This window comes from Fundulus heteroclitus, chromosome 4, assembly GCF_011125445.2.
Source record: "Fundulus heteroclitus isolate FHET01 chromosome 4, MU-UCD_Fhet_4.1, whole genome shotgun sequence".
NCBI classification, from domain to species: domain Eukaryota; kingdom Metazoa; phylum Chordata; class Actinopteri; order Cyprinodontiformes; family Fundulidae; genus Fundulus; species Fundulus heteroclitus.
The window spans coordinates 35,079,542-35,223,720 of record NC_046364.1 but is presented as its reverse complement, the minus strand read 5'-3'; the positions used below and the strand labels follow the sequence as shown (position 1 = coordinate 35,223,720).

The window sequence follows — 144,179 nt, the reverse complement described above, 5'->3', positions numbered from 1 at the left end:
TTGTATTTATGTTTACTTTTATATTGCCCTTTCTGATAAAGCTCATTCTCTGTTGCTTTAGAACTAACTTTAAAATAGATAGTTTTTTTTTTTTCATTACTAAACTTAACTCTTCTGTGTCTTTGCCACTGCCATGCATTAATTTCCCCCACTGTGGGAACATAAAAGTATCTCTTATTTTCTTATTTCCAGACCTGGAAGCCTGAGGTTCCTCATTCATGATGAAATCAAGGTTTACATGGACTGTCCATAATTAATATTTTATGACTTTACTCTTTTCACTCGTTCTAACATATGTTTTAATTTGATTTGTAGTAAAATGCCAGAATCTTTCACATCATTTGCTAAAGACCTGCTAAACTGACAGCATGTATTAACTATGGTAGGTTATAACAGTGTGACCGCTAAATCTATTTTCTAAGCCAACAAATAGCTATGGAATAAAATTAATGATTGCATTGCACCCTTTAGAAATTGGTTAAATGTTCTCTCAAAATACTGTTTAAAATTACAGAATTTTATTTATTTACATATTTCATACAACTTTTATCATAGGCTACTCGCATAATAACATACTAGTGTTTTAGATGAATAATTTATCAGAAAAAGGGCATCTAATATAACTTTATAACAAAGTTTTTTTCATTTGAAAATGCTGTGTGTTTCCCGACATGAACACACCAAAAGTGCCAGCTATACTGCAGGGAAATGTTTTTGGCGTCAGTGCGAGCATGCTGTCATGCTGATGTTTGCACCGAGTTTAAAGCACTGCAGTGCAGTCCCAGAGACACTAAGTGAGGTTTGCATGCTACGATGACTCAGTAAAACCAGAGAAGCCTGTTGGATAAGCAGCAAATCAAGCTTAGTGTGAGACACTAATTCTGGATTGACACCAGAGTGGGTCCCATTTTAATAACCTTACCTGTCACGTTGAAAAACGTTCATGTTTCGCACCCACAGTCAGTCCTAGTGTTCAATGAATCATGACACAATAAAAATCTACATTTTACCAGGTTTAGAAAGACAAAAAGAGAAAAAACAACTTGATATGAAAAAAAACTACTCTAAACCACACGGTGTAAATTGTTATAAATATATTTTTTGTCACTTTTGCTTGTAGATATGAATATCTCCAGAAAGTTTGTAAAAGGGTGGCCAGATAGGAGGAGAGTAACAATTATGAGGTGCGTCACTAAAACCAAAAGCCTTAACCAAGTTTTATAGAGTTTTATATGTTGCTATTAAAGTCTTGAGATTCAAGACTCACCAATCTAATAGACTGCTTATTTTGAACCACTTTTACATGTAAAAGTAGTTGATTTGATAGATTAGAACATGCTACTTTTAGCACTTATATATATATATATATATATATATATATATATATATATATATATATATATATATATATATAACCTAAATATGTTACCCTGGTATAATTTAAAGCCATGGCCAAGAGTATGACAGACACTAAAAAAGGGGCATTTTAACAACAATAAAATAGTATAGGGGTCGCTGTAAGTAGGCTGGTGTTTTCCCACAGTTAAATTTTTTTTTTTTTTACCCAAGTATATCATCGATAATTTAACATTTTGAATATCATTGCAGCAGACTAATTCCTAAAGGGGTGCTTTAGGCATAACTGTTTATGTAACAAGTCTTGGCATCAACCCTTAAAATTCCTCTCACTGAAATGTTTCACATTAAGAGCATTGGCCCTTGTTCAACTGAGGCTGATCCCAACAATATGACCTCCGTGGATTTATGAAGCATGAGTAATAAAAACTAACGCAATGGCATTCAGCGGTGTCAGAACAAAAGTTACAGCAATTCTGCTTTTGTTTATGCTTAACATATGAAAATATCTATAAATAACAACCTTGTTTTTTTTTTTTTTTTTACATCTAAATGTCTTCAATCAGTCATGGCAGGGTCCATGCTGTGCTGTTGCCAACAAATCAGAGCTGTGGGTGTTAAAACAGACCATTTATATTTACATTTTTATGATTGATCAAAACAACTCACTGAATGCATATTTTTTATCATAAACAGCATACCACTTTGTTTAAAAATGTAATGGATGTCACAAGGACTCCTTCAATAAGCAGATTGCAGGAAAAATACGTGTTTTTCAGCACCTGTTTAAAAAGCTTCTCAGACTTTGACGGAAAATCAAATAAAAATAAAATTTGGCCAAAAGTGACATGTGTCTTTAATGTGTGCTGTCAGTCAAAATAGTTGATAATCTCCTCCCATCACATGTGTCAGCCTGTGCTTCATGAATAGACAGTGACAGGCAGTGTGTGGGATGTCCTTTGATGAATCTGCACTTGTCTGTTCTCAGCAACTGCTTATTATTGCCAGGGTAAAAAGGAACTGAAAACAAACAGCACAATTCATTTGATCCCATTTGTCGTTCTGAGGTGCGACGCTGTCTGATAGTCATGAACCTGGGTTACAGTGTCCTTAGGGGCGAAAAGAAGGGATCAGACATTTTAATGATTTAATAAATGACTTTTCTACCACAAATTATATATCTGACTTACTGCATTCATATTCATAAATGAATGTAGCTACAGACATTTATTTCATCTTGGATGTGCAATGGGCCTATGATGGAAATTGTTTTTCCTTTTTGAAATACTGAAATAAATAAATTTGTCGATTTTTTTTTTTTTTTGTAGGCGTACCCTTGTTTTTAGGTGGAGGGAGGCCTTTTTGAAGTGACACCGGAAGTCTGTGTAGTCAACAAAGCTGTCGCTATGGTAACAGCTAATGAAGAACAAAACTTTTTGCTTCAGGAATTTGTTTCGACAAATAAAGAAACTTGTATTTTTACTTTTAATAAAAAAAAAAACACAAATAAGCTAATGAGTAGGATTTTTTTCTTCGTTAAAAGTTTGAACGTTCGGCAAATGGAGGGGAAAACCAGACGTGGTGAAAAACAGCACAGCGACGTCAGCGACAATAAATGCATACTTCTTAGCCCTACGGTAAAGACTACCAATTGTAAAACCTTGAGCATTGTAATAAATAGTATAAGGTAAATATGCTATAGTTCTGCGCGGTGGAGAAGTAGCGATGGCAAATGTGAGTGTTTTGTTTAATTCAACGTACAGATCTATCTTAGCTTTTTTTTTTTTTTTTTTTTTTTTGTAGATCAACAGCTGCAAATTACACCTGATGGCCGGTAAAACGCCGCAGTTTGCGGGAAAGCTGCAAACGATGGTGAGTCGTAACGTGACTGGGACAAATAGCTGGCTTGGATTTGTATTGGGCTAAAACAGTAACACGCTAACGCTGTGATTGTAAATACTAAATGAATGAATGCTCAGACGTGACCATGTAGTATTTAGATCTGTTTGTGTTAAAAGGGCGTTCACATTTCACTTAAATTACGCATGCATTAACATTACATTTGAAAACGGTTGTTCTAAACAGGTCATTTAGAAATCAAGGACTTAACTGAAAACTTTATAATACATTGAAATGACAAAAACAATGTATGCTGACTCAAGTATCCATTGCCGCTTGAATGCATTACACAAAAGGCCAACTATATCTTTATGTTACACGTTTTTTTCAGTATTCTTGACATGTGAAACTAGCATTTATGTGCTTATTTGTCAGTGTGAGCCACCTTATAAAATGTTTACTGTTTTTCAGTCTGACTCTCAAGATTTATATAAAGAAACAAAGATCAGTACGAAGCCAACAACTGGCGACTCTAACCCAGGTAAGCGTTTTATCCCCCCCATTCAGTTTTAGGTATGTCTCAATAGATCAGGACAAAACTATGGGGAGTTGATTCATTTCACTGATACCATTCAAGATTATAACTTATACTCATTCTGTAGAGAAGTTATACTCATTACAGATTCGTTACACACAGAGTGGTGCATTTAGTATTAGTCTTTAATTCTGTTAATTTTGATAATTATGGTTTAGTGAAAACTCCAAATGATTCTCTGTGAGGTTTAGGTTAGGCATGTTTGCTGGCCAATGACCACAGTGGTCATTAAGGGCAGGTATTGGCACTGTTTGTCATTTCTGGCAGGTGCCAACATCTCCCGAAAAACTGTATCAGCATCTGAATAAAGCTTAACAGCAGAGGGAAGCATACACTAATGTAAATTCTCTTGGTAGACTGGCTGTTGTCTTGTTGCACATCCAATATTTTCCTCCCACTAAACCTGTCATTAGTATGCTTGGATACAGCACTATGTGAACAGTCAGCCTTTTTTAACTGTTACTTTGTGTGGTTTACCTTTGTGCGTCAATGACTGCCTGCTAGACAACTGTTAAGTTAACAACCCTTGATTATGTAGGGCATCTAATGATATATTTCCGTATGAAACATAGGAATTGGATTTCATTAAAACTAAAGGAAAGAAATAATATACAGTTCTTAATGTAATGCATCCGCATAATAAACACATTTAACTTTTTCAATTGAATTACTAAAATAAAATAATAAGATGTGATGACGTTCTAATTTGTTGACTTGCACCAACTCTATATGACTTGACATCAGGTGGCAAATGTACAACACGATGGGACAAACCGTTTCATGTTCTGTTTTCTACAACTTGCTTCATGTCATCTGAAGAAAGAAAGTTACATCCCAGCAATAAAACCAGAGTTGCCAGTGACAACCAGACCCGGCATTTAGCACGGGCAGCAGATGCTGCTCTGGTCTCCAATGCTCCACATGAAGCTAGAGGCAGATCGAGCAGAGTGCACAACGCAGAGGTCCCTTGCCATCAAATTGCCCTAAAAGATCTCAAGCCAGCAGGTACTTTGTTACAGTATTTGTTTTCCGTAAATTTTTATTGATGTTTTTATACTGTACAAATATTGTATTCTATTTACATTTTCATGCAACTCTATTAGATTTTTAATTACAATTTTAATGCGCATATTAGGTTGTTCTGCAGGATATAATGATGGCGCTCCGTTGGGTATCCCCTGCACCCAAATGACTTTTGCTTCCAGTTTTCAACGAATTGACTTAGACAGGTACTCTTCTCTTCATAATTTCCAACAGAACTAATACTGAGTTGTTCTTATTCAGATGTTTTATTTAGCAGAAAGGCACCCTGAATTATATATGTGATTAATATTTCAAATGCCTCAGCTACTCAAATTACCTTCACTGCCAGTTCCTCATATTGTTATCATGTCCATCATTACTGAATTTAATCAGGTCAGTTTGCCTCTCATGTAATTTGCAGAAGAAATGGCAGGCACATCTCAATAAATTAGAATAATTGAAAATCATTGAAACGTTCATTTATTTTAGGAATGCAATTTAAATCAGTACATATTAAGTACATAATTCATGATATGTAATGCATAATTATGGCTGATAATCAATAAAAACCCAAAATAAGACCGTGCATCTCTGAACTATTGTTGCTTCTGCAGCTTCTACCACAGTTTTCCCTTCCACTAAACTTCATAGTAATACACTTTGATACTGTAGTTGTGAAGGTTAAGGATTTCATGGATGACATTGTCTTCCCCATATTGTGTTTGCCATGAAAGTCTGACAAACAGAATTTTTGGTTTTCATTAAACAATAATCATCAAAATGAACAGAAATTGCCACTTTAAAAAAATCAACCTATGTGTGATAAAACTATACAATATGCGAGACTCACGCCTTCAATTGAATTGCTCAAACGAATAAACCTCTTGATTATATCCGATTTTATTGATATTCACCTGTGTAAGCAGGCTTCTTATGGAAAATATATTCTAGGCTGCCACCAGGGAGCAGCATAGTCTCTTTAAATTACCATGCCCATTCACCAACAAATAGTAACAATGATAAGAAAAAATAAGTTTGCTAAGTGTGAACTCTGCACAAATCATTCGACCACAAAGTGTGAAAAATTAGATCATTATAATGTGAAAGTGAAGGAAAGTAAAACAAAAGCTGTTTGTCAATGAATCTGGTTTCTTTCAATTACCCAGGCGTTGTCTGGAGGAATTCCCCTATCTGGGCTTCATTGAGGAACTGCAACTTCTCAATCTGCAGCACAATCTGATTACAAGGATCCAACATTTGCAGTGTCTGCAGCAGCTCATCCTTTTGAACTTGCACGACAATCACATCTCTGATATGACGGGCATGGAAAATCTCAGGTCTCTCAGGGTTCTCATGCTGGGGAAGAACAGGTTGGTCATCAAAACAAGAGGCAATAAATAAAACTGTTTAAAATGTTTGTGTTATCCAAAATAAACGTACAGCACAGTTAACATTTCCCCCAGTTCTATGTGCCAGTGGTGTTTTATTGTTATGTAAGTATTCTTTGTACAAAACATGTTGAATGTATCTGGTGTTTTGTACATGTTATATGCCCAACCCTTACACATTCAATGCATCTGAGAAGAGTGCCTTCAAAATTTAAAGAGTAATTATAAAATTAAAAATGAGTCTTATTTGACCTAAAAATCGGCAGGAAGAAGCTTAATTAAAGTCATTGTTTTTGTGAAAGTCTTATACACACTTCTACACGCATCTACTATTTAAACCCTTTTAAACCTTTATCAACATTTATCTACATGCATTTTCACGGTGTCTACGCAAACATGGACATTTCAGGGGGCCATCTTTTATATACTGCAATTGTTATGCAAACTAAATAATCAACAAATTGTTTTGATCATTATTAAGGGTTAGTGATATTTATAATTCGGCCCAGTTACTTGCTCTTTTGAGATAAATAAAAATATTAAGATACTCTTCTGGTTGCTGCCTAAATTATCTGCCTTGGCATCTCCTGTGATAATTCCTGATTCATCAACTTCATGATGAATACTAGAAATTTTTATTTTGATAGTGCCTTGCAAAAAATATTCTTACATTTCACATTTCGTGTCATTACAACAATCAACCTTTGTATTTTGGAGTATGTCTTTACCAGTTTACACATCTAGACATGGGACATTTTGCCCTTTCTTATTTTTAAAATAGCTCAAGCTCCACCAGATTGGACAAAGAGCATCAGTTCCTTCCCAACAATTGTCAGTAAGATTTAGGTCTAGGTCATGCTGTCACATCAATATATGCTTTGATCTAGCAATGGAGGTTTATATGTTTCTTTAATAGCGTTGCTAGAGGAAGGTGAGCCTTCTCCACCTCAGTTCAAGTCTTTTGAGCCTCTAACAATTTATTTTTAAGATTGTCCTTTATTTAGTCAGGCCAAGCTTAAGTTTAGCTCTGCCTATCTTCCTAGCAAAAGGGATCAGCTTGTCCGTCATATTGAGGAAAAGCATTCCTGCAGCGTGATGCTGCCACCAACATTTTCCATGATGGGCAAGGTTTGTAGTGTTTAGGGTATAGGTTTCCCACCACACATAATGCTTTTCATAGACAACACAAAACCTTGTGTAACTGTGAAAAAGGAAAACGGTGCATGGTTCTCAACTTTTCCTCTAACCAACTGAAAAATTTGGTGTGCACATGTATTCAGCTTCTTTAAATTTGATACCCCTAAATAAAATTCAGTGTGATCCACTGCTTTCAGCGGTTACCTAATTTGTTAATAAAACCCACTTGTGCGTAATTTAATCTCAGAATCAATACAATTGTTCTGTGAAGGCTCCAGAAGTTTGTTAGAGAACATTAGTGAATAAACAGCATTGCAAAGGCTAATGAACACAGTAGAAAGGTCAGGGATAAAGTTTAAAATAGGGTTAGGTTATAAAACAATACCCATAACATTTTTTCAGTCTATCACCAAAAAAAGGAAAGAGTTTGGCGCAGCTAAAAACCTACCAAGACATTGCCGTCTATCCAAACTGAAAGGTCAGGCAACAAGCTGTGTGAGGTTTCCCGCTGCTTCATACACTCCAACCATCAGCCCTGATACACAAGAAACGAACCATCATTGGGTTATTTTATGCACAAACGTTCAGCATCTAGCTGTACAAAGCTAGTAAAGACATACCCCACAAGACAAGCAAGTGGGAATTGTAGCAAAATGTGGTTCTACGAGGTATTGGAAAAATAAGATCAAATGCACATACAGGCTGCACTTAAAATTTATCACAAAAAATGATAACTTTCAATTTTTTTTACTTTCACTTCACAACTATGGACAACCTTGTCTTAGACTATTACACAAACTGCGCTGAGGTTTGTGATGATAAAGTGAAAAAAAGTTCAATAACATCAATAAAAATGAATACTTTTGCATGGTATTGTACTGTATTTATCTATTTTTTTTTCATTTCTATTTCAGAATCCGTAAGATTTGCTGCTTGGAAAGCTTATCCAAATTGAGCATTCTGGATTTGCATGACAATCAGGTACAGTTCTTTAACTAGGCGTGTATTTAGCTATGTTCTTTAATAATAATTCTTTACATGGACATCGAGATGGAGTTGCAAAGTTCAGCAGAATCACCTTGTTCTTCCATTCAATAAATTTAGCAAGTAAGACACAGTTTTATAAATATTTATTTTGAACCTATAAGGCTGTAGTGGGTGGAGATTTCCACGGCCCACTCACCCACAGTGTTCTGTGTATTCAGAGCAAATATTGTAGCCAAACTATGTGCTGGTTTCTGATGAAAAACATTGTTTTGTAAAACAAATCTTGGCTCCACCCATTTGCGAGCATTTCAGCAACAGTGTTTCTTCTGGGCCAGTCAGGTTTTTTTTTTTTTTTTTTTTTTTTTTTTTTGCCCTGCACAGCAGCTTGGTCAAACCAAGCGGACTCGGGTGGAATTTTGATGTGAACACACTGCTTTTCAGTGATTGGTCAAGAGAGAGAGGAGAAATGAGAAGGTTTTTCTCCAAGGAAGTCCAAAAAAACAGAAGAGCAACAACATTAATATTAAGGACCACTATGAACGGAGAAGGTCAAATGGAAATATAATTTTACTATTTGCAAAAGCATGTACCACCATGAACCACTCCTGAAAGAAAAGAAAGGAAAAGAAAAAGCACACTTCTATACAGCTTTCTATACATAGATGCGCTGTATCAGACCCATGGATTTACCAAGGCCTTTTTCTCATTTTACACACACAGAAAGCTGTTAAGTTTTGTCTCCAAAGAGTGTTTGGTTCAAAGGTTTGTTCACGGCCGCTGTTCCATCCACCGTATGCGGGAGGAATCAGAGCTTTCCCCGCTGAGCAGCTGAGGGAGCAGCCTGCTGCTGTCCCTTAAGCCTGATCAGTTGGAGAAGCAGCCTATCTGTAGCTGAGAGGAAGTGACTAGATAAACTCATTAGGAGGACCAGCTCAGTCCGGGGATGGCCCCTGGACCCAGTTCAGGTGGCGGGAGACAGAAGGGCAGGAAGGAAAATGACATCACTGATGGACAATGTCTCCTACCTCATGCATGGAGCTGTTGTAGAGCTGGTGAGCTCTTTCAGTGACAGCCTGCTGTATCCTAGATGCTCAAAGGAGCGCTTCCGCATATTCTTTTCTCCCAGCTGCCTTTAAATTTTATAATCTCTGCTGTTCACAACAAACTCAATAAGTGTTTACAACATTTTAATGACTGCACTGGTTCTTAATCTGATCAATAATCGGTTGCAGTTCCTCAAATGCTAATGCCCATTTGTGCATGTTTTAGCTATTCTGAGGTGTTTAGTTGTACCGTGCATATTGCATAGTTTTCTCACATCATGTAAATCGTGCTTTAATCCATTATTTTTTTCCACCAGAGTTCGAAATCAAAGCATTGAAATATACAAAAAAAAATAAAAAATCATAGGGTCTTGACTCAGGGCAACTCCCACGATTAGTTCTCCAGTGACCCCAGCATAATTTATCTAACAGGCATTACTGTTTTTATGTTGTCAGCTCTGGGATCAGCTTGGAGCGTTCACAGATTATAGTGTTCCTTCTATAAAGGTTCTGCTATTGGAGGCTATTTCTTTGGCTTCCACAGCAGAGCCTTGCCGGAAAGAATCAAACAATGCCAGATGAAAATTCAAAAGCTTGCTGGAAATAACAGAAAAAGAACAGAGAGGCTTCCCTCGGTCAAATTAGCATAGTGCCAGCATGCCGCCCACACTCCTCCTCAGAGAGCTTCTCCAGAGCCCTGGTTTGACTTTCTCCTCTTCTGGTGTTGGCTGCTCTTTACATGAACAGCCATCTCAATTACTGTTCAGTGACTGCTACAGTGTTGTTATTTTTGGTACGTTATATTTCCTAACAGTGAATAATTTGATGCATCATGCACTCTGAACCTTTTTGGCGTAACTGTTTCATGTCTCTAGTTCATTTAGAAATGTGTGAAATAATGCAGCAGAACGCAGGGTTTCCCCTGGAAAATGGGGTATTTGTGCCGGTAGGTGACGTGGTGGGTTGTGGGAGGTGCGCACATAAGCGTGGAGCAGGGGATGGTTGCACAAGTGCAAGGAGCATTTCATCAGGCAGCTCGAAGGAGGGGCGCAGTGTGAACGTAGTGTGCATCGAGCTAACAACAGCTAGCGCGTTAGCTTATTTACACCAGGAGGTTTTATCCCAGGTGGGAACTTTATTGTCATTCTCAAACATCCAGGTATTTCAAATAAACAAACAACACTTAGCCTGGGGTTAGCAATTTTTAGCTAACTCTATAGTTAGCTAAAAATTGTACAGACCTCTGCTAAAAAACGCATTTATCTTATGTAAAAAGACGAATTAGAGAATTAGTGGTGGAAACTTTTTCCACCTCTAATTTGTCATATGTCCTGCACAGTGTAACTAAAAGACAAGCCAAGGTTTTTGAAGAAAAAGTAGTTTTAAAATAAAAAAAGTTGCAGTTACTTGGTTAAATGTGTGCATTGTCTTGACACATTCCGATTTGCCAATATTAGTCTTATTTACTTTGCAAAAGATCTCAAAATCTCTAAGATTTTCAGACTCAGTTTTAATGGTGTGAAAAATAATCAATCTCAATCTTCTGATGTGACCTTCAGGTCCATCAAACCATGTTTTACTGTGGGTATAGTGTTTTTTTTCTCTTTTAGTCATTCACAGTCTTTATTTTGGGACAAACACATAAATTGTGGCCAAATGTCCAGTCATTTGTCCACCCTGGTTGATCTGGTTGAGATCGACCAGTCAGATCAACTGTTGTCCCATATTTTCTCAAATGATTGGAAGATTCTACAAGCACAACAGCACAACTTTATTTCTGGGTAATCAGTTTATTATACTTGACGGCAGATGTGAACTTTGTAATTCTGAAAGCTGAAACTGGATCAAAAGGTGCTTCAAGAAGTATTTACACACTTATGCAACCAGTCTACTACAACGTTTACATTTTCTTTCATCCTTGTACGTTTTTGTGTACTTTGCTATTTAAATTGTACAGCATATATGTCAGACTGGAGATGGAAAAGTTTTATAAATATAATGTAGTTATCTAATTTCTTGCTTAAAAATTCTGACATTTTAACAGCGGTGTGCACATTTTTGACATCCACTGTGATCTTTTAAGTTTTCCAATCTACAAATTTTTACAGAGGCTGCTTTCCAAAATACTTCTTTTCAGTTTATATTTTCATACAGAAAACCCAACTGTATTCATATTTATTGATGCTAGTACTTATTAAGTAATGAGTAATAATAATTACTGGAGTAATTAGGGATTGCAGACTGAACTCTCGATGCCCCTTTAAAGGTTCCTCACAATGTGGTAGAAATTCAGAGAGCAACGTCTCACTGCCTCCAACAGCCTTGAGGGATTCATGTGAAGTATTTAAAATGTCAGAAAGGTTCCTAAGTATCCCCTCCCACTTATAAAAAGGTGAGAAAGGAAGCATAAGGTTTCACTGCTGAATGGCCCCTTAGCTACATATTTGTTTTTATAATTTAAAGGTTCAACCAGGAGTCATGGGTTGCTGAATTGCAACTGGCTTGAAATACAATATTAACTGTGGTTTAGCTTGTAGGTGATATGAGGTTATAAGAAAAGTACAGTAAAATAAATTGTCTGTCCAACTTTTTGTAGAATACTTCTTAAGAGCTTTATACCACATGAAGATCATTAAAATCACTTGAGGGCTGAACGTGTTGAAAATGTTTGATAAACCTCCATCTTTCCTATCGTAAAATAAAGCGCATATAAACAGAGTGTGTAAAACACAGTTTTATTTACATTCATATGTTTTACAGCCATTTCCCAATGCTTTAATTCAGATCAGCAAGATAGAAAATATATCTCACCTGATTGAGCTCCAAGTGCTGAACCTGTCTGGAAATCGCATCTCAAGAGTGGAAAATTTGCAGGGCCTCAACTCTTTGACCGAACTCAACCTACAGTACAACTGCATCTCCGCTGTGGTAAGTAGCCCCTTTACCAACACGTGCTCTTTCTAGTTTTTCCCAACATAATAAAGTGAAAATAGACTTAAAAGTCAAAGTCAGAGTACCTTGGAAAACTTGTCAAAGCTCTCTAACTTTTTTACATCTCCTGTTACCACAATCTTCAGTTTATTTTGCTGGTATTTGGCCTGAAAGACCAACGCTATGTAGGGTATACATTGTTTTACCAAATAAAAGGTGTCCTTTACATTTGTATTTGCAGACATGTCAATTTTGTTTCAGTCCAAGCTCTGCCTGATTGAGCAGAGAACTTCTGTTTACAGCAATTTTCAAGTCTGGCCGGAAATGTGCAGTTGGATTTAGGCCTGGGCTTTGACTGGACAATGCTAACACATGAATATGCTATGATTTATGCACGTCTGACTGGCCGTGGTGTTGGCACTGCCACTATCTGCAAAGACAATTTAAATGCAGATTTCTGTCCAAAAACACTTAATCTTCTTTTTAGCTGCAGCTGTATGTGATTTAGCTCACCTATACTGTCTTATGTGATGATATTTATTGTGAGCTTGCTGAATTTCTTGCTGATTTTATTCTTAGGTATGACATAATTTGTGGTAATTTTAACATTTTAAGAGCTTACTAACCTACTGGCCACCACATTTTCAAAGCTTTTGGCTTATTTTAATATAACAGAATCAGTGAATGGACCAACACATCTTCTTGGACATACTCTGGGCCTTGTTAAATCGCACGTAGTTTCCATTTTATATAGCAAAATGTGTAAGACCGCAATCTCAGGTCATTTGCCCTGTCTCATTGAGTTTGCAGCTCCCTGTCCAGCCAGGAGACCGCTGGCTGCAGGTTGTCATCGTCACATTCTCACCTGTGCTACAGCTGAACAGTTTACTGCTGCTTTCACGGACTTGCTGTTTTATTCACCTATTGGTCTGGATACACCACTGTGTCCCCATAACTGCTCCTTTTACGCAGCTTGCCATGAGATCCTTGACTGTATTGCCCTTGTTAAATTCAAATGGCCTTGTTAAATTCAAAAGGCAGTGGAAGAAAGACAAATTGCATGATTATTTTTGGTTATGTTAAAGAACAGTCTTGCTCAGTAACAGAGAGCTGATTAAAAAGGCAAACTTTCTGTTTCGGTCCAGTTTAGTCATTAACAGTCATTACCTTAGGGTGTTATTTAAAACAGTCAACTGTTTTATATCCACTTACCTCTGTCTAACCTGATGTCTCAGTCACCACTTATGAGAAAATTATCTCCTTCTTTAATGACAAAGTAGCATCTGTTAGACAGGCTAAGGGTACATCTGGTCCTTCTGTATTTGACCAGTTTTAATCAGTGGCTTGTTCACTTATGGGTTATATACTTGCTTGTGCTTTATATTTTTTACGTGTATTTCCAATATAATTTGCTGCTATACTATAGTCACTTTCACTAGAAAGCAACTTCAAAGTGTCAGGTAGTCTTCTCTGCGCAGTTTTCTCCGGTTTTCACCAATCCTGAAAGCTTTTCTGAGGTCCCAGTTGGAAGCGCAGCAGCTCCCTGTGGGTGTTTTTTTTTACACATTACACCTGTTTTATTTTCACTACATTGGCTTCCCGTCCATTTTACAATAAATATTAAACATTTATTTATTTAATAATAAAAGCAAATAATTATCAGAGTTATTGAGCTTTTCTATTTGCACCAGGACCTAGAGGTCGGACAATGAACATTTAGTCATGGTTCCACATACCTCAACTCTGGAATCATCTTCCAAGAGATCCTCACTCTATGACTGAAATTTGCCTTTTTAAATCAAAACTCTAGACTTCTTTATTCAGGTGTTTCTGGTTTTATCCGTTTTGTTTTATGTACGTTGTTTTTAACACACGTTTTATGTATTCTTTTATCTCTTTGTGTGTTTTGTTTTATATGTTGATATTGTTAAGCACTTTGACCACCATTATTATGGATGTGAAAAGGGCTATACAAATAAATGATTGATTGATGGAATATGTTTTTGGGTTGTTGTCCTGCTGGAAGGCAAACCCCCACCCTAGTCTCCAGTCTGTTGCAATCTCCAGCAGGTTTTCTTCCAGAACTGCCCCGTATTTAGCTCCATTCATCTTCCAGTCATGTCTGATGAGCTTCCGTCTTGCTCCTGAAGAAAGAATCCCGACTGCATGATGCTGAAACGGTTTTGTTTTGAGGATGGTGTTGTCAGGTTGATATCTCGTGTTTTAAAGCTCAGGAAATTGTTGCATAACCTTGCACTGAACTCCCCCATAACATAACTTTATCCCTGATCTCTCTGGTGTGTTTCTTGCTCTTGATGCTATTTGTTCACTAATGTTCTCTGACAACCCTTCAAAGCTTCCACAGAACACATGTTTTTACACTGAGATTAGGTTACATACAGGCAGTCTCTATTTACTAATTAAGTCTGAGTGCAAGAGATTGCATCAGACTAATTCAAGGATATCAGAGTAAAGGGAGCTGTATACATATGCAGGTCACACTTTAAGATTACTTTTTAATTTGCAAAACAGTTTTTGAATTTGATTATTTTACTTTGACTTCACAGTTATGGACTACTTCATCTTGATGTATCACATAAAGTCCCAACCGAAGACTGAAGTTTGTGCTTTTAATGAGGAAAAAATATGAAAAGGTTTAAGGGGTATGAATATTTTTGTGAAGCTTTGTACTGCTTTTTCCCCACCTTTCAACATTCTGGAACAAGCAAGTCTGTCTATCTGTCTGTCTATCTGTCTGTCTGTCTGTCTGTCTGTCTGTCTGTCTGTCTGTCTGTCTGTCTTATAGATAGATAGATAGATAGATAGATAGATAGATAGATAGATAGATAGATAGATAGATAGATAGATAGATAGATAGATAGATAGATAGATAGATAGATAGTTGTTTTTTTGTGCTCTCATGGGTGCAATTTACTGTTTCCCATTGCTTTATTTTTATCCAATAAAGCATGGCGATGCATCAGCTCAGGGCTGTAATGATCACAACTAAATTCCAGAATGGAAACCACCTTGTGTGGAGGTGTCTATGTGTGTGTTACAGTATGTGTTCTACACAAAAACAAACACACATATTTTTTGGCATACGGTAGAGGCGCTCATTTTAGATTCCTTAGATTTTTTTGGTTCTCATTTATAAGATTTAATGTTTTCTTGTGTGTTTGTGTGAAGAATATAACAAAAACCAGCGGTTAAATCAATAGAATCATTGTCACTCTGGCCTGTTTGTGTTGCCCAGGGAGACATAGGTCATTATCCATAACCTCCCACTGACTTTCCGGTGCAGTGAAAGAGAAACTGGAGGTTAGAAACGTGGAAAATCACTTCTCATCGGTTACTATAGTTTTAATCTGATAAACAGAACGGTGTGTGCCAAAACAGGCCCCTTCATTTGTATGTAAATCCCTTAAGTCTTGGTTTGCTTCCTTGAGCTAGGGGGAAAACATCTGACTTTGTGCAGCCACTGAAAACTCTTCTTTTCACTCATCGTGTCCTCTGCCGTTAGGCTCAGAGTTCATAATTATTGGGTGTAATGTTTGTTATTAAAAAAGAAGAGACAAAAATGCTAACCATCAACAAATTCTCTTATGCCTATCACCAGCAGTTCTCACTGCCAATGACCTTTATCTCTGTACAGTAAATAGCCATCCTATGTAAGTGTAGAGCTCTCTCTGTCTCTGACAAACACACATACATACATGCATATATATATATATATATATATATATATATATATATATATATATATATATATATATATATATATATATATATATATATATATATATATATATATAATTCAAAGGAAAATACAAAGCTGACAAACGATTTTATCCCACATGGTAACACCCTGGAGTGGGTGATAAGGTCCACTTACGGTTGGATGAGAATGGGTTCTGATGCGTTGTCAGTAAGCCACTAACTAGAATTGCCTGGAAGTTTTGTCCCGTCTTAAAGCTTAACCAAGGTTAACCAAGTCAAGTGGTAGCCAATCACCCTATCAGACAGAGGTTTGGGACACAACTGAGTCAAACCCACAATTTTAATCCATGGCTGACGTTGCTGCTTACACTACCTATTTATTTTAAGCCCAAAAATGATGCCCCCCCACCATTTTTCATCGCTGCAATTGGAGAAATTTGGGTCCACTCTTCTCAAAGAAAGTTTTTAAACCCTTTATTTACCACAACAACTTTTTTTTCTTTTTTTAAACATTCAGTGGTGGGCTGATTGGTGTGCTTCAGATTACTGCACTGCTGAAAAACCTAAATATGCTTGAACAAAATTTCTGGTTTAAGGCAAGTTTTCCAGGTCCTGAAACAGCAAAGCAGCCTCGGACTACCACAATACCAACACAATGTTGAATGTTGGTGTGATGCTCTAACATGCTGTTAGTTTTACCCAGATGTAACAGGATGCACACCATCCAGAGGTTCCACATTTGTCTCACTAGTTTTCCCAAAGGCAATGGGCACCATCAAGACGTTTTTGGCTTATGCAAAATCTTTGAGTTCTTTTTGGGTCAGCAGTATTGGCCTTGGATGTCTTTCTTGGAAGGCCAACCGCTTCTGGGAAGGTTCGGCATTGCTCCATGTTCTCTCCCTTTAGCTCTTGCTGTGGCTTGCTGGAATCCCAAAGTCTTAAAAAATGCTTTTGCACCCTTTCCAGACTGATAAGTCCCAATTACTTTGTTTCTCTTCTGTTCTTGAATTTCTTGGGGCATAATGTTTAGCTTTTTGTGCTCTTTTGTCCTGCTGCCTGTTAACAGACAGGTTCTACTTAAGTGATTGTGTGATTCTACATGTTTGGCAGGAAAATGAGGCTTGTGAAATAAGCTAAGCTATACTTTGCAAAAAATATAATAACAGTCAAGTTGTGATTTCATAAAGGGGTAATTACTTTCTAATAGGGCAATGTGGTTTGATTAGTTTTTTTCCTCTTGAAAAATTAAAATTTTGTTCTTAATCTTTGATTTTAAAATGTCTTTGGTGGTACTGTTAATAATAATTTTCACACCACTGTATTTAGAGATACAGCAGTGAACCATCCTTTTATTTAAAAAAAAAAGTCAGCCATGAAGATGTAGGCATTTTTAAACAAGGTGGATGTTTGCGTTTTTCAAACCATAGAAAAGAAACCATGCCTTTCACACAACAATGGATTGTTGTGAAGGAAATAGAGCAGTCTGCCCAAGTGACAATGAAACAGACCAGGCAAAAAGGTGTCAGCCAGAAGCAGACTGGCCTTTTGGATTATCACAAGGGCTTTCTCATCTACTGAGCTGCTAGATTTAAGCAGCCTAAAAATGGTAAATGCGAGACAATCTGCAGTGCGCTTTCAAAGTGTTACTGTAGGTTAATTAGCTTAACACATGTCTGTTTGAGGATAGCTCTGCTTTTTCCCCCCCGTGGGAACTGCATGAAAACAGTTTGCTTGAACGTGGTGGAAAAAATTTCAACCACATCTGCAACTACAAACATGTTTCATTTAACAGTAGCAATAATGCTGTTGGTTAAAATGTAACCTAATATCATTACGAAGAGTATAGCAAAACATTTTGATTGACATGTGACCCCAAGCAAGTTTCGTGCAAGTTATTAATCTGCAGTCATAGTGCGCTTCTGAAAAGGCTTGTTAAGCCTTTTTATCTGTTCTATTGAAAGAGCTGCCACAAATCCAACAGCTTCTAAAAAAAAGAAAAAAGATCCATGTGCACTGGTGTTTATTTGAGTAGGTTTCGTGACACTTGTGTGGTGAGTCATTTTTGGATGCTTTGATGAGAGCTTATTCTGTGTTTGTGGAGTAACACGTTCAGCAGAGTTCAGGGTAAGTGTGAAAACCGAAGACACGCAGGCTGTCAGAGAGCGGTGGGTGGGGCAAGGATTAAAGAAAAAAGGTGAAGGCAGGGGCACACAGATAAATATTCGCCCGCAGGCAGAGAAGGAGGCGCGCACGTGCAAATGGGAGCACAGCTGTCCACAGGCGCTCACAAATCCTGTCAGCTGATTGGTTCCAATCGATCAGGTTGGTTAAAAAGGGGAGCACATTGGTCGAAGATCAGCCCAGTGATGACATCATTCTGTCTGGGATAGAGCTTCTATTTTTAGCTGAAGACACTATGCAGCCGCTGCTTCTTCACCAACATCCACACGGAGGCTGATGCAGACGGTGACTTTGGGAATGAGGATCATTGTCAGTATTTGGCAATACTGGAAAGCATGACTTAGGTTTTTTGTTTTGTTTTGTTTTTTTTCCAGAGGGAAGTATAACAGCTTCCCTGGGTGCATGGAATTACTCAAATGAAACTCATATCTTCTCACTCACATTAATGCATAGTCATAATAAAAAAAAGTGCATCCTGTTTCATCAGGTTTTTAAACAATATTGTAAATATCTCCTTTTCATGGGCTTGTTGTCCGGAACAGGTCACGTCCACACTGTCAGGAAGTCTCACGGTATTACAGAACATATTGTAGGACTGCACAGGTCTGTTTATTTTTCCTTTTTTCCTAATAATAATGGCAGTAATAACAGCAATATTTATTTGTGATAATTTAAAGGGCGTACCTATAATATATATTTGTATAGAATTTTCTGAAGTGCTGAGTGAGCTGTAAAGTAAAACACAACGGATTTACTCAAAAGTAGCCTATTCTATAAAATAACCTATACTAAAAAACAAGCATTCTATAGTAAGCCATATTATTATTTTTTAAGCCCTTTATACAAGGAGTACAAAACAAGGAGTACAGTAAAAAAAAAACTTCTTTACTAATGGCTTTTTTAATTGTTCTCAGTTTTTGTTGTGATTACTGATTTGTAAAATAGTTTTTATAGTTGTCAAAAACATACCTCAGATATTTTGGTCCATTTTACATAACATTTCACAGTTACTACATATTTGTCAGCTGCACATGGATGACATGAATCAGCCAATCCACCGCATCCCAAGGGGCTCTATTAGATTGAGATCTGATGGTGTGAAGTGCTTTGTTATTTACAAAAACCCAGTTTGAGATGATTGAATTTTGTGACATTGTGGATTATGCACTGCAAATAGGGAACTAAAAAAAGTACTTTTTCTTGAAATTGCATTTCTCCTTGAGTTGAGCAGGTAAATAAGATTACCTGCCAATGGCGTGAGTATTTACCCTTAAAATAAGATAATTAGATATACTGCTCAAGATGATGGAGATGAATTGTTCCTATTTTAAGTGCAAAAATCTTATTCCATTGGCAGCAGATCTTTACCTGCTTAAATCAAGGACAAATACACTAATTTCAAGAATATTTACTTACTTTTAGTTCCCTTTTTGCAGTGTGCTGCTGGATGCCGCTGTCAAAAGGTTGGTACTCTAGTCTCCTCATGAAGGGATGGACATAGTCAGCAACAATAATGGGATTTTAACAGTTCTCACTTGGAGCTTGGATGCTCAAAGTGTGTCAGAAAAATATCCCTCACACCATTACACCAACACCACCTGCCTGAACCAGTGAACATCAGTGATGTTCAGTCAATATACTCTGCCACTTACAAACTAGATGGTACACATCATTAATATTAAATTACAGAATTGACAGGGAAATAATATTCAGATATTGTTCATGACATTAGCTACTTATAATTAAGAAAACGACTGACTCATTTTACAATTCTTTACCTGCTCCTGTTACAGGAAGTAGACGGACATAAGTTACCACACAATTTGCTTCTCATATTGCTTATAGTAGGGATGTAAGCTTTAAAGTGTAAATCCACACTTTGTGCACAATTGTCGACTGTGGAAAACTCTGAGAAATGTGTGTCTGCTGCAGTGGTGTATTGTTCTCCCTGAAGGAGCTGGCATAGCTTAAATGCTACAGTCTGATTTGTACAGAGGCTGGCAGGGAATCTGACCCAGGATGTGAGGCGTTGGCTGCAGGATGGGTGGATGCTGACACAGCTCGTTCAGAACGCTGCTGGGAATGCCCTCCCTGCTTCCACCATGTGCATCGCTGGTCGTCCACACGTACATAAACATACCAGAGATCCTAAAATGCTCAACATGAAGTACTGACTTGCTGGCATCTGATCAGACACTGCCTTTTGTTCCTCTGTGTCCAGGAGGTCAGCATGCCAGCTGGACAGCTGCTGCTCTTCACCCCACCCCCTCACTAAAGTCTGTATTGATTTTGAATGTGAGCTAGTGAGTCAGTGAAAGCAGTCCATGATCCCAGGGCTTTTTAATTTTTTTTTTACCTTTGAAACTCTTGTTGTATCGCCAGTTGTAGTTGTGTGACTGTTAGCCGGATGTGTAAATGTCACAGTTAGCTTTGCAAGTTAGCCTCATGCAGCAGGAAATCTCTGCATTAGCGCAGCATACACTCCCCTCCCCCTGTTCTCATCATGCTCTCTCTCTCTCTCTAGTGCTCTCTCTCTTTCTGTTGCCCCTCCTCTTCATGTGCAGACAAGGCAGTGTGATCTATATGTGTGTGTGTGTGTGTGTGTGTGTGTGTGTGTGTGTACATGCGCAGAGTGGATGAGGATGCTGAATGCTAGAGCAAAGAACTGCAAGGTGACTGAGGGAATGGAAAGGCAAACAGAGCTGTGATGATGCAGTCCCCTCGTCCTGAGCATCCTATCCTCTTCACATCCATCCATCCCTCTGTCTTTCCTCTTCCCTTTTTTCGTTCCAGACTGAGTTGGCCTGCCTGCCCGGCTTGCAGCGTCTCTTTCTCAGCTGCAACAGCATCCTCAGGTAAGAGCTGGTCTTGCTTAACTCCCTCATTCCCACAGAGCAGAGACAGGGATGGTGGCTGGACAGTGCCACATCCCTTTCCCCTGGGACCTGACAGCTTTTGGCTAAACAGGCAGAACACACACAGCCTCGCACACAGATAGGGATTAGGTAACGTATACATAATTTACCTGCATGTGGTCGTTTTGTGGGGATTAGAAATGCTATGTATGAAATAGTTGTGATGAATGCTTAAACTTATTCAGGCAACCAAAGATACAATCTGAGAAATGTTAAAACTACTCTTATTAGGATTTGGAGATTAAATTTATAGGCATTGTTTGGGTTTAATCAGGAATCACACTTGTGTCCCTCAGGAATTAGTTATTTCCTTCCTTCCGTTATCTTAAAAATAGATACCTCAGATTTACTTAGAGCAATGCAGCCTCCTCATGGATGTGAGATTCAGGGTGGGACAGCTGACTTGTCCATGTTCACCTTGTGCTGTGTTAAATCTGACCTGACATCTCTGGCCAGCATGACTCGACACTAGGTCAAACATAGCCAGGACCAAATAAATACTCAAAACAAATAAAAACACATAATCAGTGTTTTTAAAAAAAGCTTAATTTAACTTTACAGTATGGTCTATGTTTAATTACAGTATAATATTAAGAAATTTCCTAATTTTTCCAAGCATAACTTTTTTTCATTTCTTCTGTAACTTTTTTTTGTAATTATAACAATGCTTCTGAATACAAACGTATAGTAAGAGTTTTAAAACCTGGGCTAAACATCTTGAAAATGTTTGATGCTGAAAAGATAACAGTAGTGCTCTGTTGCTAGGTAGATAGCCAGAGCACAGTCATCTGTTCGGTGTACCCACCTTCCCCAGCAGAGGACCTTGGATCAGAAATCCCAAATAAAACTCTGATATTTAGGGACTCTTAAGAAGTCAGAATAAAATCCTACATTTAGGCATCTTAATTGTAGGCCTTCCGAAGCTCAATACACCAAGACTTTTTAAAACAGGTTTTAAATTCGATTTAGTTATGTCCTATTTTCTTTTATTTGATGGGTTGCTTTTGTTGCATTATCTTTTCTCAAAACTCACAGGCAAAATTTGTTTCTCCCCAGACAATAATCTTCGCTGAAAACTGAACTCTGATAATGAAACTGGCTAAATAGGAAGCGTTCTTGTTTTATTATCTGCAAACCCATTGTAAAGAATGATTACACGTGAAGAGATACAGTATATTTCAATTGTTTATTTTTATGTGTGTTTATTATGACTTAAATCCGATGAAAACCCGATATTATACTAAAATTTTGTTTCCCAAAAAAGTTTAGTATAACACAGATTAAAATAGAAACTGACTTTACAGTTGTCCAGCCGGCAGTCAGTGACACCCTCCACCACTAAAATAAACTGCAAAAGGCCTTTGCTAAAGAAGCTAGCTCTTCACACAATGATCTATCCGAGCAAATTAATGGAAAGTTTAGCTGAAGAACATTGTGAAATCCAAGTTGCCTGAGGTCTAGTGTTACATTTCCGCAATATATGACCATTCAGGAGGCCGTGTCATCTGCTGGTGTCGGTCCACTGTTTTTATCCAGTCCCTGCAGCCGTCTTCCAGGAATAATTTTAGCGCTTCATGTTTCCATCAGCTGACAAACTTTATGGAGGACTGGTTTCATTTTCAGTTGCAGGAGTCTTGTGAAGAAGAAGATAAGAAATACCAGACCCAACAATGCACACAAACTGATGGTCATTATTAAAGCAACTTGTGCTTCCTTAAAACCTCCTTAACAGGCTGATTGCCTCAATGCCATGACAACTGCAATATTTAATGTCAAAAGAACCCCAACAAAGTATTGAGTGCTTCTTCAGTACATGGATAAATACTTTTCAGTAGGCCAGCAGTTTTATAACAAACTCCTATGTTTTACTGGTCTTATTTTATATTATGATTTTTGGAGAAAATTAAGTTGTACCTCTTAATAATTAAGCCATAACAATCTAAATTAACAGGTATCTATCTATCTATCTATCTATCTATCTATCTATCTATCTATCTATCTATCTATCTATCTATCTATCTATCTATCTATCTATCTATCTATCTATCTATCTATCTATCTATCTATCTATCTATCTATCTATCTATCTATCTATCTATCTATCTATCTATCTATCTATCTATCTATCTATCTATCTATCTATCTATCTATCTATCTATCTATCTATCTATCTATCTATCTATCTAATTTATTAGCTTTACTTTTTAAAATGAGTCACTGGAATGAATTCAGTGATTCTCTGCCAAATTCCATAACATCATGTAGTCAACATCAGTGTCTGATAGCTGCTACTTGCTGGAGCTTTTCAGCTTCGTTAAGGTCGGTCTTTTTTTCCCCAAACCTTCGCACCAAAGGATACATGGTTTGTTTATTTCTTCAATACTGATGGGAATTTGTAGCAATGCAGAACTGCAAAGGCCATGACACATATTATGATGGAGAATGCAAACAGTTAATATATTTTTTGTGTACAATGAGAGGTTTATTTCATGAAAATGGGTTTTAGTTTTAACTGTCTCCATAGTTAGCTGTTTTTACTTTATTAGTAGGTAATAGGTAATTATTTTACCAATATCAGACATGATTCTGCTTCTTAATGTCTGCAAATGCCCCTTTATGATATGATGATTGTGAAATTATGTCCTTCCCCTTGTCTTAGGTGTCAATTAGAAGCTGCCTGAAGGTTTTATCAATAAGCTGAGGATCAGGTGTATGGGTAGTGATGCATTGTACTCGACAATGTTTTGTGCTGAAAATGTTTTTTTTTCTTTGCGTCTAGTTTTGATCAGCTAGCCTGCCTTGGAGAATCACGCTCCCTTTCTGAACTCACCCTGGATGGGAATCCTGTAGCCCTGGAGACATGGTACAAGCAGGCCGTCCTGCGCTGTGTGCTTCACCTGAGACAGCTGGACATGAAGCGCATCACAGTAAGACTCACTGACTCGCTCTTTTTGTTTAGGGCATAAACAGGTTAATGGCCCAGAGAAGAAGTAGTAGTTAGAGGTGCAATGTTCACACTTTCCTTCCTTTAAGGTCCAACCTGCTGATTCGGTATTTTTTTTCTCTCTAAAGACAGGTAAAAGAGAGAAAAAGGTGCTGCAGGTTGTGTAGAAGAGGAGGTTAATTACAAGATCATCTCCATTTTTTGCATCGACACACATGCCCCTAACAGTTACCTGATTTATCTTCTTAACTTAAAAATGTGTACATGTTGGTTGATGCATCTACGTACAAGATGAAAATAGAGGGACTACTTATTTATGATATATGTAATAGAAATATTTTGTCTTTAACTAAGAAAGAAAATATGCATGAATGATAGACCTCAAACTTTGCATAATTCTTTGCTAAAAGTACAGATAGGGTTGGAATACCTAACCTGCTCAATATTTAAACACCACAACACACAAAAGCCTTTATGTATTTATACATGTGAACAGGTTATTTATACTGTCCTGTTTTCCGTAGGGAGTTTGTAAAGCATTGTAATTCTTCTTATAATACTAATAACCATTCTGCCACATGGCAGAAATATGCTACAGGTGAGTACTAGCATGCATGTAGAGGCTGTCCAGAAGTGAGCACCCAGGTCTGAGCTTGTACCTGAAAGGAATCTGGCAGTACCACACACCTTGCCCTTAAAACATAATTTTGATACAGTGAAAAAAAGTTCAACCCTTTTTTTCAGGTTTTCCCTTTTGAGGTCTAATGTTACCAGGTTTACCAAGTTTCATAGTCTCTGTGGTTTGTTAAATGTATTTGGCAAACTACTGTCTACACCTTACAATCCTAGAAGTGTGTCTGTTTTTCTTTTCTTCCACCAATTAAGTCTTTCTATTAACAACGATTTAAACGGTCTTCCACCTGAACTGCTTCGGAAAAACATTCCTGCTCTGCACTATGCTGTCACTAATCCCTCAGACCTCAGGCTGACTGCTGGTAGATTAAATCTTATTCATTAAAAAGGGAAAATAAGTTTAACAATTTAGAAGAACACGAAGAGGAAGTTTAAATGGCCCACATAATGAATGTGCTTTATTCATTAAGGAAAAAACAAAACTTAGTTTAAACATGATTTAAAAGATTACTAAAATGCTTGTCCTTGTGTTTTTTGTTTTTAACTACCAAGTCCAGTTATATGTAATACATTGCCTTACAACCACAAACTTCAATGTGCTTTATTTGCAACTTTTACCTGATAAACCATCTCAAAGTGCATCATTTTTGTGAACTGGAAAGAAATTGGTAGCTGTTTATCGACAATTTTAAGAAAATAAATTGTGTTTTGGTACGTCAGCTTTATACACATCTTGTAATGGATAATGATAGTGAACCCGAGCACAGAGTTACTTCTTAAAAGGTTTATTAAAAGGGATGAATCGTGGGAGGTTAAGCAGGCAAACAGAACAAGATTGACCAGATGCAGGTAGTGACAGGCCAAACCAGTGAAGAAGGCTGAAGCTGACCAGAACAGGCGATGTGGACTGAGGAACCACCAGAACGGGGAAACAAGCAAACTTGTCCAGCACACAGACACAGGCAATTCAGAAAAGTCAGGCTGGCTGAGCACACAGGAACTGGTAGAGGCAGCGCACATCACAAAAGACAAATGCGACATTCTGGCAGGGATGAGTTGGCTGAAGCAGGTGTATATAGACCGGGGGACAGGTGAGCAGAGTTGGCAGTAATTACTGGCAGCAGGTGAAGTTGATCTGGGTTAATTGACTGAGGAGTGGACTGAGCTGATTGGGTGGTGACAGAGTGCTGTTGGCTGAGGGGAGTGGAATTAGTCCAGAAAAGTACAAAACTAAGCAAACAAAAACATAAATAATGACACATTTAGAGAGATTTCTGTCAATTTTTTCTTTGTAAAATAGCTAAAGCTCATTCACAATTAATGAAGAGCCCCCTTTAACAGCAGTTTAAAAGCAAAGCTTTGAAGCATATTCTCAAATAGATAAGGTGCTTTGAGTTGACCATCCTAACACACAAAAGCTTTGCTTTAAACCATCCATTTGTAGCTGTGTCCTTTGCATTGTATTGGTCCAGGAATATAAACCTCTGCCCCAGTCTCAAGTCCTTTACAGCCTGTAAAAGTTTTCTTCAAGTATTGTCCGGTATTTTCCATCATCCATCTTCCCATCAACTCTGACCAGCTTCCCAAGTTGAAAGACAGTTCAACATGTTGCTACCACCACCATGTTTCTTAGTACATACGGTATGTTCAGGGTCTTATTTTGTCACACATAGCATGTTGCATATGGGTTAGCAAGTTAAATTTTCTTTCACATCTGCTGGATCCCCTACATGGCTTAAGACAAGCTTTTAAACAAAACGTTATAGCTTTCTCTCAGCAATGTCTTTTTTTTTTTAAAGTAATCATCTTTGGGCTGCACAGCGGCGCAGTGGGTAGCGCTCTTGCCTTGCAGCAAGAAGGTCCGAGGTTTCAGTTTAACCCTTGGTCTTTCTGCATGGAGTTTGCATGTTCTCCTTGTGCATGCGTGGGTTCTCTCCAGGTGCTCTGGCTTCCTCCCACAGTCAAAAAACATGATTGTTAGGTTAATTAGTCTCTCTAAATTCTCCTTAGGTGTGAGTGTGTGTGTGAATGGTTGTTTGTCTGTCTCTGTGTTGCCCTGCGATAGACTGGTGACTTGTCAGGGTGTACCCCGCCATTGACAGCTGGAGATAGGCACCAGCACCCTCGCGACCCCAAAAGGGATAAGCATGTAGGAAAATGGATGGATGGATAATTGCTTTATTTGCCATTGCAACTTTACTAAATTTGTCCTCAGCGTTTAACCCATTAATTAGGGAGCAGTGGGCTTTGTGTAGTCTCCGGGAAGTATTCAGGGGCTAAGGGTCTTGCTCAGAGGCCTAGAATGGCAGTATGTGGGATTCAAACTAGGAAACATGCAGCCTTCCCAGGATGCAAGGCCAATACTCCCCTATTCTTGTCTGATTATAGCCTCTTATTTTAGAGCCCAATAAGCAACTTGACAGTCAAAAGCAAGCCCAAAAAACCCAACCTGCGAAATTTAGAAGCCACTTCAGAAAAAAACAAGCCCAAAGTGGCTTATAATGAGTGGATTTGGAAACACTGGTCAATAAAGGTGGACAGCCATGTCTTGGTAGGTTTTCAGTTGTTGTCTTTCTACTTTGGATAGTGGTTTGAGCATTTCATTCAATGTTTACTAATGTTCTCTAACAAGCCTCTGAGGCCTTCACAGAACAAATGTGTCCATACTTTGATTAAATAACAAACACGTGGACTCTATGTACAAATGAGGTTGGTTCTGAAGGCATTCGTTTGTAATGGTTTTTATTTAGGAGTACCAGAGTAAAGGGAACTCTTGAACACAATGCCTCCTTTGTACACACACTTCGCAGATTTTTTATTTGTAAAGAAATTGGAGAATAAATAATTTTCCTTTCATTTCACAATAGGGTGTTTTCACTGACGTCACTGGCCAACTTCCGGTCCGCCATATTGGGTGGCACACTTCCTTATCTCTAGTTGTCTTACACGTATTATCGTATCGCGAATGGATAAGTACGCCAGCACGCTAGAGCGACCAGATAAGGACGTATATCTGAGGAAATGTTCCGTGATCGACCATATGGACCCGTATGCCCTCCACGGTGCCTTGTTTAGCCGTAATCCAGATGATTGGCCAAATGTAGAGCACGGCGACATAGTGCATTACCTGGTGTTCAGTGAAAACCCTCTGCACACTCTTGAGGAAATGAGAGCTTACAAGGATCTAGAGGCTCACAACCAGTTCACATCTGGTTATGTACATCAAGGAAATCGCCATCATACGTGGACGGGTGAGTTTTAATAAGATGGTAAAAATGTAAACAATCCGACGCAAATGTGTTGCACCGCCCGCCGGCGGCGGGCGGTGCGCGAAGGCGCTTGGCTGCAAGGCCGATCGACGCCGCTCGCGGCTTTAATTATTTAAGCAGAACAATGACCAGTGCAAAATTAAGTTGTATTTACCGTATTGGCGCCGGTAGGAGCTGCAGATCATAAAGCCAGCAAACAGTGGGAACACAGCAACTTGTTCAAAGGTAAGCTGCGTACAGACGGGTTAGCACATGCTAACCATTAGCGCTAACAACCACTCGCGCATGTAATGTACTTTTAACTTGCTGCTATGTGTTTCAAACGTTTAGAACACACTCTCATTGACATCGGGATACTGTGGAAAGTTATGTTCGGTCTTACAGCCGCGATCCAAGCGAGCCGACGATCTCTTTATCTCTGTAACTCGTTCAAAGGTAAGCTGCGCTCAGCCGGGCTCTGGCTCATGCTAACCGTTAGCGCTAACAACCACTCGCGCATGTAATGTACTTTTAACTTGCTGCTATGTGTTTCAAACGTTTAGAACACACTCTCATTGACATCGGGATACTGTGGAAAGTTATGTTCGGTCTTACAGCCGCGATCCAAGCGAGCCGACGATCTCTTTATCTCTGTAACTCGTTCAAAGGTAAGCTGCGCTCAGCCGGGTTAGCACATGCTAACCGTTAGCGCTAACAACAACTCGCGCATGTAATGTACTTTTAACTAGCTGCTATGTGTTTCAAACGTTTAGAACACACTCTCATTGACATCGGGATACTGTGGAAAGTTATGTTCGGTCGACTTACAGCCGCGATCCAAGCGAGCCGACGACTCTTTGTTATCGCTAACAGTTGTTCTCCGTGGTTGCGCCTCCAGGCAGGAAAGCGGTGGAAAATTAATCTGTTTCTATGTTTTTCCCATGGCGATCATGTGTTGCGCTGTTACAGCCCACAATACAGCAACGGTTTACCATGGTTGAAATCAAGTTAAGGTGAAATTAATCAAATTAAAACACGGCTGAGAGAGGGAGTACAGTATGCGGTAGTAATAGGCAGTAGAGGCGGCGGAGGCAGTCAACACGACAGCCGTGGAAAGTAATAAGTCATAACGCCCAAGCCCTATTATTAATATATTCTTCTTATATGTTTTAAATACTTAACAGTTAATTACCTGTGACAAAGTGAGCACCGCAGACTCTGGCGTATTCCAGCTTAACACCGTCCAAATCGGACCTGGATATCCGTGTCAGCCATAGGTGACGGCGTTGTTCAGACAGCTGTTTTTTTTTTCACACTGATTCACTATTACGGCTGGTAGGCGATAGAAAGCGTTTATCTCCACCTCCACGGGCCGTGCAACCAACCATTAAACACGTTTTCCCCATTGTTCACTTCCAATACTGCCTAAGGCGTCATACAATGCAGGTCAACGGTGCGAAACGACTGCCACCCAATATGGCGGACGCGCTGAGTAGTCACGTGAGCGTGACGTCAGCTGAAAACACCCTATTCATTCTACTTTGTGTTGGTCTATCACATGACGTCCCAATAAAACATATTGAAGTGTGTGATTCTAACATGACAAAATGTGAAAAAGTTAAAGGATTATAAGTACTTTTATAAGACACTGTGTCTGTTTTTTCAAACTTTCAAAAACTACGCAATTATATGTAACACAGTTTCATATAGGAAGATGCCTTCTAATGATCCTTTTGATGATACATGCAAATTTGTTTAAACTCACTACATATTTAATGGCTTTAAACTTCCGCTGCAAACAAAACAAAGAAAATACTTTCATGTTTTATAAAAGAGAATTAAAAAGGAAATGATTTGCATTCATTTCGTGCGACAGTATTCACAAGCTCCATTCAAAAGTACCCCCAGCTGCTGAAATGCTTTCCTTCATTTCAATGAATCAAACTCTGTGAATCAGTCTGAAGCTTTGTCTCTGCTAGCTTGTCATTGAAAGCTGAATATCCCCTCGCTCTTAGCCAGCAGGCTCAGATTGTATTGGGAGCGTTGCATTCTGGGAGTTCTGCCTTTCCGCAACAGCTGGGCTCAGTTTATTAGAAACTGGAAATCAGACAGATAATCCCGCGATGCAGTCGGCTGCTGTGAGAATTCCTTGCCCTGCTTCCGTAGTGGTCGCTCTCTGGTGCTGAGAAAAAAGTCTCTTAGTCCCAGACTGTCTCTTTTGTGATGCACCCCCAAGCTCTGATGAATAATTCACAACTCATGAATGGAGCGACACCGTGATTGCACCAGCTTTCCTTTTCAGGACGAGGATCGGCGCATGGCAGGTGTATTGACTCGAAAAGAGGAAGAAAAGAAGAGGGAGAGTCACAAGCAGACCATTCAAAAGGTACCCGCCCTATCTGCTTTGCTCTGCTGTTATAATTATGCCTGGATTGAATGTACTGACGTACCATATAATGTCAAGTACAGCTAATATTACAATGTCTGAAATGTAAACCTTTCAAATTGCAGATTAATAAGAAGCACCACAGAACCTGTTTTTATCTGTGCTTAGTTGTTTTTGGTGTAAAGATGAGTATTTGTTGAAAAAGTTCTGATTTGCGTTAATTGAGGCTAAGTTTGCATTCTTGTATTTAAGCAGCTAGCAGCTACCCTTTGTGTTTTCTGGATATTTCTCAGACATTCACATCTACCCTCTGTAACTTGCCAATTAAAATATATAGAAGAAACAAAACTAAAATACTATACTATTTTATTACAGTTTTCTTTTAATACTAATCCCTCTTACCTCTATTTATTATGTGCCTTACAACCTACATTGGAAGGCACTGTGATGTCTGTATGTTTTTGATTTTTCATTGATATTACATGCATTTTTTGAACAAACTCACAGAACATTTGGGATAAATGTTTTGGAGGATCAGGCATAGTCCAGAGGGGAGCGTGAGAGGGGACTGATAAAAGTATTAACCCCCCTCACAGATTTCTCCTGTTTTGCTACATGTTTCAGATCATCAGATTTAGGAAAAACATATCCAAACCAACCAGGCCCTGTGTCAAAAAGTATTTGCTCCCTAAATCTGAAAACTGGGTGTGCCACCCTTAGCACACAGTTCTCCACATCGCTTAAAAGGATTTTAGCTCGCTTGGGCAGTTTTTGAATATGAAAAATCACATTTAAGGTACCACAAAATCTCAATCTGATTTAAGTCAGGGATTTTTTGGTTTCTTAGCCTCCCGTCCTAAAGCTGCACTATCACCCCCATCATGTTTGACTGTTGGCATGGCTTTCTTCTGTCTGAATTGATGCGTTGGTTTAACACCAGATTTAACAGGGATGCACACCTTTTAGAAAGTTTTATATTTTTTCTCTTAAGTCTAATTGGGCGTTTGTGTTCCCTTTGGTCAGCAATGGGTTTGGTCTTGGAGCGCTACCATTTTTTGCCCAGTCTTTTTGCTGGGGTTGAATCTTAAACGCTGACTTTATTTTAAGGCGAGTTAAAGTCAGTTTAGAGCCAAGAACTGCATCGGTTTAGATGCTGTTCTTGGTTCTTTTAAGACTTCCTAGATTATTCGTTCATATTATGTTGGTGTGGTTCTGGTAGCTACTCCTAAGGAAGGCTCAGAACTGTTTAATAGTCTCTACTTTCCTGTATCACTGTGTTTTACTAAAATCCCAAAGGGTTAGAAATTATTTTGAAAGCCTTTCCAGACTCGTAGATGTGAATGACTTTGTTTTCCACCTTCCTGAATTTCTTTATTGGGGTATAACATGCTGATATTTGAGATATTTTATCTTCCTTATCCTTATCAGACAGGTACTATTGAAGTGATAATAAAATGTTCAGTGCGCACAGCATGAAAGTAACAGCAAGTAGATGTGTGCACGGTACAGAAGAACATGAGAAAAGAGAACACCAGCACTCTGTATTCTTTCTTCTCTTGATGATGTGGGCAAGGTGGACGTAATTTGGCTAAATGCCATTTTCATCCCATTTACAGATAAGAAAGACTAACAAACATATTTATGCACAGGCCAGATAACACGCAGCCAGTTTGAAGCGTATCAGACAATTAACCCAAAAAGGAAATATTTGTGTGAAGTCAAAAACACTCTAAGAACAACAAAATACACACCATCTATAACTAACCCTAACTCTATATAAATACAAAACCATAGAAGAGTAAAAAAAAAAGTCACAACATTTCAGCAAGCATATAACTGAGAAAACAGTTCAACACAAATTCCTTATTCCAACCCTTGGGGTGTGCTGTTTGTAAAGTGTCAATCCTGAATGCTTCTCTTCGTAACAAGAGTATCTCTCTTTTAGGAGCAGACACCATTTCACAACATCTCAACGTCAAGGAACAGATATCATGCCCTGCTGTGGTAAACGTGTCTAGCTGCAGGGAATCTCTCTTTTTTATTCCAAATATTACTTTTGTCAGGATTAAGATTTCTATATTAGTCTCCCCTGGGAGAAATTATTTCTGGACAGGGGAAAGCTACTAACAGCCCACAAAATAAAACTTTAAAATGTCCAAAGAATCGCATAAATAGCATAGAGGAGAAAGTAAACAAAACAGATAAACTCATGAAAATTCATAAAACACTCATCGCATTACCATCCAGTCATCTTAACAAACGCTCTACTGAGTCACAAGCATTTTATTCAAAACTATTCATCAACAGGCCCCCAGGGGCCTCCTCTATTCTAGATCATCTTTCTTTCTTAAATCATGAATGATGTTGACAGACAGGGATGAGCTAGTTTTTATATTGGTTATGGTTACAGAGTGGAACTCGTACTCAGGGTACAAAACATGTGATGTCGGTTCCAGCATAATTTTATCTGCTTGATAGATTCTTGAAAGAAAAGTTCTTGAGGTGAGCGGAGAGCCCGCATGCCAATGATTTTGCCTGCAACAAAATCACTGGATTGTTGATCTGAGATTTGGATTTAACTGTCAAATTTGCAAACCAGCTGCTTAGACCGTATCGAAAAACGGATCCTATTGTTGCTCTGTGAAAATCCAGAAATCCAGATTTTTAACTATTTTAGTTTTGCCAGATCCCCTGTGGCTGGCCACACTTAACAATCGGTAAATAAACCTCAACTAAACCTTGGTATTAAATCCAAGCAGAAATATACAAATGGACCAATAAATAAACAAATACACTGTAATAAATGTAATAATTAAAAAAATATATGTATATTAATATGTAGATGTCCCTTTTATTTACATTACCACATGTTTTATAATTTATTTCCAACACATAATTTATTTTAGCATTTGGTTTTAATTTAGCTGTTTTTTTCACGTTTTTCTTTTACTTATGCATTTACGTTTCTTTAATTTCCCCCTTGAATTTCCTTACCTTGATTTTTTTCCCACAAGCCTTTTCATTTCCCTGCATTCTTTCTGCGTTTTTTCTGTCTCCTTTTTAATTTTTCCTTTTGCATCTGTTTTAAATTCTAAAACTTGGCAAAGTAAATAAATGAGATGTTTAAAATCTAAATATAAAAAAATGTCTAATTAAAATTATTAATTCATTTCAAGTGCACTGATTTATTTATTAATCCATTTATACATTTTTGTTTTTATTTTTAATTTTGCCAGTTTCGGTCCTCCATACAATGAGCTGGCTTATTTAAAGCTTATGTGTGTATTTGATCTGTTCTTCAAGGAGAAACGCCGTCTAGCAATCCGTAATGCAGCCCAGCAGTGGGAGGGTGTCAAGGCCTGCTTGGAGCTGCCTCCAACAAATGGCTCTAAGGAGGACGCTAGTCCAGAGAACAGCCCTGCTCACAGCCCTGCACAGACCAATGGCCTTGCACAGGAGACGTCTCCAGAAGAACCAAGGTGCACGTTGCATGATATTTGTCTTATAAATCCTTTTATTTGGAAACTTTTGGAACTACTATATGGCAATTCCTACAGTGCATTGTAAAGCATTCATAACCCCTTGAATTTGTTAAAATGAATCATGTTACAGTCTCAAACGTCAATGTATTTTATTGGGAATTTATGTGATGGGCTAACTCAAAGGTAGTTGTAAGGAAAGGAACATTTCCGCATAGACAGCGCTTTTAACAGCTGTTACAGCTGCAGGTTTCTTGGTTTATGTCTCCAAAGCATCCACATCTGGAGGCTGATATTTTGCCCGTTCTTCTTTGCATATTAGCTCCAGCTCAGTCAAAGTGAATGGAGAACATATGTGAACAGCAACTTTTACTTCTCACCGCTGATTCTCAGATCTCTAGAGCTGAACGTGGACTGGGCCATTCTAACACATGACTAAACCATTCCATTATAGCGCTGGCTGTGTGGTGGAAGGTTAACCTCCGCCCTAATTTCATGTCTTTGGCAGGCTCTCGCAGGTTTTCTTGCTCAATTGCTCTGTATTCACCTCCATGCATCTCCCTACCAGCTCTGACCATCTTCCATAAAATTGAATAACCGTTCAATGTTGGTCATACCTTGTGGTGAATTTTCGGTGCGACTTCTAATGTTGTTTTTCCAACATTCAATTTCTTCTTGCCATTTTTTCATTAAGTCTCAACTTGCAGAAAACACCACAAGAAGATGTCTTTAGTTTTACCATGGATCTCTTCGTTCCTTCAATGATTAATGTCCACCTTGTGGGCGGACAATAGGTTTACAGTTGTGCCATACTCTATTTTCAGATGTCGGATTGATCTCTGTGAGATGTTCAAAACTATCGCTATAGTTTTATAACCCTGCTTTAACCTTCTCCATAACTGTGTGTTCGTTAGTAACAGAAAATGTCACTGTGAATGATCGTTCACTCCTCTTAACGTCAGTATTTTGTACAGCCTCCTTTTGTGGCCATTCTGGCTGAAAGTGGCTTTTGTCAGGATCTCCAAAATGGGACTTAATTAGTTGATAAGACTCACCTGTGGTTGTCAATTCCCAGCCTGCATTTAAGTGCCCTCTGTTCGTCTCCCCATTGTCGGGTCGCTCTGTGGATTCTGTGTTGAAGCCTGTTCCCGAGGCCGTGTTTTTCCTGTTTGAACCCTTCCGAGCTTGAGTTGTATCCCGTTTTCCATAAGTTACCTCTATTAAAGACTCTTTTTTTCACCATGTGCCTGACTCCGCCTCGTTGCCGCCGTGGTCCTCGCCACCAAATCATAACAGCTTTAAATAAGTCTCTATGACCTGTCAACATTTTGCAACTTGGATTTTTGCCCTTTTCTTAATGCAAAACTACTCCAGGTTTTTCATGTTGGATTGTTTTTGCCTTGTGAACAGCAATCTTAATCATAGATTGTCAATTGGATTGAGGTGTGGACTTTGACTAGGCCCTTCCAGCATAATTAAGTGTTTCCCCTTAAACCATTTGAGTGCTGCTTTAGCAGCATGCTTCGGGTCATTGTCCTGCTGGAAGGTGGACCTCTGTCCCAGTCTCAGTAAAGATGGTCTTCAGATTCATCACATTAAATAAGAATAAAGAACATTTAAATGTCAGGTTGGATTGTATAAAAAACAGATGAAATGCCAAGGAGGTTGAATACTTTTGCAATGCACTGTAAATAACTGTTCAAATGTTTATGACATTCATATTGTGCCAGCTTTGCTATGGATATGGACATTTCTAGTTTTAGTTTTCCTAAATGAAGGTTTTCCAAAAAGTTTTTCAGACATTTGTGGCTCTATAGGATGATTCCAAAATGCCAGGGCCTTGCTTTTAAGCTAATTTCTCAACACAGAAATTAATCTCATAGCCAAAGAGACAAGGTGACAAATGAAGGAAAGTAGTACCGCTCAGATTAATAACTATTACAAAGTTTTTTGGTTTGTTTGTAATTAACCAAATTTTTGTTTTTGCAAAACAAGTTGGCTTCAATTAGCCTTTTTACCGACATCTGCACAGGTTTGTAAAAATTTTGTTTTTGGTGTAGCTGAAGGTTTTTGCATGTTCTTAACAGACGGATAAGTCCAGGGTCAGGACCGGAGCGACCATCAGTGGGAACCGAGAACAGACTCCGCACCAACAGCCGTCCTAACAGCCCTCGAGATCCAAAGTGAGACTAAACTTCTCTATTTTTTTTGGTGCTCCTTGAACTTCATGCTATAATACTATCCACAGACCCACTCCCATCTACTCATAAGACAGTTGATCATTTTATCAGATTTGTTGTTTGACTTCTGTGACGGCTGCTCTGTTCCTATAAAATCTTTAGCAGCTTAAATGGCATTTCAGCTTTTAAGAGTCGAGTGAGCAAGAAGTCAACAACAGCTGGTGTGCCCAATCCACCTTGAAGTATTCTCAGGTAACACAGTGACCCTGTTATTTACCTGCTCAGGCCTAAAATACTTTGGTTAGTAATGCACCTTGTGAGACAGTAAACAACTGTCTGTGGGCAATGATTAAAAACAAGTTTTCTCCTGCCAGTGTTTATGACGTGACGTTGTAAAGCTGTTTTGTGAACTCTAATGTCTGTGAGCTTCTCTTGCACAGACTGTGATCCAGCTCTCGATGAGTTATGAGAGGGAGGGCTGAGATGAAAGCGAGGGCTGTCTCAAGGACGATTATTACACGTTTCAGATGAATGCCTTTCCTACCTGCACCATGAAGCGAAAATGGCCCCAAAGCAAAAGCCTTCAATGCTAACTACAGTAATCCCACAACTCCAATGTTATTTCAGTGACGCTGCTTCACAGGTAGAGGGAAAAAAAAAATACAACCCACGTTATTCAGTCTGGTGTCTCGTGATGATTTTCAAGAAGTATGGCTTTGGCATGTATCGTATGAAAATATAACACTGACTTAATTTGGAAGTCAAGTAAATCTTTCCTAAAGGGAACGGTGGGCAGGAAATTTTAAAGAGCCTAGTCACGTATTTTGACCATAAACAGAAAACACAAAAAACATACATTTGTCTTCAAATAAAACAGCACCAGCTAAGCGTTCATCCCAATAATGTTGTCCTTTTTGAGACTGAAAAGAACTTTGCGCCGCACACGATCGGCAGACAGAAACATTGTTGCACCGTCTGCCGGCAGTACTGCACCGCTATCAGAAAGCAAGATGGCGACAATTGATGCAGCTACTGTAAGAGCCAGTAGACCGTCCTGCAATGCCTCGCAGTAAGATGACAGCTCAGCCAGGCTTAAAACCAACCCCATCCACAGCGTCAGGGTTACTTTCTCATTCTTTTCACACCTCTGCTGGACATTGCTGACTCCATCACTTCTCCATATTTCGTACTTTGGATCATGTGGTCTTGTTGTGGTAAATATAGGCTCCTTCAGAATACCCTTAATAATAGCTCCTAGCTCTTGTTCCTTCACCTTCCACGGGATCCACAGCGAGAACTCTATCGTGGGGAGGAAAGGAGCTTCGGACTGCCGTGGCGGTTTCGGACAGCCTTTAATTTTGACATCATTACGTGACGGAAATGCACATGTAGGATGCAAGTCAAATCTGGGCCTACAGCCTTCTGAAAATGAACTACAACGTGTGCGCTCACTTCTCTCTGGACATTTTTGTGGATTTCCGTGAGGTGGGCTGTACTGATACATCATGTCGCGCAAAGGATTGTGGGATATCTTAAGGGTTCTTCACGCCGATAAGGGACGTCTGGGGCTCCTAGGCAAAACTAGCCGCTGTAGGAAGCATACAGGCTTCTTTTCCTACCTCCTTCCTCACTGTCAGCACTATTAAGACTATTCACGGCGATTGCTGACACACTTCTGCATTGGCTATGAGTCTTTACTCTATAAGGGTATTCGGATTGAGCCATATACAAAAGTGTTTGGTTTACTAACAAATAGAGCAAAACAAAGTGTAAAACACATAAATAAAATATAATAAGCCATGTTACATAGTGATTAAAGTTCTACATGCTTCGACACATTGCATCGTCTCCCCCCACTGAGATTATAAACTGATGATATAAAAACTGGCTCCTTTTGAGATGCTTGAGTCATTATTATTGCTTTATTATCTATAGGCATTCTGCCTCAGGTCCTTGGAGAATCAAATTTGTTAGAAATAGAAAATAGAGGAGGCTTTGTCCTTCTGTATCACAGAGACAGTGTGTGATTTGTTTTAGATCACTTATGATATTGTTATCTCAGAATTTTCTAGGCTGCTCAATAGACAGGGGTCTCATTTATGAATTTTGCGTACACACAAAATGGGGCCTGAAACTTGCATATGTCACTTTCCACGCAAAAGGTGGGATCTAATAAAAATACAAAAACTTGAAAACTTGAAAAACTTACAGCAACTCTGACCCAGGGGTACGCTTATTTTGGAGATGGGGAAATTGGCGACGCAGATAGTAAAGTGGTGAATTGCAGCCAAACCGCTTGATCATTCCTCTCAGACGTTTAATTTCACTCCATAGCAGCCTTTAATCATAGATGGACTTTGCTAAAAGCATTCAAACTCACAGTGTTATTCATGCCTGTACTGGTGACACATACTGTAACGACACATAAGCACCCTTCAAATAAATAAAAGGGTGCCCAATCCGTCAGCAGTCTGAAATAAAAGTCCGCATAACATTTCATCTGGGTTTTCTACCATCACATTCCTCTCCCTGATTATCACCAGGGTGTGATTAACAGATAAACTGTGACGATGTGTGCAGCAATTACTTTAATTGCTGTAAACGGTGAAATACACCTGTGCGTAATGCTGCATGGTGGATGCATTGACACTGCTGGAGGACATTGTAAATGGGCGAGTTAGGAGGAAACGTAGTTTCAGCGATCAAAGATGTTCTAATCAGGATTACGGCTGTCATCCGTACTCAAATACCGTTTAAAACTACAGTCAAGCTTAGGTTTAATGAGTTCTTTAGATTTGGTCAACATGTGTGCTTTTTTTACCTCTGATTTTCACATTTAATAAACTCCTCTGTGATTTTTTTTTTCTACGTGGCTGCCATTTTACCATGAAAAAAAAAATATCAGCTGAACCATTTCAATGCACATTAAGGTTCATGAGGTGCTTTGCACTGACCATTGGTTGAATCAGGCCGTGCAGAGGGTGGAACATGAGGCGGAACTAGGTACGCAAACATTAAGGTACAGCTGTGATCTATAAAGGCAAATTACGTGCTGGTGTGCAGGTTTTATGAATCTGAATATATGTATTTTAGTGTGTGCCGTTTTCTTTTTCCTTGGCATATGTACACTTTTTGTATGGACTTTGTAAAGTTTTATAAATGAGACCTCAGAACTGTAGTTTTGCTCTGAGTGCACGACTAATGCTGCGTTCAGACTGAACACGATTTGAGCGTCAAAAAGGCACCCAGGGCCTTAACTTGGCGCTTGTGCAGAAAGTTTTTGACACTCTGAGCAAAGTGTGGCCAGACTTCCTTTTCTCAAATGCAGGGAAATATTTCCACTGTAAAAGTTTTGATAACTTACCCGAGATCCCAACTTCCCCGCTAACACAGTGTGAAAAAAGGTTTTGCTAGATGGTCTTAATGTATTAATCCAAATGTCATCAACAAATACATGACATGTTAAGAGGGTCTATAAATGCAAATATTGATAAATCTATTGTTTTTCCATATTGTTTGAAATGTGTGCTTTTTTGCTATAGTTAAACAAAATCATCTTTGTTACGAAATGTTTTAAACCTCTTAGAGCTAAATATCAGGCACACCTTTATTTACCAATAATACAGTAATAACACTTCAGAGTTTTATACAATTCAAATGACTGTGCCAGCCTGTGTTTGAACAAAAATAGTTTTCAGAGAGCTCAGTGTTTTTTTTTATGAACATTAACCAGCTTTAACAAAAAACATTAACAAAAACCTTTGCTTAATCTTATCCTTTTCTTCTAATTTACCATAAGGTTGCTTTAAATGGAAGAGGATTTATTGGTAAAACTTCTATTTGCAAGCTTTTTGTCTACTAGTTCATAGATTTGAAACTTTGGATGTTAGTCTTAACAGGCAGAAGCACGAATTTTAAGATGAACGCCACTAATAACGGTCAATGTCTGTCCCTAAGCCGGCCACGATTTTCTTCTTGTCTCAGTTTTCCTGAGATTTAGTAAATGGCAATCTGCCCACCATGTTAGCTTCTATTAGGATGTACAACACTTCTTCAACCTCATTTGCTTGTTCGAATGGAAATTTACTTTACAACCCACAGCAGTGCCTCTGCAAGCTGATCGCCACTCTCAAATTCAGACATAATCACTTCAGTTTGTTTAAACGGATCTCACGATTCGTTGAATAGAGAGGAATTTTCTTTCATGTTAAAAAGAAAACACCATGATGTCATCTCTGCTTGACATTAGCTACCACAGCTTGGCAGCAAATCAGAATGAGACTGAAGTTAATGCTGACGCCACTTTGAGGCTGATACTGATGTTATCAAGCTATTATTTATGGGAGGACGATTTGCCAAAGCGTGACTCTGATGCAGGGTCGTGTCTTTTTCGTTTGCCAAAAGACTCAGGCGGCAAACAGGTGAGGTGTGTCAGGCACGTCAGTTGAGACAGGAAGGGGAGGAAAAAGTTTATCCAGATTCATTAATGAAAGGTGAGATCTTAAAACGAACACTTCAAATCATCAGCCTCCGCGACTCTCTGCTTGTTTTAACTTTTAACAAAAAGGAAGGAATGCTATGTTGTAACGACATGAACTCAGACAGCCTGACTGTTTCGCATTATTAAGGCATTTCTAAATGTGTGCGTTGCATGATTCTTAGGAAAGATTAAGCTTCGTTAGAGATGACAGATGTCACTTTTAATAGCGCTGTGGGATTAAGTGAGATAGACCTAAGTAGATATGGAGTTTGTTGCTACCATAGTTTTTTTTTTCACATCATTTTCCATGCCTTCTTCATGATTTATCTATAGCATTGTGACATGATAGAGTCAAGACCCACCTGGCAACCTTTTAGCCCTGATAACAGAGAAACATAATCTGACTTGGTGCAGAGCACTGATGGCACATTTCCAGGCACACACACGTCTCTCTCATTCTTTGTGTGCATTTCCCTACATGTCATGATGTTCCAGCTCCAAATCGTTAAGACTTGACGCTAATTCGCATTCCAATACTGTCACTGTGCTGCAGTCGAGAAGGGAAATCTTCTAAAACTGCATTTCAACACCATCGTGGTTGGCCTTTGTTTAATGATGTGTAAGGAAAGAAGTCCAGTGTGCAAAATATACATATTGCAGAAGACTGGAATGCACCATTGTGGGCCAATAAGTGCCATGAGGTCACAGTTTGCATATCAATGCAATTATCCACCTCTTAGATGAGTACAATGCAGTAGTTGCCCACATCTGACGCAGTTTCAGACTTTAATTTACAGCTTTATCTTGTATTTATATAGTTTTTTCCGTGGCTCAAAACAATCGCTAGAGGAATTTGATCATGAAATCTGGCGTCTTGGTTTCAGTAAAGGATCTTTTTTACACGGTAACTGACGAAAATAAAACTACTGTGTTGTGAACGAGCTTGGTCTCTAACAGGGTTGTTGTCTGTTCTGTGTAACTGAAGAAATGACCCTCCACCACTCAGTAGGGTCACTAGTTCACTAAAGGGAAATTGCATCACATTGTTAACAAAAGAAGATGAAAGGAAAGAAAAAAACAATTAGACAAACAACCAAATAAATAAATAAATTGAGATAAATTGGAATTACGATAAATGTAAAATTTAGACCTGGTCTTTTTTCACAAACAGCTTCAAAGCACTTTATTGGCTCCAAATTATCTTGAAATTCAAGCAGTGCCGCTCAGTTTTACTGCAGGTTAACAGGATAAAAGGAAACATCACCGAAGGAAGAACTATATTGATGAATCATAAATAAACACAAAAAAACAAACAAACAGAAAAATCAGACTGATGTACTCTGAAGAACTCTAATCAATAATTTCTTCCCTTTTTGAGGCCAGTGGAGGTGTTTCTGCTTGGAAACGTGTTTTTTTATTGTGAATGAAATATGAGTTACAGTAAAAATAAAATAAAACAATCAGACAAATTAACAGTGGGATGTTTGATGAGAGATAACTACCCAGAGTCTGATTTTATTTTACCGAAAAGTCCTGTTCATCTCCCACAAACCCCGGGCTTATGATTCCTGGAAAAGGATCTTTGTGCTTTTTCCCGATTATGGGACAAACTGTGTGGCGTCATCTGGCTCTGAAGACTTTTATAAATTCAAGAAATGTACTCGGTCACAACAGCAGTCTTGGATTAGGCTTCTGTAATCTAAGGATTAGTCTATCCGCTTTGGCTCCAGGTCACAGAGTCATTGTTTGGAGCATAAAATTGGGTAATTAGTTTTTGGCAGCCTGAACTCAAAATGATCGGTGATACCCTGTGATGCCCTGCTATAAATAAAACTCCCCTGAGTGTCAGCAGATCTCAATGGCCGGGTATATAGGCTTCTAAGTATTAACTGGGAATACATCTGCTTGAGCCTCCCTCAGATTCTTTACTCTCAAGACTTTCTTCTCAGGAAATGGGCACTTCAGCTGTTGCGTAGGCGAGCAGAGAGCTGCTATTAACCAAAACAGCCAGGACACTGACTACCCCTTCTCTTACGCTTCCTCAACCAGCTGTGTTCACAATACTTTAGCCACAAAGCGTCTCCTTCTAACTGCGCAAGGTAACAATTTCTCTGCTTTCAGCACACTTCTGTTTCAAATTGGTTGTTTTCACGTTTTTCTTCCCAGACTTGTGGAGACGGGGAGTGGCAGCGCTCAGAGCTTGTCCTTGTCTGACAGTCACCTGGCGGAGCTTGATGGAGACACTCTGCGTTTATTTGGACTCGGCGCCCTGGAGGCCCTGGAGAGAGGCTGGGGTGTTCAGACTGCCGGTGCCGTCACCGTCATCGCCTTCCGCTTCATTAACTTTGACGCCATTGTTCCCACACTGCCAAGAATAAGAGTAAAGTTCCCAAATCTGTCGGTGAGGTCACAAGCTATATGGAAAACCGTTTGCAAAAAAAAAAAAAAAGAAACTAAATTAATCAATCAGATGACCAGATGACTGGAATTTGGCCAGATGTTCCCTTAAACCGACGTGATGCCGACTGCAAGATTGCTCCACCCACGCCGAAGTGTACCCCAGGCCGATCTAAACTCCGACAAACACAGACGCTGTAATGATGGTCAAAGCCAAGCTCACAGCGTTAACGGAGCCATTTTTGCCAACATTAGGGCAAAGAAGACAGGGAGTCAGGAATTTTTTTTTTTTAATTAGTCGTACATCAAGTCAGTGAAGTTATTTCAAGGTAATCACAGACAAATTGATGTTAAATCCCACGTTTAAAAATCCAACTCCTGCCAACCTTAAAACATATATTAGTAACTTAAAATAGTTACTGCGGACTGCAGTACACGTTTTCTTGCAGCCATCGAGCTATCAATGGCAAGAATTTACAGTGAAATTCTGAAATAGGAGGGCAAATCTTACTCTACCTATTAAAAGCTTTGTGCAACATTGGACTAATTATAGCTAACAAAGAAAAAACTTAGGCAACCAGAAGTTGCAACATGCATGTATTCAAAACACATGAAACACAGCTGGTGAGTTGTGCTGTGTTTAAAGTATTCCCCTCTAATTTGACTGTTCAATGTAATTATGAAAAAAATTCAGTTACCTTTACACAGACAAATATGCGGTAGGTGGCTGTCGATTACTGTGGTGTTCAGCTGCTCATGAGGCTGGCTGCATGCCTTTATCCTTCTTTTATATTTCTCTAGGTTTCTTTTAGGTTTCGGGTAAGGAATAAACTACACTTTTGTTTCTTAACAAAATCCATCTGACTGCAACTTGTTTGTAATGCAAAATCCCGACAATGTCGGAGGTAAAGGTCCTGCAGCTCCTGCAGGTGAGGGGTGTTTCACTTTGGTTGGCCAGGTGCTGATGAGCCTCTGGGACTGACAGGTGGCATCACGTCGATTGGAATTGGTCGGTGATCGGTGGCACAATTTGGTAGCACTGGTGCCTTCCAGCAAGAAGGTTCTGGGTTTGAATTCTGGCCTGGGGACTTTCTGCATGGAGTTTGCATGTTCGCTCTGTGCATGTGTGATTTCTCTCCGGGTACTCCAGCTTCCTCATACGATCCAAAAACACAACTGCTAGGTGATCCAGCATGTTAAATACTGCGATATATATATTTTTTCCATTCGTTATTTTTATCAAAACTAACCACTCCCTAATCTTTAATGCATGAATTAATGGTACTTCAATGCATTTTTATTCTTGTAAAAAACTTTCTTTTTTGGACACAGAGAGGGTCCTTCAGAATAAAAGCATCATATCAATTCATTATTCATTTGTGGAAAGTAATCTAATATCAGCTAAACTTTAAATTGCCAGATAGAAAGGCATTGCATATCAGTTTTCCTTTTTTGGCCTAAAGCCTAGTTCTTTCCTTTATTTTTTGGGGCGGTGTGGGGGGGGGGTATTTTAACTAATTAATTGTTAAACAACTAAACTAGACATTTTTTTTCTTCCATAGCACCTGATATTCCTGGAAACTAACATCAGCCGTCTCCCCCAGCTGGCCGCTCTGGCTCAGGTGAGGCGTCTGGACCAACTGACCATTCATCCAGAAGGCAACCCAGTGGTCAGTCTGGCTTTGTGGCGCTCATTCATCATCTACCGACTCTACCACTTCAACCTGCAAAAAATCAATGGCCAGGAGGTGAGGCTTATGTTTCTGTGCAGACCACCTCTCGTATGCAAGTACGTCTCAGAAAATTTGAATATTGCTAAAAACAAAAATCCCTCATCTTAGAAAGTCAATTTCATACATATAATAGTTCTATTACATATATAGAGAAATCTTTTAATTCCTTTAATACTTGTCATTTTAATGATTATGCCTTACATATAATGAAAATCCAAAATGCAGTTGCTCAGAAAATTAGAATATTACCTAAGATCAATAAAAGAATGAGCTTTTAAACAGAAGTGATGGGCTTGTGAAAAGTATGTTTCTATGCACTTGGTTCTTGCTCCTTTTACATAATTACTGCATTAATGCGGCGTGGCATGGAGGCGATCAGCCTGTCTTTTTCCGCCTGACAACACCCCATTGAGTGCCTGTGGGGTTCAGGTCAGGCCAGTTTGCTGGCAAGTCAAGCACAGTAACACCATGGTCATAGAAGCAGTTTCTGGTACCTTTGGCAGTGCAGAAATGCCCCAAGTCCTGCTGGAAAATGGAATCAGCATCTCCATAAAACTTGTGAGCAGAAGGAAACCTCATAGATGGCTGCATTGACTGTGGACATCAGAAAACACCGTGGTTGATTTGGGGTGCAGACGATACTGCACCCTGAATCATCACTGACGGTGAAAACTTGACGCTTCATGGAACGTGGATTCTGAGCCTCTCCACTCGTCCTCCAGACTCTGGGACCTTGACTTCCAAATGTAATGTAAACTTTACTTTCGTCTGAAAAGAGGACTTTAAAGCGCTGTGCAACAGCCCAGTTCTTATGTCTTTGTCCCACGTAAGCTGCTTCTGCCGTTGTCTCTGTTTCTGAATCGGCTCAAAATGAGGAATGCAACATTTGTTGCCCCTCAGTAGGATTCATTTGTGAGAAGTGGCTCTTGACCCCCAGCTTTCGTCCACTCTGTGTGAAGCTCTTCCAAATTCTTGAATGGATTTTGCTTTTCATTCCTCTCAAGTCTGCTGTTATCTTTGCTGCCGGTGCACCTTTTCCTACCAGACTTCCATTAAACCTTCTATGAATATGTTTGGATACATTCTGTGAACGAGCAGCTTCTTTGGCAATGACCTTTTGTGGCTTACCCTCCTGTGGAAGCTGTCGGTGTCTTTTGGACATCTGTTGAATCATCAGACTTTGTATGCATAAAATGACCATTGCATAATATTTTTATTTATTAAAATATGTTTTTTATATATATTTTGCAATATTTAAGGTTTCTGAGGCAGAATTTTGGGTTTTCTATGTAAGCCATTAGCATGAATATTACAAGAAATAAAGACTTTAAATATTTTTCTCCATGTGTTTTGAATCTACATTTGAGGTCAAAATGATTAGCCCCCCTATTAAATTGTTAGTTTTTCTTCCAAAATGTCTGTGCTGTTAAACAAATCAACCAAACATCGTAGTTTTATTTTGGAACCTTATATTATTTTACTTTGCACCCAGAAACAAAATGATGCCACAACCCCCCCCCCCCCCCAAAAAAATACCGAGTTCCAAATGACCAGCCCCCTTAAGAACTGACATTTTCATTGAGCCAAAGCACAAACTACTGTTGCTCAATCATGTGTTGTGACTCTGTAACACTCACAGCTTGTAATCAATCAGTCAATCAAGTGAAAACTGAGGGTTTGAGCCAAAATAATTCAGTTTTGACTTAAGAAAACTAATTGATTCTCACAAAGCAGGAGAAGGATGTACAAATATATCACAGCATTTCCAAGTGTCAAGAAATGGATTGAGGAGTATCATCAAGGAATTCAAAGACCGCCACACAGTACAGAATAAGTCTGGCAGAGGAAGGAAGAAAAATATTCTAAAGACTATGGACAGAAAAGTGGTGAGAGATATGTCTAAAGACCCTAGAAAAACTGTCAAAACACTAGTTAATGACTAAGCCAAGTCAGGAATCATAGTGTTAAAAAAGACAAAAATGGACTACAAGGATGCAGGCCAAGAAAAACTCCACTTTTGTAGAAAAAGACACCTTCAAGCCAGGCTGGGGTATGCTAAGGATAATCTGGAAAAGGGTTATGCATATTGGAGGTGTGTTCTTTGGTCAGATGAGACCAAACTAGAGCATTTTCGCTATAGAGACGCCATAGGTGTTCTTTGTCTTATAACCCAAAGAACACAATCGTCACAGTGAAACATGGTGGTGGGAGCATCATGCTGTGGGGATGCTTCAGTGCGTCAGGCACTGGGAATCCCACTAAGGTTGAAAGAATCATGAAGAAAGAATGTTATGTGAATATTTTGTAAGAAAATCTCAAGCAGTCTGCAGCAAAAACCTGCTCTAGGTTGTCGTCTTGTCTTCGAACATGACAACGACCGCAGACATACTTGATACCTGGTGAAGAGCTACCTCCAGGCAACCACAGTGAGTGTTACTGACACACTTACAAAGCCCTGACTTGAATCCCATTGAAAATCTTGAGGTGTCCTGAAGACCAGGGTCCATGCTAGAAGACCATTGAATTTGGAGGAGCTTCTGCCGGAGGTTTTCCTTCCCGTTGATGGGGAGTTTTTCTTCCCACTGTCGCTTCATGCTTGCTCAGTATGAGGGATTGCTGCAAAGCCATGTACAATGCAGACGACTCTCCCTGTGGCTCTACGCTTCTCCAGGAGTGAATGCTGCTTGTTGGGACTTTGATGCAATCAACTGGTTCCCTTATATAGGAAATTTTTGACCAATCTGTATAATATGATTGAACTTGACTTTGTAAAGTGCCTTGAGATGACATGTTTCATGAATTGGCGCAATATAAATAAAATTGAATTGAATTGAATTGAATTAAAAGATTTGGGAAAGAAGAATGGGAAGGGATTCCTTGGGAGATGTGCAGAGACTCTTCTCAAACTACCACAATGGACTAAATGCTGTATTTCAGCAAAGAGGGATACTATTGACTATTAGCATCTGAGGGGCTAATAATTTGTGGTTGTAGGTTCAAAGTAAAATAATGTAAGGATCCTAAATAAAACTGGGATGTTTGGAAAAGCTGTGGTAAAACTGCATTGATCTGTTTCACTGCCACTGGGGAATACAAAAAAAAAAAAAAAACGTTTATTGGGGAAGGGGGGGATTGGGTGTTAATGATTTCGACCTCAGCTGTAAAAAGAGCACATCTCATTGGATGAAATGTGCTCTTTTTATTCTTTATCTATATTCTCATTTTTACCTGGAGGACCTTACCATTAAAGAATCATGTTTGACAAAGCGAAGCCACTAGTTACAGTTGAACTTGTGTCTTCTCTGTGTTACCATTTCAAACGCGTCTAATAAACTATTAAAAGCCCAACCAGTGAACTTTTTGTCGCTCTTAGGTGACCATGAATGATGTGATTGCTGCAGAGCGGGTGTTTGGGACACTGGGTCACATCGCAGCCACTGAAACCCCCCGTTGCCGGCTCCTCCTGCTGCTAGAAGAGTCCAGGTGAGAACTGTGTGTCAGATGTTCAGCAGACCCTTTCAGACTGCGTGCAGTATTTGTTTGGATGAATCCAGATTGTTTGGATTCTTCAATGAGTTTCCAGTCCTGAATATGTACCCCTCTGTGCATGTGCATTCATGCCTGTGTGTACCTTTTGTGCGAGTATACATTTCTGCGTCTGTGTATGTAGCTATGAGACAGAGGCTGGCACAGAGGAGCCAGAGGAATTAGACTTTGTCTCTCAGCGTAAGGGTGGGGACTTGGCACTTGGGCACAAACATTCCTACCAGCCAAATGAGTCTTGAGGTCTGTCACTCTGGGTCAACAACACGAATCTTCACAAATCCAGAATGTGCTGTGCTTGTCACGCACAAGATGACTTTCTAATGGCTCCAAATAAAGCGTGGTTAGGGCCGACACAGACTTGTTTAAAGAAAAAAAATGGAGTGGAGGTAAAAAAGAAAAGCTACGTTTCTGTCAATTAACATTGTAGTTGGCATATTTAAAGTTATTTAGTTCTATCTTTTTAATTAAAGGCAGTAATAATAATGTGCAAATGTAAAACCTGAGGTAATTTGTGTGGTAATAATTTGCATAATTAGTATATATTTAAATAGAAAACCTTCCTGAAGTCTCTCATTGTCCTTTAGTGCTTTGGCAAAATGTCGCCTTCACAGCAGATGTATTGAAGCTTTATCTGGGTGCTCGGTGAAAGATTTTGGAAATGAAAGTCAGCTCAAGCTTTTTGGCCCCCCCACCATTTATCTGCATCTCACAGCCTATTCAGATAAATGATAATCAGCAGCCTGAGGCCTGTCATCTTCACATCTTTGTGAAAGTCTTATTTGCCTGCAGAATATTTACCTCATTAGTCATTTGCGTTCGATTGTTACAATCTTGAATCGTAACAGCGGAAAACAGCGTCGCTTTTGTTGGTATGCAGCTCATAATAACTCATAATAACTCCGCTTTGACTGCATTTTTTAGATGTATTTTGTGCCGTAGAGCGTTAAAAACTGGTCCGTAATTGTAAGAGTAATTTGAAATATGGTTGTTTTTTTAATTAGCGTTGTTGATGTCAAAATGTGAAAGTGTGATATGCACTTGTAGTCAACCCCTTTTACTCTGAAACCTCCAAATAAAATCCAGGGTAAATAATCAGCTTCAGAAGTCACCTGATTAATAAACCAAGTCAACCTGGCTGCAGTGAGCTGATTAGCGCACCTTCTTCCACAGGTTTCTGCTGTAAATCTGTGCAGCTTCTCCAGGGTTTCTATGGGTCTCTTGTTGCTTCTCTGATGAATGTTCTTCTTTCCTGGCCTTTAAAGTTTATATTTACAGTCATGTCTTGGTGGATTTGTTGCTGATGGAACGAACAGGGCTTCAGGACATGTTCAAAGCTAGAGATATTACTCTGGTCTAAATGTCTTTCGCGGTTTTATCCCCGATCTGTCTTCTGTGTTCCTTGGTCTTCATGACGCTGTTTCTTTAGTAATGTTCTCCAACAAACCTCTGAGGCCTTCACAGAACAGCTGTGTTTATCCACAAATTAAATTTGCATACAGGAGAACTGTGTTTACAGTCTAGATGACTTGTCAAGCAACTTGGCTGTACTGAACTTTGTGTAGGGCTATCTGAGTAAAGGGAGCCGAGGACAAATGCACAATTACAGTATTGAGATTTGTATTTGTAAAGAATTTAAAAAAATAAAGCATCTACATGTACCAGAGCAACTTTGCTCTGGTACATGTAGATGCCTGAAAATTTTATGACACGACACGTGAGAAAAAACAACAGGGAATAGAATAAAATATAAAAAAATCCTTAACTTTTGGTCACTCAAAGCCCAATAAAATAAATTCCAGTTTGTTGTAACGTGGCAAAAAAAATATGGTGTATGAATACCTATTCAAGGAGCTGAATGCAAGTGAAGCACAGTACAAGATGTGATTTTTTATTTATTTAAAGTCAAACTACACAGTTGCTTTGCTGTGATTTCAACTTGCTGGTTTGTGTGAAACTGATTCCTCCATACAGGGTTTAGGGGCCGACACAGAGAAACTTTCACATGCCGTTCACACACTGTGTCATCTAAAGTGGAATGTTTGCCTCCAGCCTGGTCTGTAAATGTAAGCATCCTGGCAATGACCTGCTGAGCATGTTGGTACAAAGCTCAATCACAGAAGATTTCATTCTGATAGAAACATTCGGTGTACTTTACATCATTCCCTTAACTGCTGCTGGCTGATAAGAGTCGAGTTTAAACCATGATATTTGTTGAAATGTGTGCAAATGACTCGTATTTTCATTTAAATTGATGTATTTGATGTTTGGAAGCCTGTCGTTGCTTTCATCCCAGATGGATTTTTCAACTTTTTCTCTTCTCTATCTCTTAAAAAAATAAACAGCTTTGCAAGCATTAAAGTGAGAGGGCGCTTTCTGATTGGTTTCGCTCACTTGCTGCCGGTGCCTCTCAACATGTCTGGTAGTTTCTTTACCCTGACTCACTCCTCTCACTTTTCTGTCTCCACTTTTAAGGAAAAGGCAGCTGCAGTTCCTGCTGGAGGGGCGCGGCCGGCGGGCAGGGCTGAGTCCGGAGGAGCTGCGGGATAATGGGAAGCTGCTGGGTGAAGGCCTGAGCCGAGCGCTCTTTAACTATCCGAGTAGAGACTGTAATGCGGAGAGCCCCGAGGTTTGTTTTGTTTAATGGAAGCGCTGTGGTGTGAAAAACGGCGTGTAGTTTTAATCGTAGTTTCAGATGTCAACATTTTTCAGGTACCAAGACCTTGTTGAGCTGCAGAGTACAGGCACACTTGAGGTGTATTTGATGTTTAACTTTGGACTGTCTGTCCTTTAGAAATCCTGTAAAATAATGTTGCATAAAAACTATTAGTGCCGTCACTAAATCAAAAATTAGAATGTGTCACACTGGATCTCAGAAATATCTCCACGTGGATATTTGCCATCACCTGTTTAGTGAGCTGTAGAAGCACTGCACTTTTTTTGCTACTAAGCTGTAATTTCTTGTACAGCTGAGGTCCCACTGCTTGTAACTTGCCACAAAATTTGTCCTTTTTACAAACATAATTAAAGGGAAGCAAAACATGAAGGATGTGTTATTTATGACGCGTCCCTGTTTGGTAATGATTGTGAATTAGGATCAAGGTTGAAAGATTCAAAGTGTCCTATAACATCAGGACAGAGCACGCTTTTTTCCGTACATCAGCATGTCCTGACCACCTGGCAATCAGTGTTCAACGGCCTATACAAAGTCTATGAGAATCCCAAAACAATTGAATAATTTTTGGCTTAATATGTCAAGAAAAAAACTGGATTGCCCTTTCGTTAGAGTCACTTTTAAGCATTTGGCATGCTGAGGTGTGTGAATTTTCATCAGCGCAGACAGAAATTCTGCATGGTGTAGTATGAGATTAAATAACATTATTATCAGTTCAAGAATCTGACCTTTTTGAAAAACAATCCTTGATGTTGACTGAAGTGTAACTTACATATCCCAAAAAGCAGAAGGGGATGCTGCTCTAGTTTTATTACTTAAAGTAACATGTCTACATATCTAATCGATATGTGATTCTCATGATATGATAACCTTGAGTAAAAATACCAGTTTCACAGTACAAAAGTTAGTGGCACCTGTAGCCTTTAAACACTGTTACTTTAATAAGACAGTTGTATGGTGCTCCCTTAGTTTCCATGCCAGTATCTTTTAATGTTTTTTGCTATTTAGTATTTTTTTCTGGACAAGCAGATTTATCTTTGTTATAAGTGAGAGGAAAAGCCAGCTGACCAGCAGTAAACAGCAAAAGCTAAGGAAGGGCTGTCCTGGTATAATATATGCTCCATACAGCCACAAAAACCTCTGGTCAACTCAACACTTTCTCTGGCAGCTCATTCAAATGACTTTTTAACCGAAGAAACAGTGTGACGAAATGTTTTGGGAGGTTTGAAAGTGCTGAAAACCTTGGTATACCTTTGTACTGGTAGCCAGCACATGCCTGTCTGTATTTAAAACAACGTTAGCATTAAGTAACAATGTGTTAAGCTCATATTTCAAAGCTTCTGCTCTGCATGTATTAATCACTATCTTATCGTCCTCATTGAAAAATTAGGCTAGAATCTAATTTGAAATCTGAAACTGTACTTTTGGAGCTTAACTGTTGATCTACCACCACAAGTATTACCACAGGCTCCACATTTAAAGACTGTTTTGGGGTTCTCTCCAGTTCATCCTCAACTCCTCTTCCTGGTCTTCATTTCACTCAGTTCATTTCTTGGTCAGCCACATGCATATTATCTGCTTCATTTTAAACTTCTTAGAAATTAAACCCTATTAAAAAGATCAGGTTGCCTTTATTTTAGCTTGTCCTAATTAATTTTTGTACATAAAAAGATTTAAAGGATTTGGAAATCGCCTGGCACACTCACCTAAGACCATGTAGAAAACACACAGTATTACAAAGATTGGCAATAAACTGCTGCTATTCAATGCATTAACATTGTTAAATAAAGGGTTATATATTTAATCAGTTAAATAAAATTGTTAATAATGAATTTTATAATGGACTGTAGCGCAGGAAATATGAAATAAGTCAATACAAACTGATATAATTATGTGATTTTAACATGTTTTTTATGTATGGATATTTCTAACACATTTGAATTCTTTAATGTCTTTAAATTTTATTTAATTCTGTTTAGTTAATGTATTATTATTAACACATTCAAGTAATAGATTTATTATGTATTGATTTATTGCATTATATATATATATATATAAAGTCATATTCAATTAATTAGAATATACATTCTGATGACTCTCGTTTGTCAGATTGAGAGTAACTTTTGAAAATAATAAACTTTAAGCAGGTGTTCAGCCCAGATTTATTTATGTATTAAAAAGTGTTTTTCATTTTTCTGAGGTAATACTATAATTAATAACAAAATTAAATGCTGTTTTCATCGTCTCTGTGTAGTTACCTTATATAATGTGACTCACTGAGTGACTTTAATTATATTGTTGAATCTTAGTTAAAGATCAGACATGTAAATATTTATACAGATATTTCCATTTATTTAATGTACGGATTATAGTTGTTTTTTTTTATCACCAAAGGAAACACGGCTTTAAAGTTTATGCAAAAAAACAAAAAAAAAATTGGTGGTACTGTAAAATATTTTTTTTACCTAGCCTCTTTAAACTTGATTTGCGAAGCTGATATTCTTTTATTCATCACAGGAGGCCACTGTGGAGTCATCGGAGCGTGCCGCCGTGATAGAGCAGTACCTCCAGGAGTTGGTCAAAAGGGCGTCGGACACCAATCTGAAGGGTGAGGCTTTACACAAGCTCTGGCCGTCCATGTTTGCCGAGATGGTGAAGGACTGCGTGTTGGACATGAGGGACAGAGGGGCCTTTCGCAGAGACAGTCTAGCAAAGCTCACCGAGACCAAGTGAAAAGGACCAAAGCCTTTCCCCGAGACCACATACACATGGCCAAATGTGGACATCGCTTCCCGCTTCTCATTTTCTCATTTCAGACCCCAACTGTTGGCACTTCATCTCCATCTGATTTTATTAGTTACTAGTCAGAGGTCCCTTTTTGAGACGGATAGAGACTTATAAAGATGTCTATAAAAAATTCAACGCATCTTGACTGAATGTAGATTTTCACTGATTCCATTCCTCAGAGGGTGGAGCTGTGTCATGCCTAAGGAAGGTTAAAAGGACTTACTGACTTGTGGTGCACTGACTTCCCTAAAAAACAAAAAAACTGCACTTTAAAAGCCTTCTGAATGAATTCCTGCACTGTCACCGTCCTCTGCTGAAAATTGCCAGTGTCTTTTTTACTGGAGATTGGAAAGATTTTTCTGTCTTCTAATCAGCATCATGCGTCCATCTCTCACTCCCTCCTGCCTGACATGAAAGGGCGCAGACACAAACATGGTCTTTTTTGTTTACTACTGACTTTCTGTATTGTACTTAGTATTAAAAGATTCTGCATTAGCACAGGGTCTGTGTGCATAGTGTTAATGGTTCTCTTTTTCTGAAAATGTTGCTACGTGATTGAAGGTGTTGGGTTTTTCAACTATTCAGTCAGATTAGCATAATTGTATGTAGCAATATTAAGCTGGGGTTCATCCATGAGCTGTTGATCTGCTAACCTTTGAAAATCAACCTGAAGGATGCATTTTTGACCTTTCAAAATAATTATTTGAGCAAACAGACAAATAACCAACATAACAAAAACCAAAGGTGCTATCCTAATTTAATTCTACATGCAAATTAACTGGAAATTCATTAGAAATGATTGTTCAAAATATTGCGTAAATTGATGGAAGGTTTGTTGGTCTTTCAGAAGCCTGAAGGATAGGGGGTTTTACTGGCTTAATCTGAGTTGTAATACTACTTTAATCCAAGAGGACCACTGAAAAAAGAGACCTGTAACCAGCCTCATTTGTCAGCTTTTGGGACCAGAACTGCCATACAAACTGAAAAGAGTGCCTCACATCCATCTACCATGGAGTGTTCTGTTATCTTTCTCATGAACCAGGCTTGGGTCCCTTGCATTGCCCTTCCCACAGCCCCATTTTCTGGCTTCATTGACAGGGGGGGTCACTGGACAAACAGCTCATTCTGTCGACGTGGAGGTAAGTCAGAGACTTTTAGGCTGTTCTGCTGCAGGCTTCGAGTGTCTGGAGGTTCCCCCACTCTGTATCACGATGAAACAAACAACAAATATTAAGGTTTAAAGCTCCTCTTGATAAGTGTATCAGGTTAAGCAGATGGTGCCTCAGTGACTTCTCAAAATAAAGAGAACAAGTTTGGAAGAAACATTGCGTACAAACATAACAGAGTATATGTTTGTACACAAACACATTTACCCCGTTAAAGTTTAAAAGGCGGACCGGTCTTCTCTGACCCAGTCGGGTAAAACCCCTTTTTGGTGTTTTTTTCTGAGTCAAAATCTAACATTCCCAGAGAGGAGGTGCTTTTGGGGAAGGGGTTATCATGAGGGATTGCTCAACCAATCAGAAGCAGAGGGAGTAATAACAGGAGGATCATGTTGGGCAGCCAATGAAAAGTGGATTCTATTACTGGGATTTTAATGATGTCTTTTTATATGTTTAAATTCCCAAAACACAGACCAGCTATTATGAGACATAATAACAGACTGAGGCTGTTTTCATAATCATTTTCCTAAAACATGTAATCATTTCATTGAGTAAACGTCACCAATCACATTCAGAGTTAATTTTATAGAGATATAATTCAATGTTGAATTTTTCAGATTTATAGATTTTGGAATCAGACAACATAGCAAGTTTAATATAACTTTTTTTGTCTTTTTAATTTATGAGACTTTGTAAAAGTCCACTTGTAAAGGCGGGGGTGGGGGGTGGGGTATTTGTCCAAGTTGTGAAAAACAAAAGTTTTCTTTGGACTACATCCAAAGTCAAGCAAGGACATGTTGAAGGGACCTGGAAAACAGTTCTTGAAGTATACAGTCGAGTCTGAGGTAACGTTAAGTAATGATTATTATTGTGTATTTTACATTGACTTTTAAAAGGGCAGGCAACACCTTGCAGGTATCCTGATGCCCTGAGCACATGTGAGCTGAGCAGGCAAAACAGATAAAAGCTCCTCTCTGTGGTGTTAAACGCTGACGCTGGAATGTCCCTGCAGGCAGAGGCTTCACCTGTTTCTCTTCTTACTCACCTTTGCTTAGGCCCTCCCAAAGTAACATTTTTAACCCTGGACAAGCTGAGGGAAAGCGTAGCACCCATCCAGACAAATAACTCAAGAGGAATAAAGTGTCAAACGTCTTTACACTAACACCCAGAACTTGACAGGTACTGCTGTTCGGGGTATTTGCTCTCTCAGACATTAGTGCCTTGCTTACAGATATTTTAACAAAATCGGTTAAGTTGTTGAGTAATGTTTTTTTTCCCCTCTTTGTCTAATAAGTCTTTTTTTATTCTACATTTTTCTAGCTGCTTTCAGGTCAGTTTTGTGGTTGTCTGTTCGTCAACTAATTAAATACATAATTTTTTTACCCTAATTAAATTCAAAAGGTAAAACTGGTGCATCATATGGAGTTGTAGCACACACAGTGACATATTTCAAGCATTTACTACTAGTTTTTTTTTTAATGTGAACCTAATGGTAATTCAAAATTCAGTTTCTCTTAAAATCAGAATAACTGACGAGGTAATTAAAAAAAAGATTTTTAAAACAAAAAATGTCAACCGACCGAAAGGTATGCCAATGTACTGTGCAGTATATGTATATCATCATCTTGACATGATCCAATGGATATGCTAAGGGGATTTGATCCGCTGGTAACTCAAGCATTTGCATCAACACATGACCATGGTCAATAAACCAGGTATTGATACTTTCCACGACATTGGGCACAGGAATAAAGTATGGATGGAAACAAAATTAGGTCACCAATGTGTTCTGTGTACCTTTATTCTACCACAATTTTTTCTTCCACTTAACTTTCCATCGAAACACCAGGATGCAGCACTACGTGAACAGCCAGGGTATTTGTCAATGGACTTTTGTGGCAATGTGTGTCTTCTGGTATCTGTCAAGTTAGCAGTCTTCTTCATGATCACGGTGGCTATAACACCAACATAACATTTCTGTACTGAGAATCCTTTTTTAATTGGTTTATGAAGCATTCGAATGTCGTGAGAAACAGTTTTTGTTGTTGTTTTTTAGCTGTAAAACATAATCAGAAAATTACCACAATGGCGTGGTTATCTGTGTTTAATCCATATAATGTACTAGTTTTCCATCTTGAATTTAATGGTCAGAAGAAACACTTTTTTGATTCAATTCTAATTTATTGAGATAAATTTGCATTATAGCTTGACCTGATTTAAAAAAAAAAAAAAAGGACTGAACCATAGTGATGCTTACTTTCCGAGTAAAACTTGCAACTTACTGATTCGACTCAATATGGAGACAAGCATCGTGTCGTATTCAAAGTGTTGCATCTTGGGGCACATGTCCTCCGAAGAGCTCATACAAGTCCTGTAGTCTGTTTTGACAGGAGCCCAGTCTGTGTGAACGTCTGCTGTCAGAAAGCTTCAGTTAGTTTATTTTGAACAACTCTGATAACACCAGTGCTTTGTGCTGAGACACTGTGACAGTTTGGGAGACTTCAGCTGCCAACGCTGCGAGCAAGCTGAAGTTTCAAAAGCCTGACACAACTCCAAGAGTAGAGACAGTACGCAGACAGACAGAGAGCAAACATTTATAATTTCTCAGTCCACACAGAGAAGCTAGAAAAAACGTACGACTTAATATCACTAATCTACCAGATTTTGTTCCCATAAGGAGCGCTGGCTTTATTTTTAATGAATAAATGAATTGTGTTGTGGGTCAAAGGAACAATAAAGGAACTAAAAAAAAGAAAGAATACCGCTCAGCTGCTCTTTTAATTTTTGCCATGACAGGTTTTTTTAAAAAAATGCACATTTTAGTCTTTCAAAAACAATAACTGGCATAAGTTATCCTGTCACTTACAAACTGATACATTTTCATTTTAAGAAAACTATTTCTTTAAGTAAACCTAAAAATAGCTTTTTTAAATAGCTTTTAAAAAAATACACAACTATTGTTCAATATTCTGTATTTGCACAGAAAGCATAGAGATGGTTGCTGTAGCATTTCCATGAAATAAAAAATGTGCATATGTGCAATTAACAACTTAATGTTTGCCACCCAAATGTGACTAGTTGAAAGCAAGTATGGAAAAACATGTAAGTTTCCAAACTATAATAATTAGCCGTCTCCATTCTGCAAAGCCTAGCAAAGTGTGTTAAACATACCGTCCAGAGACCTTTTTTTTTTACTAATGAACATGCACTGTAAATAAAACAGCTCAAAAATCAAGTATGGATTTCAACTTCAATTATTTCACAAAATTACTAAATTTTTATAAAGCTCACTGAAGAAAGAAATAGCTCTATGTCTACTTCTTGTGTAGGTGAGTTGATGACATCACAAGAGGCGCAAGAATGGATCTTGTTGCAAAAACTACGAAGGATGAGTGACTTTTACAGATTTCTAAATAGATCCTAAAGGATCCCAGCTGTATCTGGGTGCTAGTTATGGGCTATTTCTGTCAAGTTTTCCCTTCGGTGTTAACGGCACTGAGGGAACGGACTTGGACGAATTTAAGTCTGTCTGCCTGGCTTCTAAAACGAAACATCACTGGGACGTTAAATTAATCTTAACGAAGCACATGAACCAAGCATATGGCTTTTATAACGACTTGGCTTGAAATGATTGCTGTAGATCTTTGACAATGAAATCTGGCCATGACAGTCTATCCTGGTCCTGTTCACAAACCGCTTCCATCTGTTTAATTCCTGCCAAATCTTTCTGAAATCCATGCAGTGTTTTCACATAAGGCTCAGATGTTTTGCTGCAGCTGTACAGCCTTTGACTAAATTATTTGAACTACGAGTTTGACTAAAACAGGAAAATAAAAAGGTGAAAAACAATAATAAGAACCCAAATTAACACGCCTGAAATTAAATTTCCCTATGTGATATCATCAGAGGCATCTGCACATAGCGGCTTGTGTTTTGGAGGGTAGAACTTGAAAAAGGTGTCCTGTCCATGTGCTGCTTTTGATGCATTTTTGATTTATACTGTTTAAGATGATAAAATACAGTTAAAAGACAGTTTCTGAGTTAAAGTCTGTTTTTTTATTTTTGTCACAACAGCACAGCTGCTGGTGTTGACTGCCATGAAGCAAAATCTTTAAATTAAAACGGATCAAATGTTTGCGCGACCCATTTTCTTCCAGTCATATTTTGTTCTTCCTCAGTCTAATAAGCTAATATTTTCTTGAATAAATTTGAGCTCTTTGCCTTAAATAAAACCAATCAGCATTAGGACTTATCAGGAATAGTGTCTAGTTATATATTTCCGAGGATTGCTGGAAGATAGTCATAACAAGTCCAATGTTAATATTGGCACAAGCCACATAATAGATGTAGCAAATTTTTTCTTCAGCAGGGCAAGGTAAGCTGGTCAAAGTTGATGAGAAGATGGACAGAGGTAAATTCAGACCAAATGGCTTTGCAAAGCTTGAAGAGAAGGCGCTAAAAAGACTTGGAGGTGAATCTAAAAAAAAGTGTTTAATCAGAGAAGTGGTTGAAAAATGTGAGCCACACTTTTCAGACTTTAGTTTGCAAAACAACCATTTATTCAGTTTCACGTACTTCACAGTCATACACTACTTTGTGTTTGTTTAATTATAATACAGTCTAGTTTTTGATTGTGATGTGAAATGTGGAAAAGTTCAAGGAGTACGAAGGCTTGTGCAAGGAAGCGTTATCAGTCAAGTATTTTTGGACACGCTGGCTGAGTAAACAGCACAATAACGATCTGTCTGATATCGACTCAAACATGCATTAATGAGTAGTTGATCGCACACAATGCTTTTGTGATAAAGAACGGAGTGTGAGAGTGTGGATGTGGCTGAGCGGCTGACAAAAACTTAACTACTCTGCTTCTCCTTCACGCTCAGACAAATCCAAGCGCGCACTCTGGGAAAAAAACAAAACAAAAGCGGAGGTGACTCCCACCTCCGTATTTTTCGTGACAGCTCAAAGGATAAAGTAAGCGGAGTAGGTTGGCTGAGGGAGGGGCCGCCAGCAGAGGGTGTTTTCCTTCTGCTGTGTCAGTTTTCAGCTCTCTGTCACAGTCCTTGTGTTTGCGCGTAAAAGCAGAACCATGAATAGCTGCACCCGGAGCGCATGGTCTGATTGATGCAGAACTCCCCGCAGGGCTTCGCTGGGTAACATGGATCTGCACCCGGTCTTCAGAGGGAAAGCCCGCATTTCTTCACGGATCCGTGTTTCCACCACGAGGATACCTGCGCTTAGAGAGGATACGCCGGAATAAAAAGCAGGACTTTATCATCATTAAGCTGCAGGTACATGTAAGCGGAATACAAACTTTACAATGTATTCTGGTTAATTCCCTGGTTTTCTGTTCATGCAAAGTTTGCAGCTAATAAACCCAGCTGCTCCTGTATGATCAGTGCATGCATAATTATGCCCAGGACTGGTTAGAAAGCGTATTGTGTGCTTCAGTGAACCTAAATAAGACAAATCAGGGCTGCGTTAAATGCTGTGGGGTTGGGAGGTGAAAGGCTTTCTCTAGCTGGATTTCAGACCCACTGTCTGCTATTGAGTGTGTGTGTGTGTGTGTGTGTGTGTGTGTGTGTGTGTGTGTGTGTGTGTGTGTGTGTGTGTGTGGGAGGGGGGGAGTGGGAGTGAGGGTTCACCAGAGGAGCTCCCTCATTAGGAGCCAAAGAGGTCCGAGGTCAACTCACATGGTCAAGTGGGTGGAAGACTTTAACAGTTTCTGCCAGAGTCAGCGTCTGTGGGCGTTCAGGCTGAATGATTTTTTGTTGAGAATGTAAAAGAAAAGTCAAGATCCGGACACTTGGCGAGATTAAGTACATTTGAACTGTTGCAAAGCAATTTCCGTTTTTTTTTTTTTTTGCACACAGTGTCCAGCGCTGCAGAACGCTTCGCCATGCTAGAAGTCAGGTTTTGGAGCGTCAGGTAATTTACCTGTTTGCTTTTTTCCGTTTTCTTTTGTCTTTTTCTTACATACTTTATGCTAAGTCAACAACATAGTTAACAGAGTCATTATATTGCATCCCAGTTTATGATTTGATAAATCTGATCCAAACTGTGGTTCTGTGCAGTAACCACGTCTCTGTTGTATGCAGATTATCTGTTCTGCTGCTGCTTTGGCCTCAACTCCTGCACAGTCAACAAACAGCTGATCACAGGAAGGTGAGCAACGTTCGGACCTCGCAGGTCAATAACTTAGTGTAGCAGTAGAGCATACATGTATGTCAGTAATTCAATTCAAAAAGTGAAGCTCACATATCATATTAAAGCATTAGACACAGATTGTATTTATTATTTTTTTCAAACTTTGATCGGAGCTAATGAAAAGACACAATTCGGTTTTTTTTTTACTTTTTGAAGACCAGTTAAAAATGATTTTTCAATGTGGAAATTTCATAGCCATTTATCGCCTCCACAATCACTGGGCAGAAAAGGTAATTGCTAAGGAAGCTGGTTGTTATTTAAGTGCTGTAACCATGCATATATGAATAGAAAGTTGAGTGGAAGAAACAAACATGTTGGAAAAAGGGGCACCAGTTGTATCATAGCAGACTTAAGGGGATTGTGAAGCAAAGCTTGTTCAAATGTTTAGTAGGCAGCATTTACATCTAACCGTGGAGATAACCGAGCACAATCAGAAGGGTCTCATCTGGTCTAAGGATAAAGATCACTGGACTCTTGCTTAACTACTCTGCTTTAAGATGAAAGCAAATTCTGCCTTCATTTGGGCATCCATCTCCCAGAGTCTGGAGAACGAGCGGAGTGACACAGAAATCCAGTGAAAAGTTTCCAACGTCAGTGATGACTTGGGGAGTCATGTTATCTGCTGGTGTTGGTCCGCTGCGTTTTCGCAAGTTCAAATTTGGTACAGCCAGAAAAGTCCACCAGAAAATTGTGGAGGGCTTTATGGATCTCTCTGCTGAAAGAGTTTAATGGAGATGCTGTATTCATTTTCCTGCAGGACTCAATACCTGCACTCACTGCCAAAAGCACCAATACCTGGTTTAATAAGACAGTACCACAGCCTTGTTTGGCCTGCAAATTTGCCTGATCCACCCTAGTAGATAATTTATGGGGTATTGTCAAAAAGGAAGAGAAGAGACACCAGAGCCAATCCAGACAAGCTGAAGGCTGCTAGTAGAGCAACCTGGGCTTTCTTAACACGTCAGTAGTGCCACAGGCTGCTTGCCTCCATGCCATGCAGCTGTAATGCTGTAATTCATGCAAAAGTACTGGTTTCGTGTACTGCAGAGTACATTGACATACCTGTCAGTAGATGAACATTTTTTGTAGTAAAAACCTAAACAAAACAAACAAACCAAAAAAAACAAAAGTGCATCACAGTAAGTGTAACAGACCTGTCTGGGTTTCATTTTTGACCTGAAACTACTGAACTAAATGAACTTTTCAGTTACATTCTAACGCTTTGATATGGACCTGCATACGATGCTGCCAGACATATTATTGTTGTGATGACACGCACATGCAAGATTTTCTCACTCTTACTATAAAGAAGCGGTAAGAGCGCCTTGTCTGAGAACCTCCATTGCTTCATAATCTGTGAACTTGTGCTGAAGAGTCACGCACGCAAAGCGAAACAGAGAGGCCGGATGTCAGCTGTCAGCAAACATCGTTTCTCGAACCCTCCGGGAGCAGAAGCCGCATGGAAGAAAGCTCATGTGTGAAGCTTAGTGACATATCCGCTGCAATTTCACTTTAAAGTTGTGCGGGTCAACTCCACGTGCTTCCACTTGGAGTCCAGCTGCTTGACCCGGTGCTGACCCGGAGATGACAGTGGCATTGAGTTGAAGCAGTAAAGGAGCCAGGGGCGGGGAGTTTTGAAGTCCTGCTGAATAGCTACTGGCGCTGATTGACATCCGAGGAGCTCCCTGCCAGCTCCCCCCGCCGCTCCCGTATTCACTTTTCATCCTAGGCGCAGCAGTAGCTGAGTTTTTACTGCGGCCGTGTGTGCCCAGAGAAGTTGATGTGAATAGAGACAAAGCGCTTCTCAAAAAGCCGGATTTCCACACAAAATGCCGCTTTTGGCACACTGTTCTTCAAACAGCGAGCTCACTGATCGCCGCTAAAACGTCCCTGGACCGACAGAAGGGAGCACAGAGAGTTATTCAGGTAGCCAATCGGGGATAGGCCACTAATAGATGCTGGTCAACCAGCCAGATCAGGGTTTCATTACACCGAACAGAGGTCTGCTTCATGAAGGGAGGCAGAGGGGTGCAAGATCTGGGTATTCATGGTGAGGAGATGAGGTCACTGACTTGAGCCTTTTTCCAATACGAGATCTGCAGAGATTAAAGACTTGTTGATGAATGCTGCCATCAGTACTTGGCTTTCACTTCTAATGGCACTGTTCCACTTTTTTGCACTTAGCTGCATCCCCAATATAAGCTCTTTTACCTCCCTACAGGTGCCGCAGAGGACAGAGTATCAACAGGAGAACAGGGACAAGTACAGGGAAATCCAGGGTACCTGGGGCACCTGGGGCGCCTGGTCAACCTGCTCCCGGACGTGTGGGAAAGGGGTACAAGAACAGACGAGGCCCTGTCTGCCTGTGTACACTCAATACCCCGCCAGAGTAGCTACAGTTCAGCCCCAGCAGCCGGGCTATGTCATTTCAGCTTTGAAGCCTGCTGCTGCTCCGAGCCACAGTGGAGTCAGAGCCTTCAACGGCAGCAGCAGCAGGGGAGAGCCGAGGAGGGAGAAGCAGAGCCGGCCAGGAGAACGCAGGTACTTAAATATTTGTACTACTTTTCTGCATGAATGAAACCGAAAATGATTGTTTCTTTAATAATATCAGGCAGTTTCTCAGGGCCCATTGTCTTCACGGGCCCGTTGTCCGGCACGTTTTACTGTGGCTCTTCCCTGCTTCCCCGCAACTGTCTTAAATGAATGGGAAACTAAAAGGCTCCTGCAGCACCTGATCGCATATTGACGAGTTATTCCAGTCATTTGACTTAGTTGTGCAGAAAACCAGTACAGGGGCTTTGCATAAATGGGTTTGCAAAAGTGGCATAACCCTTGAACTTTTGCAAATTTTCCCTAATGTATTTTAATGGGATTTTAAGTCATAGACTTAACACAAAAAAAGGCATGATTGCAAGGGTGAAAGAAAACAATACATGTTTACAGACCTTTTTAATAAAGAAAAATATGAAATGAGGTGTACATTTGTATTCAGCCCTCTTTATTCTAACACCCAAAAATGAAATCTAGTACAAACAGCTGTCTTCGGGTATCACCTGAAAAGTAAATCCACTCATTGTGCGCAATTTAATCTCAGTAGAAATGCAACTGTTCTGTGAAGGCCCATTTTGAGAATGTTGTGGAGCGCTTTAAAGGCATACTATGCAACATTTTTCAGCTAATTAATGTGTTCCATACCGTTTTGGATGATTAAATGAGTCATTTCAGGCCAAACAAAGGTTTTCTCGGCAGCCCTGGTGGTCTGTGGGGGAAATACCGTACTTGCAATTGCAAGTACGGTATTTCCTCGGCCCGCACACACAGGCTCAGAAGTCTCTGCAAGACCGCGAGAGTCGGTCTTGCTTTACGGCGAGAACTCCATGTGTTTTTGCCCTGCCATTCACTATATGCACGCGCGAAAGCAACAACAAAGAACCGCGTGTTAACGTCAAATAAACATGCAAGCATATCGATTTATTATTATTATTATTATTATTATTTTATTTATTTATTTTTTTTGAATGTTGGCGAGGGTAGCGTGAGTTTTGCGAGGCGGCCGCCTCACCAAGATAGCGCTGCGGGAAACCCTGATGTTCATACCTTCACTGCGTTAGTCATTGTTTGTACTGCCGTTTTTTCAACTTTTCGTTGCGTTCGCCTGTCTGCTAAGCTCAAAACAACCACGCCTGGCTTGACGGAGAAACCAGAACAGCTGAGCATCTTTACGACAGTGCACTTTTACTTTCGCCCTCTGGGGGGAGCCTCGCTGGAAAATTAACCCCGGTTGCATAGTATACCTTTAAAGCAATCCATCGTCTGCATCCGGTCATTCCTGCAGGCTCGGAGGCCGCGTACACCCTGTAGAAGTCCCCAGTCCATCACGGGGCAACACAGAGTCACACATGACAACCCTATACGAACACACTCATAACTAAGGGAGATTTGAAGTTATCAGTTAAACTAAAAGTCATGTACTTTGTGGGAGGAAGCCAGAGTGCTTGCAGAAAACATGGACACTCCATATAGAAACATCCCAGCCTGGCTTTCAAACCCAGTACGTTCTCACTGCAAGGAAACAGCGCTACCGACTGTGCCACCTTTCGGCCAAGGTTAGGTGATGAAGCACTAGCTCCAGATTTAAACATCTTATTGAACATCTCTTATTTAACTTTGTTTGAGCTTTTCACCGGTGAGAGCCAAGAAATAAGGGAGATGCAGCGGTAGGGAGAGGGTAGTCTGTTGTTGTCTCAACACAGAAAAAAAAAGTTCTCATCTTTTCTTGTCACCAGGACTAAAAAAACAAAAGTTGGCTTTAGCAACCAAAGTCCTCCAACACCCCGTGGTGTCCTGAGCGATGATGGTGGGGGGGGAGGATGAGGTTGTGGGTGAGGGACGGGGTGATTAGGGATTATCGTGTTGGCCTACTCCCCCTCTGGGTGACTTTGTGTCATGTCATTTGGCTCCTTCGCTTTCATTTCTTCTAGACACACTTCCCTTAATCATCTAAAAAATGGAAAATATCACTGCTACAAACCTCTAAGGGCATGGTCATTCACCTGAAACATCAGGTGTAGCAGGTAGAGCATTGATCAGAAAGGCTGCCTAGAGACTAGTGGTAACTCTGGATGAGCTGCAAAGATCCAGAGCTCAGGCAGTAGAATCTGCTGACAGCAACAAAAGGCCAGATATGTGTCCCTGCTTTTCTTCAGCCGGGACAGAGAAACTAGTCATTTGATGGGAAGATGGATGAAGCTAAATCCTAGAAGAAAAAAAAAAGTTAGAGGCTGTAAAACACTTGGAGCTAGAGGTTGATCTTTTAGTAGGGCACCGATCCTAAACACAGCCTGAGCGAAAGTGGAATGGTTTAGATAAAAACACTTGCATGTGTTAGAAATGTTCAGTCAATTACCAGAGCTAAATACAGCTAAACATCTGTGGCAAGGCACTCTTCATCCAGTCTCACTGAGCTTGGTTTATTTAAGAAATAAGGATGTGTAGAAATGTCAGTTTCAAGCTTTTGTAAAGCTGGTGGAAATACCCAAAAAGACCTGCAGCTTTAAAAGCAGTGGAAGTCGATATTACAAGTATCGACTCCAAACAGTTAGGTATAATGTTCCTGCTTCAAACAGTGAGTAATTATGCACTGATTTATGTTGCTCTGTTACATAAAATCCAAACTGAATACATGGAAGTTTGTAATGTGACAAATTAGGTAACATTTACAAATTAGGGGTATAAATACTTTATCAACACCCTAAATAGTTCCACCTTCTCTGAAAAGCAACAGGGAACATTTACTGTCATAGATGTGTAGTTGCAACCTGATAGTTTGTGTGATGGACACTAAAGTGAATCTTTTAAGCCATGCATGAGGACCACAGACATATATACGTAGACGCGTCATAGGGCGCAGGTTCGCACGTCAACGTCACCGCCATATTGTATGTGGCAGAAAAAAGTTGAGTTCTGTTATTGTGAACGTGAATCAGAGAAGATGCCTCATTCCTGTGCTGCAATAAATACACACACACACACACACACACACACACACACACACACACACACACACACACACACACACACACATATATATATATATATATATATATATATATATATATATATATATATATATATATATATTTGTGTGTGTGTGTATGTGTTATGAATATAAGGATCAATTTGTTAAATCTAAACATTGTGGTCTTCATTATTTCATAAAACCGTGTCACATGTGAACCTTTAGGAACAGACTTTTTGGGGGAGTATTAAAGAGGTAAAATTAATAATATGAGGAAAAAAAGTCCTAGGTCAATAAAGTAAAAATAAACAAACACAAAAGTGATAATGTTATGATAAAAAACATCATCATATGAGAATTAAGGGGGAACATTTCCAGAATAATCACAGTTTTCATAATTATTTCACTCCTGGAGTAATAGGGCCAGGTTAGATTATTTTAAAAATTTTTATTTTTTAGGGCAATAAATTCAGGAGAATGAAGCTAAAGGGATACGAAAATAAACTTGTAATATTATAAAAAAATACTACGAATGCAAAGTATATTCAGAGATTAAAGTCCCTCTTATGCTGTTTAAGTGACTGAGTAACTGCAGATTTGCCACATTTAAGATGGCGGACGCTCTGACGCATCGCAGCATAGGCAGAACCCGCCCAATGACGCGTCTACTCTTATATTTTGTCTATGATGAGGACAGTTCAGTTATGACTGTGAGTGGCTAATTTAAAATGTTATACATGTTAAAGACAAGAGTATTTTGTCTGATGCGTGCATACATTGTGTTTATGACTTTACAACCCACCTTTCAATGTTGGCTCCATGTTTCTTTCAATCAATCAATCAATCAATCAATCAATCAATCAATCAATCAATCAATCAATCAATCAATCAATCAATCAATCAACCAATCAATCAATCAATCAATCAATCAATCAATCAGCTTTATTTCTAAAGCACAGTTTAAAAACCACATGGGTGACCAAAGTGCTGTACATTAAAACAAGAAAAGGTTAAAAAACAAGTTAAAAACATACATACACACCATCAAAAGCTAAAAACCAGGTTCACAGCAAGAGTATTTTAAAATGCCATACACAACAAAATCGCAATCGTGTATTAAAAGCAAGGAAATAAAAGTGCGTTTTTAAAAGAGATTTAAAAACAGGAAAAGGCCCGTCTGATTCTGAATGGTAAGTTATTCCATAACTCAGGAGCAGCAACAGCAAATGCTCTGTCACCTCTGAGCTTCAGTCTAGTTTCAGTCTAGTGTTTGGCCTATTTGTAGCTTTCTGAGCAATCTACTTATTGATTATCTGCACATTTTTTACATGTAACTTTCACGTTGAATCTGCTAAAGCGAAGATGCCTGAAAAACCAAGAACATTCAGTACCTTCGGGGCTTTGAAGCTTATGCCTGTCGCTGTGGGTCATCTGACTTCCTCTCAGTGGAAAGCAAGCTTTTAGCCACAATCAAAAGCTTGGCCTGTGTTTGGCAGCTTTGTGACCTCCCTCCTGTTGTGCTTGTCTTTATACATGTAGTGACAGACGCTAGAGACACACTGGTGTTTTTTTTTAAAAAGCAACGAGTAATTCTTCATTGAAAATGATGTTGAGATAAAATTGGTTTATAACAGGAGAAATACACCACAATCTATATGTGTGCTTCCAGGAGGGTCACCCACATCGTCCCAGGGAGGTATGGCTATGGACGAGCACCTTATGTTGCTCCACTGCAAGCGGATCCGGGCCGAGGCTCAGGTTCCCCTCGGCTCCACAGACAGAGACGCTCGGCTGCAGCTAATTTCCTCCAGCCCGTCGCCAGAGGGCACAGCGACCGCAGGTCACATAAACCGGAGGCCTCCAACAACCTCCATCGCTTCACCGAGCCATACGCGAATCCCAGGACACAACAGTCCAGGAACAATCAAGTCTGGGCTCCCCTTTATCAACCTACTTCTGCCAAGCAGGCCGAGGTCCAGGCAGGCGGTCGGACCTCCGGCCACCAGCTGCATAAGGAGAGACCTTACAACCCCCTGCCTTCTTCCTTTTGCACAGGGGAGCATGCTCGCTACAGGATCTGCAACAGTAATGTATGCATGTCGGCACTCTCACTACAGTAGGGTTAGTAATTTGTTAATTCACCTGTGTTAGGTTGAAGTTTGTTTTTTACACATCAGCAAATCAGACGGGCTGCAACCAGTTCCCATTTGGTTCCGTAAAGTCTGGCGAGTAAATGTTAAATCCATTAAAACACACTACTCAGTACACAAGTGCTTTTTATTTTTCTGTTATTTTCGAACTTCCTGAGGAAAGACTGGCGTAAAAACTGCTTTTTCAGACTCGAGCGTGGTCACAGGGAATGCATTCTGCGTTTTAAGGAATAATTTTCAAAATTCGGGAGTAGTGGCGGTCTGTCAGAAAAATAAAATAGAATCAAACAATTAGCTATGTTCCAGATGTGAACAGTAGCTTCGCTTGTATGCGCCAAACAAACGAGGGAAGGAAACCGTGCCCTGCAAATGTATTTGTGGTCGTCAAAAAAATAGGATTTATGTGACAGATCAACCCAAAGTAGTCCATAATAGTGTACAGATGAGATGCCAGAGAAAATAAATAATCTTGGAATAATTAAGACAGTACTGCTCCTCCCCCCACTTGTTGCTGCACATTCCCAGGCAGCTGGCTTAAATAAGGTGACCACACTTCTATTGCTTACATGATGAACAAATGCGGCTGCTTGGAAATGTGACACTCTTTTCAAACTATAGTTGACTGTAACGTTCTGTTGTGGTTTAGGTTTTTTTTTCTGTCTTAGGATTTATTTTTATTTTGTATTGTTTTGGATTTATGCTTAGTTTGTTTTTAGTTATCTGGTCTTTGTTATTCTTTTTATGTCAGCTCATGTTCGTTAGTATTTGTCTTGCTTTCTATCTTAGGTTTATTCTTTATTAGTCTGTATGTTCCTTTAATTGCTTTCATCTGTTTTGGTTAATTGGTCCCGCCCTGCTCACCTGTTCCGTTCTCCTATTTAAGCATGCCTTAGTTATTTAAATAAGATAACTAAAACAAACTAAGCATAAATCCAAAACAATACAAAACAGAAATAAATCCTAAGACAGAAAAGTTGGCTAACTGAAAAAAATAACCTAAACCAGAACAGAACGTTACAGTTGACAACGGATAGCAAAACTAATTTTACACCTAGTGTTAGATTTTTATACTTAACTATAAATAGCATAATAGCAAAAAGGCCTATCTGACTTTTTTTCCCCTTAGGGCTATGTATCACACTTAAAGTAACAATAACTATGTGGAACAGAAAGCATAATTATAATTGTATTCATCAATATGGTAGTTTTGCTGGCGTAGGTTAGAAGCAGGCTTCATTCTGAACAGGTTGCAAGTACTTTACGGACAACAGCCTTACATTAACACACTAATAGGGCAATTTAGAGAGACCCATTGAAACCATGATTTAATCATCACCCATTAAGTCATGTGTTTGGACTGTGGGAGGAAGCCAGACTACCCAGAAAAAACCCACACACGCATGGAGAGAACATGCAAACGCAGAAGGACCCAGGATCTTTTTGGCCGCCAGGCAACAGAGCCAACAACTGTTAGGCCTTTGCTCTCAAACATTTTAAGCTAAATTAGCAGAAAAACTACATGTGGTTTTTCAGAGGAAATTATGTGGTCTGTGTTCAGAGCACATGAAATCAAAGAAACATGTTACGGTGCAGGAATGACAAACAGGCCAAAACATTCAAGACCAACCTAACTGTTTATTGTCAATCTTCAGAGTAGGATTGAAACCTGTGATAAAAACAGGAATCTGTGCCAAACCAATTTTCAGTCAGTTTGTGAACTTCTGTGCATTTCGATGAATGGACAATGTCTCGGCCTCTGTTTGTCTCTCTGCTGAACGGTGACACACATGTTCAATCGGAACAAAAGCTGAATAGAGGCCTGTTAAGAGACTTCGGGGAGGTCTAGTTTCACTAAAACGGCTGAGGGCTGTGACCATCTGTCAGAGCCTGACAGCCAGAGACGTCACTTGTTACTGATGGTTTTACGGGTTTAGGTGGATGTCTTCATGGAAAATAAACGCATGTTTGCACTTTCTCTGTTTTTTCCACAGGATTGTCCTCCATCCAGCAAGGACATCAGAGCGGTCCAATGTTCTTCCTACAATAACCAGCCTTTCATGGGCAGGCTCTACAAGTGGGAGCCTTTTAACGAGGGTAGGTTTAATGCTTATAATTACTTCTGCCCGTTGGGATCTACAGTATTTTACTTGCAGTAAGGTTCGGTCTTCCCTCTTTCAGGTCTGATGTTTCTGTAGATACAACTTAAGAGATGCATATTAAATTCAATGTTGTATCTTCTCAGTATTTATTCAACAACTTTCCTTCTCTTTTTTAATACTTGTCATCCTTTCAGCGACGTTTCACCATCAAGGTGCTCACAGGATGACGTGCAGCATTAGTTCTCTTCCACTCAAAGCGTTTTGTATGTTACCCGAAAAGATCGGTTTAGGTTCCATCTGACCTGAACCTGTTTGCTTTCTTTTTACCACTTTTCCATACAGTCTAGAGTTTTGGAGCGCTTGTCTAATAGTTGATTCTCCCTCCTGAGCTGCTGATTTTTGCAGCTCCTCCAAATATAACATGGGCCCTTGGCTGCATCTCTGATTAATTTTCTTGTTGCCGTTCAGTTTCGGTGGACAATTTCCATTTTCAGATGATAGATTGGGTGTTGGTCCAAAAGATGTTTTAACCTTTTTTAACCGAATGCTGCTTCAAACATCTTTGCAACTCTATCCCTGAACTGTCCGCGGTGTTACCAGGTCCTGGTGATGTTTTTTTGTTTACTGCTGTTCTCTAAGAAACATCTTAGGCCTTCAAAAGTGTATTTATTCTGACCGAATTATATACAAGTTAACTTTATTAACTAATTCTGTAAATTCTAAACCTGATTAGTTGGATTTTATTTATTGGTGTCAGAGTGAAGCGTGTATTTATAAAAATACATGCCCTTCTTTCCAGGCTTGTATTTGAAAAAAAAAAAAGTAAACTTTACAATTACTACTACTGTACAGACACTCCCAATACAATACATTAAGGTTTGTGGTCATAATATGACTGAATGTGAAAACGTTAAAGGAATATGAATACTGCCATATTGATGAGCAATTTCCAATTTAGCAAAGTTGGTCTGTGGAGATATTGTAAATCCACAAAGGTATTTTTTTACCTTTGTGGATTTTTTTACTACTCAGTTTCACTTTTACACCTCATAGTATTTTAGAAACAATAGTACTGTTGTACAACTTTGTCCACATGATAACACACTAACTTCAAATATATAGACTGTCTTTTTGAGTGATCCTTGATACGCCGCTTGTTGATCTCCTTCCAGTTCCCGACGAGCCGCACTGTGAGCTGAACTGCCGGGCCATTGGGTTCAGATTCTACGTGCGCCAGTCAGACAGGGTGACTGACGGGACTCCGTGTGGACAGAATGAAACATATCTGTGTGTGGCGGGACGGTGCGCGGTAAGCCGTCTTCAGCTGCGATGCTTCTGTTCCTTTGGTGAATCATTGATGTTTACAATGCATGTACTTCAAAGCAGCACTGATGAACCCGCAGGAAGGGTGACATTTCCCTCAAAGCTCTCATTTATCATGCTGTTGGTGCTTCTGTTATTTACTGGATCAATTCTTTCTCTGGAAATTGTTTTTTTAAGAAGACATGAGCAATAATAATTGATGCTTTGGGGTGTAATGATGGCGGTGAACAGTGGAGGGCAGTACAGCATAAACGTGGGCTCTTTCTTTGTGCTGTTGCCAGGGATGGTCAAGTGGCATTTCTGGCTGGCTTTTTATTTCTCGTGCTGGATTTGCTTCCCCCGTTCTTCTGATCAGGGTTTCAAAGTCAGACCTGCGTTAGAGGAGGAGCTCATTACTGTCTGATCACAGCTCTGACCTCCCTCTGTGAACTGGTGTTTCTCATGCATTGTAATCCATCATTAATCACCGAAACATTAAGATTATATCAGGCTAGTTAGCGCTTTAATCTCTGGAGTTGGCTTGGGTTACTTTTCCTCTGCTATCAAGACGTGTTGTGCTGCTGCTCCTTCACAGGGACTGAGTTGATTTTCTAATGAATAATGGGCACTAAACTGAAAGTTTAAGATGTACATTTATTTGGCAGAAGTCTGTTATTTATTTGCACAATTTAATGTTCAGCTCATTGTTTAAAGGTTCAACTATGAAATTAGTTTAGGTTTTATCGTTTAATTTGCATGTTTTGCCGTGCCATTTCAGAAAGTTAGATACAAACAAAACAATGCTGTGCCCACATAGGTTTATTGTCATTATGTCACCTTAATGAATCGGCGAGACACCCGCTCAGAATTCACACGTGACACACAGACACAATTCAAGATATAATGCTCAAATTAAATGCACTGACAACCCTTCCTGAGAAGCTAAGAAGAAGTGTGCAGATAGGCTTTACCATCTGATAAGAATTAAATGTAAAAAAAAAAAAGACAGACTGCAGTACAGGACAGTTCGATGTAAATTACTGTGCAATTGCAGGAATGTATCAGATAAACAATCCCAGGGATGTTAAATGTGTGCAAGTAATCAATAGCAAATGTTTTAATCTACAAGTTAAAGAACTGTCCAAACAAACACTCACTGAGAAGCTACAGGTGTGCAAAAAGACATTAGCATGTTAGAGACAGTGTGAATAATTCTCAATCGCATGAAGAATGCGTGGAACCGGTAGTATGTTTGTGAACATTTAACAGACTAAGAATTGGGCTTGTGGTATTTATAGCCGTCACAGCTTTAGGAAATAAGCAGTTTTTAATTCTCTTAGTTTTTTATTTAATGTTCTTGAATCGTTTACCTGATGGAAGTGGGACAAACAGCGCATTGTCCGGATGGGTGGGATCTGTGGCAAAATGGACTCGTGTAGCAAAAACCGTGTCTAGATCTTGTAGACGATGTCCTGTGAAAAAAGCAAATAAGCCTCACTTTTTAAACCATTTTTTCTTCAATATTCATAACCAAGTATTTTTTTTTACTCCAGTCTTCTGGACAGAGGAGACAGCAGCACAAGCTGAGACAGGATAAACCACAGCAATAAACAACATATATTGTTTTAGCATTTCCTAAGTGTTGTTTGGTAAAAAAAAAAAAAAAAAAAAAAAATCAGTCTTGTTTTAACCATTCTGCAGGCAAATCGCCATGGTGGCTTTTCCAAACTCAAGTTTTCCAAACTTTATACAGGCCTTTGGTACAGACACCAAAGCAACATCTTTTGATGGATGTAAGTCATAAGATATGACAGCAGCTGTCCCCGAATAGCCGTGTAAGTTGACTCTGCCTGTGGCTCTTTCTGCAAGGAGATGAGTAACACAGTTCAGCAGTAGCATGTAAACGACAAATCCGTGTGGGATTTATACATTTGTAATGATAATAATAAAGGTTTGTTCAGTGTTCGAAAATTGAGACATGTTTTTCTATTTTTATGAGTAAAATTCTTAATAAATTTTGCTTCAGAGTCATCATGTGTGTTTTTGAATGTCGAGAGCATTAATAAAAAACATCATGGAGACCAAGGAGCACAGCAGACAGGTCAGGGATGAAAAAATATCACTTTATAGTCCCAGAGAGGGGGAATTTGTCTCTGCATTTAACACATTTGTTAGGAAGTAGCACAGAGAGCAATCGGTGTTTTTAATAGGGACTCAAAGTGACAAACAGAGTTTAGAACCGCCAACCTTTAGGTCGGATGCAAACATCTAGCTCCCTAACCCCAAACTTTGAACACCGCATGGAGCACTTCTCTGCCCCTAATCCAAAAATGGAAAGAATATAGAGCAGCACATCATCCCAACAGTGAAACATGGCGGCGGCAGCATCATTCTGTGGGAACATATTTATAATCAACAGGGACAGGGGAGCTGTTAGGACGGATGGGAAGACAGAAAACCAAACCTGTTAGCATGGAGCTTCGCTTGTGGCACAACTAGTCTATATATACAGCTTAAGCATATTTATAACTTAGAATGACTTAGTAAAAGTCCAGACTTAAATCCAATTAAAATCTTTAAATTCGTGCTCACAGACTCGCTTAAAGGTAATGATAATAATTTGAGATTTTATTTATTTATACGTCAGTAGCTCACTGGTTGCATGCAGAGTTGTTCTGAAAGATTATCACGTCCTGCTGCCGTAGTAGTTATTATTTTGCCGTTTTACTCTTTGTTTTTGTTTCCAACCCTTCACTGTTTTGCCAAGAAGGTCTGGGAGAAGCTTTTTGTCGTTAGATGTGTAAAGTTGGTGCAGACCGAGCCCAATAGACTTGCCGCTGTAACTTCAACAAAAGGGGGTTCTTTAAACGTGACACAGGAGTGTTGAATAAAAACGCATACCACCCTTTACAGGCTTTTTATTTGAAAAACATTTAGAAAATGGTGCATCCTTTTCCTTCCACCTCACAGTTTTGCACTACTTTGTGTTGGTCTGTTGCATAAAGACTCAATAAAACACATTGAAGCTTGAGGCTGTAATGTGACAAAACAATAAAGTTAAAGGGGTATTAACACTGCTACTGTATGTTTGGATCCCGGAAATGATCATTCTGAGGCACTGACACCGTTCTGAATGACTGAGTGTCTCAGGAGAACGGTGAAAGAAAGGTCTCTTTATAGTAGCACTTTCACCCATCTTTCGCTTTCTCTCCTTTAATGCCAAGTGAGTGAATATGAGAAGGCTGTTTGTGTTTTTAACGGCCGATCGCTGACCACACACACACACATACTTCCTTACTGGTGATGTTTGGCCCATCTGAGGTAAAAAAAAATCTGCCTTGCCTCGAATATTACATGCTCAGCCCAACGCAGTTTGTGAGGGAGTGATGAAACAACAGGAAATCGCACATGAAGGCTGAACCTTCAGTCTCGCCATGGATAGCGCAGCCTTTAAGTATTAATGGTCTCTCGGGCTCTCTGAACATAGTGATGGATGTGAGAGATTTCAAAATTGATTTAGTTGCATCTTTTACTCCCCACTGAAGATGAATAAGTGCAGAGCTAGCCTCTCGGTATGCTGAGATTCTCAGCGTTAGCCTTCCTTTCTGACTGGCATGTTTCCCAGGATCCAGGGAGCAGCTCAACCCCGAACGAATCAAGCAAGCAGGACCTCCCCTCACTTCTCTTCTCTGACAGCTGCTTCTGTTTTGTGCATTCTCTGCTGAGGTGGGCAGGCGGGCTTGTTAAAAGAGAGATGAGTGCTTTGATATACAGCCTGACTGGCACGTGCTGTTGGTGGGAGATGGCTCAATCTTTGCCATGACAAGCCGCAGCTGCTGACTCACAAGACTGTTCGTCGCTACACACTGCAGATGGATATGTGTCTATGTCAGCGGAGCATGTCCTCCATCATGGATATAAAGTAGCAAAGTCAGCCAGGTTGCTTCGCAAATTACCTTTCCAACTTATTTTATCTTGAAAGTTACCCAGTCTGATGCAATTTGCTTTGAGTTTCGTAAAAACTGTATAGAGATAAGAGATGTCCACTGTGGTGTAAAAAGAAAAAAAAAAAGGTTAAGATCTTTTTATTTTATGGTGGATTTTAAAGTACTGCAAATATCAAGAACCTTGCCACACTTGTTCTTTTGTTACATTTAATAGTTGAATTAATACAAAATAATACAATGATTTTGTTTGTGCAATTGTTATTCAACAACCTGAAGGAAACCACCCACGGGCAATGTGGCAAGACTTAAAAACAGATTTTGATCAGGCCGAGCTTGAGCTATTTGACGCAGACAAACAAGTAAAAAAACAAATCTTGTGAAGATTTGTTTGGAAGAGACTCATCTCAACCGACCCGCAGCTGTAATTGTGAGGGGTGGATACAAATACACGTCAGGTCAGGCTTCTCAAAATGTTTTTTGTAAATAAAAAAAAATAATATATCCTTTTCTTTCTACTTCCTAATTGTTTCTTATCTATAAGGTTTGTTATATTTTCCAGAAGTTCTATCACAGCTGTGACAGATCTAAGTCTGTACCCATATCGCAGCTTATCAAATAAATTGTTTCTTCAAAAACTGTAATGTTTATTTAAAATAATGTCTCAATTACGTAGTGTCAGACGGCTCTAAGAGCGCCCCAGACTTTCTGTCAGTAGCTGTGAGACACTACGAATAATTTACAGCGTCCAGTGACTGCCATTAAACTGCTTTGTGAAACATGATTGCATCAGTATTGGCAACAAATTGCACATGAGAAGACACAGACACTAAATTAACTGCAATGGATGAGATTTTCTCCAAAATTCTGGTGCTACATTTTTTTTTGTTTAATACTCAGCATGTATACTGATGAATTTAGCCTTTCTCTTCACTGACGGGCATTTCATTCTTAGTTTTGTGCAGAGTAGAGAATACTCTGCTCAGATGCATTGCATCATATTGAACATTGGAGACTTAGCTCAGCGTAGCATTTTTTTTCTCTTGACTTTTGTCACATTTTGAGGTTTTTATGACTTTTATCAATCTACAGATTATTGTACTATTATAGTATTTAGTATGCAGACTTTTAATCTAACTTTGCTTGCACTTGTTTAAAGGTTTACAAGTTTTCATTGACTGTTTAAGATTAGATTCTATTTTTTAAGGCAAATACCACAAACAAAACACTCAAACATATCCTTTCCAAATGAACCCTACAGGTTTTCTACATAAACAAGCAGCAAAAACAGCCACACTAACTAAGTGAGCGTTTACTCTAACAACGGCAAACCTCTATGGACCTCAGTAAAACTCACAGGAGAAAAGCTGAAAGGTTAAGACAGATTTGATTTCAAGTGGCTGCAGGGAGTGAATTCTGTTGATCAAGCAGTTTCAGCTCTTGATGTGAAGATTAAAAGATCCTGAGGACAAACACGTCATTAAAACAGTCAAGAATGTCACATTTTTCAATTAAAGGATGTTTATTTTTGACAATGAAAGCTAGCATCTGATTTATGTTTACATCTCCAAATTAAGACTTTTTATTCAAAATGTATTTGGGTCATTTAGATGTTTTAACCTTTTTACTCTGGAAAAAAAAGGCTGTTTGGTACAAACAAGCATGCCTCATTCAAAGTTAATTAAATCCCCATTATCATGCTCAGTTAACTTCATCGGGTCGTCTTCACCTCCCTCCATACCACTGTTATGCTATTCAGGTTTTCATGTGAGCTGGGACCTCTACATACCGTGAAATGTCCCTCTATTGGAAGGACATTTCACAACAAGAGCATACTTGCAAAGCAGAATATGCAGAAATATTATTGTAAAAAAAAAAAAAATCTGTTTATACTCAAACCGAGCACTATAACTGTAAATTACTAATGATGCTTTGGAGCTTCATAGTGGTGCTACACTAAATGGTTTGTTTTCATTATTCATTGAACAGAGATTCCTTAAAACAGAGTTTGAGATTAATGAAACCTGTATTATATCTATGGAAACACAAAAAGTTTTTTGGCATTAAGACTACCTTAGCATAAAAAAACAAATAGCAAAATGTATGAACTAGTCAATCCTGAAGTGGGATATTGTTCTCTGATTTCATTCTTTAAAACACAGTTAGTGATTTGTGAAATTTTTAATCTTCCACAATCAAATGCTAAAATATTTGATCATCTTGTTCTCATGAACCCAAGTGTATTTTGTTTCATCAATTGAGCTCTACTAAGACAATAATTTACATAAAATTAAAATCTAGGTAGCAACATTCATACTTCTGTCGCTCTGTGAAATATAGTCTCTCAACACTGACTTTCTGACCAAGTCTTTGGCCAAAGGCTGAGTTGAACATCACTTCTAATTAATTAAGAGGCTAATGTCATCTTCATTGAATAAACATGTTCAAAATACCAGGTTTTGAAGAATAATGCAGTACCTACTTTATCAAAACAAAATAGGTTAGTATTTTTTTTTAAATCAAATCTTTGGTTGAACCTGTCCACCTTTTCTCCAAACAGCGTGAACTCAACATTTTGAGTTAAATGAATAAGTCAGACTTGGAGTGCAGGTGAAACACCTGCAGGAAGACCAGGAAGAGGGAATTGTGTCTGAACTTCCATTTCCTGAACATCTTCTTGCAGCTCAGCTGAAACCCAGCTGGATCACCTTTAAATGTCAGTGTCAGCAAAAACTCCCTTCCTCTTGTTTGGACAGAGGAGGTCAGCCCAAAAAAGGAATAAAATAGAAGTGAAAATCAAAAGCTGCGGTGAAGACAATAGTCCTAGATTTTGTTAAACTGAAATTACACATATCTGATATGATTTATTAACACTTGTGTTGACTGCTGCGTTATGTATTTTGATGCGTCATCTCTCCTTTCTTAAATTGTCTTTTTTCTTAATTGCCTCAGTAACTCGGACTTCTTGTGACCACATTTCTTTAGATTATGACCATATTTCTGGTGTCCACAGTGATTTATGAGAACATTCTTCACAGCTATGGCTGTATTTTTAGCACCAAGCGTTGACAGAGTTCTTTGTCAGGCAGACGACGGTTGACATTAATTGACTTCTGTTTGAGTGGCGGTCAATTGTGAAGAGACTGTTCAGGAAATTTTCTGCCTCATCTATTTGATTGGAATGTCAGCTGTCTGCAGCCCCTTATGACGGGGCATCGCTCACTGAACGTCTGCAAATTATGGCTCTAACTGGGAACGCAATGAGAACCATAATGCGTGCAGTTGTTTCAAGAGATGTATCACCTAATTGTATTTTCAGTCACAGGGAAGGGATATAAGGACCTAAAGTGGTCCTTAAATAAATGTCTGTTTATATTTGTGCATTGTCAGTCCTGCAGGTGTTTGCCAGTGCTTGATCATTCCAAGACGTAGACGTGGGGTATTGACATCCAATTCACAACAGGTGTCAGAACAACCCAAGCAATCCACACTAAGTAATTAGTCTATAAATCAAGCTTTGTGTAATAAAGTGAAATGGCACAGGGAACAAGAATTGAACACATTAACAAATGAGGTCCAAAAGGGCACAATAAGGCAGGAAAATGTATGAAATTACTCTTAGAAGGCAATCCTGCTCCCTATATAGCAACATCACCTGGTTTAAACTTTAATCTCACATTACTAAGGAAGCAAAGAAGAAGCATGGCATGATGGGTAAAAGCGAAGAGATGTTTGAATAACGTCGTAACCGTTATTGCTTGAAATCATTCTGATGACACTGGCTATAGACATATATGCAAATATCCGAGTGTTCAAGCGAACATCATAAGGCCGTAATCCAGCAATGGAAAGAACATGGTTTCTTTCTTCTAATGCAATTTCTGACAGAGGAATGAAAAGAAGAAAGAATAAGAGTCAGAGTAGTTGTCCAAGAACAAAACACACACAGAGATTTAGAAAGAGTTGGAATTTGCATATAAAGTTTGTTTCATGAAAACAATAATAGATCCACTCAACTCCTGCGGCTTCTATGGAGACTCTCTGTGAAAGACTCCACTGCTGAAGATGGAGCATCTTGAAGCTTGTTAAAGGTTTGCTGCAGTGCATTTGGAAAAGCCAGTGAATCCTTGGGATAATTTAATCTGATCAGATGAGACTAAATTTGAACTCTTTTAAAAGTCACTGCACACACCATGTTTGGAGGAGCTATGGCGCAGTGTTCTACCCCAAAAATGTCATTCCAACGGGGAAGTTTGGAGATGAGAACATTATAGTTTTGGGGTAGGAGGCTGTCAGCATAGAGTAAAGGTAGACCTCATAGACTCAAATGAAGGACTAATGGAGAAATGTCCCAGGACATTCTTAATAATCTGAATATGAAACCAGGTTGGATTTTCAGCAAGGAAATCATCCCAAACATCCAGCCATGGTAACTCCCAATTATAGTTGCCTGGAAAAATATGAAGCTGCTGGTCCAATCAATCATCAACTTGATGGCAAGAACTGAAGTCCAAAGTCCAACATTTTCAAGATTTGAAGTCAGTTTATGTGAAATAATAAGTCAAAATCACTCTTAAGAATGCATATAGCTCCTTTTTCATACAGATGCCTTGATGAGATAGTCCTAACCATATTAAATTAAAAACATAAATAGATTTCTGTAAATGTGTTCAGTGTATTATTTACTTGGGTTGTTACTGCCATTTGGTGTGAATTTAATGTCAACGTGTTGTTAGATATATATTTAGTAAGAAAAAAACATGTAATTTACCTGCCATATATGGCTTTCTGGGTAGGAAATTAGACCCATCTAATGGCAGATTTATTTCCTGATCTTCCGTCTATGGTTCTTGCTTTGCCAAATTGCTCATAACATTCGGGCTGACTAAAAATGGGGCTTTATTGTGCTACAATTTACAACTTTGTAAGTTTATAAAATGAAAAAACAAAAGTGTAATTGAAAATATTAGAAAAATCCCATCAGTCAAATTCAATAAAAATTCCACATATCTAAGAAGAAAGTTACTGAAATGTGCATTTACAAAATGTCGATCAGTATCTGTCTCTGAACCTTCTTTCACATCTAGTTGGACGTAAACTCTTCCTGTACTAGGCCTGAGAAACTGCCTCATCTGTCTGGGATTCGAATACACAGATTTTCTTGAAAGCTGGTTCAGAATTCAGTGCTGGTCCACTTGTGGCAGCGCAGCTTGTTCCACTCAACCATATGTTTGCGTTGTTGTATTTCTAGTGCTTAAAAATCCCCTCATGAAAACCAGCAATTTGATCACACACATCAAACAATAAAATGCGTCAATGATCTTAGAGTTTAATCAGGACATAAAGGAGATATAAGTGAGATATTTACTGTAAAATCAACCAAAAATATTGTCATTTGTCACTCGGGATGGAAGTAACATTCCCTATAAATAGTTGGGCTGCTCCATCAACAATGTCTTGGTCAAGTTTTTCTCCTTTCAAACCTAGAGGCACGGTCAGGAACTACTTCAGTTTTTGTGGCCCATGTTTATTTCCTGAGCCAATCATATGAGAGTTCCCAGGGTTCCCAAAACAGAGCGCAGCATTTTGTATTTTATCTTGGCAATAGAGCAGCAGTCAGCTAACATGGAAGCCAGTAAGAGAAGCAGGACCAGAAATAGAAGAGAATACAACATTATATACCTGTCCTCTGTTAGTAAAAAATCAGTGCGACAACGGACCGTTGAGTGTCCGTGCAAGGCATTGTGTATATGTTGTTCCGCTTTTAACCACTAGATGTCATTATTACTTATTGTTCCTTTAGTTATTGGACTAATATATACTTATAATAAAATGTTACCAATACAAGATACAGGACCATGGATCTTTTGGGTGCGGTATCACTTAAAGGTAGAGTCGGCGATTTTCCCTGAAATGCAAGTAAGAAATGTAAATTTCTTTTTGAATAACTGCGCATGCTCAAGACTGTCGTACCTGATCTCCCCAAACCACTCTGGTCATATTTCATTCTACTGATGCCTTTCACTTCTTCTGATAAACATGAACTCGGTTCGCCTCTTGTGACTCTCAGCCATGTTCAAAGTATACCGTGAGAGCAGCGGAGCTACAATGAACAGCTAACACTGAAGCTAACTGGATACATAAACACTAGAAGTGGTCATACGCAGCCAGCAAGAGGCAACTAAAAAGGAACATGTATGAACAATCTGCGTTACTTGAGCGTGTCACAACGAATGGCATGTGGGACAACCAATAGATAAGGAGATACTCCAGGAACCTGAGGGACAGAGGGGGGCGTGGGCAGGACAAGATTGCTCTGATGGCATCTGATTGCTTCTTTCCATTCGGACCGAACGACAGGGATTGGTTAGAGTTTTTACAGGCCTGAAGCTCTCACAGAGATCAACATTTTTAACCTGCTTTTTCTGATTACATAATGTATTGCCACTGTCAGGATGGAAGAAACCTTTCCCCCAGTGTAACAAAAAGGGTTTCTGAATAGGATTATTACTTCTCATTACTCATTACTTCTCCTAGGGTGTAAAAGATTTTATCTTATAAGAAAAAAATTGTTTTTTTAGTTCCAGGCTGGGGATAAACAAACAGAAGGGATCTCTAGACACACCTTTTCCCTCCTGATCTTCTCTTGACCTGCTTTATTCATTAGCCGTCCTCTTCTATCCTCCCTTCTTCAGTCAACACACATTGCTTGAGGGAAACAATCATGGGACCTACATGTCTGGTCTTGCTGACTGATATATATCCCAGATGCACAAAAATTATGTTTTTTCTCTTTCTGCTTTCTTCCTTTTTAAGGATATTGTAGGCTAAATGAAAAGGATTTTGAAGTACTGATTGGAAAAAAAAATGCTTGGATCTGAGGTCTATTCAAGATTTTAAATAATGTTACAGAAGCATTGTTACACCCTTTGTGTTATTTCACTTCAAAATATTAATTCCAGCTGAGTTATGGGATACAAGTCAAGTTCTTCCAGCTACAGCAGGCCACAGTTGCCAAGAAATGTTTGCAGTCATCATAGCTTTCCGTATGAGTTGCAGACTGAAACATCCGTCACTTACTGTAAGAGAGTGAGTCCACCGGACCGCGAACGAGCTCAGTAATGCTGAGAACACCTGCAGCATTCTGGCATGTGTGGGCTGGAGACAGAGAGGATCTGGCGTCCTGAGCCAAGGTTGCTCCTGGGCTGGCCCGCCTACAGACGGACACATAGGCCGCAGGATGTGCTGGCCCCACCTGACATGCAGTGAGTTCTCTGTAACGAGATTTTGGGATTTTTTTCCTGAGACTAGTAATCATGAAGGATGGAGTGCTGAGAAGGGACCGTCCCCTCTTAACATGACTGCAGCTGCATTTGAAGGCAAATGCTGTTGTCATATTGCATCCTGCAGATACTGCATTTAGGATTTTACGTGTATGCGTGTATGAGTGTGTCTGTGTCTCAGCTGACAACGTTCCAACATATAGCATAAGTCAAGCTAGTTGCAGGTGTGGAATAAAATAAAAAAAAGATCCTTGTACTGTATGGCCTCTATTTGATCTGTGAAGTAACTTTACAGAGGATTAAAGTTGCACAGTGCAAGTTTTGAAGTTAAATATTATCTATTTTCTTCCCCATACATGCTCTTACAATTGCCCAACACTCAATCACAAATTGAGTTATCTCCCATCTATTGCAGTTGCCTCTATAGGCTGGATTAGTCAGTTTATGAGAGAGTGATTCGGGCTGAATCCTCTTGGTGTGACTCGCTGCACGTGCTCATTCGTCTTTTAGCGAGAGAACATGGGCTAACTTCAATAGTTATACCTTTCTTACCTCAGAAGACATTGCGCCTCTAAACAAAAGACCTCTGCAGTGGCAGTGGCAGTGGCAGATGCTTTCATTTTTCTCCCATGCACGTGCACAACACTGCTGTCGTTTCAACTTGTCACCAGAGGGGGCAGACGTCTGCAAGAATCCTGGAACTTACGCTATGCTCCTTTAACCAAGACTAGGTATAAATTATTCAGTAACATGTTAACTGGTATACTATACATATATAGTATTGCCAAGAAAATATTTTGGTGTATGTTCAGTGAAATAAGCTATACCTGAATGTATTTTTGTCTGGTTAAGAAAAATATGTTTTGTGCAATGTATTAATGAGTTGTGAGAAATAATTTGATTATAACAATTGACTAATTGATGGCGCGATTGAATGAGTCCAATTGTTTTAAGTAGGAATTAGCAGTAAACTGCTATAAAATTGCAAAAGCTGTGGATTTAAAAGTGAAAAAGTGCTTGGAGTGCTTACTGATTGGTTTCACTTATATGCTGGTGAAGATTCTCAGTCATCCAGGTCATGGTCATTCCAAAAAAAAGTAAAAAACAAAGCAACTGGACTTGTTTTCCGTAGTTGAAGACTTTTCGCTTCCTCTCCAGGAAGCTTTCTCAATTCAAAAAGTCTGGAGTAATGTGGAGCATCAAGCTTTATATTACTGCCTAACAAAGGCCTTGTAATTACTCCAGACTTTTTGAATTGAGAAAGCTTCCTGGAGAGGAAGCAAAACGTCTTCAACTACGGAAAACAAGTCCAGTTGCTTTGTTTTTTTTACTTTTTTTTTGGGTGTCACTTATAGTTACTCAACTCTAACATATCTTTCTAATCTTCTTCAAGGATGTTTACCAACGTTTTTAACTCAAAGAATATGATTTAAAGTTTAGTATCTTTTCTATTAGTGGTTATCATGGTTAGCAGGGTTGGGATTATTAATAATACAGTCTTCTAATGTATCCCATAGGGAATCTACATTCACAACTAAACTCTTAGATTTCCAAAATGCTGCCAACATTTCAGACGCAGTCTCAAATGTCTCAAGTGTCTCAAGATGTAGAAAATACAGTTTCCTTTGAAATGGCTTTTTAAATGGTTTTACTTTATGTGAATTCATTTTTGAATGCTTGACAGAATGAGTTACATCAACATTTCATTTTCCTTTGGGATAAATACAGTATTTTTTAAATGAACTGAGTTATTTCCTGAAAATGGGCAACTATTTTTCTTTTTTAACCCACAAACAACTTCTAATCCAAACTGTCACAACCTGGTAGCTTGCATTCACTGTTTAAGGCTAAAAATCGGCTTTTGGTTTCCACACAATTTCTCAGTTCAGCTCTACGCTGTGGTTTAATATACTCCTGACAGTTTAGGATTTATTGTTGTGGAAACAATTGGAGTGCAACAGGTAGGTCATACGATTACTCCTTTTTTTAGTAAAGCTGCCTGCATTGTGCAGTAAAATTAAACTTTTTTTTAGTTATTTATGAACAAATGGCCTTTAAACAAGTTATGTGTTTCAGCCAGTTCTTTTTGTAGTTTTTACCTTCATAGAAAAAGCTTAAAGATAATCTCTAACTTGTTGGTAAGAGTTCATATCTGTTTGAATCCACTGAAAATAGCATGGCCACCTGCCAGCTCCACATACTTTAATTGCTGAGGTTTCACTCCTAAAATTTCCTTCCTCCCTTTCCTGCCAAATGGAAAAGATTTCCACAAAGCTTCCTCTCTGACTTCCAATTATAGTCAGTAGTGACTGTTGCACTTATGTATTTCCCTCCCTTCAAATTCATTTTCAACATCTTACTTTTTCTACTCTAAAAAAAAAAAATACCCCTCTTTCTCCCCCAGCTGCACCTCCCCCTGCTCATTTTACCACAGGAGCTTGCAGAGATCACTTCGGGAGTGAGAGGGTCCTTTTCCGGCTTTGTCAGAGCCACACGGGCGAGGGAGAAGCAGACGGGAGCAGGCACCAGACTTGTAAAAATTCTTGTGGCCCCATGAGAGGATGCTGTCAGAAGTGGCTCTCCTGCTGCTCGTCTGCCTCCACGTGCGTGTGCAGGGGAAGCCGCGGTCACAGGTAGGATCACCTCTGCTGGGTCCAGGAGGAACCGGAGGGAGGATGGGGATTCCCATGATTGCTCAGTGTCTGGGTGGAAGCGTGGATGAATTGCTCAGTGTGAGTTTGTTTTAGAGGCTTTAGAGGTTTCAGTGTCACCTGCAATCCACCAAGATGAGTCCTCTTTTATCAGAACATCTAAAACCAACAAGCCTCCTTCCAAGCCAGGCTCATAGTGTTACAGGCAGCCCTGGACAGTGTCTGTAATTGCCTCTCTGTGATCCTGTGGTCCAGCTACTGAGTAGGAGCATTTACAGTATTGCTGTTTTCATTCTGGCTCTCCTCTCTCTCCGAGGTGTTTATTTTTCCATAGAACATTCACCGGCTGCTTGTGGGATTATATTTCTCTCCAACTGGAGGAGGTAGGCGAGTCCAGGAGCTTTACAGATGTACTATGACCTCTTTCTCTGGGATACACCGTGGTCCTGAATTAGCTGGTCATCCGCTCAGATGAGCTGTGTCATATCCTGAATAATGAAAGCATTGTAGGGCACCTGAGTCTGTTATGTGAACCTATCAGGCACCAAGGTCAGGATGAGGATATCCAACCTCACCCGACATGGGCGGCCAATGTCACCGCCTGTTAACGCCGACTGGATCTGTTTCATGAAGTTTTGACGTGAGAATCTACATGATGGCAAATACTTAACGTAATTTCGAGGCTTTATTGGCAATGCTGCTGTATTTTGGCAAGAAAAAAAAAAGACTCTCAAAACTAAGCAATTGACCAGGCTGTTCACGTTATTTGTGAAGCCCAAAAGAGGTTAGCACGTACGCTTCTTATGTAACGCAGTACAGCCACTGTCTGTCCCTTTTACAAAGTAAACTTTTAGCAACAGGAGAATGTTCTGTTATCCTGTTAGCAAAACTGTCCACCCATGTGAGAGTAGTGGTGTCCGAAGAAACTCAATCCATTTTATTGGCTGAAGACTTAGCTCACTGCAAGCTATTTATGATGGTTTTACAATCAGTGGAGCCTTCAAACGGACACACTGGCATTTGCTCAGGGCAGTAAGGGCAGTGTGGGGTGTGGGTGAGGCCTCGTATTACTGTTGAGATAATAAGGTTGTGCGTCTCTCTTACAAAGAAGTAAATAGCCAACGTGTATGTTCAGGAAAGCATGCAGGATACCATAGAAAAACCAACCAAAATGACACACTAAGTCATTGTAACTTAACTAGATCCATGGTTGCCAGTTGTTGTCTTCTGTGTTCATGTCTTGTGAGTTTTCCACTGAATGAACCCCAGCCTGTCTGTGTTACGTGTAAGCGAGCCGTTTGGTTTAGAATTTCTTACTTTTGATTTTGAACAAAGGCTTATTGCGGAGAGCAGAAGTTAGGTTTCTGCTTGGGTTGTAGACCACTGTCAGTCTGCAAGTTAGTGTTTCCATTGCACCAGAGCCAGGAGTAAAATCTGAGGGAAAGGAGCAAATTGAATAAATATGTGAGTTTTTAAGCTGTTCCTGAAGCTTCACGTTGGAGATGCATACCAAATCTTAAGTTAGCTTATTGTATTTTAGGCCTGATTTAATAAAAAAATCAAAGAAATATGTGGTAATATTGAAAATTATTTGTAATGAATTGCCTACTCTAGTTTCTTCTGTGATCGCAGTGTTTTAAATTTGGTCATATGAGTTAGTTGGTTTTCTATCAATTATTGTTGCACTTAGATTTTAATGTGATATTGACTGGTTACAAAACTTTTTTTTTTGCCCATATATTTTTCATACAGTTAATACAGTTTCGCTTGTTTGTTGCACTAAAATGTTTCCGAATTTTTTTATATCAGACACGGACAACCTAAGTAAACAAAAAAGCTGTTTTAAAATGATGATCTTGTTTATTTAGAATAAGCTATCCAAAAGCAAACTGGTTCTATTGTTAAATGAATTCACCTGAATTAATTGTATTTAACCAAATTTTCCCATGTAGCTGAGTTTAATTATTTTAGATAATGAAGGCTTAATTATTGCCAGCCATGTAAAATCAAGCATTCACTTAAATAGAACCAGATCATCAGAATGAAGTAGGCTTAAGGATCTGGGAAAAAACAATCATGGCCAGAGCTAAAGAAGTTCTAGAAAAACACCCAGAGTTGTTGGCGTCTGTTTTTGTTTTCTAACCACAGGCTAAGAGGCTTTTCTTTTTGCCTGTAAGTTGGACTCAGGTGAAGCAGAAAGTGATTAGAGTCCTAAAGCTGTTCAGGGAACTGCTCTGTATGCTTCTCTTAGGATTGTGTAGCAGTGGTCCATTAGGTTTGTTTCTCTGGTGGGACACTTTACATGCTATTTGTATACTGGTACTTCATGTGAGAGGTTTGCGCTGTTAAAATCCCCAAGAACAATTATGAGAGTCTAGCTGTAATTTTCTTCACGTGAGTTATCGGCTTAGGGAGCTGTTTTTCAGACTCAGGCTTGTGGTGGGATGTAAACAGCAGCCAGAAGAAACAAGGCAAATAAAAGGCTTTTCAGTTTACGAAGCAGACGGTGGCAGATCCGTGGAACTCTGAGTTTCTTACGCTGATAAGGAGCAGCTCATTTGTTTTGTTCGCCATGGAGCGGACATTTGCCAAGTGGGTAGATGCGAGTGGAGCGCACGGTCCCTGCTGGTGAAGCGTGATGAGCAAACCTGCATATTTCTCCTGTCTGCCTTTCTGCTGAATCCCACAGAGAGCTGCTGTGCTTCCAACCAGGATCCCCGAAAAACTCTCTCGATTTATGAAAACCAGAGAGAACCTGCTCAGATGGTTAGGATGTGCTCTCTAGTGAAAGTAGTATAGCAGCGAGGCCCAGTGAGAATACAGAGGGAAACTCATAGTACATGCGAGCATAGTGCAAAGGTGCCATGTTGAATGCAATGGAATCAAACCATCAAATTCTTTTGGTATTCAACACCAATGTGCTTTTTTTTAAGCACTGCATGTTTCACACTAAGACTCCTTGCAAAGTTTATTTGTGAGGCTGACATGTTCACTCGGTGGCTGTGTCTCTTTTCCCCGCTCAAGTGTTACTTTAACAAACAGATGCGTTTGAAGTGCTGACTTGAAGGAAAGACAGAGCTTACAACCCTTGCTCATTAAAACCAGTTAAATATGCACCGCATCCCAGCATGTGGAAGACAGATGTGGGTTTTATGTCTTCCTTATCTGAGGCTTAAAAGCTTATCTCTCAGGAAAAAGTTTTTTTTGTTTCTTCAGCATGAAATTTGAAAACTGGAAAAGAAAAAAAAGTTTTGAATCACAACTTCTTTGGACTGTGTGTGTGTGTTGGATATTGGTATTGTCGGTATTGTCATCTCCAGTTCAACAACAAATGTTGACGAGGTGGTATTCTCTAAGCTTGATTCATATCCCATTTCCAGATTAATTTAAAGTCAAAGCTGACCATTCAATAACTTTATTAGCTTCTTGCTAAATGTTTTATAGGCTTCTTATCTAAAGCTGTAGAAATCCTCATTTTGATTGCCATATAGTCTTCTTCAACCTCAGCTCAGAAACACGTGTCGTATATATTCATTTTTAAACCAACTATTGTTCAGATTAATTAAGCATTTATTTGTAAAATTTTGTTAGACGCTAGTGAGAGAAATACAACATGTCAGTATACTGTGCAAAGGATTACAATGCAAAACACAGGAAAGCATTGTATTGAAGAGTTAGAGATCCCCATCTCACAGTTTAGTTTTTCTCTGTTATTAAGCCGATAGGGCCCATGCCAAGACGCAGGTTATGCAGTTCTGGTGGGTACCCAGTGTGTATTTATATGGATTAGGAGTTGGGCGGTTGAATCATCACATTGTTTTCAGACTAGGAAACCATCCTTTTATGTATATTCTATCTCCATTTCATTGTGTTTTTCATAGAAATTTGGGTTGGCGACAAGTAGCTGTGAGAGTTATTTGTGTAAAAACACTCAAGTGTTTGGCCTCTCATGTTTAACCCAAACTGCTATTAGAAAGTGGGGGAATGCAGACTGAGTCCAGGGAAATATGGAGTCCTGTTTTGTCGACTCAGCACTTGGCAGGAAGACATCAAACAGAAATGTCATGAAACTGCATTTCTGTCAAATCTAAAAGAATGAAAAGCTAGACTGTTATTTACTCGTATATTTTGGACTGACGACTAATCTACTTCATTGCTTTCTTTTGCCTGTAAGCCACTAACCAGAATCAAGTATGTACCTTGAAGATTAATTTAGCTTATGCAAGGACAAAGCAGAGAGGGTAGACAGGTTCCATTAATTGAATCTATTCCTACCCCATTTACCTTTACATATTTTGTCAAATTGCAACTTTAAACCTAATTTTGTACAATATTTGCTGTTTATGTGAGACCGACACAAAAGAAGGGGTTTAACAAATCTGTCAAGTGTAAATAGCACATGTACAGCGAGCTGACATTTTGCTGCAGTTTTACTGTAGATCCAGTTACCTTGCATCTTTTACTGCAGTTATACTTGCAACTCTGTTTGAAATACTGTGTGTCTCTAGCAGTTTCCTGCATCAAGAGATACAATTTTATTCTCAAAATAGTCAGATTTGATGGAGAGCATCTGTGGACATAATTCTTAAGAGCCACCACAGCTTCTAAATTGGATTTTGCTCTGGACTTGAAATGGGCTATTCTAACAGAGGTCTTGCGCCATACTATGGGTCTTTTTTAGGGACAGCATAGACAGCATTCATGATCTGAATGTATGCCACATGCTTTAGGTTTTTACAAAAATAAAAAATAATATATAATAATGCAATGTGTTGTTTCTGTATAAGGCTTTTATTTAATACCACATGGTGTACGTCATCTGTTATAAACTCACCTATTTTCAAGTTTATTCAGACCGAGACAGCATTTCCAGGAGGATGAAGCCAAAAACGTTTGATTCAATTGTTCTAGTGCAAAAAATACATTGATGTGCTCAGACAGACCCATTTCTGATTCAGTAGTTGGGCAGAGGTAGGGGTGGACATTAAGGCCTGCTGAAAATATTTGATGCTCTATGGTGGTTAAAATGTCCCTGGTGTATTTTTAGTGCATTCAGCACGCATCTGCAGCAGTGTGTTTCCTTCAGTCAGTTAAGGCATCATTTGAAAGCTGCTTCTTGCATTTACTCTGGGTATTTGTTTGAGAGGGAGAGAGAGATACACGGTGGTGCAGTTGGTAGCATTGTTGGGTTGCAGGAGTCCTGGATTTGACTCCTTTATGCTTGGAGTTTCCAGTTTCCTCCTATGGTCTAAAAACAAGAGTGGTTAATTGGCCTTAGGTGTGAGTGGTCTATGTTGCCCAGTAATTGACTGTCGGCCTGTCCAGGATGTATGTGTCCAGATCCCCAGGGATTTGATTACCTTTTGTTGCTCCCTGGGGATCCTGCAGTCTGTTTATGTTTTGCACTTTTAGTATTGATTATCTTTAGATCCTTGTTTCTGTCATTAGTTTAGTTTTCTATTCAGTATTTTATGTTAGTAATGTATTCCTGTATATGTTAGCTTCGGTTCTGTCCGGAATGAGAGATTGAGGACCCAGTATTCAGCCAGACACCAAAGTGCAAATAAGAAGGCTTTAATATAGCTCAAAAAAGATCAGACAGGGATAATCAGGCTCGGTGGTCAAACAACAGTCCGGGATCGATACACAAAAAGGCAAACTGGTTCAATAAGGTCAGGCAGATCCAATGGTCAAAACCAGTCCAGAACGGTACACTGATAAGCAAACTAACTAGGCAGGGATCAGGCAAACTCAGAAACTCCACGACAGAACCAGGGTCAGACAAAACAGTTACAAGGATCAGGCTGGCTCAGAAGTCAAAAAGGCAATCGGGTTGGCATCAACAGGCAATCAGGAAAGAACGCTGGATGAGACTTACCAAAAAGCTTGATTTGATCTGGCAGATTACAGGGGGCCGAGGCAGGTATAAGTAGGGAAGTGAGCAGGTGAATGGAGTGAAACTAATTACCAGAATGGGTGGAGCTAATCAGGGGAAGGAAAGTGACTGGAGGCAGAACAGAGCTGACTAAAAAGTGACAGGTGAAACTAAAACAGTACACAAGCTATAATAGAAACCAAACAAGAAAGAACCCAAAACAGAAACTGAACTTAAGGCAGGAGAGTGAACTGAATAATCAAATAACAAACATAAATCATAACCAAACCCAAATCATGACAGGTTCCTGTTTTTCGTTTTAGCTGTTTTAGCTTCTGTTCATTGTGATTTCAGTAGTTCTTTTAGATCTTTATTTTCTGCCTGCTCCTCCTTAGTCTAGTTAGGTTATTCCCTCATGTCTGGCCATTGTCACGTTTCCCCATTAGATTCAGTTCTCCGTCTACCCCTGCCAGTTCATTGCTCTTCCTGTCCATCTGGTTAATTGCTCTACTCATCTCACCTGTGTAATTTACTCCACCTGTTGGTCCATCTGTCTCCTCCCCTATATATTCAGTTAGCACTGCCAGGTCCTCCGTCAAACTACCCTGTTCTGGGCTCATCTATGCCGTGTTCCTGGTTTCTGTCTTCCCTGCATCTTCAGAGAATCAGAGTATTTTATTTGTCATCAATATTTCTCTTTGGCTACTCCGGTTCACATTACAGTTCACATTACACATAATGAAGGCAAAAACTGACAAACAAAAAGGCAATAAACAAGGGTTACAGCGGGTTTTTTTTATTTAACGCTCAGGAGAGTCACAGATAGCAGATAATGAAGTAGTAAGGCACCTATTGAGCAATGATGATTTGAGGATTCATTTACAGCAATGTCCATTTAGATATTCTGAAACGATAGTGTGCAAGTTGGCAGTAACATTAAGGTGATTGTATCGTATGGCTGGGTAGTAACAGTGGGGTGATTTTAAGCCGTTATTTCAATAAATCACTCTTCTACAATTCAACACGCGACTCTTGAGCTCTTGTCTGTGCCGTGGTCCTAACAACACCACAAACATGACTGTACGCTGTTTCACGACCAATGTCCGTTGGAGATAGGCACTGGCACCCCTCGCGACCCCACCAGGGATAGGCGTGTTAGAAAACGGATGGATGGATTGGTGCATCTGTGTCTGGTATTAAAATGAGTTTGATGAGCTGAAACATTTTAAGTGTAACAATGAAATCAGACACAGATCAATTCTGTTAGAGGTACTTCTTTCACAGCTGTATTTCAGTACAGGACTCAGCTGGAGCTCCTGCTTACCGAACCGTCAGCATTGTAAAGTCAAACCAGCAGTCGAAATGCTGCCCTGGTGACTACGGGCCATTGAGGACAAAATGTTATATGAAAGAGAACAAAACCCAAAGTCCCCCACAGTGATTGTATTCAATTTAAAAAAAAGACTTGTTGTTTTCCGGGATAACAAGAAACCTCCACGGACTCCTGTGTTTTAGTCCCTGTCTCAAAGAGGCTTTGCAATACGACAAGTTTAAAAATCATCTGCTTCTGTGGAAAGCTGCCATCAGGATTTACTTTGGTTGATGGTTTCTGGGTTCACGTCTTTACTGGAAGACAACTTCACTATCCCGACGCACATAACCACATCCAGATGGAGGCTGGCTTTAGTGACGCTATGAAAGCCCTGTTCTACTTCCACTAACAACAGAACCATTTTCATTACATGACAAAGCCACCCATGGAGAGAGGGTGAAAAAATCTGATCTTCTCCCTTATTAAAGAAACAAGACAGAGACTCAAAAGCTGGCTCTGTAGTCACAATAAAAATACTAAATAAGCTTTGTTTGTAGAAGCCAGCATCATTCCACCTGAATTAAAGCAGCTCAGTGTCATGTGTTCTGAATCCAGCAAAACGTTGTTATATTGGATTCACACTTAAGGCTGGATTTGCCAGAGGCAGACCGGAGGGAAGGGCTGGAAATTTGATTATTCAGAGACAGATTGCAGTCCAAATTCTTCTTGGATGTATGCTCCTGTAAGACAATTAAGGAGCTACTTTCTGATGCTTTCTGCTCTGTTGTTGTAAAGTCTCATAGCTCTGGTAATCTCACAGGAATTATTATCTTGGGCCTCTTTATACTCAGATGCAAGATATTACATTGATCGTACAGATTTAATGAATAAATCCCACCTTCCTGTCTCCGTTCCTGCTCCCGTTGACCTACAATCCTGTCTGCGTCTGTTTTAGGAGAGAAGCTTTATTTTTCGTTCTCGGCACAACCAATTTTCTCTATTGGTTAAATGGATCTATCATTAAAGTACTCTGAAATAACACTTATCCACTGAGGAATAAACACTTTTCACTCATTTGGGGATAACTTAGCTTCAAGTATTTACTTTCCCTGATTTAATTGGATACTCAATTGCAAAGGAGTTGTACTGAAGAGGAAGGAAAATCACAGATGATGGTATTTTTTTTTTTTTTTTTACAAATAATAATCTGAAAGTATAAGGCAATTATTGTCAACTTTCGTAAATTATATTTTGCTGCAGTCTTTTTGGGGCATGTCTTTACCAGTTTTTGCACATCTAAAGAGTGAAAGTTTTGCTTGTTCTTTGCACAAAATAGTTTAAGCTAGGTCAGACTGCTCTAGATGGAGAGCGTGTCTATTTCTATTTATTTAGTTAATTGTGCGTTTGCAGTCTGTCTTGTATGTACTGGTTGTGTCTAGGATTCAACCCTTTTATTTACATAATACATAATATTCCGTTTATCTGCAGAAGAGAAGTCTTACCATAGCACGATGCTGCCCCCACTGAGTTTTCACCTGGGGATGGTGTCTGCATTGTGATGTTCAATGTTAGTCTTCTGTTATAGTATTTTACAAACAGGCCAAAACGTTCAGCTTTGCTCCCTTCTCAGCATCTTCCACATGCTTTGTGGTCCTCACCACATGGCTTATGGCTTTAAGAAACAACTCAAAACATTACTTAGTTCTCAAAAGAAATAGCTTTCTTGTTACCACTTATTTAAAGGTCATATTGGACCTGCCAACATAGTCTCCCATCTTATTGTGGATCCCTGCCGCCCATTCCAGAGTTACCATTGGCCCCTTAGATGCTTACATGGTTATTGTTCTCCTTGGTGGTTTATTGGTGGTCAGCTATGTCTTTTTTAGGTACCACAATATTTCCATTATGGTATGATGGTGCAGTTTAAAGCTTGGGAATTTTTTTTAAATAATCTAGCCCTGCTTTAAACTTCTCTACAACGTTACTCCTGGTCTATCTGGTATGTTCCTGGGTTTTTATGATGCTGCTAGTTCATCAATGTTATCTAACCTCTAATGCCTTCGCTAAACAGCTGAAATAAAACACAAGTGGTGGCAGTTGGTTGCCTTTAACACCCATTTAATACCCAAAACCCAAATAACCACCTAATTCTGGGTACGGATCCTGACGTGGGATCTTTCTGTATGGACTTACCTTGTTCACCCCCATGACTCTGCAGGGATAAGCAGTTTTAGGCAGTGGATGGGTAATAGCAATGTGTAGAGGGGGAAAAAATCCTTTGAAAAGGGACTCCAATAGATATTTATGTATTTTTACTGTAGATGGAAACAGCATATCTACCTATTAAATGTGGAAACATCAAACTCCTTTAAATTGGGCTCTGGCGACTAAATGGCTTCTTGAAATCATGAAAAGATGATGGATTTGATTTTATATGTTTGAAATAATAAGGGCAAATATTTACCTCCGATCATAATTTCCAACCATAATTGCTGCACATGACGGGAAATGAAGTTAATGTCCCTTTGTAGCTGATTAGCTCGCTGAGATGAAAGTAGAACTTGTAACAGATACAAAAGAAATAAATGATAATAACAGTGATGACAGTGTGTGATGATCCTCCTGGACACCATGAGGAATCGAGCTGAAATTGTATTTGCAAAGGAAAATGACAACGGTACAGCGTGAATCATCATTTCCAACCACAACTACCACATGATTGCTCAAGGATTTTTACTCCAGTAGCTGCTGTAGAGATTCCTTAATATGCACTTTAAATGCTTAGTAGATATGTCAAACTAGCCTTTCTTGATTTGTTTCTTTTTTGGGTATAGCTTCTAAATAACACGTTTATTTGCACCCCTGGTAAAAATGGATGAAAATCTTTAAAATAAAAACACCTTTTATGTAGTAGCATGTTTCAAGAGACTTCTAACAGGTAATCCATGGCTGTTTCGTCAGGGTACGAATAAATATTGTGCCGCAGGCGCTTGTTTCTTTTAACCACAGGCGGCTAGGCTGGATGAGGACCCGTGATTATTTTCCACCATGCACAGTCAAGAGGATTTAAAAAAAATCTTTAAAACACTGTTAGGGCACTGCAGCAAAGAGCGGCATCAACATGTCGACTGATTGGTTCGGAGCCACGTCAGGAAAACATAAATGGCTTTCTGTCCTACAGTCACGAAGATAAAAATGTGTGGCATTTACTAAACTCTACAAGGACTTTAACTGGACCTGTCTGCTTTGGTCAAATTACAGTAAGATTTAACTTATTTATGTGTTGAAAAAACAACTGTTAAGTAGGTATTGGGTCTTTCAGAAGGATATTAATACTAAATATTTTAATTAATTTTAATTAAGGGCTGCACAGTGGCGCAGTGGGTAGCGCTGTTGCCTTGCAGCAAGAAGGTCCTGGGTTCGATAAGGTAGGGTATTGGGTCTCAGAAGAATATTAATACTAAATATTTTAATTATCAGAGGACCCAGGACTCTGGAGGATCCGGAGAGACTGTACACAGAGTAATGGTGAAACATCCTTTTTTCTGTGGGATTATGCTATAGCAGTAAAAGAGAAAAATATATTTTAAAACTGTCTACTCAGTTCCACCAGAGATGCCATTAAATGTGGCCCGTCAGCAGTGTAAGATGACCGTACTTAATGCTTCATTTATAAGGCAAACTGAAAGAGTTGTTTCATATTTGCTGATCTGTAAAAATGTGTCGGTCCTTCCCTCTGCGTTAAACTGTTATGTTTAGCGACGTGATCCTGTCTTCATCCGGCTCCAAGTTTTGCCACAACACACTGACCACAGAAGTATTTAGCTGTTTTTTTTTTCCAACACTTTCCTCTTTTTCCATCATTTACTATTTCCTGTGTGAAAGCGGGCACTTGATGTTTGTGTTGGCTGAGAACGGAGAGCAATGCTATGAGAGGGATTGAGCCAGCTTCCCCCCTTCCTGCCTCCACCTCGCCTTCGTTTTTACTCCACCTTTCACCTCTGGTTTTTGGTCTTTATTGTTGAATGCCTGTTCTGCCACAAGTCGGCTGCAGATTTATGGCAGTTTAGAAACAGCAAAATCTACTTGGATGGCCAAAAGCTGCGTGTTATCATGTACGTCCTTTAAATTTGCTCATGTCATTTGTCTGTTGAGTTAACTTGTGCTCAGCATCCAGTCTGTGTCAGAGAAGCTGTAATCTAAAATGTCCCTTTTTTCTTCTTGCTTATGTGGGAACCCAGTCTCAGTCCTGAGGCGGAGGCATGCTTGTTTTATCATACAGAGGGTAATATTTGCTGCTGAAAACATTAAATCGACAGTTCCACACCCAAAGTACCGTCCTATAAAAAGGTTGTTCTAATTGATCGCTTTTGGAAATGTTGTTTCATAGAGTTAATTTGGAGGTAAAATCTGGTGAACCTTTGCTCATACCTTGTAGAAGCTGGACTTTAGACTCATGTTAGCAGCTGAGAATTGCTCTTGGTGACAACAATGAGGCTGTCATGTTTTTACTTCTGGTCCAAATTTTTTTTCCCCGTTATTCCTTATCTACGTTGTACTTGCAGCGAGATGCAGCCACACTGCTAAATCAGTTTTCTGACTATAAAACCGGTTTGATTCTCAATTCTCATCATGTGTCCGGAGGGGACGGTCATAAGTTAATCATTTGTCACAGATTTGTCTGCAAAAGTGGAGAACAAATGTAACGATGTAGTCGAAAGTAATTAAATATGCATTAATATCACATAAGAAATCTAACATTGTATCTCTTTCTGGGGAAATGTTGTGGTAAAACACCTTTTTTGTTCCACACTTTTTCCTTCCTCACACTTTTCCATTAATAAGCTTGGATACACACCACTCTGTGGACAGCCGTTTAATTTTGCAATGATGCAATTTTGTTTCTTACTTTCCTTGTAGAGGGTGTCATAGAGTGTCTGCTCATCAACTATCAAATTAACAATGCAGGAAAAACTAAATATTTCCCTAAATAATATTACCTACCCTTCACACACAATGGTTGGTGTTAAAGCAGTAAGGACATCTTGGGTTGCTGTGAGGGGAGTCGTTGTGTCACCCTGAATACCAAACAAAGTTAAATCTGATCAACCAACCAATCACTGCCCTTCAGTGCGAACGGCAGTGATTGGTTAGTGTTTTTACAGGCCTGCAGCTCACGGAGATCTATTTTTTAACCTCCTTTTTCTGAATACATAATAGATTGACTTTGTCAGAATGGAAGGACCATTTCACCAAGCATAAGAAAATGTGTTTCTGAACAGGATTAGCAACTATAGCTTTAAAGATCACACTAAACATTAAATAAATATTTTATGAAGACTTTAGCTTTAGATTAATCAACGTCACTAATTCCCCTAAAGCCAAACCGTCATCTTGATTTCAGAAAATTTCTGAGCAATGTGAATGTGTTCACTCTGACTGAAAACCTGCTTAACAGATTTCTAAAGTTTAACAGTGTGCTGGAGGTTTGTCTTTTGAAACAGTTTTGTCATGTACTGAACCAAAACATTTTTATTTAAAGTCAATGAAGAACATTCACAAAACTTTTGTTTTTTAAAAAACATGTTTTGCTGTATGTAATTTTTAAAAGCAGCAATCTGTTCTCTATAAACTAAACACACAACCTTCCTATGCCTTGTGAGCAAACAAAGCTTTAAATGTTCACGTCTATATTAATCAATCTACATTTCCAGTATTAGTGGGGGGTTTTTTCTTTTGAGGTTTTTAGTGGAAATTGTGTTTAATTGCATGCTACTAAGTGACAGCAAAGCAATCTAATCAGATTAAAATTGTAATGGCCCCTTTCTAAAAGCAAAGTCAGTTACAACAAAGGTAAATCAAAAGCAGTGGATCATCCACACAACCTTGGAAATACTGAGGAACACACAGCAGGCTTAATATTTCAACCTTATAAATGTTTGCCCTGTGATATTCTTAACCCTCCCTTGTCCTTCTTCTCTCTGCTGCACAGAGCCTTGGCTGTGATGAGTATCTTGGATCTGGGAAGATGGTTGACAAGTGCGGCGTGTGCGGTGGTGACAACACAACCTGCAGGCTGGTCTCAGGAGTGTTCAAACACAGCTTGTCCAAGATTGGCTACCACAAGATAGTGGAGATCCCAGAGGGCGCCACCAAGATCAACGTGACAGAGATGGTGAAGAGCAGAAACTACCTTGGTGGGCAATAGGAACAGACCCTGATGAGGCAACAGAAGATGTTCCACTTTGTAGAGTAGGGCTTGTCAGACAATGTCTGTGTGTTTTCATTTTGTTTTGCATGTTTGCTTTTGTTGCACGCTTGAGTCTGCACTGCGCGCCTCACAGCTGGAAGTCACTCTCTTTATTCTGATCAGCTTGCGATTCATCTGAGTTTCCTTTGGCTATAGTACATCCAACAATATTTAATATATTGTGACTTTTAATGATTTTCTGTATAGTCTCTAAATGCAAGAACCCATCTTTGAGTCTGTGTTTTATTGTAAATACAGACATTCATTTAACAATGTCACGCTCCTACATTTGTTTCCTTGTGCCATGCATTAATTTATGTAATTTTGGCCTGGCTCACAGACAAAAAAAGCCCTACCATTTCACAGATAGACAAAAATAATGGCCACTGTCAACTCTGTGCAGAAGTTGCTGTCAGTGTTCATCAGGCTGTTTTAGTGGGGCTATTAGTACAAATAAGAATCATTTCTAAACATCAAATATTGAGGATACTGTCATCTCCTACTCCTGGTCTCATAGTTCTTAAAGTTCAGTCTCTTTAAATCCTTGTAAGTCTTCAGTAATTTCAAGTAAATTGTGCAAGTTGGTTGCTGTAGTGTAATGTAATGTTGAGTAATATTGAGGAAGTGGTCATACCCCCTAAAATGTTTCACATTTTTTCACATTACAACCACAAACTACTCTGTAGTTTGTTGAGTTTTTATGCAATAGACACAAATTAGTGTGCTCTTGCAAGCCGACAGAATTTTTTTTTTTTTCACAAACTAACATCTGAAAGGTTTTGCATGCATTTGTACCCAACCACTTTAAACATTATACCGCTAAATTAAATCCTGTGGAAGAACACGCTCTGGACATGTAAAACCTGTGTATGGTAGAAAACACCTTGATCGGCCACGCTGAAATATGGTGGTGGCAGTAACATGCTGCGGGGAGGCGTTTCTTTTGTAGTGACAAGGAAGCAGGTCAGAGTTGAAGGTATGATGGATTGTTGCCATATACCGGCCAATTTACAGCAGAGCCTGTTACTAGCAGCAGCTACAGCAGAATAACAGCACTAAAATGCAGCCATATCTACAATAGAATGGTTTATATTAAAACACATATTCATGTGTTAGAATGTCCTAGTTAGAGTCCAGATTTATGTCCATTAGATGATGTGTGGGAAGACTTGACAATTGATGGTTATAATGGCTCTTTATTCAATCTTATTGAGCTTGAGCTGGTTTGCATAGAAGGGTGAAACTTTTAGCCTGCAGAGATGAACGCTGATAGAGACACATCCCAAAGTATGTGCAGTTAATGGTAGCTCTAATTATTTTTTACTCAAGGAGACAAATATATATAGACAGCAGGCATTTTATATTTTTATTTGTAAAAACAAATCTAAACCATGCATGATTTTTTTAACACCTTTCACTTCACAATTGTTTACTACTTTATGTTGGTCTATGAAACATAATTTAAAATAGATACACAGAAGTTTGCCGTTGTAATGTGACAAAATATGAAGTTCAGGGGTATGAATACATTTGTAAGGTGCTGTTGTTGGAAATAACCGAAGCACTCAGTCCTGTATGTATCATCTTAAAGGTCAGGTTGTCAGGAAAGAGATCTGCCTTGTTTCAACATTTGGTCTTTATATTGACATTAGTCTGGAAGCTGAGCTGGTCATCTATGATTGTTTCTATGTATTTAAATTGACCGACCTGTTCCACTGCTTGCCCTCTCATGGCGACAGGTTTGAAAGAAAGCCGAGTACCTGTTGCTCCTGACTTTCTTGGTTTTATTGACATTAAGATCCAGCAAGCTGTCAGTGGACCAGTGGAAAGCTGGTCTGTGTGCTGTAAGTAGGAGAAATCTGCATCCTTCAGGACCAAAACATCAGTATTCTTCTATTTAGAGGAAACATCTATTCTGTTAAATTCTTATTAGTGTACAGTAAGAACAGAAGTGGAGATAACACACAGCCTTGTGGAACGCCAGTGTTCAGGGCCCTGCAGTCGGATAGAACATTATCGATACAGACTTGTTGGAGTGAGTAGGAATGAGTGAGTGCTCATTTGTCCTGTTTGTCTTTGTTTTGCCCTTTGATGGACTGGTTAACTGTACAGAGACCCTGTACAGTGACCCTGAAAAACAGACAGGTATAGACAAGGGATTGCCTGATGTGTTCATACCTGCAAAGTCATGTTTTAGTACCTGCTTGATTTTGTTTGGCATTTTAAGTGCTGGCTGGCATATTTTTAGTAAAAGTATTATGTTTCCTGAATGTTAGCCATCTCCTTCACTATTTGAAGAATTAAACACAGTCAGTAATTTAACATGAATGTGCAGCTGTGTTAAGTATTTTGATTAACACTGTAAGTTGGAAACATAGCAGTGTTGGAGTACTCGTCCACTCTAAGCACACTTTGTCTCCTTGCAAATAGAGCATTTCATTTTCCATCCTGCATTTACAGTTTTTGGCTGCAGCCTGCTTCAGAATTCTGCTTTATTTTACCCCTGGTTATACGTAGAAAACGTTAGAAATCCATTTGCTGCATACGCTGCTATAGCAGCAGGGAACAGAAACCTCATGAGAGGTCATGAAACAGACTATTAATCTTAAATGTAAGAGCCTTTTATTTGATATGACGTAATGAGTTGAGAAAATCATAAGTAACCATGGTTCCATTTGTTTTAAAAAGTGGTTAATAGTGGATTTTATAGATTACGAGACAGATATTAGAACCGCACCAGCCCCCCAGCCCACCCCAACGGACTGATAGTAGCTCCTAAATAAACATGTTACTCTTGGCTTTCTATCTGGAATTTTAAAACAGTGTTACCCTAATAAGAGTGAGGGGTAGCGCTCTTTGAATTCCACGGCAAACAATGCCCATGGTTTTTGTAATAGCTAAATTTGTCTTCTTGTAAGCAAAGAAAAAGTGTATTAAGTCAGTCAGATGACCCACAGTGCGTAATAACAGGTGGTAAAACAAGCACGACGCCACTCTTAGCTCCATGTAGCCGAAGAAAACGCAGGTTAATCCAACTTTTTACCTGCCATCTCATTTAAAACTGTGGGAAAGGTATGAAAAAAAAACTTTGAGATTTTAAAACTATAACCTTTTAAAAGGTTGTGTGCCAGAAGCTGACACACCTCTAACTGTGACACAGCCTTTCACTGGATTCTTTGATATCACTCAACATGAATTGGATTCTAATAAAGGTGCAACAGTGGGACACAGTGGAGCTTTGTGACATTTTGGAAGGCCAGACATTGAATTTAAGAGCCTGTTCCAACTCAGAAATGCATTCAAAGACAAATAAATAAACAGCTCCCTCTATAGAATGGTTTATATTGTGAAAGATTCATAAACCTGCTAATGACTGTGGATAAATAGTGATAGAACTATAAAAAAATTGCAATTTACATGCACACTTACTACAACATTTTGCATGTCAGGTTTCCTTTGCTTTTTTGTCAACACACATTTCAGATGTTCCAACAATAATATCAGAAAAAAACATATCCTCATATTGGAGGGTTTTCAAGCATGAAGAGCCTGTTTAACGTCCTACAATCGGATCTTGATCAGATCTATCTCCAGACTTTGTCCAGGCCACTCCAAAACCCTCTTCTAGGCTCTTTTCTAAACTCATTTATAATTCGCTGATGCACCCTTGGAGTAATTCTACTAAGCTGACCTCTCCTAGAAAGGTTCACCACTCTTCCATGGGCTTTTCCATTTGTGAAATAAACTTCTCTCACTGGAGTTTTTCCAAGACTGATAGATATCAAAGATTTCTCTTATCTGTTCTTTAATTTCTTTAGATCAAGAATGATATGTTGCTGTTAGAGATCATTTAGACCACTTCATGTTGCCAGACGGGTTCTATTTAAGTTTTGTTTATTTTATTGTCAGTAGTCAAGACCAGATGTGGCTGGTGAAGAATCTGTTTAATCACAGTTGATTCATGTTTTAACAAAAGGGGACAATTATAGTTTTTATATCTGCACAGGCTTATTAACTCAGATCATCTTTGTATGGTGTTATTTAGACAATACAATTTGTTAGGTGTTAAAAAATGAAAATGCAAAAACAGAAGAAATCTGGAGATGGGAAAAAAAACATTTCACGGAACTGTCCATAGACACAGTTGTCTACAGAGTGACATTTATACCCCGTTTACACTACCCTTTTTTAACCGTGCTGAGACCAGTCCGAGCTCGGTAACTGAGATAACTTTCGAGTGTAAATGGATCGCAAACTGAACTGTACCGTGCCAGACACAACCAGACCGCGCTAAATCTAGACCAGTTCGATGGGTGGGCTCGGCTCGGTTCTCAGATAACAAAGAGCGCATGAGCAGACCGCGTCATCTCCTTACAGTCAGCTGACTAATTTTGTGGTTTCAGACATTCATTAAAATACTAGCTTCCTTACCGTGCCACACGGTTTCCAGTGATGATTCTGCTTAGCAGTGTGATGAACCTTAACGTCTGTCGTTGTTTCCTGCGTCTGTAAATCCTTATTAGATGTTCGTTTGTCTTATCCACTTCCCAAAAGCCGACTCCGTCAAGTTAATTCTTTGCCTGACTCTCCGCAAAAAGCAATTATAACCAAGCATAACTTCCTGAATGTTATGGGCGCCGCCATTTGATGTGCTTGAGTCCCTCCTTCAATCCTAGAGAGCAGTAGTACCATAGATCGTCACTAGGAGGCGAGGAACCGTGCTAGCGTGATGTGTCGTCAGAACCAAGCTCGGCATGGTTAACTGATCCAAGCTCGGTCCGAGCTCGGTATGGATCGGTTTAACAAGGGTAGTGTAAATGGGGCTGTATTATCACAATGCAACATTTGTTTAAGCCACCCAACAACAAACATGGTAGGAAGTGATCATGGATAAAAATGAAAAATAGAACTAACATTTCTCTTTGCATCATATAAAGAGAATTTATCTGAGAATGGAGACCAAGAAGTTGTACAATTGTCACTACATGCATACAATGAGGGATTGCTGCAAAGCCATGAACAATGCAAACGACTACATGCTCTTTCAGGAGGAGTGAATGCTGGGTGTCAATCTGCTGGACTTTTTTACTAATCTGTCTGTATGATTTGATTGAATTGACTTTGTAAAGTGCCTTGAGATGGCATGTGTTATGAATTGGTGCTATATAAATAAAATAGAATTGAATTGAAAATTACTTATGGAAGTATGTTCCACATAACAGAGAATATGATAAAATGGTAATAATTTTCGTTGGAATCACCTACAGTGTCGACCTTATTTTTTCTCTTTCTCTCTCAATTGGACTCTGTTCTCTGTAGATATCTAACAGTGCTTTTAGTCGTCCAAACACTCTTTTACAAGGCTGTCTAATGTTACACTCCTAATGCTTTTCTAATAGCCTCTTCCATTTAATCCACAAAATCAGGGGGAAAACCTCTTGGGAGATTCTGTTACAGGATTTGCATGAAAGGTTTTGCAAGCACCAGCGGATTGACGCAGTAGTCGGGAATATTGCAAACATTTCCTCGTTCTCATTCTGCTGTAATTCATTTTTGGGGAGTTTATAAATCCAGCTTTTTTTCTCTGTTTCTGGTCAACATGATTTTACTTTAAATAATGATTTTAGAGAAGATTCCACGTCCAAATTTCCATTTCGGTTTGAGGTTTGGGTTGGTGACGGTATGGCCATTCATTTCTGTCTCTTTCAGCTCTCCGAAGCCGTTCCGGGAGATCCATAATAAATGGAAACTGGGCTATTGACCGACCAGGGAAATATGAGGGTGGGGGTACCATGTTTACCTACCGCAGACCCAATGAGATCAGAAGCACAGCTGGGGAATCCTTTGTTGCTGAGGGCCCCACCAATGAAATCCTGGATGTTTATGTAAGCAAAATAAAAAATAAAAACTCTTCTCTTCAAAAAGAAAGAGTTGGACTTGAGATAGAAGCTATCAAATGTTGAAAAGTATTTCTTAATATAATAAAGATTTATTTTTTTAATGATTGTTTTCAAAGTCTCTATCACATTTCCTCAGATGATCTTCCAGCAGCCAAACCCTGGGATTCACTACGAGTACATTCTCCCCTCTGAGAAAACCACCAAGCCTCAGCAAGCGACCCACACACCAGAAGGTAAATTAGATCTGCCGCGGGTCTGTTTTTGATTTTAATGTGCTTTATAAGCAAATTGGATTGGTTTAAAGATTAACCTTGATTACTGCTCAGTGTGTGGTGAATGAATCACCAGCTCATTAATTGTATGCACTGGAGATGCACCAGGAAGTGGTCTGGTCACCGGAAATGGACAATTAGTGTGCCCTGACCGGTGACCGGCCGTTTGGAGAATCAAGAATCCAATCTTTCTAATACATGGATTCAGACTACCGGGTCATGGTGAGAGCAACGCTCTTCAGCGTCAAAGTTGTTTCCATAGGAAGAAGAGACAAAGTCAGATATTTTTAGTATAGTAAATAATTTAAAAAGGAGGTCAGAAGAAGAAGAAGAAGAAAAAAAGATTGTGTTGAAACATTAGTCTCCATGAAGTTTGCACAACAAAGGTGGAAACGGGTTCGGGGAGCATCAGTCCTTTCTGCCTTTGCAAGTTCGGCGTCCTTCAGCTGTGCGGGACATGATTCAGCCACTGTTTGTTGGAAGATGTGCAGAATACCTAGTGTTTATGAATTAAAACTGTATTTTTATGTCATCTCCAGAGTTGTTTAAATTCGTTCAGGCAGTTAGCAATGTTGTGATATTAACGTCTTTAAAGAGAAATTGAATCAGAGTAAGTCAGTATTGGCTTAACAAAAGGTTTTTCAATAATGGTTGATCATAAACTGGCTAAAAAACTCTACGTACGGAATTATATTTCTGTGTTTGTGTCTTAGAAGAAGCGGTGAATGGACAAGATGAGCATAACCAGCAGGAAAACTTCAACTACGCAGGTGGGGGAAGGCATAAAGCGCATCCTCCAGACAACCAGGTACCTGCTGTGGTTCCTCCAAAACCTGAGAGGGAGTACAACTGGAAACTGACTGGTACCACAGAATGCAGCGCCTCCTGTGGAAAAGGTCTGAGAGCCCAACTTGGAAATGATGTTTTTTGTTCTGATTATTACCAGATATGATTTTATCTAATTCCAGTTGCTTATGTGTTGCACATAAGCAACTGGAGCTTTATTATTTTGCTTCCATTTTGACGTTATGATTTGTCAAATAACACGTCGTAGCCAATACCCATTTTTTTTGTCAGGTTTCAGATATTCAGTTTTCCGCTGCGTCCACCGGCTGAATCACGTCGAGGTGTCAGATGCTCTGTGCGACAGCAGCAGCCGCCCAGCTCCACAAGAGGAGGCCTGCAACCTGCAGCCCTGCCCAGCTTTGTAAGGAAAATCGCTTGTTCTCATTGGCTAATTTCTGGTAATAACCTCACTTGAGTTACATTGTATTTAAAATTAATTTTAGGAAATCATGAAAATGACAGCATTATTGTTATTGGAGTCAATATCACTATCATGTATTCCCTGAATATTCCTGGAAAAATAGATAAACCTGGTTGTGATAATTATTCAACTTCTTGAATAAAATATTTCTGGTTTTGATTATTCATCATGATCCTTTTCCTGCTCAAATGTGCCTGTTAAATGAACAAAATCACCAAATCTAACCTGCCACCAGTGCAGGAAAATAGCTTTGTTTGAGGAAACGTATTTCTGTATATATAACTCTTTTGAGGACCACATGAGATCAGCTTCAACTATATAAATAATGCAATATGAAATGATGATTTGAGGCTTCGCTTACAGCATTCACCATTCATGAAAACAGTCTTTACTGATGGTGGTGGTGTAAAATGTACTCTGTCACTCTCCCAAAAATTATTTTATATGGTCATTATTTGAGGAGGAGTAGAGAACCAAGTCATGGACACAGTCAGGATACCGTTATCCTGAACTTTCAGTTTTGTGTTACATAATCTGAAAAATAATAACTTGCACTTGCGCCGTTGCTAACGTCAAGCTTTCATTGGACTAGCTGGGACATCGGAGAGTGGTCAGAGTGCAGCAAGACCTGTGGGCTAGGCATGCAGCACCGGCAGGTCCTGTGTCGCCAGGTTTACGCCAACCGCACCCTCAACGTCCACACGAGCCGTTGTCAACACCTGGAGAGACCCGAAACAGCCAGTACCTGCCAGCTGAAGATCTGCAGCGAGTGGCAGATCCGCTCCGAGTGGACATCTGTGAGTGGAAAGTAGAATGACTAGCAATACACTATCCATCCAGTGACTTCAAGCTTTGAAAAATGTTTTTTTTTTTTTATCTTTGTCATTGTGTCAGTTTATTCATCAATGCAGTAAATAAAACTATGAAATATCTTCCTAGCAGTGCTGACTTCTGGATTACTGTCGTAACCACACAGTCTGTCTCCATAGTGTTCAGTGCCATGCGGGCTGGGTCAGAGGTCAAGAGAGGTGCGCTGTGTCAGCAACGTGGGCGACTTTGTTCCTGATGAGGAGTGCAACATGAATCTGCGACCCAACGATGTGGAAAACTGCGATATGGGAGCCTGTGCCAAGAGTTGGTTCTACACCGAGTGGGGAAACAGGGTAGGGGAGAGAAATAAGGAGACACTTTTTCATTACCTATTCAATTTGAGCTGCATATATGATTTGGTCAACTTTACCTTTTTTAATTGTACTCGGGTCTGTAGCTCACGATTCTTACATGCCCTTTTTGAAATCAATAAATGCATAAGAAACAGCATTAAAAGAAGAAACAAAATCCAGCACAAGCCAACAGAAATGCATCTGAAAGTTGTGAAATACTGACGATGTCACCTTTCAAACACTGAACCCGAGCAGGAGCACATGGCCACCAAAGTAAAGGAGCGATTAACAGCAAAGTCTGAGATATCGGTCTGGGTTCAGGAAATGGCAAATTATATGGTCATGTTTCCAGAGAGGAGTAGGAATGTAGGTCAACTGTTATCTGAAAGCAGAAGATCATTGACATTACAAACAGGCAACCTGTGGAGAGATTTTAATGTTAAAGCATTGCAGTAGAGCTACAATACTATCCCCACCACTTCCTGTTATACATTGATTCAATTCAATTCAATTTTATTTATATAGCGCCAATTCATGAAACATGTCATCTCAAGGCACTTTACAAAGTCAAGTTCAATCATATTATACAAATTGGTCAAAAATGTCCTATATAAGGGAAACCAGTTGATTGCATCAAAGTCCCGACAAGCAGCATTCACTCCTGGAGAAGCGTAGAGCCACATGGAGAGTCGTCTGCATTGCCCATGGCTTTGCAGCAATCCCTCATACTGAGCAAGCATGAAGCGACAGTGGGAAGAAAAACTCCCCACATTGCACATTTATGAGGTTCTACATTGTTGACGATGGCGCCCTTATTCATTTTTATTGGGGAGCAGTGATTGTGTAAATCTCTTTTTTTTCTCTGCAAAATGAATCTATGTTTTACTCATGATGATTTAATTTCACAAAACTGACGTAATGGTCAGAACATTGTTCCAAGAAAACCGTCTGTCACACCGTTCAAGCTCTAGAAGTTCCTCTGCAATTAGTTTTCTCGCATGTGATTTCCACTAAAAAGTCACTTCAAGCAGATGCCACCCATGTAGCGGAGTGAAAGGACATAAAATACTCGTATTCTCCTTCATTTGGCTCTCACACAGAGGCAAAAAAAATATTTGAAGGGTGGTTATAGATTTACTTAGTGAAGCAATCTGTTGACACCAGCAGATGTTTTATACTGATGGAGGACACACACAAAATTAAAGCGATTGTAATTTCCTGTATTTGACTATTGTTAGATGTCTGCAATAGTTAGAAATGTTTACATATTAGAGAGAGTATTTGTAGAACAATATAATCTTTACACTCAATTAAATCAACTTGTTTTTTTTAAGGTATAAGGAGCAGTCATTTACTGGTTTGTCGTAACTAAGGAGAAAACAGACGTTTTTGATCACCGACCTGCTGATTGGTAACGCACCCTAACAATTATTCTTTTTCCTTGAAGTGCTCTGCTGAATGTGGGATGGGGGTCAAAACCCGTGGAGTTCTTTGTCTGACTAACCACGTCAGCAGCCTTCCTCTGGAGGGATGTGGCAGTGAGCGGCCTGCAGAGTCCCAGGTCTGCAACAATGGTCCCTGTGACAACCGCATCGAGTGGTTCACAGGTCCCTGGAGCCAGGTACAAAGCAGGCAAAAAGCTTTAGCGTTTTTTCTTGTTTCCATTTAGCAAATATTGCATATTATATGCTGTGTTCCCCCCCCCAGTGCTCTGCAGAATGTGGCACAGGCAGTCAGCAGAGGTCGGTGGCATGTTTAATGAACTCTGACGAAGGATTTACCGTCATGCCACCCTATGAATGCTCCTCCTTGGACCGACCGCTCAGTCAGCAGAGCTGCAGCATCAAGGCCTGTGGAGCAAAGTGGTACCACACTGACTGGAGTGCTGTAAGTAAAATGTTAAAATAGCTTCACTTTCTGAGTTGGGTTGTTAAGAATAAAAAAAAAGTCAAAAGACCAAACATTTCTGGAGTTTGTTCACTTAAAGTTGCCAAGTCATGTGTTTTAACCATAAAAAGGAAACGCTAAAAATCATACATTCATCTTCGAAGTAAAACATCATGCGCCAAGCGTTTGTCCTGATAGTGTTTACTCAGTCCTTTTCGAGCCTCAAACGAATTTTGCACCAGGCGCGATCAGCAGACATAAACATTGTGCTGCCATCTGCCGGCAGTACCACAGAGCTATTAGAAAGCAAGATGGCGATAATTGATGCCGTAGCTACAGTAGCGGCCATTGACCGTCCTGGAAAGCCTCTCACTGACAGCTCGGTATAGTCGAAGACCAACGTACCTCCACTGGACATTGCTGACTTGCTTGGCTCCATCACAGACAAGTATACGTAGATGTGTTGTTGAGCACTGAATCGAACGTTGCTGTCACCGCTACATTAGAAGTGTCATAGTGGAGAAATTCGGAGAAGTTTCATGTGCTGCTTCAAATTGTACTAATTCAAGGTACAAACTAGATCTTACTGGCATTACCTTACACAGGTAAGAATAAACATATACTTACGATTGTATTTATTCATTATAACGTCATAATAATGTTGTACGTCTGTGGGTTCCATTGCTTCTAGTTGTTTACTCTCTGCACGCATGCACTATATTGTCACATGGTTTTTGGCAAATATACACTAAGGTGCTTTGTTTACTAACAAATTGAGCAAAAAAAAATGTAAAACATAGAAATAAAATATATATAGCTAACAGGGTGCCATAATTTAATTAAAAAACCTTTGTATGCAACCAGAGAGAGCTACTGGCATTGAAATTCGTAAAGTCGTAGTACGTGATTAGGCCCCTTTAACTCTAAAAAAACCCTTCTTAATGTCTGCTTGAGTGGTGTTTTTACCGGAAACCATGGATGACAGATGAAGTTTCTCTTTGTATCTGTTTAATTGACTTAAAGCATTTGTTTCACATTATGTCTATGAAATATTAAATATACGTAATATCATATATCATATATACAAACCCTTATTAACTGCGCCCTTAGAACTTTGTTTAATCAGCAGATTAGATACTGTAAAATCTGATTATTCCTTAAGTCCTTAAAATGAACTCTCTTAATTTTCAGTCTACACCTGCTTAAAACTTTAGTGTGTTTTTGTTGCACGTTATAGTGTAATGAAAATCAGCTGACAAAATAAAAATAGGGATTTTCTTGTTATTCTGTTACATTTCAAATGATTACCTTTATGAGCACATTTTATTCCCTTTTATGCATTATAACCCTTAGGAAAACCAAAAAGGACAATCTATCAAAGTCAGAATTATTATGTGAAAGAAAACTGGAAATCTGCAATGGCCAATAACAGCCTGATTGGACAATCTGATCGGACAATCTCTAATTATGACTCTGTGACACTCAAGCTGCTATTGAAACGTTTAACTCACACAGATGATTAATGTGTCCTTTTTGTTCCTGCTTTGTATTTCTTTTCATGTTTTTCCTCTACTTTATTGAACACTTTTTTCTTTAATTGTTATTTGTATTTATTTTTTTATCTGTGTGCTTTTATTTACTTTTTTGCTGCTGTACACAGAGAATTTCCCAATTGACATACAATTGAAGGATTATTCTATTCTATTCTATTCTATTCTTTTCTATTCTGCAAATTGTGGTGTCCAACATTTTGTTTTACCTGCTTAACAATAAACTACACATGCAACATTTTAGTTTAACACATTTTCATTTTTGAGGGAAGGAGAACTGCAAATCATATTATTAAAAAAATGTTGTTGTAGACCTGTTATTTAAATATATAAAGCTTACAGTTTCCTTATTGATTTGGGGGGTGGGGGTAATTCTTTTCTGGAAAACTTTTGAAATATTCAGCCTAGCTTAACCCGTTCACCGTTAAGGGCCCAATGGTGGGCCATTGAGCCAATAGGAGCCAATAGTGTTTTGCCGAGGCTGAATTTAAGGGGATAATTGCTGATTTATTCAAAACAGATCTGGATGCACCCCGGTCTGTTTTTGAATAAACATTGCTGTATATTTGTGGCCCAACTTACTATGGAATAAAAAAGGAATTAAAACACATGTACCATAAAGTGCCCTTGTGATGCGTGTTTATGCCCACAGAATTTATGCCAGCAGCAGAAACTCCACTTCACACAGTTTTTGTCGAAGCGGTGCTCGCTCAGTCTACTGATTTCTGCCCTTTCCAGTGTTCGAAAACATGCGAGGGAGGTTTTCGAGTGCGGGAGGTGCGCTGTCTGTCAGACGACATGCTGTCCTCCGAGGCCTGTGATGAGCAGCTGAGACCAGCAGAGAGGGAGGACTGCAGCCCTGAGCCCTGCATGCCTCACATAGGTCAGCCCGCTTTTATGACATCGTCTGGAATACTACTGACCGGGGATGAGAATCTCCTGATGGTTTCAGCATCCTTAGGAGCATATGTCCACTGTAGTGACCGTGAAGTCCAACTTGTTCCACAGAAATTAATTTTCAGTCGCTTTTAAATAACATCCGTCTACCTAGTGAGGAAGCTGCTCTTGAAGCTTCTGATTGATGTCTTTGTTTGTTTCAGATCTGAACTGCAGAGACAAGTACTTCAACTGCAATGTGGTGGTCCAGGCTCGCCTCTGTGTGTACGATTATTACAAAACAGCGTGCTGTGCTTCATGTTCACGCGTGGCACACAGACAGAAAACCCACCGAGGTCACAGCTAGCACAGACTTCCTGTGGACCCTCATCTGCACCCACTAAAGGGTCCCTGACCCTGAGAAAGATGGACGGACGGGACCTTTTGCCAGAAAGGGCCCTCGTTTGAGTTAACAGGGATTGAAACCTGAGAAGGAACATCTGAGTTGGACCTTTTGCAGGTAGCTGTTGGGGAACGAGAAAAAAGGCTTTAAATTATGTATGAAATGAATCCAGGTGCTGGAAATAAAGAAGATTCTCTGAGGGACAGAGAGCCACGGCAAACAGTGAAACCCCCCAAAAATGTATTTTTCTTTAGTTTGCAGCTGGCTTTTGTGCCTCACCTGTCCAGAGTAGATTGCCAGTAAACCTGTTATTGAGGATATATTCTAAGAAAGTGGATTCTGTGGTAAAAGTGGTTTTACATGCACTACAAGCCAAAGTCGGCTCATTAAACCAAGAACAACACAGTGATAACCTTTTCATAAACAAACATCGTGCATTAAACCCTCCGTGGGGCTAACGATGGTTCCATTCCTACAATACCATGAGATGTAAAAGCAGCTTATGTAATATAACAATGTGTATATATGTTTGTGTATAACAGCGTTGGATAAGTGTTTTGCTTTTAGTGGTTCTCTGACCCCTCCACAGAACCTGGAGGAGGAGGATGGGGAGGAGGGGTCCCTCTTTATTTATGAATGTGGCTCTCCAGGGTGGATGATTCTTTATCGGCCACTGGTGGCTTCGTTTCAGCTGTTATTCCTTTAAGCCAATCACAGTCTGTGAACTGGATGTAGACAGCCCACAGCCTGCTGGATGGCAGAACCAGATGCTCCAAACACTGGTGATTTCTGGCAAGCTGAAACATGCCTTTTTTTTCCTTCTTGTGGACGATGATCATTCCACAGCAATCCTTGATGATGTATACATATTTTTAAAATATGAATATTTTATTGTTTAACTGCATTGTACAGCTCTTGGCTTGATTTGATATACCAGTTGTTCATAAATTCTTGTTCATTAATTAGCTCTATTTACCATAAGGACACTGTTTGAAAAAAATATTTAGCAGTGTTACAAATCTTCTCCAAACTCAACAATCTTACCTCTTATCATCAAGAAGGCTGCTGGTTACAGGCTCATCTCAGCACATTAGAATATTGTTGAACATTTAAACAGATTGATGTACAGTACTTGAAGCATTGATTTCTGTTAATTTTGATTATTATGTCTTGCCCTTAATGCTTAATGCTTGTCTGCATTGTTGGGTCTGGTGTGTCTCATCTTTAGCTTCCCAGCACTTCACTGATTCTCCGTGGGGTTTCGGTCATGCCGGCTTGGCGGTCAGTCAATTACAGCGATACCATGGATTTTAAAACCAGATAAAGGTACTTTTCATCAGTACGGGTTGGTGCCGTGTGTGCCTTAAAAAGGAAATCAGCATCTCCATAAAATGTGTCAGCAGATAGAATAATAATACAATTTCCTGGGGAACGGTGGCTCTGACTTCAGACTCAATGAAACACAGCGGATCAACACCTGGGAACACCAGACATGGCTCCTCAAATAATCACAGACTATGGAAACCCTAAACCAAGTCTCACACGATTTGGATTCTATGCCTCTCCCCTCTTCCTCCAGACTCTGGAAGCTGGATTTCCTAATTAAATTCTAAGTTTACATCTATTTGAAGACTTCAGACTAAACACCACTTCTGCCAGCTGTGGACGTATCCCGCATGTCTTCCCCCTCTTTCTCAACCTCATTTCCTGTCAGCCAACTGTCAATTAAAGGCGACTAGTGACAAAAAAATGTACACACAAGTGGGCTCTTTTTACTAATTAGGTGACCTCACATGGAAGAGGGTGCATCAGTAGTGGTTGCTGGAAGTTTAATTTTTTTGGTGGAGTTCCCCCTAATTTTCTATAGGTAGAACCTCCCATTACAATGGTCTAGTGGAGGCTGATTGCTTTTTCCCCCCTTCAGAATAACCCTAAGTAAAAAAAACAAAATAAAAAAAGCAAGAAAACCTCAGGGATTTAACATCTGGGAGCTTTCATAATTAAAAGCGCTCATTATCACAGTCCAAATATTTTCAGGTAAGGCAAGGATTCTCATAATTATGTACAAATGCCTCCCAAATCCAATCAGCTGCAGAAACAAACAGGAGTCGAATAATATTGATGTGGGTTGCAGCTTACAGCTTCTATTTTTTAAACTGGTGGACAGAACATTGGTCTTTTGTCAATATAATGATTGCACCACTCGAGAAAGGTCGATACCAGTATAATGGGAAGGAGACTCCTGCAGATTGGATTACTGACTGAGAGATTGAGGTTCTTACATGTCTGACCACCCAGTCTACTGCCTTTAATATATTTCTTCTTAGACTTGCAGGAGACTTATTACCATTTACTCCTAAACAAATCTGTTGCAAGCCTGGATTATGGAGTTGGACGTCAATCAAGGAAGATATAATGTTAAATTATATTAGCTTTTTAAAGTGGAAATTGAGCCCTTAAATATATTACTTTAGAGCCATCTACTGGATTAAATGTGAAACAACATGCAGGGTTACGTCTCTTCACTTTATGCAATGATCCTGCCGTGTTTATCACTAGTAAAGATTTCTCTGTTATTTTTATAGTTCAAGAGAAGGAGCAGAAACAGAAGCTTAAGATCTATAACCCATTGTGCTCATATTTAAAAGTTTAGTGGCTGCATGCTAAATGCTAAATGACGTTTGGAGTGATGACAATGCTTTATGTAACGTTTGTCATGAATTATTCATTTGAAGTTTTGACCAGAAAATGCATAAATTCTTGTCTGAAATCAGCAATTGTATCATATTGTAGAAAAGAAATCTTTAATTTGAACCCTTTCTAACCCTTTAAGTTATTTTAAGTCCTTTTTAATACTGGTCTTTCTTCTAATGGTGGACAGCTGAAGCAACAAACATACACAAAAGCTTTTGTTTTCAGTTTTTAGTAAACTTTTCTAATTTTAAGGTATTTGAAATTATATACACATATACGCGTTTCTCAAGACAACAATACTTTAAATGAGTTTAGGTCTCGACTTTGGCTGCACCATTTTAACACATTAATTGTTTTGTTTTTTTATCTAAATATCACATCTTAACTCTTGGTGTGCCGTTTGTTTGAAAGATTAACCTCACCCCAGTTATGTTTGCAGCGACCAACAGGCTTTCTTCCAGTATTGTCGTGTATTTGGCTTTATCCAACTTACCATCAATTCTGATAAGCTTCTATGTCTCCGATGAAAATCTTCATTCCAACCACCACATGATGCTGCCACTACCATGCTTCAATGTAGAGATAATGTCTTTTAGTTATTTGCGTTGTCACTTTTCTGCCATACATAGCATTTGGCATGTAGAACAAAATAAATATATATTTTTAAGTCAAAAAGAAAACTGGACTTCTTATGGCTTTCTTTCAATAATGGCTGTCCTCTTGCCACTCCTCCATAAGAGCCAGCTGTGAGTAATGCATCAATAGTAGTTTTACTGTCAACAGATTATTCCACCTGAGCTGATTTCTGCAACTCCCGAAAGGTTCCAGCCTCTGAACTACTTCTCTTCTTAATTTTCTTTTTATTCATCAAGTTTTTATGCCTGGTACTCTTTCCATTCTCTGATGATGGATTGAACACTGCTCTGTGACATGTTCAAAGCGTGGGATGTTTTTTTAAGCTAAACCTGCTTTGAAGTTCTCCACAACTTTATCCCTGAGTTATCTGATGTTTTCCTCTGGTTTTGTAATGCTGTTTTTTCCCCCTCTCATGATATTTAACGGACATCTAAGACCTCCTCAAAACAGGTTTTACTTTCTGATTAAATTATATACAGAGAGGATTCATTTACAAATGAGCTGACTTCTGAGGCTGAATTCTGCTTCGTGAGATCAGAATACACTTTTCAGATTTTTACTTTTTCTGTTGTTTTTTTTTAATAGAAACACCATGTATAATTTTCTACTCATTGCAATGAAACACCTACAAATATTAATCGAGGGTGTAATGCGAGAAAATGTGAAAAAGATCAAGAGGTAAAATTGCTTTTGAGAGACACTGTACACAAACTCAAATGGTCCTGCCTGAAAGGAAAAGACAAATTGCATGACAAGCTGCACATAATTTTTAGTGCTCCTAAAAAGCATTGGGCTAAACATTTTTTAGATCTTAAGAATGTAGATTAAACTGAGATGTTGCACAACTTGATCTCTAAGTCTCATAAGTTAGAGATGTTAAGTTCATCACTGCTGCTGTTGGCAGTGTAGACGGCTCTTTGAGGTTAGAACTCACTCCTCCATCCAAGTAGCAGAGGTTTTAGGCGGTTTGGAAACAGAAAGAATGTATTTCTTGGTGTCCACATGTATGGCTCCATAACAATCAGTTTGTCACTACACAAGCCCAGTGGAGGAAAAACTCCTGCACCAGAGTATGAATTAGACACTCCACAATACATGGCTTGGAAACAGAAGATGTCCTGGATGTGATTATGTAACAATTCAGAAGTAGGTAAAACAAACAAACAAACAAAAAACTATGATATGATTGGAATTGGGCCATAATCTCTCTGTTGGTTTGGGGATTGTTGAATATTGTATGTATTTTTACTGAAATATAAAAACTGCAGACATCCTTCCTGCTTGAATAGAATATGAGTGTCTGTGTGGTACCTCTGCCTTTGTCCCTCTTGCAGCAACATGATTGACTTTCAGACTAAACAATCCATAGCTTTCAGAACTTTTGTTTTTTGTAGCAAAAACATACATGATATCAGTGTTTGTAGACAGGAAACCCTTTTCCTTGAGTAAACTTCGATTCATCATAATAATTGTAATAATTACTGATTTGATCATTACACTTAATAATGATATACTTTATCTCACTGCTTTGATTTGACACTGCCATGAGTATAAACAGCATAAACAGTAGGGGGAGATGCAGCATCCCTTTTAAAATGTTGGTAGAGATGACAAACAATTATTTTGGGTACACATAAATAATGTGAAGAACTCAAAATGATTCATGAAGGAGGACACTACTAAAGGCAGACTGTCACAATGGTTGAAGAACTCACCAGGAAAAATTAATAGCTTGTTTTGCAGCAACAGATGTTGAATTGTAGGTTATGCAGTTAAAACACGTTATCACTTTTGCATTTAATATGCTTTAATCTGCTTCTTAAACACTTTATTATTCTGGTAGAGGACAATCATTTTATCTTTGCGGCGTTAGTCAATCAATCTGAAAACAATCTTGAGAGCATGGAGTGGTAGTACCGACTTGCTAATTTACTGCGAGTGTTAAAAATATGTGCTGACGTATGCATTATTGCATATGCAGTTAAAACCAGAATATTAACTTGAATTTATAAAAAGATACATAACTTTATTGTTTTCTCACTCCTATAAATATAACCAGTATAAACTTTCTTGCTTTTTTTTTTTTTTAGCTAAGATTACCAAAATTATTGTAATTCTCTAAATACCAGAATAAAGAGAGGGGGGATTGTTTATTACCCTCTTCAAATTCAAAAGGTTTGGAAACATGCAAATCACTACACCTTTAAACAGTTTTGGAAAGTCAATATTATGATGTGATGGCTTGTAAGCATCTGATAGGGTTAACTCACTACATTGGAGTTTGGTCCAAAATGAATCTGAGATTATATTTTAAAGCAACAACTGAGATGCAGTGATTCTGTAACATTATGGAAATAAAAAAAAAAAAAAAAAAAAAAAAAATCAGCCTATGTATCAGGAATAGTGGACCTCAACAAGTTTCAAATGCTTGGCTACAATTTTCAGATGTTAGAACATATGAAGGTAAAATGTATATGAATTTTTTGTACAATTAAAAAAAATTGCTTTACAATTTTCACATCATAATTTACAGGTGTTCACATCCAGAATACAATTGTGGATATTATGAAACATTTTTACCTTTATATGAACGTGCCACGTTCACCTTTTCAGACAAACATAGACAAGTGGAAACAACATGGCCACCTCTCGGCCACCGTAGGTTGTTCACAGAATTGCAGCCTTGAGAGGATTGTCGAGTGAAATCCATTCAAGAATTTGGGGAAGCTTAACAAGAAGTTGAGTCAGAACATCAAGAGCTACTATGCACAGACAAATCCTATACATGGTCTACCTGGCCTAAGGAGAAAAGGAACTTGACTGTTTCTCTATAATAATAATCATCATCTTTATTGTCATTGCAACATACATTCCAATTAAATTAGTTCTCTGCATCTTAACCCATCCCCTTGGGGAGCAGTGGGCTGCGACTGTGCGGCACTCGGGGAGTAATCTGGGGTTAAGGGTCTTGCTCAGGAACCCAGAACCTCCGGGACGCAAGCGCAATGCTCTAACCACTAGGTCACCACTCCCTACTCTATGGTCCAAAGTTATGTTTTCAGATAGAAGTAAATTCTGCATTCATTTAAAACTTAAGGTTCCAGAGTCTGCAAGAAGAATCCACATTGCTTGAAGTCCAGTGGGAAGTTTCAACAATCAGTGATTGTTTGGGGTGACATGGCATCTGCTGGTGTTGGTCCACTGTGTTTTCAGAACTCCACAGTCAATGCAACCATCTACCAGGAAGGTATAGAGCACTTCATGCTTCCTTCTGTAGACAAGTTTTATAGAGATGCTGATTTTTTTTTTATCCCAGTAGGACTTGGCACCTGCCCACACTGCTAAAGGTACCAAAAGCTGGTCCTATGACCATGGTGTTACTGTGCTTGATCGGCCAGCAAACTCTCCTGAACTGAAACCCACATAAAATCTATAGGCTATTGTCGAGTGGAGGGTGAGAAACAACACCTGACAAGGCCGATGACCTGAAGGCAGCTATCAAAGCTATTTGGGCTTCCGTTACATCTATGTGCCACGGCCTGATCACCTCTATGCCATGTAACATTGATGCAGTAATTCATGCAAGAGGAGCCCCAACCAAATATTGGGAGTATAGAACTGGACAAACTTTTTAGAACCCATACATTAGTGCATAGAAAATTATTTTCTGATTGGTCTAATGTAATATATTTTTTTGAGCACCTGCTTCCACTGATTGCCTCGTCAAGCATACCGGCACCAGCCAATCGTGTCAAGACCTCATCCTTCCATCCCACAAGACTTTGCTTATATGGCGCCCCACCTGTGGATCCTCCTGCTCTTTAGCTGAGCTTCAGCTGAGCTTTGACTCTCCACCACCCCATCTCCTCCTTCACGCTATCAAGCTTCTTCTGACTACTTCGCCCTTACGGCCTACACCACCAGTGTCCAGACCCTGGGGGAAGACTTCACTAATTCTAATCCTAAAATGAACGTCCAAGCTGTTAGACATTCACAGCTTTCACGTATTATGCCGGGGTCCGAGCGCCAACTAACTTTTCTAATTTATGTCAACAACATCTCTCTAATTGCCTCTTTTTGTCTGTGTGAGTCTCTCCAGATTGAAAAAAACATTTCACTTTATAACATGACTGGCAAAAATATTTATCTTTTAAGCAATATTCATGTTTTTAGATATACATCTAAAAGTGAAGTATGAAAATTAAAATCAATGCAAAGTTGTTTGGCAATTTAATGTTCTACAGTCTGGCTGATGTTTATCTGTTATAGTCTGAATTCATTCATTTTTATTAGCATGCTTTACAGGGATTTCCAAAGAGGCTCTGGAGCTGTTAACCCAGCCAGAGTGCTCCTCTGGGAAACTGCTAACAACACTTCCCAAATTCCCAGAACACACAGTTAAGTGGAGCCTAAAAATGTGTTTAGTATCAGAATATAATGTAGATGTTAAAATAAGGCAAATTATGCTGCAGGTTGCACATTTGAAATAATTTAGATGTTAGAGAAATTCAGTTTGATGATTTTGATTCTTGACTCTATCTCAAGACTCACATAGGTGCTGCTAATGGGCAGCAGAGATTACTGCTGTTTAGAAAACTCAATTCACAACAAATGTCATCTCAAGGCCCTTTTAAACAGTAGGTCCCACTAATTTCAGAAATATATATATATATATATATATATATATATAAATACAATACAATAAAACCATATAGAAAGGTTAAAATTATAAGACACATTTTAATTTGATCCTAATTATAATACACTACAGTCAAATTCTGTTTAGAATTCAAGTTGGTAAAACACTTTATTCATCTCAGGAAGCCCAGCTGATTGCATTGAGCCATTGACTTTGCTGCAACCCCTTCCTGGAATTAGCATGTGGTGACAGTGGGGAATTGAAGGCATTGAGTTGTTAACTTTACAGCAATCTCCCTTTCTAAATAAAATATGTGAACAGTTGATGGCTGATCTATTGCGTTGGCAACTTTGCAGCAGCAGTACCTCCTCCTAAGCAATCATGTGGCAAGATTATACGGTTGATTGCATCCAATCATTGACTCTTCATTAATCCCTCCCCAAGAGCTTGGGGATGGCTGAATGCATAGAGTCATTAACTTTTGAAGCAATCACTCCTCCTTACCAAGCATGAGACAACATTAGACTATTGATTGCATTGAGTCAATCATTTTCCCAGCAATTCCTCTTTTGGAGTAACAATGGCAGTGAATATTTTATTGCATCGAGGCACTGACTTTGCAGCAATCTTTTAATCTGAGCATGCATATAAAGGAAAGGGAACAACTTCTAACAGGAAGAAACCAACAGGGTCACTGTTTGTGGCATTCTTCTATCGATTACTCAGGGTTAAAATAAACAAAGAAAAGCAAACTATTATCTAACTCAGATAGCTGAAAAATGCTTGCAAACAACAACAAAAAAGGATATTGGATTGCTCATTTCCTTTGAATGTTAATAGGCTGTTCAGACTTGCAGCTGCAAAACTGAGACATTGTATTTACACCAGGGAAAATATATTTTAATAGAAATGGTAAAAAAAAAGCTGATCTGCACTACTGACAGTTTGTATATGATGAAATCTTTCAAACACTGGAGGCTTCCTGGTTTACTCTGCTCTGGCTCACACTGGGAGTTGTCAAAATTTTTTTTATAACTCTTTGGAGAAGTTTCTGATGACACAAAGATTGATGTGCTTCAACAAATTCGTGCTAATAGTAGCACTTGTACCACATTTTGAGAACAACAAGCATTTCCTCTGCTGATGCCCAGCCTTCACAATAAATGTGGCTCTCATCAAAAGACACATCAGCCACTGGAACAGAACTGATAAATAAATGCAAAACTACAGACAGCCAACCTGTCTTGGGGGAACATATGTGTCTTTACTTCTGGAGTAGCACTACCTACACAGCTTATCTACCTAGACGTCTTAAAGGACAAGACAAATTGTCTGAATCAGGGGGTAGTTGTGAAAGAAGAGACTGAACTTACCTTAGTGGGGTTACTTAAGCCTGCAACACAATCGCCCATCAAAGTGACGTAGCAAAAAACAAAGAACAAATGTTCATTGTAGTAAATACTATGAAGATAACTTGTGGGTTACAGATTTATAGAAAACATATATATTTCTCCATTAGTTGGTACTTTTTTTATTTTCAATTTATTTATTTATTTTGATTTAAGCAAAACTGACAAGTCTTCACAAAATGTTTGGCCACAAAAATAAATGATGGCACAAATGATGGTAACATTGTTTGGTCAGAATCCCTTTGGCGATTATCACAGCTTTAATTAGCTGGTGAAGACACTGTCAGCTCCTGTTTCATCCATTCATATTTTTATTCCATTATTCATTTAGTCCTAAAAAAAGACAGCCAGGATTTATTTTATGTCATAAAGAGTTTATATTTCTTTAATGTAAACATTGATTATTTAAATTCATTTCTAAATCAAATATTATTTTTACAAAAACAATCTATCTTCATTTAAGGTCTGCAGGAAGCTCGGCAGAGCAGCCTTTCCGGTATGGAGTTATAAATCCTCGTTATCCACTGGTAGACCAGAAGTGGAGTCCAGACTTATGCCTGTCTAGTTATTTTGCTTAAAACTCAACCATAGTGGTAGAATTACATATGATTATGTGCAAATATGTTTTTATTTCTGCGCTGCGATAGAGTGGTGAATGCTTATTCTCTCTTTTACCCATCCGCTGGTGGTAAACCCTGTACAGATAAAGGATAGATAGATATTGGTCAATCATGTCATACGATGAAAAAAACAAAATAGTAAAGGTAATGTGCAGCTGCAACCAAGTTAGAGACTACAAAGTGACCACTTTCATCAAGACATGACAGGATTCAGTTGAGGATTGTACAGAATAAAAGAAAGGAGAGATGCTGCTTTGCTTCAAGAGAATGTTGTTTGACAGATAATTATTACAGTTGACTGCAGATAAATGATGCAGGACGCTCAAAGTGATGTGTCATAAAACCCAGCCAGTCAGACGCCCAGGCCCCTAGACAGGGCTGTCAGCAGGTTTGTACCCCTGATGAAACAAAATTGCTTTCATTTATGTGAAATGTTGATGTCCAACGTGTGGCAGGAAGCTACCATTGTACATTACCATAATAAAACAGCACCCCACCCCATCGCCCCGCGGGAAACATAGTGATGGTGGCATTATGTGGGGATGTTTTTGTCAGAAAAGGAAAGCTACTCAGAGACAATGGAAAGATGAACGCAGCTAAATAGAGATCAACCCTGGAAGAAAAGCTGTCACAGGCTGCAATAGACTTGAGACTGGGACAAGATTGGCTGTCCCAGTCTCAAGTCTGAGAGACTGGGACAGCCCCCCCCCCCCCTCCCTCTGTGTTGAGATGTTTATTGTATCTTCAGAAAATGGCTAACACTGGTGCATAATTAAGGGTTATGCACAGAAGCCATGAGAGTTGTTGTTGATTCTGTTGTGTTCACTCAAGAACATTTCCCTATTGGGACGATCAAGCATCTCTTATATTCAGACTAGAACAGGTCAGAACGGACAAACTTTTTGATCTGATTGTATTTGAAACCATATAAGAACAACATCTGGATTCTTGAACAAGATGATGGAGACAATGAATTTACTTTTCAATTAGCTTAACTGGAAACATCATATTAAATGTGTGATCTTTTACTTCTTACACAGAAATCATAATCATCATAAAAAATTCCTCCTCAGGTGCTCTGGCTCACATATTTAGCTTTCATCAAAGAATGAGACCTGGAGGCAGTGGGGTGTAGCGGTTAGCGTTGTCGCTTTGTGGAAAAAGCCAATCAGTGTAGGGGTTTTATGTTCACCACAACCGTATTTGGGTTTTATGATGGTACCCCAGCCTTTTCCCATGGTCCCACCAAGAATTGGACACTCAGTTCAGGGTAATTGGTGAGTGCCATGGGATAGGGTAAGGTTGGCGTAGGATGTGGTTCAACAATTACTTGACTGTATCGTATTCAAGTTTTTTTTTTTTTTTGCAGGTTAGAAAAGTCTGCATTGCAACATCGATATTGCACATTACTATAACTCGTTTCATTATGCTCTCCTGTTTGGCCCATCAATGCAGGTGGAGAGTCTTGGTGAGTTTCCAATGATCTGTAACTCCTTCCATTTTCAGATGATGTGAAAATATTGAGGCTATTGCTGTAAAAGGGATATGACTGAAAAAGGGATAAACAGATGGGTAGACAGATGTATGTGTGTGGATGGAGAGATAGAAAAGATTGAACATAAACACTTTTCAATTTTCTTTTTTAGGCCTGTCCACCCATTCTCTATACCAATGTCAAATTATTTACTGCAAATATTAGAACAGTAAAGTTTAGAGAAAATGCAACTCCAATCTGTGTGGTGATCAGAGAAGGGATCAGCAAATTCATGATGGCTGCTATCCCCTCTGGTACTCTCTTGATGATACCACAGCTATTGCTGGCTATGAAGTAAATGTGTTTGTATAAGTCTAAAATGGCTTCCCCCCCCAAAAAAAAAATAAAACAAATTAACAAGTCTGTAGCTCATAGTTGCAAGCTTCGGTCTTTATTTTTGTTGTATTTTCTTATTATAGAAAATGAAAAAGAATAGAAATAAGCACCTTTATAAAATCACAAAATGTTTGAAGAGTCAAAAAAAAAAATAATAATCCGTGTTTTCTAAACAGATTTATGTTAAAGTGAATGCTGCTTATCCCTATAAAAACCTTCAAATCATTATAAAATATTCATGAGCATGGAGGATGAGAAGATGAGCAAATTATTTTGTAAAAAAAAAAAAAAAAAATTCTTCATTGTATGCCTTTTACTGAAGAACATCACCATAGGTAATTTAAAACGGTGTACAGCTCAGATTTTAGCAATTTGCATGATATGCTGTTTTATATTCAGGCTTTCTCGGCGCTGGCTGCAGGGCTGAAAGTTTTGCCAGAGTCGGCCATGAAGGCTTCAATCTCCTCCACTGTGCGAGGTACGCAGGTCAGCAGCTCCATACCATTGGCTGTCACTGCAATGTCATCCTCAATGCGAACCTGGACAAGACAGAGATAGTGAGGTCACTAAAATCAAACTCAGTACACCTTCTCCAAAGTCTCTGTGGAAAAAAAACAACAATTGTTTTACTTAAAGAACCTTTAATGACATGTGAAACTTTAAGGAGTTTGGCAAACGGATACAAAAAAAAAAGTCCAACCATAAAAAAGCTATTTTACAGTCAATGATTCAGAATCCAGTGCCATAAACAAATAAAGTGAGCACACTTACCCCTCCAAAGCCTCTGAAGCGGGCCAGCACTTCGTTATTGATGAAGCAGCTTTGAGCTGGGTCAGCCAGGGCCTTGTCCAGCAGGTGGTCTATGAAATATATCCCAGGCTCCACAGTGAGGACCATCCTCTCCTGCACCAGGCGGCCCATACGGAGACTCCTTAGTCCGGGCTCGTCAATGCGCTCCACCCCCTTAAACGCATAAATATATATTTTTTAAATTAAATACTTGACTCTTTAAAAACATACAAATACAACAAGATTAATTATTTATACCTACAATTAACAATAGTTTTAATAAGCCTTCAGATGTTCTACGGTAGTATGCAGAATGTTTATTTTTAGAGACGCACCAATCGACCGGCCAAAGATTTTAATCAGCCCACCTCCCTTTTATCTGCTATAGTCAGTGATCAGCAGCTCAAAGTTTTTTGAATGCATTAAAAAGAAGAAAGCCAATCGTATTTGGTCTATTAACGCATCAACCAAAAGCATGTACGTTGATGCGTTTCATTTTCAGATGAAGGTTAGGGAACGATGACTTGATGCAAAATGGGGAAAAAAGCTTGTAATGGATTCAAACCAATATCCCCAATAAAATAACTTGCAACACATTTTACTTTACTTTTCTTGCATCACAATTCTTTGGGTAACACAAAATCCCAATTTTAAAACTAGGTAAAGTTGGAGGTCACAGAGCAGCCCGCAGTTCACTATCCAATATGGATACGGCACATATAATACAGTGCATTGCAGAAACCATTTATAAGCACCTCTGTCAGTTTGTATCACACATAAACCAGCGGTGCACATAATGCTGTACAATATCTCCAGGTGTATCTAATTAGAAACATTGAATAAATGCAATACAAAAACAGAAACGGACATCATATAGATCCTTTACACACTGAAACATTTCTGTTCATTTTGATGTTTACAGCTGTTTGATCGGGCCCATGTCCTGGATAAGGCTGCGTGTTGAGGCTCTTAAAGCACTGTGACTCCAGCTGTAGTCCATGTCTTGGAAATCTCCTCACACCTCTTGAAAGGGCTTTTGCCTCGCAATCTTCTCAAAGCTGCAGTTATCCCTATTGATTTTTCCTTCCACTCAATCTTCCATTCATATTCTTCACTCTGAAGAGCCAGCTTTAGGGAGGACCTTTTCATGGCTTACCTACTTTGTGAATGTCATACACTGTCCCACGAACACATTTGTGTGGCTCACATTATAAACAGGAATAAACTAAACGTATCACTCTGCATGGAAAAAAAAAGTTCCACACAAGCTTTTCTTTTTTCAAAACAATTAGTGAAATAACCTCCCTCTCCGTTCAGTGATATTCTGATTAAGTGATATCCTGCTGTATTTCTGAACATGTTTCTTTACACACAATTGGAGAGAAATACATCTGAGGTAAACTGAATGCAGCAGAAGAAATTTTCACAGTTTTAAGAAATAAATAATCTGCTGTTTGTACAAAACCATGTAGCACATACTTGTTTTTATCAAACAAAGATGATGCCTGGAAGTAAAAAAATCTAAAACCATAACTATTTACAAACATGTAAAGTCCCCAACTTAAAGGAGGGTGTACTTTATTTTTACCATGACTTTTTATCATTCTATTCAAAGTACTGTTAATTTTACTGAATTCCCTCCATTTACTGCCTATTCATGTTTGGTATTGATGATGATGCCTGAACATTTAGAAAAACAAGAAAACATGTCATCTTCCTGGTAACAGCCCAGGCTGCGGATTTTAAAGAAGACCCGACAAGGATTTCTGTTGTTCCCCTCTTACCTCTGGGTAACCTCCCACGTCGTGGACGTCAATGCCCAGCAGGTGTCCCAGGCCGTGGGGCATGAAGACAGAACCCAGGTGGACCTTCAGCATGTCCTCAACATTACCATGCAGGATGCCGATCTTTACGAGTTCCTCCAGGTGAATTCTGTCAGCCAGACGGTGCATGTCAGTCCATTTCACACCTTCAAAACAAACGTATAAATATCACTTTACATTATAGAAAAGACCAAAGTGCTGTAAAGAATAGATAAAAAATAAAATAAAAAAAACGTTAGAATGACAAATCCCCTTTTAAAGAGGTGAGTTTTAAGAAGAGATTTAAAAACAGAAAGTGCTGTAGCCTGTCTGATGAGCACTGGTAAGTCACTCCGCATTTTTGGAGCTGCCACAGCAAAAGCGTGGTCACCTCTAATTCCACGGTTGTTTTGGACACACTGAGGAGCAGCAGCTTAGCTGACCTGAGTGAGCGGATCAAGGAAAATCCTGCAACGTTGACACAGACAAAGCCACGTCCTAATACACTGCCCATCAGACAATTTTAAAACCACTCACTTACAAGGAATGTGTGTTAAAATTACACCTTCCCTAGTGGAAGTAGAGGTGAGGGGGTTTGATTTGTTGTCAGTGCTACTTAGTTTGAACAGTTCTGCACTGGATTACGTTTTCTCTAAGGCGAGATTCATACCTCTCAGACTTTCTTCTTGTCCTCACATGAATTTAGTCAGCTATATCCCCCCCAGGGTCCTTCCAGATGACCATGTGCAGGCATGATTTTTGTGACTGCTTGCTGTGTGCACCATCACAGATGATTACACTCCCCTCAAATGCACCGAACAGAATAGACAAAGAAAGTAGCTTAGCACATGCAGAATCTGCCATGCGTGTCCAACACAGGGTGTTTCTGCTTCTTTTAAAAGGGTATTTATCATCTTATTTAGAGCCAGAAACCTTAATAAGCAAAACATGACTCAATTGTAATCAGCCTTTTCATCAAGTATAAGTAATAATAAGAGCCTTTTTAAGTCACGCACACAGTGTCTATTTTACAGTAATCCCAGAATGGATTGTTTTCTTGACAAACAAAAAAAACCTTTCTGGTGGGAATATTTGGAATGGTTTTGTAGTCACTTCCTGGTGCGTGAAAAAGGACGGAGCGTGAGCTTTTGCTAAAAAATAATCAGCAGAGATCCAAAGGTTTCTGGCAGAACTTCACCAACTTCCACGGTGCATGAACTGTGAACTGGTAGATAAAAAACACTTGAAGGAAAAGGAGCTCCTTATCCTTCAAGTGTTGCTGAAGTTTTATCTACCGCTAAAGATAATCACCCGGGACGATTTCTCCTTACACAACAAAAAAAATAAATAATAATTTTGTAGGAAAAAACTTTATTGCCCCAGAATAGAAATACTTTATCAGCATCCAATGCACAAAATAAGAAGAGTCTCCAGTTGTGTACTCATCATTACCACTAAATCAGTAAACAGTGGTATAGAGATTACACAAACAGCACTGCTGAAGCACAGCATAGAGGTGATCAGATTATGGTTTCGTCCAGGTGTTAAGGGAGCTCAGGTTGCTTAGACTGTGGCCTTCAGCTCTTCTCTATTGTTGGGTTTGGTGTTTCTCATCCGCCTTTCTAAAATCCTCTGCAGATTTCTTCAGGACAGTTTGTGGTCAATCAAACATGAAGATACTATTGCTATGTGCCAAGTCCTGTTAGAATATAAAACCAGAATCCCTGCAAGTATTTTGAACAGAGGAAATCACAAGGTGCTCCAAGACTTTCCAGATAGACGGCTAGACTGATTCTGGGCCAGAAAAACACAGTGGACCAATACCAGCCAATGATGTGACCCCCCCAAATCATTTCTGACTGGACCTCAGTTCTGGGGCCTTGCTTTAGTCATGAAATTTACTATCCTCTGAAAAGTGGTCTGTGGACCAGTGAGAAAAAGTTCAGTTCTCTTTTTCTCCTCAGCGCAGGTGAGATGTTTTTTAGGTCGACTCACAAATCTGTAGCTTGTGCCCGTTTTTCTACAACACCTCTCCTTCCGCCCAACTTTCTATTAATATTCCTGCATACAGCACTGTGCAAACAGCCAGCTTCTTTAAGAAACACCTTATGTGGCTTACCACTTCTTGTAAAAGGTGACAATAGCTTAATGTCTGCTGGACAACAGATGTCTTTACCCATGATTGCGTAGAGCATAACGTTTCTGCAACTAAAGCCCTGTTCGCACAGGATAAACATTATCTCTAAATAAGTTACCCCCTAAATCAGTTTTTTATGTGGCGCATTCGCACGGGATAACCGAAGCCTGAGATTTAGCTGAAATTCACAGACGTCTCTGCTGCATATTGTGTGCGCGAATGGCCGTGTAACAGATGCAGTGCAGCCAACTCTGCTTATAGGCGACTTTGGGCTCTCTTTTTTCTAAAGCCTTCTGCATATTTCGTCAGTCGCATATTTGGGCTTGTCTTTTTTTCCTCTCCAACAGAACTCCTTCTCCTGTCTATCGTACTGTGCAACAGGAGCCCTCAAACTGCTCCTGCATTACGGATAGCGAGAGCAGGTTAACACCTGTCTGCATGCATACGCTCCATCCCTGAGAATTTTGCGAACAGGAAATGTCGTTGTTGGTAGAAATGCAACACTAAATGCATTAATTTATACAGTATAGAAAAGGGGCTCTGTATCACAGTGTGGTGTGTTGCTTATTGGGCTTGTTTTCCGATATGGCTTTTCTGGCCTGGGACTCAAAGTTTTCTAAACACTCCAATCCAGCCTCCATTCTTAACCAAAAGCAAATCAACATGTGCCCAGGAAAAAAACAAAAACAACAGCAACAAAAAAACCTGCTTATTCACACGTGGGATCCAACTCCCATTTCTGTCCAAATCAAAGACATGCCTAATCACATTGGATTAGTATTATCACAGGACCTCGGGGTTGAGGTAAATATAGTAGGTAATTTGCAGGGGAATTTTTTACTTTACAAATTACTGACATAGCCGATTCGCATGGGATTAACAACACAGGAAACCTCTGCAATAATTACAAATCCCATGTGGTCCCTAGGTGAAGCTAATCCGGTCAGAATAGGGCTTAAATTCATTTGATGGATTTTAGTCAAACTAATTTTGTGTTTTCACTGCCTGTAACTCATGTTTACACAAGCCAACAGAAACAAATCCTTGAAATATATTATTCTTTGTATAGTAAAACAAGGTAACAAAACAATGTAACAAAAATACATTTTTCGCCGGTCAGAAAATGGATGAATGGATGGATACTAATTATTGAGATGTACCTCTATTATTATTCAGTAAAGTACTGAGTTTATCTATTTTTAATATTTACAGCATAAATATGCTTTATTATCAGTATTTCCTTTCAGTTTATTTTCCACATAAGATCTCAACACTCATAACAACATACTTGATTAGTGACCCCAGTCGGCTCCCAACCCCAACTTTCTGAGCAACTTCCTTAAAGGTATAGTAGACGATCTTCTTGCAGCTTCGAGTTCCAGGGGTATCATCTTATCTATTGGTTGTCCCACATGCCAATCATTGTGACCTGCTTACCTAACGCCGGTGTGCGTGCACGTTCCTTGCTAGTTTTATCTTACTGTATCCAGTTAGCTTCTGTGCTAGCCAGTCATTGCTGCTCTCGCTGTATACTTTTAAAATGGCAGAGAGTCTCAAGAAGCAAACTGTCTTGCAAGTTTATGAGAAGAAGAGGAAGGCATTAGTAGAAAGTAATAAGACCAGAGTGGATTTGGGAGATTCTTTCACGTGATCCCCCTGAGGAGCAGAAGAGCAGGTAGGATGGTCTTGCGCAATTAATCAAAAAGTGACGTTTCTGATCTACATTTCCAGAAAAATCATCCACTACAGTTTAAGCAGGAGGTTTCAGAAGTACATATTTATGTCCTGTAATGGTTCTAAAATATCAGAAGGTAACCTTTTTAAAAACAATTTTCTCCCTGTGAGTATAACTGAAGATGATAACCTGGTTTGAGGGCAGCCATGACGGCGCGGGAGGATTTTAGAACAGCTTCATAGATGGCCTTCTGATCTGCGGTGAACTTTCCGTTGGCCGGGAAGGAGCAGGTTATATCCGAGGAGTAGCAGTAGTACTCTCCACCCATGTCAAACAAACTGCAGAGAAAAACAGCATCACAACCCATTCATTTGTTTCTATTCCATTCAATTTTACGTATGCAGAGCTAATTCAAAACACGTCATCTCAAGGCATTTTACAAAGTTCTAGCACTTTGGATTTGTGTTTCAAGTCATTTTGAGTGTCGATAAGAAATAGAAGAACTGAATAATAAAAAGGCAATTTGATGCAAATATCTTGAAAATGTTTTTCAAATCCTGTCATGAGTCACTACCAGAATTACAACAACTTGCTAAAGTCTGCTCACCACATGTCTCCGTCTTCAATGGTCTTATTATTTGGAGCCCCAGCATGTCCATAGTGAAGGACTGAAGAATTATTGCCTCTGGTGGGAATAAATGATGGGAGAATTCAACACAAAATACAAAGACATTTCCCAGCGTCAACTCTCAAGTATGTTATTACTTCTATGCAGAAAATAAACCAAATGTGACTACTAATTTCTATCATGTTTTAGGCTGCTAAATTACATAGGCAATGTTTTTTATACCTAGAGGTCACCCTAAATGGCCCTGCAGGGTCAACTACATAGTCAAAGCAATTTCCTAACAACACAGGTTATAACCAGCGGTCTTAAACACATGAGGAGGAAATGACCCGATCAGCTGTTAGGCTAACAATATTTAGTCTGAGTTCCAGTCTGAACTTTAACATGGACTAAATTAAATGGCTCATGATCTATTGTACTTAAAAGACTGATTATTGATTGTGTCTACCTCTGAATGTGGATGCTGCGTCAATGCACTGATGGGGGAATATTGTTGATGATTAGACAATAGATATGGCTCCTGGGAAAGGAAGCATTTTCTTCTTTTTTTAAGGAGTTTATGACACTGTGCTATGGAAAATGTTGACCTGTTTTGCTTGTAAAGCCAGAAGAAAGTATTCATAACCTCTGTACTGATAAAAAGCATATTACTTCTGCTCACATGACCCTATTATTGCAGAACTGATCTTGGGTCACGGAGAGGACACAAGCTTCCAGACAGTTTTTAACCACAGCGGAGCCGCAGGTGACAGACTTCCTGTGTGTCCCGTGACAAGAGAAGCAATTATTTTGCAAACTGCGCTATAAATTTGCTTTGTGAAGCAGAGCAGTTTCATACTCTGGATCTGACTCACATTCTGCAAGTTCGATAAACACTTCTCTTTGATAATTGTCTTTGTCCAGGTGATCTTGTTTCCACCACACACTGATAGATTCATAAGAATTCAAATGGTTGAATGCAATTCTTCAATGAAACAAAAATAGTTTACATGCACTATACCCACCAAGAAAGGCATGATTAACATGATTTTCTTGAGGCCTGTGCATGCATTAATATGAAAAAAAAAAAAAAAACATTGGTAAACCTCTATGGTCATTCCTATTTTTGAGTAACATCTGACAAAATACAGTATTTAGCACATTTCAAAATGGCGCAACAACAATCTTGTCAAGATGAGGATCTCCACCTAAACTGACAGGCCAGCAGTCAAGATTCTTCATTTATACAAGAAAAAATATAATGTTTACTAAAGATAAACTTGATTAAGTAAAACATCAGACACTAAAATGTAATTTAAAAGAAACAGCTCATGAAGCCTTACGTTCCACAGATGCAGGTGTACGAGGTGTGGCGCATCCCGCCTTTGGAGTAGCAGTAGTGTTGGAACAGACTAAAGAAAAACAAAACTTTAGCAGTACGAAGGAAAGGAAAGAAATCCAATAGTCATATTCTGTGAAACGTTAATTAAGTGAAAGAGTATGTCGTCTGAATGACGTAAAAATAATGTTATGGTCGAGACCTTCAAGGACTTTTAGCTTCTTAGAGGGATTATAATGACAGAGAAAAACTGGTGGTTAACATTTTCTGTTTCTTTCCATACAGCAAATACAAAAGAGACTGACAGACATGAGCTTAAAATAGTGAAGCAATCTCTATCAGCAAATGGCTATAAAATATCCAAAAGGCAAATGCAGGCCAGCATATCTACTGACTATAGAGAAATTGTGTAACTTACCTCTCCATTTCATATTCTTTCTTTCCAGGAGTGACATTTTTCATCACCTACAAAAAAGAGCAATTATATATTATCATCACAATAGTGTTATTAACATAATTATTAGGAATTTATTATCATTAAGAAACTAAAATGGTTCAAATAACCTGACAGTAATATCTGTCTCCATTGCATGCACAGAAACCACCAAACCCTTTGTTTCTATTTTGTGTACATGAAGTCAAAACTGGAACATCAGGCTCATTGCAGAACAGATCAAGACAAATCAGGAATGGACATTTTAGTTATTTTTTTGTATTCTGTTTAATTTGGTGATTTTATAAAGATTTTAAAAATTGGAGTTCTAGTACGCAATTATCCTCCTTGTTAAAAATCAACATAAAAAAATGTATCAATCCTTCCTGTTTAACATTCAGAAGCACTGAGCTCAAGTATTGTTGAATTAGCCAATAACAAACTGTTCTAGTGAAATGCCAAAATCTTTTTGTGCCCAGTAAATTCAAACGCTGATGCAATGACTAAACTCTAGTGATGTGTGAAAAACTAAGTGTACCCTATTGTTAAGGAGCTTAAATATTCCCTTTAGTATCAATAAATCAAAATGAGGGAGTCTTAATCTTCTGCAAGGCTTTTGATACACTTCTTCTTTATTTTAAGGGTTTGAGGAGTGCAAAGTCTTGTTTAGTAATGGCCTAGTTTAGCCATCCTCACATATAATCTGTCTTGAAATGGAAGATATTACCATTTTGTGAGCGTCACTGGAAATCCTGTTGGTGTAGCGCAGGACCTCCAGCTCCATGTCAGTCTTAACGAGACGACTGCAACACCAGACAGAACAAGGAGTAATGAGTTCACATTATCTTCAGCAAAGCAGATGCCAAACAAGTATGTTTGAATTTTATATGCAGTTCTGGTACCAAAATTATTTATTATGGACATGAATGACACATGTAAATTGCCCATTTTTTTTAACACTACATTTGTTCATGACACACAGATCTTGGGTTCTGGTGAGTATTTTCAGCACCTTTTAAAACATTTCACATATGAAACTGAATAAATTCTGCTGAGGTGAAGTTAGCGTTTTCTCCTCATGCACTTGTTAGGTTCCCTTTAGGTACTCCAGCTTCCTTCCACAGTGCAAACATATTCATATAAGGTGAATAGGTTCCTTTAAATTGCCCTTAGGTGTGAATGTGTGTGTCACTCTGCACGGATAAGTGGGTACAGAAAGGGGAGGATGGATGATTTGCAGACTTAATAAATAGTACTTAAGGGGAGTAGGAGTATAGGAGTAAATAAATATAAACTTCATTCTACTCCTTTTCGAGCACCTAAATTATCCGTGATAACTTCATCTCACTGTTTTTTAATATTTACACGTTTGAAATAAACAGAGTGTGAAACAGCATGTCTAGCATTAAACCCAGGAACGTGTGAAGTAATTAAATCAAATGTTCCTTGGAAATTTTAAGGAAGAATGCTGTTAATCTTCAGCTCAGAACAAATTGCGCCCCAGTCTTCTTTTAGACAGCCAATTTAAATCCTTCTTATTTGTTTGGGGGTATTGCTGGGGATAGGTTTAGCAGATAAATACAAGGCAGGGGTAACCAGTAGGAACACTGACATCTATTCTAAAAACAGAAAGCCAATTAAAAGAGACCCTTGTTACTTTGAGCAAGAGGAGGAGGAGGGGGAGGGGGGGCAGAGGGTTCAATCAAGCTCTGCGCTCCAAGAGATGTGACTGAGCAGCATTCTTCTTCATTTCTGAAAACATCAATTCATCTGGAGGGTCCAAACTCTAATACCAAAGACAACCAGGAAAGCACGTAGATCATTATGTCCATGCAGAGGGATTTCTGACTCAGAGAGGAGGAAAACAGACGCAGGAAACGTCCACCCTGATTACGACACCAATCAAATTCCCTAGGATGTGTGATTGTTTGAGAATTTTGCTGAAGAAACTTTTTGAAGCCCCTAAGGCAGACTTTCTCAGTCATTAACTATAATATGAAGTTTGACACACTCACCATTCCACAATGACTGGGTGTAGAAGAGTGTTGTTCACTTGGAAGCTGAAAAAAGGAGAAAGTCCACCACAAAGTCAATGAAATGTAATGTACATTTCTGTTAAACTGAAACCAAACAAGCAAAAAGCAAGAATATCTACCGATTACAGTCGGCAAAAATATTCACAAATTTATTCACAAATAAAGGTGAATCATATTAATGCAAATTACTGCCACGTAAACATACCCACTGATCCCTTCAAAGGAGGCTTCGCGGCAGATGCTCCCACTATCCGTGTTCTGTCCTCTCTTAAAAAGGGACAGAAAATTATTACATTTCAAACATATATAAGAATATATTGTAGGGGTTTAACAGAACGCAGAAATCCCAGCTCGATGCGTGCTTCAGTTTTAAAGGACATTCTCGGTACAAAATACATGTAATGTTACACCCCTACTATATTAGTTTAGTACAAGCAGTCATGATAGACTTTAGTCCTGTTGATTAAATGATAGTTACCAGAGTCAGGAGAACTGATGGCTTCAGCTTGGACAGGACATCAGCAATCTACAGGAAATAATCAGGAGAGTAAGTCATCCAGCAGAGCTTCAAAAACGATAAGAATCAGTCCTCGTAATAAAGGTCACTCTGACACGGTGGCCTTTCCAGTTATAATAAGCGCCACAATTGATGACAAGAGTCTGCCTCACTCTGCCAGCAGCAAGAAGATCTCAAAATAAATTCTTCTTTGAGTGTTCACAAACATTGCAGCGGGATTTGAGAATGTCATGTTGACTTTACTAAGATACAGCATATTGCATATTGTCTGGTTTTGGTGAAGGAGGCAATAAATAATATCTAAATAATAAATAATCATACATACATACATGAAATATGCAATGCAAGAGGTCTGAATATTACCATCTGGGCAGGGTGAGGATTACATGAGCACTAAAGCTGCTTACACTGTTTTTTATCTTGCCATTAACGTCGGCATATTTGTAAGCATGACGAAATAAAACATTTTGCGGAACATGAAATCCTGTCAGCTCTAAGAAGTATCTGTGTTGAATTACAAGTGATGAAAAAAATAATAAAATTAAGACCTAAATAAAACAAAATGTTTGTGTGTTCCTTATGACATGGCCCTGTTTTTTTATTGTCTGTGATTTTTGTGATGTGGTTTGTAAAATTCTGTGTTTTTTAGTGTCAAGATGTGGTTTGTTACACCTTCTGTGACATCAGTAACCCCCCCCCCCCCCCCCCCCCACACACACACACACACACTGTCTTGCATGTTTCAAAAGTTCCCCAGCTTCAACACACCCAATTTTAATTGATGGCTGATTAACAGGCTTTCACTGAAGGGAAACATCTAAAACATGCAGGGCAATTTGACTTGAGGACCAGGATTAGTAAACACTGCCTGAGTGGCTACATTATGAGCTAAATTAATCAGAAAGTTCGTCAGAGTGCATCAGTTGGAACTGCTCTGGTTATTCAGCATCCTAAGTTGAGAGAATCTTCATCAGAGCAGACTGAGCCTCTGAAAAGTGTAGCATACGATTATTTCATTTAGTCATAGGGTCAGTGTAGTGCTATTTTAACATGGTTATTTTGTATGCGTGGTACAGGTGTGCAGCATATGGCTTTTCAGTGTGTTGACGGTCATGCCACATAATTTATTTTTGCATTTCCAAAATAATCCATGAGAGGCTGTCTTAGAATGACAAACTGTGTTCTCTAATAGTGTCAAATGTTTAGGAAGGAGAAGCTGGAGCGTCATTTACTTAAAGCTGCACATTTTCCAACACCATTGTGATGGAAGGGGAGATACATGATCCTCTGATTTTATCTCTGAATCATAGAGTTTGCTGACTTTGTGGCAACACAGCCAACCCAGCTAATCATTTAAGAATGAAGAAGCCACTGTAAACTATGTTCTTAAAGTCCATAAACCTGTGACAGCTTTCAGAGCTAATGATTAGCTTGAGGACAACTGCAGGCTACCATTTATTTTTCCTACCCCAGCAGTGAGAAGAAAATGTTCTGTTATAGAAACACATTACATAAAATAAAGACAAGCAAGTGGTTATATGTGAACCGAACATTAAGAATAAAGAGCAAGTACGTGACTTGGTGAGTGAAGTTTGTTAAGGAGTCGTTGCACAGAAGTTTTTATCTTAGGTGGTGCATCTTTCCTGCTACTTCTAATACCCCAGGAATGCTTCCTGAGGAACTGGCTGCTAAAAAGAAAGATTCTAAATTCAGGTTTATTGACAGGGAAGGCTGCTGGTTCAACTCCCAATTCTCTGAGCTGGTATGTTTTATACAAGATGCTACCACTGGCTTTCAATATTTCAATTCAACTCAATACAGTTTTATTTATGTAGAGCCAATTCACAATACATGTCATTTCAAGGCACTTCACCAAGGCAATCATGTGTAATATACTTTGGATAAAGTCCTAAGAGACGGGACGTAGAGGTATTAATAAAAAAGAGTTATAGCATAACTAAGTTTCTCAGAGAGTGAGATTTATGGACTGTTGATGCAACTTTTGATACACTAATGAGCTGTGATCAAAGCTAGTTGATGATTTCTGAATAACACCTAAAGTCATGAAAAGCAAGAAGAGTTCACTGCAACAGCAGCTGAATACTGAAAATAAAAATATTAATTAAACTAACCATGCACTAGTTGCCACAAAAAAGGAAGCAATGTTTGTTTATTTTTGTAATCCCTATAGCTGAATACAGTAAACTAATTTTATTGGCTGAGATAATTAGTTTACAGGCTAATAGTGTTGAGATGCAGCTGGTTTATTAAATATTCTGCTGCTAATTTGCATCATGCACTGAAAATATTTCAGCAATCTAACACCTTCTGCGTGTGGTGAGATGTAGACATATCAAAAGTATCAGCAGATTTAGTCATGAGGTAAAGTGCATAAATATAAATTAATGGAAAATTCTCAGCTTTTTTAAGGGGCTGGGTAAGTTAATGGGTTCTTATTACATTAAATGATTAAAGCTTACTTAAGGCTTACTGTGGTAATTTTGACTGCTTCCTTGATTTATACTCGCATTGCCTGCTAGTTTAGATGGACATCCACATCTTGAATAGTTTGCAGCTGTGCCATTCTTAAATGTACCAAAAACTGTCTGTCCTTTCTCAGACATAACCCAGAAATAGCAGGACTAACCATATAATGTACAATCTTTTCATATAAATGTAGCTCAAATTATTCAAATAACATCTTCAACATGAAATTTTAAGTTGTTTTTTTCCCACTGCTTCAATTTGACATGATGGCACATCTGCAGTAACAGTTATTGGACTGGCATCCTCTGCAGTAAGATAAGCTACAACAGTAAGGTTAATCAGATGACCTGGCGCAATAACATCAGTTTCTGCCAAGGTTAGCAAATAAAACAATTATAGCAACCATTAAAAATATTATATGGTGGTGCAGAAAAGGTCACATAGGACTGAAAAGTTAACACATACTTACATCACAGGTGTACTGCACCTCATCAACAGCATACTTCTCCTTGAAGTGCTCTCTAGGAAAGATCCTGCATGGAGATGCAAACAAACTACTGATAAAGCAAAGTCCAGACAACATGTAGCCAATATAAATGTGGTATAAAATTAAATGAAATTCAGACTTGGAACTAATATCCGTCTTTAGCAACCCGGCTGGACTTTGAAGGAGTTACAGGTCTGAATGCTCTCAGGATGGACTAAAAACAGCGTTGCTTAGATGCTTTAATCCAGAATTTTTATGTCTGGGTTTAAGTCTATACCCAAATAGCACTCCACTACAGTGAAACGCAACCTACCGAACTTATTTTATTCCAAACAAACCTGGAAAGTAATTATTTGGATGCGTCTCGGCGATATGCAGAATACAAATTAGGATTATCCAGAAATGATCTGCAATATAATGTTTGTTTTAAATGTTTTTAGAGGTTAATGCGCCTGTTACAAACACAAGAACCAGTTTGCTGTATGATCATCCACTAACTCAACAATGCTTATGTGCAAAATTAACTTTGTCAATTTACTGCCCTGGATGAATTATTAGCCAATGTAGAATATCATCCATATCTTAAACTGTTTCAGTACATTTATGCAACATATGTACATACTTTTTATTACGTCTAAATTTCTGTATGAAAATGTTTTTATTGGTCAGATTAGAACAATATTCTAATCTTAAATGTTGTGTTTGTATATTTAGAAAATGATAGCTAACAGAAATAAAGGCATGGAAACATCCGCGTGAAATTATTCTTTATAATATGTTTCACTTAGTGAATTTAGTTACTGAATTAAATTAACTTTTTGACAATATTCTAATTTCTCAACTGGTTTTCTATATCTGTTAGTCTGTAATGAATCCATAAAATACATTTGTTTAATTTTCAGAATAGAAATACTGAAATCATTTAGCAAAATAAATTTGTATGGCCTATAGTTTATTCATTTCACCCTGTCCCTTTTGTCTGGATAATTGCCTAATTCAATGTCTGAGAAAAGTGGATGTGCACGCAATTAATTTGTAACAAGAATTTGGAAGAAAATACAAATAAACAAAAAAACCTTGAAGTGGAGAACATGTTTGCTAAATTCCCAATTTAAAGCCTCTCACTTGCTGTTGTTAGAGTGCTGGCAGCGTACAAAGCTCTTTGAGGATTAGTGAGACTTACTCCCCCATCCAAGTAGCATAGCTTTCAGGCAGTTTAGGAACAAAAAGAATGGATTTCCCGGTGTCCACATCTATGGCTCCAAAACAGTCAGCCTCTGTCACTCCAAAGGCCCAGTGGAAAAAAGACTCCTGTACAAGAAAAACAATCAGAAATGTTAAAACAAGATTTTTTATCTTTTGTCCACAAAGAACTTTACCAGTCGTAAGCACTAAACAACTTATAGACATACAAAATGATTACTATGGAGTATGACAGGAAGGGTTTCATATTTTATGTGATGAGATGATTAAAAACTAGCAAAACTTAAAGTTTAACACAGATGTGCTGAGGTATTTGTTCGCTCCAATCAGCTACTCCCTGTCCCCTTTCCATAAGATGTAAGGAAACAAAACCAAAGCTGCAGTCCAGATCTATAAAAGGTCCATGAACTCATTGTTGGCTTGTGGATTATGAACTGATAATGAATGCAAAAATACAACCCACCTGCCTGAAGACGACATCCGTGTCCGTGCAGTACCTCTGACTTTGCTCTCCCCCCTGCAGCAGCACGACTGACTTTGGCACTAAGCCGTCCTTAACTTTCAACCCCTGGCACAATCTTCGACGGTTCTCAAGAAAAAGGGCAGCTGACACCCTCAGGGTGTCATTACCCAGCCAGTAGACGGGTCTGAAAGGACAAGAAGATATATCTCAGGAAAGTCAAGGTGTAGCAGCAGCTGGTGACACTGAAATTCACTAGGTGGGCTTTTGCTAAGATTTTATAGCCTTGCTCAAGATCTGCAACACTGCAACCACACTGACTCTACAGATTATTTTTATCCAGATAATTCAGCAAACTGTCTGGATGTGGCAGGCACAACTTCACATATCCAGGAACAACACTTCTGTTGTTGTGATTCAAGTGCATTGAGTTAAAGACCACACACTTGTTATTTCTAGCATCACTTTGATTTATATTTCATTGTTGAATAAATAAACATATAATGAGAGTGTTAGTATTTAGCCAGATCCCCTTTTCAGAAGTATCATAGCTTTAATTGGCAAGAATTTTTTTTCTTAGATTTATTTATAGGCAAGTTATTATTTTCTGTTCAGTACTGTGGTAGAAAATTATGGCTTTTAAATAGCTTTAGTTGGTCCATTTTCCAAAAAATACTGATTTTCTGATAAAACTAATTTAATTAGCTGTCACATGCATTTTAGAGTTATTTTCTTAAGCCAGTATACTTAAAAAGAGCCTGATATACATTTCCTATATATGATTTATATCCAAAATTTCTGCACGATATCAGAAACTACAATAATAATACTATCATTACATAAGGTAGAAGTAATATCAGTCTCTGTTCCACATCTGGCACCACAATAATTGCAGCTCTTTCAGTGATCTTTGGTCTCTTGGACACCATATCTACATGAGGTCTGCAGTGTCTGTACTGCATCTAAGGCTGAATATATGTTTGCCATCCAAAGCATTAAGGCCCTAAACTTTAAATAAAGAAACCAAGATTCCCTACTAAAGAATACTTCAGAACAGGGTTTTGCAAACTTTTTAGCCTGGGACCACAAAAATTACAGTGTCGTTGTTTCGGTCGGTGTGTGTATTTATTTTTAGGGGGATTATGAGAATAAAGTCACAATATTACAAGAATAGAATAGTATTTTAATAAGAACTCTTAGAAAAAAATAGTGCAGTCATCCCCATTTGAGGTAAAAGTATACTTTGGTATCGCTTTCACAAATAAGGAAATACTAAATATTTTTAGCACATCAGCATATAGGTGGACAATAATTCAATATCATTATATATTGCAATATAACTTTATTCAATAAAGGTGATGTGACATTTCCAGACTTTGAATATACATTACAGTCTATAATAACAGCACTGATTCTTTATGTAATTTTATGTGTTTTATTTTTTAAAGCAAATACTTCTAGAATGTTATATTGGAGGAGTTTTAGAAGCATGGCAAACTAATTCTCATAAGTTTCAACAGACATCTGTTGTGGGCATTCTTTGTGGTCTTTCTGGGGCTGTTATTTTGTTTATATCGATGATGTCATTATTATTATTAACCAAAATTAAGAAATATATTGTGATATAGGTTTTGGCCATATCGTCCATATCGTCTAAATCAGCAACAAATCATCTCCCTTTGACCCGCACAGGATCAAGATTAAAATCAAGAATGTTTTATTTGTCACGGCGTAAATACAATCAATTTGCATTACATTTACAAACCTAATTCTATCCATTTGATAGGCTTGACAACAGCTTGAGGAAAAGTAATAAAAAAGCCAGCTGTGTTTAGAAGAAAAGGTTAGGCCAGAAGATGCTGACAGCAGGCAATATTGTAACTGATATGTCTTAGGAAATAAATCTAGTCTCTCGCAAGAGGTTTGCTGATAAGATAAAGGCAATAGCGTATTTCCACCTGGAGCAGAGGTTAATCCATGACCTAGATGCATTTTACGGCAACCTGCAAGAACGTGGTTTCTTTTAAGTTAATAACAGAATAAACCCCACTCAGAGACACTGACATGTTGTAAATAAGCTACCTTTGCCACAGTGTTTTTCTCACAGTCTGATTTAGGTTTCTGGAGTGTCTTCCTTCTTATCATGTGATCAAGAAAGACTGTAAAAAAAATAGTTTCAACACTGTAGTCACGCATTGCAACATTTATTATTTTTTTTTTACACCTTTTGATATTTTAAACACTAGGTTACGTTTTAAATCTACAACAAAAATAAAAATAAACCTGAATTAGTCTAAAGGAAATGTACTACTATCCGTTCATAGGAATTATGAATTAAAAAGTTTGTTGCTTTAATGGTAATAAGTAATTGATGGTGGCAAAAGTGAAAATTCTTCAGCGCTTTAAACTGCACTGTATTATTAAACTGGAGTACTTGTTAAATCTTAAATACATGAACAGAGGCATCCGAAAATCATAAAACAAACCCGTTAAAACAATAAATGACAGAACACTAATGCATAGGATTTAAACTGCATCCAGCAGCTAAACTCAGCTTTTAATTAAAAGTGTAATATTAAAACTTTTAGTTTAGACAGAAGAAAAAAAAAGACTATTCCGCTATAAAAAAAAGACTATTCCGCCTAGCAACAGCTCGCGCGCACAGCTCACATTTACAACAGTTAAAGAGGCGAATACATAAAAAAGTGCTACAATTTGCTGATTTAAAGCTAATATGCGTATAGTTATATAAAATTATTTCTGGTAACTCACTGAACTGCTGAAGTCATGGCGACTCTGTCTGTGCTCAACTTGTCACGTGACAGTTGATCACGTGGTCACTGCAAGACGCCACGCTGTCAGCTGACGGAAAGTTGTGCTGCCTTCAAGTGTTCGGGACATTCTAGCTTCAACGTTCAAACGGCTTTGACCCGCAAAGGATCAAGATATTTTAGTTGTCACCGCGTGTTTCTGCGGCGAAATTTCTCTTTGGCTGCTCCGGTTCACATTACAGTTCACATTACACACAATAAAGGCACAAAAGCTGACAAACAAACAGGCAGTGAGCAAGGGTTATATTTTTTCCTTTTTTTAGCGTCACAGATAAAGGATAAATCATACAAAGAAGCATTGCGTTTTTTTCGAGACAAAATGCGTTTCTTTTACCAAATGTGCGCCTACATGTCCGTTTTACAGCCATGTTTTAACTCAGGGGCCCTAATTGTACAATAGATAATCAGTCATTGACTACAACATGAATACAATTGTTTTTGAAAGGATAAAATGTCACCATTTCAATTTTCAAATTTCAGTCAAATTTGATTAAACTATAATCAGTTCTGTACGTGGCACTTTCAAAAGGCTATACAATAAAATAGTATAGGAATCACAAAGGTGACAACACACAAAATAAGTTACTTCTTTGTAGCAGCTATTTCACTTTTTGATGTATTAGTTTGCGATCTAGAAGGAAACTGTAGAGCCATGTGCTGCTAATGTCTCACATTTCACAGCATGTACCTTGAAACACAATTGTCTTGTCTGGTTCTTGTGTGTGGGCTAAATTAACCACTTAAACCATTATGTAATCTTTATGAAATATAAAAAGGTAAAAATCCTTCAGGGTAGTTTGTTTCTACAAAATAAATAAAAAGCTCAACTTCTTACAA

The 144,179-nt window shown here is 38.9% G+C and overlaps 3 protein-coding genes across 7 annotated transcripts; 2 read left to right on the top strand and 1 right to left on the bottom strand.

Moving 5' to 3' along the window:
- Positions 1-2,861: 2,861 nt before the first annotated feature.
- Positions 2,862-54,094, top strand: LOC105930470 (leucine-rich repeat-containing protein 49). Of its 3 annotated transcripts, none has more exons than XM_036136470.1 (18): positions 2,862-2,993; positions 3,160-3,228; positions 3,667-3,736; positions 4,535-4,795; positions 4,926-5,019; positions 5,980-6,183; positions 8,253-8,319; positions 12,153-12,296; positions 20,994-21,055; positions 23,895-24,042; positions 30,243-30,326; positions 33,630-33,805; positions 35,893-35,988; positions 42,632-42,866; positions 44,425-44,610; positions 47,969-48,078; positions 50,614-50,767; positions 53,330-54,094. In XM_036136470.1, the coding sequence occupies exons 1-18, from the start codon at positions 2,871-2,873 to the stop codon at positions 53,543-53,545; spliced, it is 2,499 nt and encodes an 832-aa protein (XP_035992363.1). In that variant the 5' UTR covers positions 2,862-2,870; the 3' UTR covers positions 53,546-54,094. The 3 variants fall into 3 exon arrangements, with proteins under 3 accessions (XP_035992363.1, XP_035992364.1, XP_035992366.1); XM_036136471.1 differs by having other exon boundaries at positions 2,863-2,993; positions 4,610-4,795; XM_036136473.1 differs by lacking the exons at positions 2,862-2,993; positions 3,160-3,228 and adding an exon at positions 3,304-3,308 and having other exon boundaries at positions 4,610-4,795.
- A 5,490-nt stretch (positions 54,095-59,584) lies between these two features.
- Positions 59,585-117,292, top strand: adamtsl7 (ADAMTS-like 7). 3 transcript variants are annotated; one of them, XM_012868682.3, is made up of 18 exons: positions 59,585-60,053; positions 60,636-60,690; positions 60,861-60,927; positions 63,191-63,510; positions 68,157-68,577; positions 70,629-70,731; positions 71,909-72,045; positions 99,096-99,300; positions 105,063-105,238; positions 105,390-105,486; positions 106,239-106,421; positions 106,603-106,732; positions 107,385-107,589; positions 107,782-107,955; positions 109,403-109,576; positions 109,663-109,842; positions 112,131-112,275; positions 112,493-117,292. In XM_012868682.3, the coding sequence occupies exons 2-18, from the start codon at positions 60,662-60,664 to the stop codon at positions 112,633-112,635; spliced, it is 2,889 nt and encodes a 962-aa protein (XP_012724136.2). In that variant the 5' UTR covers positions 59,585-60,053; positions 60,636-60,661; the 3' UTR covers positions 112,636-117,292. The 3 variants fall into 3 exon arrangements, with proteins under 3 accessions (XP_012724136.2, XP_035992361.1, XP_035992362.1); XM_036136468.1 differs by lacking the exons at positions 59,585-60,053; positions 60,636-60,690; positions 60,861-60,927; ... (2 more) ...; positions 70,629-70,731; positions 71,909-72,045 and adding an exon at positions 85,691-85,898; XM_036136469.1 differs by lacking the exons at positions 59,585-60,053; positions 60,636-60,690; positions 60,861-60,927; ... (2 more) ...; positions 70,629-70,731; positions 71,909-72,045 and adding an exon at positions 85,932-85,997.
- Positions 117,293-124,818: 7,526 nt separating this feature from the next.
- On the bottom strand, positions 124,819-143,391 carry pepd (peptidase D). The gene is made up of 15 exons (XM_012868743.3): positions 143,284-143,391; positions 140,515-140,698; positions 140,032-140,159; positions 138,831-138,894; positions 135,836-135,883; positions 135,563-135,624; positions 135,337-135,381; positions 134,049-134,124; positions 133,307-133,353; positions 132,893-132,961; positions 131,550-131,627; positions 131,132-131,280; positions 127,113-127,297; positions 125,311-125,502; positions 124,819-125,078 (listed from the first exon to the last, which is right to left on the bottom strand). The coding sequence occupies exons 1-15, from the start codon at positions 143,298-143,300 to the stop codon at positions 124,935-124,937; spliced, it is 1,488 nt and encodes a 495-aa protein (XP_012724197.2). The 5' UTR covers positions 143,301-143,391; the 3' UTR covers positions 124,819-124,934.
- Positions 143,392-144,179: the final 788 nt, after the last annotated feature.

Coding starts and splice junctions, on each gene's coding strand:
- LOC105930470 (XM_036136470.1), top strand. CDS start 2,871: ATGAGTAGGATTTTTTTCTTCGTTAAAAGTTTGAACGTTCGGCAAATG. Junction 35,989..42,631: donor AACAGCCCTCGAGATCCAAA/GTGAGACTAAAC, acceptor TTTTCTTCCCAG/ACTTGTGGAGACGGGGAGTG. Junction 48,079..50,613: donor CTGCTGCTAGAAGAGTCCAG/GTGAGAACTGTG, acceptor TCCACTTTTAAG/GAAAAGGCAGCTGCAGTTCC.
- adamtsl7 (XM_012868682.3), top strand. CDS start 60,662: ATGCTAGAAGTCAGGTTTTGGAGCGTCAG. Junction 68,578..70,628: donor ACAGGATCTGCAACAGTAAT/GTATGCATGTCG, acceptor TTTTTTCCACAG/GATTGTCCTCCATCCAGCAA. Junction 105,239..105,389: donor ATGAAATCCTGGATGTTTAT/GTAAGCAAAATA, acceptor ACATTTCCTCAG/ATGATCTTCCAGCAGCCAAA.
- pepd (XM_012868743.3), bottom strand. Junction 140,160..140,514: donor CGGATGTCGTCTTCAGGCAG/GTGGGTTGTATT, acceptor TTTCTTGTACAG/GAGTCTTTTTTCCACTGGGC. Junction 135,625..135,835: donor CATCAGTTCTCCTGACTCTG/GTAACTATCATT, acceptor TCCCTTTTTAAG/AGAGGACAGAACACGGATAG.